Raw genomic sequence first — 144,179 nt, 5'->3', positions numbered from 1 at the left:
GATTTGGTCAGCACCATCTGACCCGGCCCCTCTGTGAGCGCAGGCTCAGGGTCAGCAGCTCACAAAGCAGGGAGCTAGAGGGGTTAGCACAGAGGCCGCAGCTCCAGACACCAGGTGACTTCAACACACGCCCTCCACATGGGAACCTTTATTCCTCTACCCTTCTAAGGCCCAGGCAAGATTCCTAGATGTCTGTGAGAGGAAAGAATGACATCTCCACCCTCACCCCTTAGCCAGAAGCTCAAAAAGAGATCCCTGTGCACAGACCAGAAGACACGTCCTTGTGGCCACAGAACATACCCGAAAAACAGCCCTTGGGGGCTGACGTCGGGAAGAAGAAAAGGCAAATGTCCCCTCCTCACCAGGCTTAGGATTCTCCACCATTGCTGTGAGGACCATCCTGGAGCAAGGCGGGATTCCAAGCCATCTTCACTGTTCCTGAGGGCTAAGAGGTGGGCTTCCCCGCTGACTCTAAGACTTGTGACCTCAGGGGGGCGCAGGGAAACATTAAGGGTCACTTCCAGCTGCACCCACCCTCTGCCACTGCCTGGTGGTCTGGGGACTAGAGTCCCCTCTGCTTCCTGGTGGTAGGCAGGTTTCCGGCACGGCGCAGACCCTCTTTCGGCAGCTCGGCACTTACACCATAGTTGGCAAGTCTAGAACCACCGGGTCCCGTTACCTTACCGGTGTGAGTTCTACCATTGCCAAAAATGGTGGGAGGCCTCCGGCAGCTAGACCCGCGTGCCTGTGCTGAAGAAGAAGCAGTTAGTGTGGTTTGAGGAGGGCGCTCTTCTCCACAGTTGAGATAAAAAGTCCAGATTATGGTCCTTCCGCCTCTGTGGTCCTGCTCCGGTGTACAAACTCCCCCTCAAGCCCTCCCCTCCCCAGCCACCTCCTTCCCCTCTGAGACCCACAGTCCCCATGTGGGGCACTGGGCAGTGATGGAGCCATAGCCACTGCTTTCAAAGAGACTGCACCCCAGGCACCTGACAGCAGGAGCTTGGGGATGGGTGCACTCTAGGTCAGGGAGTCCCCTGCTTGGTAACCAAGGGAGAGAGTTGCTGGGAGCCAGCTTTGCCACCTACCAAGTGCCCCAGGTGGCATCCTGTTTAATCCCTTCCTGACAAGCCCCAGAGCCTAGAGTTCCCCAGCTGTCCCACCCCACCAGGAGGGACGGAGAAGTCAATGCGCACATCCCACTTCCTTGTCAGGCCACAGGCCAACCACTGCCAGGCCAGTGGTCTCCTCCCAGAGGCCAAGGAAGACCGCCTAGGCTCAGACTTTTTCTGGAGAGTATAAACAGTCATCGCTGCAGTCCAGCAGGGCCAGCCAAGCCAAAACATAGCTGCACAGCTCACGCATAGCCCAGTACCCTCCCAAGTGCAGAGATCTTCTTGCCCATCCCCTCCCACACACACACACACACACACACACACACACACACACACACACACACACACACACACACCCCTGAAGCCTTCGAGGAACCCCAAACCACCCATAGATTCATTTCCAAAATTCTAGGGGAGCTGCTGCCTCACAGGGCCATGATGGAAACGCCCTGCCCTTCCTGCTCTGCGGGTGGATAAGGAGTCAAGGACGGTGCTTTGGAAGAGCAGAGCAGCAAACAAACCCAGGACCTGAGGCCGGGCACCGCCAATGGCCTAGGCTTGGGTGCTGAGACAAGTCCACTGCCCAGAAAAAAAAAAAATGGCTTTATATAGCTGGGTCAGAGTTGTGGGCCACACCTGAGCGCCCGGTACTGAATTCAAGGGCTGGGGTGATCTACTTGGCAAGGAAGCTCCTTGAAACCTTGACCTAGGGGACATAAGCAGGACCTTGATTTCTTGGCCATGTACCTCCCAAAGGCAAGCCATTTTTATCATATTATAAAGTGCTGAGGAGAGCCACTGGTGGGTTGAGTGGGCCACTCCCCAGACTCCAGTGTGAGTGAGGAGAGTCCTATCCTGTCACCTACCCCTGCCACCCCTGACTGCTCAATCTTGGGCCACCATAGCCAGGCTGGGAGCGAGCAGCCCCGCCTGCCTGCGATCAAAAGAGCCAGATCGCATTTCCGAGAGCCCGAGGACTGCAGAGCTGGGGCAGGGACCCGGATAATGGCCTAGACTGAATAAGCAAATGCATGGGTGGGGGAAGGGCGAAAGTCTGGAATAATCCACTGCACAGGGACTCTGGGGAGCTGCTGGCCCAGGCAGCCCCAACACCAGGCAACAAGGCAAGGAACCTACCCAGGGGGCAGCAACTCAGGCACCTAGGAACCACTGTGCCGGACAAATACAAGGCAGGAAGTTTCCCAAGTGGATTAAACCTCACCAACTGCCCTGATGTCCACTGAGAGGGTAAGGGTAAATCCTTCCGCAGGATCAGACAGCCAGGAGGAAACCGGTCCTGCTTGACAGGGTGAGCCCTCCCCTCCTACCAGGCTCTCGCCAGCATGGTCCTCTAGAAGCTGATTTCCTGCAGAGCCCAACCAGCCTTTCGTCCTCTGCTCATCAGCAGTCATTTCTATAGGTGAATTCCACCCAGGCCTAGAACAGGCTAGATGAGGAGAACCAGAAAGCTAAGGCTGGTGATCATCCTCTGGGAATGCAGGCCACAGGGGGTGGAGCCCTGAGCCTGGAACAAAGTATGGAACTGGCCACACGAACTGTGAGGTCTCAGCAAAGCCTCCAACAGGGCCAGTGTGAGAGGCAAGACCACTAGCGGTCTGGGGACTGCTTTGGTTAGAGGGACCCAGCTAGAAGTACCCACTGAGTGGTGGGCAGGAAGGGGTAGACTTGTGGAGTTGCAGCCTTAGGTAGGGGTTAAAACAGCCAAGGCCAGAGGCCCCAGAGAGGGGGACCAGGGCCTACAAAGGCAAGACCTGAAATAGACCTCACCAGGGCAGTTGGTCTCTTCCTATCCTGAAATAAGCAACTTGTCATGCCCCCTCGCCCCGCCCCCAGGTGCTCAGATGGCCTTCTGCACAGGGACACTAGCACCATACCCCAGGGATTTATGGGAGCCTCCGTTTGGCGGTAGTAGGTATACATGTCCTCGCTATCCAACACAATCCTCAGGGCACCGAGGCAGGCGGCCCTGGAAGCCCAGCCTCGTTCTGATGAGCGGCCAACCGCACTGGTTCATCTCTAACTCCCAGACTCAACTCCACACATTCCCCTGGCCTAGCCAGAGCTCTCTCCAGCTGGGCCACCCAAAATGACTCAGTAGTTGGTCTGAGTAACTAGCCCTTGCATGGGGTTCCCCAGGGAGAAGCAGCCTCATTAGGGGCTGGCCCAGTGACTTCAGACACGATGGTTACCAGATGATCAGTGGACCAGCTCAGCTTCACTGCCTGCTAACCACCAAGGCTTCACCCAAGAGCCTGACTAGAGGGTAGGCTCTTCTAAGCTTTATGGACCAGGTCCAGATCGTCCTCATCTTGAAGACCAGGGATGAATGAAGGGTCAGAGCCAAGATTCACCCAGCCCCGGGGGGCGTAAACAATCTCCACAAAGCAAGGCCACTAGAGGTCAGTCCTTATGTTGACTGAAGACATGGAGGACGTATCGACCCTGCTCCACTACCCATGGGCTCTCTTCCCAAGGCCTCTTTCTCCATCTGTAAGACGACCCTTGACAAACCGCACACCCCATGTAGCTGTTCAAGATCAGAGTTTACATATACAACCTTACCTAACACATGCACGGACAGCTTAGGGCCATTAAGTCACAGGGACCCTAAGGATACAGGAAACCCACACTAGTGTGTAGATGTAAAAGCCACAACTGACCCTTCCAGAACATCCCAGCACTCTAATGCCAAACCACACTAGTATCCCTCGTATCACTGACCAGAAGTAAGTCAATGGTAGGCTCTAGGGACAGTCGGCCTCATAAAACACTCACACGGAGCACAGGCTATCCCAGTGCTAGGAAGTGCTTCCTTGGAACTCAGTGGCCAAAGCCCAAGTCCCATTCTGCTAGAAGAGGTCTCACCTCAAGGAGGAGGAGCCAAGGAGGGCATTTCCTACTCATGGAATCACAGAAGCAGGCCCTACAGATGGTGACCCCCGCCCCCACCCCAAGCAACTCCATCTGTTGGCCCAGCTCAGATTGCACAGCTCCAACTCCACTCTGGCCTCAGGCAGTGTAAGGTGATCTGGCTGTTCACCAGGGTAGGGCTGTACCCTCACCCGACATTAAGCCAGATGGGCCAGGGATCCGGTGAGACACATGGACCCTGGGACGCAGGGGGAGGTGAACGTGGCCGCAGCAGCCCGCTTTTCCCATATTGGCACTGCACATGATTGCTCAGAGCGGAGAGACACAAGCAAAAATGTGCTAGTGCCAAAATCGGCCAAGCAGATGGTACTGGAACAGGCCCTCTGGGGACAGAGTCGAGGGGGTCTTTGTACCCCAGCACCCCTGGAAACAGCGAGGTCCAGGCAGAAGGGGTGAGGAGCTCCGAAGCACTCGCGGATCTGTCTCTGCTCTGTTTATGGCCCTTCGGTAATTCACTGACCGAGACTGTTCACAGTGAATTCTACCAGTGCCATACACAGGACAGGAGTCACACTCTCCGGCCTGCAGACCCTACAGAGAGGCCTCCGAGCCTCCATACCCAGGATTCCTGGAGGTCCCACAACCACCCCCTCCCCCTCCATTGCTGACATCCACAGCTTAGCGACCCTCCTCACCAGCTCCTGGTTGCGTACTAGCCTAATTTGACCTTCAAGAAGACAAGGACAAGAGAGGAGAAAGACTGATTTCTTGGGTTTGCAGAGGGCAGCAGAGAGTTTCCCATCTCATCCCAAAGGCTCATATCCCCAAACCATCGCCCAAACACGCCACCTTTTTGCCAAGGTCAGCAAGCAGCTGCGAGATCCTTATGACCTATCGTGCAGGACCTCACCTACTCCCAAGTGGGCAGTGACAAGAACATCCAACGTGCTTCTCGTGGCCTCTTAGCACAGAGGCCAGCAGTCCCAGCTTGCCCTGTGACACAAGCAGAGGCCCAGAAGGCAGGACTGCAAAGTGGCCCCGTTGGGCACCTTTGTTGCTTGACCAGGGCCAGGATCAGGGCAGGAGGCTCCTTCAGACAAGGAAGCAGCTTAGAAGGAGTTAGAGTGAACTGTTTCTGGCAAGAGCCCATGGAAGCCTTCTGGAAGGCTCTGAGAGCACTTTGGAGGACGGTAGAGGCTACAGGGCCAAGGGAGGGCTGGGGCGGTTGCGTCAGTGGTTGCCACAGCGGCTGCCACAAGAGAAAGCAAGATGGAGGCCCTTGCCTCTGGTGCCAGGTGCCCTGGGAGGAGAGAGGGAGGGTAAGTCTCTCTGGAGCTGGTGCCCAGGGCACGAGAGCTGGAGACAATGTGGAAGCATCAACACAGGTTCAGCCTACCCTGGGCCAGCCTGGAGCCCACAGGGAAAGGTAGGGGGGGAAGGGGAAACACACTGGAAGGGGTCAGATAGAGTTCTCCAGCTCAGAAACCTTGTAAGCTTTTACTCCAGGCTAGCCCCGTGGCAAACCCTAAGTCCTGGGCTTGAAAACATACCCATGGGGCTTTGACAGAAAATTCACTATTAGCAGATTCTGGGCCTCGAGCCCATCTCCCCAGAGTCTATTTCATCTTGATAAAATGGTAGTCTGGAGAAGTCACCCCCTGGTTGTGGCCTCAGTTTCTCCCACTCTAATTCTCTGAACTTAGGGGTTGAGGGTGAGGCTATGGGGCAAGCGGAGGTGACCAGCTGTCGTTATTAGTGTGGTCTACGTGGTATGGAGTGTCTTTGTCAGAATCAGAATCACCGAGGAGCCCCCCGAAATGTAGATTCATGGCCCACTCGGAAATCTAGTTTAATATAAACCCGGAGAATGTGAGGCTAGGAAGGAGAAGCTATTTAGAGTTGTGTTTGGAAACTCCTTTCCCTAAAGCACAGAGGAGTGGCACTGGGGGAAGGGCCTTGGAGAAGGGTGAGACACTCAGGGTACCAGCCTCCTCCTGAGAGCACCCAGGAAGGAATAAAGCACCGTAAGGAAGAGAACAGCCCTGTCCACGGCATGCCCACCCTTTGATTCCATCCTCCCCCGCTTCTGTAACTGAAGGGGGATGGAGGGCAGGGAACAGCTTACTGAGGCGAACACCCCTTCAGCATCCAGTTCTAATCAGCTGGATGAGGCTCCTCCCCCTGCTGCCTTGCCCCTCCTAATTCAAATGCGGCAGGAGATAATGCTGCAGTGCCCAGGCAGGGCCACACCCATGGTCAGACAGAGTCCACCCAGCAAACGACGGAGCAGTAATCCTTAGACCTTAGTTGAAGCAGAGCCTAGCCTGGGTCGGAGGAAATAGGATCTCCTGAAATGGGGAGTGCAGAGTTCTGCAAAAGCATCCCTGGTACCTCCCCAAGGGGAACCATGACCCGTGCTTTGACAGGACCTCCTCAGGAACAGTGTCTTTTGCTATTCGTGTAGGTCAGAACTCTGACCTTGAGATGAAAAGCTAAGAAATCCCCTTCTGACCTCGGGGAAGAGGTTGTCTCCCAGCCTGGTAGGTATGAACAATTAAAGAGCATCAGAGCTAGTGTGGCAGGGGGACTGGATGTCCTCCTGGGTGAGTGTGTACCCTACATCCTCTGCAAGGTCTCCCCCCTCAAGGCTGGTCTTCTGAACTCTTCTTCTTGGACCCTCAGTACACTTCGGAAGAATCATCCTTCCCTTTGCTGGAGAAGGGGGTTTCTTTCCCAGGGCACTTGCCCTACAGCGGCCAGACCTGTATGCGCCTCTTCCCTCCCCCATCTCAGTACCAGAGCTCCCTAGAGGTGAGTGGCTCGGGTGCAGTCTCTAGGGCTCTTCTGCTGTCATTCAGCCCTGTAACTTAGCTTATCCTAACAACCTCTACACAACGAATCTAGAGACCCTGTTGCGAGTTTTCCCACCAGCAATCGGCCCAGCACCCATCCTTTGAATCTCCATCGAATGCAGCAAAGGCAGGGGCGGCCAGCCTCGCTCAGGGCGTAGCCCAACCTCCTGGTTGGCTAATGAGATCGTAGGAGCCCCTCAAGCTGCTTTCGTTGCGATCCAAGCTACACAGGCATGTACCAAGAACTTGAGTGTGAACGTAGCTGTGCACTGCACGAGCACGTTCGCGGAGCCGCTGGACACCGTTAAAATACTCCTAGTGAAAAATAAGAATAAACGAACTCCTCACGAGTGAGACCATTACAGTGACATTTGTTTCTTTTCTGTGTAAATGTCCCTCCCATCGATCTCCAACGCTGCTTGAAAGGATGGCTAGAAACCCTAAAGAAAGGAAGTAAAGGCTGAAAGGCGGGCTCGGTTTACAGTGAGCCCACTAGGACTGGTTTCTTAGAAGGCTTGGTTGACCTGGAACCGAAATCTGGAAACGTGATGCCTCAGGTTCGTGCGTGATAGGCAGAGGGTGATGCAGGCTAGGCTGAGCTGGGTGCCCCGGTGTCTCAGGACCGACATGTAGCGCACGTCCAAGTGAAAACTGGACTCTTAGTCCTCAGGAGGTTAGCAAAGCCAACAGGAAACCTAGAAGGTCCGGTCCTAGCTATCTCTGAGAGAGGAGCCCAATAGGGTATCCCTCCCCCATCCCTGTCCCTAATCTCCTAATCAGAATTGCATCTCTAGCACTGGTAGGTCTTTCTACTTAGTGTAGGGATGCCAAGGATGAAGGAAGGGCTCAGCCTTAGGGCTCCGCAGAATTGAGCGATCCCTGATTCCTGGGCTGCATCGTCACTGCCCATAACTATAGGATGCACCGACTAGTAAAACATCCAAGACAAGTTCCGGGAGCAGGATTCTGGGGACCTGGACTCAGAACTGGTATCCCCTTGCTCCAGGCCGGAAGATACGGAAGGAAGGCAAGCTGAGGTCTGGGACCAGCTTTTCCCAGGGGACTGGGCGGGGCAGGCTCCGGGCCACGGAAGCGATAACCAACCTGCTGCGAAACCCTGAGAAGGGGCTGGAGAAACCAGCTCGACACAGTAACGCTCTCCAAGCCCGCGACGCGGCCAGCCTCCCGGCCTTGCACTTCCTCCCAGGCCCAACAGGGCGGCGAAACTCCCGGGACCCCAGTCGAATTCCTCCGGCTGGCGACCTTAGAGCGGGCAGCCCCAGGCACCGAGCCAAACCCAATCGGGGGATCAAAATGATCCCCGCTTCCTCCCCGCCCCGGGAACCGCACTGGATGCGGAGCACATGGTACTGAGGGCCGGGTCTCCCGGCACACACCCCCCCCCAAAGCCAAGGAAGTCGGGAATTCACAGTGCCGCGTCATCCCCGAAGGCCACAGCCACGACGTGGCCTCTACTTGCCCCTCCGGCCGCCCACAAAACTGGGTGCTAGCACTGCTTGGCCCTCGGGCGCCCGCTCCACCTTCTCCCAGGCCCCGCACTGGCTCCGCCCGGCCCCGCCCCGCACACTCACCTGCGCCGGCTCGGGGCTAGGCGCACCGCCGCCTCCCAGCTCCGCTCCGAGTCCACACCGAGGAACTAGGCAAAAAAAAAAAAAAAAAAAGGGGGGGGGTGGCTCGTTCGGAGCGGGGCCAGTGGACGGAACTTGAGGCGCACTCAGGTTGAGCAGAGGGCAGCGCCCCAAATCTCCAGGATCCTGGCGGGAGGAGGCGGCGCCGGAGCGCGGAGCCCAGCGGGGGAACAAAGAGGAGCCGGGATGGGGCCGCGCGCTTCCTGGGTGTCGGGTGACAGGTCTGCAGGGGAAGGCCCCGGCCGAGCCACCTGAGGAGGAGCCTCTTCCAACGCAGCAGGCGGGGTAGGACTGGATGGTCACCGGGCCCCAGAGGTGGACGAACGGGGTGCACCAGGTGTGACGACCGTGTTCAAAGGAGGAGGCTGGCGGGCTCCGGCGCCAAGACCCGGGGGCTCGACGGAGTGCAGAGATAATGACTCCGGGAGGGTTTTACCGCCCCCAGCGCCCCGCCCGCCCCCCGCGCCGCGCCATTGGCTCAGGTGCTGTGAGGCGGGGGAGGGACCGGAGGCGGACCGAAGATGATTCACCTTGAATGTTGCTCCGGTTGGTGCGCGTCGTAGGGCACGCCCGACCGGGACTGCGGATACGTCGCGAGCCCCGCCTGTTCGCCCAACCCAGCTGGGTTTGGCCCCCAAGGGGTCCCGCTGCCCACTTTCTGTTCTAGCCTCCTACCTTGGGGCCGGGGTGTCGCCGGCCGAAGTGCGCCCCGATGCCCTACCATCCCACCTCCCTTTGAACCCCTTGGTAGCCAAGGTGTGTGTAGCACAGCAAACTTGGAAATCCGACTCTGGGCTGGGGGAGGGGAGGTGCGTTTGGAGGCCAGGCGTGCTGTGGGACCACACTGGACGGCTCTCTGTGGTCTCCCCTGAGAACCCGCCACAGTCTGTTCTGCCTTTGTGGGAGCACCCCGGCCGGAGGGTACCGGGTTGGAGTGCACACCAGAGGCTCTCCACTCGTGCTAACCCACCTCTGCCTAGCCCTGAAGCCGCACAGGTGTCTGGCCGCCGCCGCAGAGAACAAAGACCGCCTGTCCCGGAAGGGGGAGGGGAAGGGAGGCCGCCCCCAGACCCCTTCCCATCTCCCTTCCTTCCCCTCCACTGCCGCAGTGGCTCCCCCGGGAGGGGGCGGGGCCATCAGGGGCGAGGACCGGGATTAGATCCCTCGGACCCTCCTTAGCTAGGATGCCACCCCGGAGCCTTTGGGGAGGGGCAGAGTTAAGGTACACCCTAGCCGTCCCGGTTGATGTGGCCTCTTCCTTCTTCCCCAGCATCCCGAGACCCGAGAGGGCCCTCATCCCCCTCCCCTGCGTTGGGCGCCCTCCCATTCCCTGCCGCGCCCGGCTGCCCCAGACGGCAAGCACAGTTCAAAACCAGATTAAAATAAAACGTTAATCCGCCTTCCTCCCTTTTAGCTCCTAGTTCTCCCGATGAACCCGGGCAGGTCTGACCGCCTAGAAGCCTCTAAAGCCGGGGGTGGGGGTGGGGTGGGGCTTAGCCGATGTTCCCACCAAACTAAAGGGCCCTTGCGCTGAAAACCTTGAGCTCGAGCGAAGGGAATGGATTAGGGGAACCGAGCCCCTGGATTCCTCCCTCCCCTGCTGTCTGCCAGGGTCCGAGAATGACGCTGCAGATACGAACCCTTCTATATACTCAGCTCCCGGGCAAGACCTGCTTCAGCCATGGATGTTGCAGACAGATGGCTCCGGAGGCAAGGCCCACCCCAAGGCAGGAAGGCCAGGACCCGCTTGTCCCTCTCCCAGCACAGTTGGGGATGGGACGTGATGCACCAGAACCGAACGGGAGGAGCACCGCAGGACCCGACAGACCTCAGGGGGGTGTGGTGACTCCACATTAACCCTCCCTGTCCCGCCTCCTTCCCTTCCATCCCTGTGGCCCTGGACCTCGCTGCCGGCCCGCATCTCCACTCACGCCCTACCTGGTCCCTAGGCCTGTCCGGCACCAGACGGCCACAGCGCTGTGTGCCGGGACGCGCAGGCCACACCGGCTGCGAGTGGCCCCCGAGTCCTGCCGCGCCCCTTTATAGCGTACGCCCCGCCCCCCGCGCCTCGCCCGGGCCCATTCACCTGCTGTCGAGAACCAGACACCGCAGAACGGAAAGCTAGCCGCTCGGCTGCGGGGTCCCGCCGTCGAGACTCAAAGGGCGGGGGCGCGGGTGAGATGGATCCGGTTTCTACCTTTCTTAAATGCTCTGTTGAAAGCCGAGACAACCCCCGCCCAAGAGCCAGCGTCGCTTGCTGCCCCCGCATCTCCCTTCTCACCCCGAGACCCCCCAGCCTCACTCTCGGAGGGGGCCGTGAAATTGCACCCGCAAGGTCCTCATACATATTTTAGGTAGCAGGCTCGGCCAGTAACTGGAGCTGGACCGGAGTGGTGAGGGGGCGGTCCCCAGGGACCCGATATCCCAGATCGCTTACAGCTCCGGGCTCTGGTCGGAGAAGAGCTCGGACGAACCCAGGTCCTCACTTTGCTAGCCCGCCGAGTGTGCCCACGGCTGCATGCAAGTATCCTGCCCTGCTCCAGCAGATGCAACGTCTGCCTGCGAGCTGCGGCGTTCCGCACCTACGGAGATCCTCCCTTCCAGCCGCCCACGACCCACTCGGGCCAGAGTCGTGCTGTTAGAGACCTGTAGTTTTGTTTCCTGACCCTGGATCACGGTTTAGGAAGGGATTTACTTACCCCCCCCCCACAAGATCTTGAGTTTAGGCTCTTGGACCTCAGAGTCTTACCTGGTCCTTAGGCTAGTGGGGTGCTGAGCGGCCAGCACGCCCTGTGCCAGGGCGCGCAGACTTAGCGCTCCTCGTATCTCTCAGCATAGCCATTATTCTTTCTCAACAGCTGCCCCCATGCAATTTACCTAATTCCAACCCCCTACTCCTCCGTGATGGCCCCAATTGTGCGGAAAATGTTGAGTGAAGAGTTAATCTCGCGTTCCATCTCCCTTTCCACTAATGTACATCGGCCTCGGGGATGGGGTTGCTGTGTGGGCTACAAGCCCCTCAAACCAAACCGCTGAAGGCGGTTCCACCCACTTCTTGGCCTCTTAGGACTAGTGGGGGCCTCCTGCTTTCAGTTCGGTCCTGTGCTCCAGCCGTGGTCTTTTTGGTGGTTGTTTTGTTTTGTTGTTCAAAGCGGCTGTGTTCTGCTTATCCTCTGACTGCACGGTTTCCAGATTCTCTTCACCTCTATGAGCTCCGGTTTTCCCACTTGCAAAATGAATAGCATGAATTCTACCTCTTGCAAGACCCTGCCCAATGTGGTTCTGCCATGGTGTCTCAGACCCCTTGGAGATCTCCCTCCCCTTTTTCCACGGGGCCATTCATGGGGATGTGGGCTTACTGTATTGGCCCAATACCAGCCCCAGCTCTAAGGGAGGGGCTTTGCGGTAGAATCTAGATGTTTATGGACGGACTCTCAAAGGGCTGGTCAAAACCCAAGTAACTCGCTGCCTCCGAGGGCTGTGTTTGTGCCTCTGAGCATTTCTCTCCGAGAGGCTGCAGAATCCTGTACGAGTCTCTGCTGGAGCTCAGGAGAAACACTCCAGCTGCGGAAAACGGAGGTGCGGGGCCAGAAAGAATGAAACACGCCCACAAATGGAAGGAGATCCTCCTAGGAATCCACACAGCCTCTCAAAAGAACCAGAAGCCGGGCTGGAGGCGCACACCTGTAGTCTCTGCCTCAGGGCGGCTGCAGCAAGAGGATCCCTGGTTAAGGCCGGCCTGGAATGCAGATCGAGTTCCACTTACCCGATAAAGTCATTAATTAGAGCGTTCATTTGAATCGGCTAAATAGGATAGATATGTGGCCATATCTTGGGAATTATCTATACATTCAATGAAAAAATGCAAAGGACACATCGGTTGCTGTTTGTGGAAAAAAAATTTGAACGCGGCGAGGTGTTTTAACGCCACCTTTTTATGTTGTAAAGAAAATCGAAGAATTTTAACGTTTTTCCTTGGTGTTTTTGTGATTTTTTTCTTGGGTGTTTCTAGGCTGTGCCAAGCGAATTGTGTTGCCTATCTGTGACCTTTTAATTACAAAGCAAACTCAAATTTTTTTTAAACTCAACTTGTTTTGCGGTCTTGGAGGAGTGGCACCCGAGAGTCCAGTTGCAGACCACCCGACAGAGGCTGCGGTAGCTCTCTGAACAGTAACCGGTCCGGAACCATCGCCCGGAACAAGGGGTGGGGGATGGGACAGAAGCTAGGGGACCTCGTGGCTTCGTAGCTCGGGTCTCTCTCCTCCTTCTATCTGGAGACTGCCTGTCTGAGCTCCAGCTCCGTCTTGAGCATCTTTCCCAAAGAATTTCTAACCGGAGTCAGGACAGCCCAAGGCCGGGGAGGCGAGACGACAGCCTTTAGCCGGTTGCCCTGTCCGTAAAATAGACAGGAAAACCTCCGTGCCTGTTTCCGAAATAGGGAGGATGTGCAACTGAAGGTGCTTGAACCAGCAGAGGCCATCTCGCTACCTTGCTCAGCTGGGGTTGGGGCTCCCATACGTACACCCGGAAAGGATCTACGTAACTACCACCTCCCTGCCCCCCCTCCCCGCGACCCTTCAGCGTCCACTGCGCCTAGAGGAGAGAAGCATACCCGCCTTACATCAGGTTCAGAGTGCCCGGGTCGTTGGGGATTTAGCTCAGTGGTAGAGCGCTTGCCTAGGAAGCGCAAGGCCCTGGGTTCGGTCCCCAGCTCCGAAAAAAAGAGAACCAAAAAAAAAAAAAAAAAAAAAAAGAATTAAACAGAGTCCCCGGGTCCAAGGCTCAGAACCCTTGAGTCAGTCAATGTTTGCAGTTCTTGGGGGATTGGCCCCCCTGAAGCCCTCAACAGATTATCCAAAGGTCGGTGACCTAGATAACGCTTTGGCTCTGTTCCAGGTCTCACTCCCTAAATCCAAAGCAGAATTTTTGTTTTGTTTCCGGTTTTCCTTTGTTTGTTTTGTTTTGTTTCTCGAGACAAGGTTTCGCTGTAGACTAAGCTGGCCTCGAACTCACAGAGATCTGCCTACCTCTGCCTGCTGAGTGCAGGGATCCAAAGGACAACTTAACTGTGATAAAATAATTTGCCTCCAAACCACGCAAATGTATTTTTTTTTCATATTGGAACCTTTAGAAGCGTTAGCTCTTAAATGTCCCGAATTAAAAACAATAATCTGCAGCATTTATGAATCAGTTAACATATATTTCGGCAAGCGGTGCTGGCACATACCTATAATCACAACATTTGGGGAGCGGAGGCAGGAGGATCACCACAAATTCCAGGCCTGGCAGGAACTCTTTTGAAGCCCTGCACCCTCCCCACTCTGGGGGCAGTTTCTGTTCCTCCACTTTCTGAGTTTCCCCGTCTGTGAAATGGGAGCTTGCCCAAATCAGACGACTGTTACGAACATCGAATTAGGCGATGTTTTTCTATTTTTTTTTTTTTTTTTCCCGGAGCTGGGGACCGAACCCAGGGCCTTGCGCTTCCTAGGCAAGCGCTCTACCACTGAGCTAAATCCCCAACCCCTGGCGATGTTTTTCTAAAGTACTTTTTTTTTTTTTTAAGGCAAGGCTCATTTTCAACGGACTGTTTTGTCGTTTGTTTTGTTTTTGGCTCCCAGTCACGTACATTCTAGAAGATGAAGTTGTCTGACTGCAAATGCTCTCCTCGGTGTGAATGAGTCCCTCACTTCCTGGGTCACGTCTCAGTTCACTTTCCTGTGCACAACTTGGTGCCTTGCACTCTCCAGCGGCCAAATGCTGTAGCCTGGCGTGTTTGCCGTGCTGTTTCTGGCTATGTGACTCAGTGTCTCTCCCAATTGCCCGCAGCCCCTCAGACTCCAAGAAGGCGAAGGTACAGAGTCCTCCTCATTCAATCTCACTGTTATTGCTCTCTTGGTTTTTGCAGATGACTGACCTGAAGCCCAGGTAGGCCCATAATTTCAGACAGAGTGGATACCAGTGTCCAGTTCTTGAAACACCAGCCCAGGGATCTTTCCTCCGGGAGGGGGACCGAGGGACTGAAGGTCAATTCCTCTTTATCCCCAGGGACCATGCAGATCCTCCCAGGGAGAAGGGTATGGGAAATCATCTATGGAGAGAGGGATCAGTCAATGCATTGAAGCAAATTGCTCATCAAGGGCATCAAGAATTTCGGAAGCGCTGTGATCACCGTGCTCTGTTCACCAACTTCCACTAAGAAAGGGAACCTCTCAATGGTGGATGCCGAGAGTCAAGGTGGGGGGGGGCACCCTGGCCGGCCCTCAGGAGATCCACTGCTACAGACCACAGGCCCGCCATCCTTCCTCTGCAGCTGTCAGCTGTGCCTTGAGGGACAGCCTTTGCTCTGCAGCAGGGATCTTAAACTGCTAGGAGCTCCGTGTGGAACAGAGCTTCGTTTCAGACTCCTGGATAGGTTGGTGTAGGGGGAAAATAATCTCCTCAGCCCTTTATCCCAAACCCTTAGGGATAAAACTCCAACCGGAGGGAAGGGCCACACCCATCTTCCCTGCCTGGCTTTGGAAAAGTTATCCCCAAGTCTGTGTTTGAATGATGGGATAGGAATGACACAGGGGAGTGACCAGGAGCAGTCCCTGGATTCCACAGCAGTGAGAGGGGACACAGGAGTGCGGTCCATCAGTGCTCACACCCCCAATCTGTCTCTCCATGGTAGGCTCTGCTCAGCAGGACCTCAGCCTGGGACTTGTCTTTGGGCAATCTCCTCCCAGACCCCACATGCGCTTTTTTTCTTTGTAGTCTCCAATGTCCTAGGCATGGGCTATGGACAGGTTCTATATCTGCAAACTGGGGGCTGGAAGAAAGTCCTGGAGTCAGATCCGGTTCTCCAGTGTTGGTTTTCCTTCAGCCCCCAGCTTCCTTTCTCAAGACACATTGAAGAGATGTGTGGTAGCCTTGGACCAGCAGTCAGCTGGGCTCCGGGGGCTGTGCTGTGCTGTGCTGTGCTGTGCTGTGCTGTGCTGTGCTGTGCTGTGCTAGCTGTCTGACCGGTAGCGCAGGACCTGACCTTGAGGGGATTCTCGGATGCACTTGCTCACTTGTATGAGAGCTTTATCCTCTGAGAAGAGGGAGGCATTCTGCCTATTTTTCTTTTTTCAAAGATTTATTTATTTATATGAGTACACTGTGGCTGTCCTCAGACACACCAGAAGAAGGCATTGAATCACATTACAGATGGTTGTGAGCCACCATGTGGTTGCTGGGATTTGAACTCAGGACCTCTGGAAGAACAGTCAATGCTCTTAACCACTGAGCCATCTCTCCAGCCCTTTTACTTTTCTTTTCTTTTTTTTTTTTTTTTTTTTTTTTTTTGGTTCTTTTTTCCGGAGCTGGGGACCGAACCCAGGGCCTTGCGCTTCCCTAGGTAAGCGCTCTACCACTGAGCTAAATCCCAGCCCTTCTTTTTCATTTTCTTTCTTTTTCTTTTTTTTTTTTCAGAGCTGGGGACCGAACCCAGGGCCTTGCGCTTGCTAGGCAAGCGCTCACCACTGAGCTAAATCCCCAACCCTTCTGCCTATTTTTCAAACGGGTAAACTGAGGCTCAGAGGAGTGAGTCTCCCTCTGCGTGCCACATGGCATGGAGCAAAGGATGACTAGTGATTGAATTACCACAGTCTCCCAGGAGCTGACTCAGCCCGCCCTTGAATTCTGTCACACACCAGAGACTATGTGGGCCTTTACGCCCCACTGTCCCACAGACATGAGGACACATGTTGAAGAAACCTACCACTTCAGACAGACCAAATGGCTCTAGAAACTTCCAGCAGATGCATGGCCGAGGGTGGTGGGAAGCTGCCATTGAAGGACCAGCAAACTCAAAAGAGCCGGTCAGTGGTGACAACCTTCCTTGGAGCTTAATCACCTGTGGAGCCTCTGTGGGTTTGGCCACAACGTCCCTTCCCCCCAAGTGACAGAGGGAGGCTAGGTAGGAAGCTCTCCCCTTTGCTTCTCTTAGAGTGTTAGAGGCTGCCCTTCCTTGGGCCCAGGCTCACTTCCATTCTCTGTGTTGGAACTGGGGAACTGCCCACCTCACTTCATTGTGTCTGCCTCACACTGGAGCCGCAGCCCCAGGCCTCTAGCCAGCTGATGGGGTGGGTCTCTTTAAGAAATTGATTTCCACAAGTCCCTAAAGTGTTTCTTCAGCAGCAATCTCCTACCACCCAGCCTCTCTGCCCCATGAATGATTTAGCATCTTGGAGGGGTCCGCCAGCTTCCTCTGCAGTGGAGGCCTGTGGCCGTGACATCACCGGCCCCCCCACCATGTTGATGGATGGTCTTTTCTCTCTAATGGTGAAGCGAGTGCAGAGCGCTGTCTGGGAGGAGACTGGCAGTAAGTATCCATTTGGCTCCACAGACCTCTGGTTTGGGGGTCTTACTGATGGGCCAGCTAGCTAGCTAATTGCCCTCAGAATTCCTAGAGGAAGGTCCAGCTCTCTGTCCCCAGTCCAGAGAGCCACGATCATTTCAGAGCAAGGTTTATCTTTCCTAACATGCTACAGAGAAAAGAATCATAGCAGTGTTGTGTGATCCTTTGCTTTGGACACGTGCTCACATGTACCTAAGGAGAAGTGCATCTCCTCTGTTTTCAAGAACCTTCTTAGAAAGTTCATCACGATGCACCACCCAAGTCTTTCTTGCTATCCAAGAGGCTCATTTTTCAGAGACTCCATCTGGAACCAACAGAGAACAGCTGGTCATTACTGGCCATATGCTAACCCTCAAAGCACACTTGTCAAAAGACAGCAGCCGGCGGTCTCGGTCCCTCCCTGCTCTGAGTCTCCTCTCTGCAGTCTCTCCTCTAAGCCTGAGTGACCTCAGTTTTCCAAATTCCAGCAGCCTTTGTGGAAACATCTTTTTTTGCTAGGTAGCATCCAGCCTTCCAGTTTCTGCAGGGTTGGGAAGGTGGAGAGGGTTGCAGGTGAAGTAGCTTTCTATGGGTGTCATTTGGCTGTTCCACCTACCTCGGGGTAGGTGTGACATTTAAAAGTCACTTGTCCAGGGGGCTGGAGAGATGGCTCAGCAGTTAAGAGCACTGACTGCTCTTCCAGAGGTCCTAAGTTCAATTCCCAGCAACCACATGATGGCTCACAACCATCTGTAATGGGATCCGATGCCCGCTTCTGGTGTGTCTGAGGACAGCTACAGTGTATTCACTGGAGGGATGCCTTGAGTATGTGGGGGCTGCCAAAAACGCTGTACCTGGTGAAGCTTGGTAAACCTGGTCACCTGAGGTCAGTTTCTGGCGCTCATAGTGAGATGGAAGGATAGAACTGTCCAGGAATTTACTATGTAGTTCAGGCTGACCTCATCCTTGTAGCAATCCTCCTGCCTCATCTCCCAAGCACTGTGATTATAGGTGTGAGCTGCGCTTAGCTTGAGTATTTCTCATTTTCTTCAGTCCTCTGCAGGCAGGAAGGTGTGACAGTGGCTGGGTGCAAGATCAGACCTTAGCAATGACTCACTTTTCAAGCTCCCTCAGAAGGCAGCAGGGAGGAGCTCAGCCCTGGGCTTCCTCCATTCCAGTTCAGAAAACGTTCCTTTTCTGTTGATAAAGAACTTCCCCATAGGTCTCCGCATCTGCCTCTCAAGGTCTCGAACTTCACCACTGAAAGAAGGAAGGTTCAGGGAAGCTAAGTGATTTGTCCAAGACACGGGGCTTCTGAGTGGCAGATCTGAGGCTTGAACCAGGATTTCTTGTGTCTCTGATTTTACCACCTGTCCCTGAGGAGACTCACCTGAGCCCCAGGTCCTCTGTCTGGGCTGAGGGACTCCACCAGTGTCGCCAGCAGGGTTATTAGTTCTGTTTCTCGTTGTGACAAAACACTGAGACCACTTGAGGAAGGTGAGGTTTATTTTGGCCCATGGTTTCCAAAGACACAGTCCACAACGGCAGGGATGGCATTGCAGAGCAGCCCTAGGACAGTGGGAGCTTATGGTTGGGCTGCCTCACAATGTGGTGAACAGGAAGCAGAGTGCTCACATTGGAGCCAGAGGCAGGTGACCTTCCGGGTCTATACTCAGTGGCTCAAGCTGCCAGCTGCTGTCTTCCCAACTTACCAGGACAAACACAAGAACCTGGGGGGACATCTGACCCAGGCTCTGAGCCAGCCCCAACAAGTTCTTACTGACCCCACTTAGAAATGTTCTACTCAGAGGACGGCACTGAGCATGCCTGTGACCTTTCAGGTAGCCCTCAGCCTTGAAGCTAGAAACCCAAGCCATGGCACCCAAAGACCCTGCTCATACTCACTGCACTCATCTGATAAAAATTCAGACTCCCGGAGGTGGTGGTGCGTGCCTTTAATCTCAGCACTCCAGAGGCAGAGGCAGGAAGATCTCTGTGAGTTCGAAACCAGCCTGGTCTATGTAGGGAGTTTGTGGACAGCAGGGCTATACAGAGAAACCCTGTCTTAAAAACCAAACACCTAGAGGTGGTGGCACATGCCTTTAATCTCCGCATTCAGGAGGCAGAGGCAGAGGCAGATGGATCTTTGAGTTTGAGGCCAGCTTGGTCCACAGCAAATCGAGTTTCAGGATAGCCGGGGCTACACAGAGAAACAAACAAACCCCAGGAGGAGAGAAATCGCTTCCTCTCTGGGTTTACCTGCTTTTCCTCACATCTAGGTGCCCATGTTGTTAGAACCATCCTATGGAGACTTAAAAGGTCTAATAACTTGGCCGCTCATCTAGGAAGGGGTAGGAACAGGATCCAGTTGGATTCCGTAGCAGTCCTTTGCCTATCATACGTGGCTGAAAGTGTGGGCTCCCTGGATGGCTTATAGTTTGTAGGTGGGCAGTGAGGCAGCCTGAGACTGAACTCTCCAGAGTCTTTGCTTGGCCTACCTGTCTGACGACTGTGCTGCTGGTACCTGTGGGTCATGAGACAATGGCTTCCAAACACTTTTCTGGGGTGTATCTTCAGATCCAGCCTCAGCCCCAGTCAGAGGCCGTGTCTCTACTGCAGAGGACATCAGACAGAGGTGGTCCATCCCTTTGCTCATCACAAAGCCCACTGGGATGCAGGAGTTTGTAACTGAACTGGCTGAGGTCACAGGCACCTGGGTGTCAGCATTATGGGTCCCTGCCAGCCCTAAGAAGAGGAGAAAGAGGCAAGGAGGGTGTACTACTCCACTAATACTCAACCTCCTCAAAGCTATTAAGACATATTTCATTCATTACTTTTCTAGCTTGATGCCTCCTTCCAGAAGAGCTCCGAGAACCCATCCCATCGTGAAAGACCACTGAGAAAAGCTATTCACCAGAGCAAGCCGTAGGGGCTCACACCTTTAATCCCAGCACTCCCAGCTCTCCAGAGCCAGGGGCAGACAGTCCTCTGAGTTCAAGGCCAGCCTGGTCTACAGAATAAGTTCCAGGACAGCACAGCCAGGGCTACTCAGAGAAACTCTGTCTCAAAAAACCAAACCAACCAACCAAATAAATAAATAAATAGAGAAAAAAAAAGCCATTCACAAGGAAAGGAACCGTGCCCACCTCACCCCTACCACAGGAGAAGCACAAAGCCACTCTGAACCACACCTAATGTGGAGGTGCTTTTCAAACTTTCTCAGCTGAGAGCCCTTACAAGGGACAGAGGGACACTAGCTTTCTCCGTCACCCTTCAAGGGTCAGCTCATATCTTTGCTCCACATGAATGCCCGTGGGGTGCAAGACGCCTGAATGCTAGCCACAGACAGCATCCAAGCTAAGGCTGCATGGGATCCACCTGCAGTTAGAGAAATAAATACAGGCTCTCCCAGAGAGGCCCAGCAAGCTTGGGCGCTCATGGGCTCTACTTGACCCCTGTCCACAGCACTGCAGCCTTATGGTCTGCCAATTACAGTCCCTTCCCACAGAGACAACCTAGGAACCGTGGCTTAGTAGGTCCTCCTAGGAGTAGCCCATGCTTCAGGGCAGAGCTTTACCGCTCATTCTGTTGCCGGTGGGGGCCGTTGGGAGGCTGGTGAGAGGCCAACAGAGGCGGCTGCTCACCGAAACTATCTGCACCGGATAGGGTTACTTGTATCAAGCGATCAAGACTTTTAATCCACTTTGTAATCAAACAGGGCAGCAACTGGGCCCCTGTGAGCCTGAGATGAGAGTAGGGCTCCACCCACTGTACAGACAGGGAAACTGAGGCAAGGGAAAGATTGGAAGTAATCTATTTAGGCCAGCAGACAGGAGAGAGCTGGACTCCCAGGCTGGCCTGCACCTCTACACAGGGTGCAGAGGCATGAAGTGAGGAGGCACACGGACTCGACTCACCTTGCAGCTCTGGATAGGCTGCCATGGGCATTTGCTGATGTCTTTGATGTGTTTCTGGGATCTCCCAAGGCTATGGAGTTCTTTTTTTGCAGGCAACTCATAGCACATCTACGTCGTCATCTGATCATGCCCATGAACTTGAGTTTCTAGAACTAGGGTCTCCTCTGGGACAGACCCCAGACTGACTGAAGAAAGAGGCTTCAGTGTGTGCGCATGCACGCGTGCTTGTGCATGTGTCTGGTATCCAGAGGGATAGTGCATGTGTTAGTCTATCACTTCCCACCTTATTCTCTTAAGACGGGGTCTCTCAGTAAACCCAGAGTTAGGCTGGCAGGCCAGCAAGTCCCAGTGGTCCTCCTGTCTCCTCCCCACAGAGCCCTGGGGTTACAGTGTGAGGGTCCAGGTCTTGCTTTTTCCATGCGTTCTAAATATTTGAACTCAGGTCCTTCTGTTTATTCGGGTGCTCCTTCCCAGTGAGCCATCCCGTCCAGTCCTGGGCACTTTTTTTTATTTCACCCAGCTGGGATGGCTAAGGTGCTCCTGGGTCTCTGAAGGGTCCTATGCCATCTCAGTATTTTTGGGATCTCCCCACCCACCAGCACCTCTTTTTCTCCCTCCAAGTCTCATATATCCTAGGCTGGCTTTGAGCTCCATAAGTAGTGGAGAGTGGCCTTTCCTCTCGCCATCTTCCCAGTGCTTAGAAGACCGGCTTGGCTGCCACACCAAGTTTGCTTTGAGCGATACCCTTGTGTGTCCCCTTTGTTTATGCATCTGTGAAGTTGGGGACAGTGAGACGATGTTATTTCGTTTATTGCAATTCAACAAGACAAAGTAAGACAGGAAACACTGCTTAAGTTAAACGCACTAGATACTCATAAGGTACAACATCACTTATCCTGGCCAGAGGCCAGCGTACTGAGGTAGCATTTGGAGTCGTGACACATGGCCTGAGCCCTGGAGCCACAACTGCACCTCTGGACCTCGGAACGCACTCCTTTATTAAGGCACAAGCATTGAGGACCGTGGGGCGGGGTGGTTTGGGAACAGAGTCCTTACATAGCTTATGCTGGTTTCCATTCTTGGCCTACAAAAAGAAACGAGAGTCAGAATTCTTTCCTGCCTCTGCAGTCCATTCTGTTCCAAGAGTTGCTTCACTAAAGTAATTCCCGGGTTGCACCCCCATGCTTGGGCCGCCCTTAGGTGAGGCCATGTTGCCGTCACCAGTTGCCAACAATCTCTCTTTGATAAGCCTCAGGTTCAGTCTAGGGGAGCCCCTCAGCACACTGGCTACACAGGCTGCCCCAGCATGGGGAAGCAGGGCAGTCTAGTGTCTGAGGCCCTGAAGAAGGGAGGTTGTCAGCAGCATCTCCTTGCCCTGGCAGCAGACTGGCCTCTGTGTGCCTCAGGCTGTTTGGAGATAACAGTGGCCCAAGTGGACAGTCTGTGGTTATGTCACAGAGCTCAGGTCTGCCGGCCAGATGCAACACCAGACACTCAGAACTGGGATTCCACATGGACAAGGAATTCTTTAGGTTAAGTACATCCCATATTCCACAGGGCAGATCGAAAAGCATTCATAGTTCATCTGAATTAAAACTTGGCTGAGAATCTTGTATTTTTATGAATCAGATTTATACTTATATTTCATTTTTAAAGATAGGATCTCAACTCAGTATCCTTCTGCCTCATCCTCCTGGGTGCTGGGGTTACACCTTCCTTTCTTGGCTTTTGATTTTTTTTTTTTTTAAAGACCGTTTCTCTGTGTAACAGCTCTACCCTGAGTGTCCAGGAACTCACTTTGTAGACCAGGCTGGCCTTGAACTCACAGAGTCTCCTCCTGTCCTCTGCCTCCTGAGTGCTGGGTTTAATGGCATGCACCACCGCATCCAGCTGGCTTTTGAGTTTTTATTTCTAAATGTAGCAACACTACCCAGACTTCTAAACCAAATCCGCCCCTCCCTCTCTTCCTTGTCAGCATCATGGTGCTAAGAACTCAGACTCACTGAAGGGGCCAGGCTTCAGAAACTGAACATTAGACCTTGCTCCCTTCCCAGAAAGGGACCCGCCTGGGGTGGGGGGCTGGGGCTCTCACTGTAGCCATTCTCACCTCTGCCACTCGGGAGACTGTTTCCCTGGGAACAGGTTGGGGTCACACCTTAAGGGGTAACTGCTGTCCCTTTACCTGAGGGGTAGATAACACTAGGAACCTCCCCTCCTCCTGCAGAGGGTTGGCTGCAGGTGGGAGAAGGCCTCACCAGACCTTTCCCCTCAACCCTGGGGCCCAGAGATGGGCCCTCCCATTTCCTTCGCGCCCCAGGGGACTGATAAAGTCCTGAGTGGTACAAGGAACAGGTCAGGAAACCGGATCCCTACTGACCTCTTAACTAGCCTCACAGTAAGCAAGTTATCCACCTCCATTCCCCTCGGCCTCCTCTCCTAAGGGTGGGGCTGGTGTGTCTCCCCTTCATAGGACCGTTAGTCTTAAGATCAATAATCTGTGGGAAGGTTTAATACCTCACACTGAAACAAGGAACCCTTGAGGTGATTGTCTCTGCAGGTGGGGAGCCGTGGGTGGTGTCTTATTACATGACAGTCCACCAAGAACTGTCTAGTCTCAGAGGCACCAGCATACCGACCGCCATTGCTGGAAGTTCAGTGTGAGGGGAGCCAGAACGGTTTGAGCTTCTGGGGGCCTAAGGGGGCTTCTCTTTCTTGGCCTAGGCCTAGGAGATGCTTCCTTCTGGGAGCCCAGGGATGGAGATCCCTCTCATAAGCAGACAGCAAGATCCCTGACAGAGGTGTGGTGAGGAGAGACCCTTACACCCTTCTGGGCCATGGTGTGCAAACCAGGATCCAATCCGGTCCTGAATTTTGATCCTTTCTTTCTTTCTGTTTAATTTTCCTTCAAAACGATACCTGGGGTTCCTCGGCCCTGTGCAGCTCCTCCACTAGACAAGGCCACAGCAAACAATGTTGATCCCAGAAATCCGCTGACCCCATTCAGTTTCCTGCCTTTCCGGGTTTTTGTTCTGTAGTTATGTTGTTAGTTTGTTTTGTTCTATTTTGTTTTGTTTTGTTTTTTTCTTTTTTTTTTTTTCGGGGCTGGGGATTGAATTTTTTTGTTTTTTTGACAGGGGATCTCTATGTAGCCCTGGCTGGCCTGGAACTCACAGGAGAACAGCCTGTCCTTGCCTCCTAAGTGCTAGCATTAACGGTCTTTGCCGCCACACCTGCCAGTCACGTTTGTTATTTTATTTTACTTTTGCTTATTTAGCTTTTTATTTGTTTGCTTGTGGGAGGGGCACACACAAAGGTGCCGTAGTAGTACCCGTGTGGAAGTCAGAGGACCACTTGTCGCTTTCTGCCTTGTGGGTGTGGCCCCACAGTTCAAACCCAGGTCCTCCGTCTCGGTGGAGAGCAGTGAGTGACAGCTCTGCTGAACCATCCGTGCTGCTATTTGTTTTGAGACGAGATCTCTCTCTAGCCTGGACTAGCTCTTCACGGGGTCAGTTCTCCTTCGAATCACCACACTGAGGTCAGCCCTGAACTTCCGATCCCATAACCTCCACCTCCCAAATGCTGGGATTATAGGTGTGTCACCATGCTCCACTCGAGAACTGACCATGCAGTTTTGTTGGCCCTGGGCCTGGATGTGAAGACAGCTGTCTGGTGACAGACTGGACGGAGGGAGAAGAGCAGGAGGCAGCTGGGGGTCCTGGAAATCAATAACAGCCCCTGAGGGTGGTGGCTATGGACAGGGGTGAGAGGGACATATAGACTTCCTGGGAGGAAGCCTTCCAGAACTGGCTGTATGTAGGGTGGGGGATGAGTGGTCTGGGAGATCCTCTGCCATCTGAGGGCAGGCAGCATGGCACCATTGTGAACAGGATCAAAGGACACTGCCCATGCCTTGACCTCATGCCAGGTACTCCATCCTCTGACCGGGGCCGGACATGTAGCTCGGAACTTACCCAACACACCTCAGGCTCCCAGCTTCAGTTCTCTCCCCACCCCCCTTCCCCACCTGCGCTGAAGGAGACAGGGGACCGGAGAGAAGGGGAGGGAGGGGCTGAGTTCCTGTCTTCAGGGTCTGTGAAAGGAGCAGTGTGGCTGCCACTGTCTAGCCCAGTGCCTGCCTGTCTTACAGGCCTGGTGATGGGATGGGATGTGGCCATGTGCAGAGCGGTCAGCATGTTCATGGTCAGCGCCTGAGGACCCTAGAGACTGGCAGACAACTGGATCTATTCTCTGGGGTACCATGGGGCACCCCATCTGGATGTCTGTCAGGGTAGGACCCTTCCTCCTTATGGGTTTAAGTGAAACAGAATGGGAGAGGGCAGCCTCCTGAGCATGAACACAGCCTCAGAAGGCTGTCCAGCTGCAGGGAGAGCCACCTCTGGCCTCCAATCCTGGTTCCTCAAGTTGTAGAGACAGTGGGTCGGGAGGTTGGGGAGCCAGTCAAGCCTAAAGGCCCCAGGAGGCACAAAATAATCACAGCGATTGCAGTATTAAGGACTTCCTATGACAGGGCAGTGGGTGAGGTGCTTAGAGGATGGCGAGAAGGATCCACACTGAGTCTGCAGGATGGGGCAGGTGAGCCCGGTCTCCATCTTGGGATCTAGCAGTCCATACCATCCTGAGCTGGGGGAAGGATCCAGGTCTTTTCCATGGAGAAGACGTCATCTGTGGAGAGTAAGTAGGTATAGGTGTTGGGGCAGCAGGGACAGCCTGGAACTGACTGCTGTGTGCCCAGGGTTATCTTTGTTTACCACAGGAGAACATGGAGGTATGCACGGGCTTTAACTGTGCCCACCTGCTCCCGGTGTTAATTTACCCATGCACTGTTCCAGCCAAAGGCTCCAACAATAAAGGAGGTTGCATTTGAAGTTGACAGAGTCTGGGAACGTTGCTCCAAGACAGGTTTGTCCCCTCCAGGTGCAGCTGGGTTTCTCCCTGTCCGCTTGTCCCCCAAAGCAGAGGTGTGTAGCTGTCATCAGGAGCTGGGAAGGGGCCCCCAGTCCCCATGTTCACCCTTTGCCTGTGTCCTTCAGCTCTACACAGGCCTATGCGCTGTGGCTCTGGCATCAGGACAAGAGACCCTAAGCAGGACTTCTAGGTGACCATCTGTGGATCCCTCCATAAGACGTGGATCTCACACCCACAGCACTGGAGGATGCCCTCAGTTACTTACCCTGGGGACCACTGGTTTCTCCATCTCAGCAGGGCACTCTCTATCCCACCTCTTATGCAGGAATCCAGTCACTGAAAGACTCTGGAAGGAAGGATGCCCCAGCCCCAGCTCTGGCCGGGCTTTCTGGTGTCACACATTCTCCACTGTCACCATCCAGCTTGGGCCGGATCTTGGGGGCCCACCTCCTGCTCCTCCCTCAGAGCTTCAGGGTCACCTAGACCAGCTTAGGTGGGACACATGCACACCTTCACCCACGAAGGAGTGAGGATGTTGACCTGGGGTGCTGCTTCCAAGGGGCTTGTAGTCTGGGAGAGCTTTTCCCTGAGCAAGGGGGTGTCCTCCCCTCTCTGACTACCTTCCCACGGCTGGCTCTGCCTCTCCTCTGCCTTCAGAGTTTCTGCATTAGAACAACCAACTTCCAGAGGTCGTCTCATTGACAGTTGCGTGGCCTCCTACATTGTGCTTTGAGAAGTGAGAGACTAGACACCACTAAACCCACGGAAGGCCTGTGAACAGGGCGCGAAGGCCTTCCTTCCAGGATGCAGCACAGGTAGCGATGAGATTGTGGAGAGGACATGGAAACTCCAGTCCCCTTCCCTGGTACCCGCCCCGGGCATCTCTCCCTCTGACCATTCATTCCAGCCAATCAGCCAGTCATACATCCAGGGCTCACTGGATTCTGGGAGCCATTCTAGGAAACGATGGACTCCTTAGTGCTGATTGGTCAGAAGTGCAGCCAACAACATGGGATTGGTGACTTTTGTAGGACGAGCTCTCGGCCTGTGGGACCTGTAACTACGTTCAGGCAGATGATGCCAGCATTGAGTCAGATCGTAGAATTGCTTACTGCACGTGTGACAAAACCCACATCTGGCATCAGGAGCGTGGGCATGACTGCAGACAAGTATGTGTCCCTGGCGCCTCGGGTCACCCTTCTCCGACTGTGCCTAGCCTAGGTAACCCCCGTGAAGTTCTGCCCTACTCCAATCTTGTTCATTCTCGGGGACAGGGGACCTAAAAGTCTGAGATACCCGTAGGTGAGTTGCCTGCAATTGGCTGGGTCTACAGTGGCAGCCAGAGTGACAAAGCTCGGCAACCTCCAACTTCTTTTTTTTTTTTTTTCCGCTTTAGGTAACCTCCAACTTCTTGATAGCCCCAGCGCCATGTTATAGGAAGCAGGCCTCCAACACAGAGGCAGAAAGACCACCAAGAACTGTGAAAGGAAGGTAAACAGTGACCTTCACATTCCAGAAAACCAGACCAGAAAGGACGTGGCATCCTACCCTTTATTAGCCTATCCTCGTTTTTCTTTAGAAACAAGACCTGCTGTAGCCCAGGCTAGCCTCAGATTCACTATGTAGTGGAAGATGACTTACACTCCTGATCTTCCTGCCTCTGCAGCATGGACCACCACACCACCATGTATCACCGTCTGTGTGAACCTCAGATAGAAACTAGGGCTTTATGTATGCTAGGCAAGTTCTCTCCTGCCTGTGCTGCACCCCAGCTCCCTATAACGTCCTGATCCTTGACAAGCCAAGACATGGATTTGTGTCCCCTGTCTCACACCGCAGCCAACAATAAAACTCTACTTTTCACTCGGTGCCCAATTTGTTATGGAGCCCACGATTCCTACACAGAAAAATGACTCAGTTTGGGGTCAAACATTGGCAGTAGTCCTCTGAGAATCCCAAAGCTACTCGTGAAGAAACAAACAAAAAACAAAAAACCTCCAAGCTGTTTCTCAGGCTGGCACAGTGGCACTCACTTTAATCCCAGCACTCCGGATTAAAGGCAGATGGAGCTCTGTGAGTTCAAGGACAACCTGAGCTACGTAGAGAGTTAGAGGACAGCCAAGACTATGTAGAAGGATCCTGTCTCGACCAAGCAAAAAAACCACAAAATAACAGCTAAAACCTCTGCTTCTCTACCCACAGCCCTTTGCAGTGATACAACTCACAGTAACCTGGAGTAGATAGGACTCTAGCCCCACAGCCAGGCTGCTTGGACCCCTCCCCACCCTTCTTCCTCACATCCCCGCCCTGCACTCTCACATGGTGACCTGTGACCTCAATTCTGTCTTTCCAGAGTAACAGCATAGCTGGTCTCTCCCTTTATAGTCTCATCTCAGATCTGCAAGATGGAGGGTTAGGGAAAACAAACACTTCTTGTAGTGGGGGGGGTGTGGCCAGGCTGTGGCTCCTCAGGCCCCCCTCCCTGGAGGAGATTTCTCACTGTGGGACTGTCTTGTTTTGTGCTGCTGCAACAGAATACTTGAGCCTGCATAATTTGTAAGCTACAGATTTGTTTATAAGTACTTGGGGTTCTGGAGGCTGCAAATCCAAGGTCGAGAGGGACCTGCATCTGGGAGAATCTTCTAGCTGTGTCAGGCCCTGGTGGAAGGTGAACGAGCAGGTGTCCACACAGGAGTGTGTGACTTAAAACCCTTTCCTCACTGACATTTGCTGAGCATGGTACCATCTCTTCTCAGTGGTTCTGGGGATGGAATGCCCCGTGAGTGCTTTTTGGAGGACACATTAAACCCTTAGCAGGGACACAATTCCATTTGGTGCAACTATGGCCAGCCTACTCCAACTGAGGGGGGAGCAGACGTGACACATGTTCTGTGTGTAGAGGTCAGAGAAGAATCTGTAGGAGTCGGATCTCGCCTTCTATTAGGGCTGAATCTTGTGAATTCAACTCAGGCCATCAGACTTTTCAACAAGGCCCTTTGCCTGCTGAGCCATCTTGCTGGCCCCTGCCTATTGGAAACGTACAAGTTTTGTTTTGTTTTGTTTTTTTAAGATTTGTTTATTTATTATATATAAGTACACTGTTGCTGTCTTCAGACACACCAGAAGAGGGCATCAGATCTCATTACAGATGGTTGTGAGCCACTATGTGGTTTCTGGGATTTGAACTCAGGACCTCTGGAAGCACAGTCAGTGCTCTTAATCACTGAGCCATCTCTCCAGCCCACGTACAAGTTTGTTAATGGGTCAAGCTTGTTAATGGGTCAGCCCTGGGTTTGAGTTTGTCTGACACATCTTGACTACTCATTATTGGATCCCTCAGACTGGCATCTCCCATGTGACTGTCACCAACGTCTGCTGGGTTTCCATGGCATCCTACCAGGACGTATGCAGTTCCACTTGCCATGTCATGGGTGATGCCACCTTGATCTGCTGGGCTTCCTGAGGGTGAAGTGATTCTTGTCCCCTTCGATAATGGTACATGTATATAATAAATAAATATGGGAAATGCTTTGAGGTTATGAAAATGTCCTGCTTCTCATGGAAGCCCTAATTTGTTTATTTATAGCAGTATAGACTCATGGACTGGGTTTACCCAATGGACTTTCAGACTCTCATTTGTTAATACCCTTATCTGTTCAGACGCTAACCCCTCTTTGCTAGAGCCCATTCAGCTGTGTCTCTGGGCTCATCCCGATTGTCCCAAGGGCTGTCCTGTGCTTGTTTGTATAGTGTTTGTCCTGGGTCTGAAATCAAACATTGCTCCAAGAAGTCTTGGGTCCTTTTAGTGCCGAAGAGTATTTAGAAAGCAACCCGGGAGGCTGGAGAGATGGCTTATCCATTAATAGCACTGGCTGCTCATCCAGAGGACCAGGGTTCGATTCCCAGTACCCATAGAGCTGCTCACAACAGTCTGTAACTCCAGTTCCAGCAGATGCAACACCCTCTTCTGGCCTCGGTGGACAGTACAAGCACATGGTGCATTTACATAGATGTAGGCAAAACACTCATAATAAAAACCACCACTGGGCAGGGGCAAGGGTGGGGAGCTGGTAGGCCATGCCTTTAAATCCCAGCACTTGGGAGGCAGAGGAAGGCAGATCTCTGAGTTTAAGTCTTGCCTGTTCTGTGGAGCAAGCTCCAGGACAACCAAGGCTACAGAGAGAAATCCTGTCTCGAAAAACAAACATCTCAAAACGTGGGTTTTTTTTTTTTTTTAAAGATTTATTTATTTATTATATATAGGTACACTGTAGCTGTCTTCAGACACACCAGAAGAGGGCATAGAATCCCATTACCGATGGTTGTGAACTACCATGTGGTTGCTGGGAATTGAACTCAGGACCTCTGGAAGAGCAGTTGGTGCTCTTAATCACTGAGCCATCTCTCTAGCCCTCGAAACGTGTTTTAAGACGAAAAAAGAAACTTACATGGGCATGGGGGGTGTTCCCTGCTATTGTGTCAGAGCTTCCTCAGCTACTTCCACAGGGGATTGTCAGATTCTGAAGGTGAGTGTGTATGAGTGTGTGTGTGTGTGTGAATGTGTGTGTGAATGTGTATGTGAGTATGTGAGTATGTGAGTGTGTGAGAGTGAGTATGGTATATGTATGTGTATGCGTGAGTGTGTAAGTGTTCGAGAGTATGTGAGTGTATGTATGTATATGTGTGTATTTGTATCTGCATGTGTGAATGTGTATGAGTGTATGTGTATGTAGAGTATATGTGAGGGTTATGAGTATCTGTGTGTATGTGTGTAAGTATGTACGTATGTGTGTATGTGAATGTGTGAGAGTGTGTATGAGTGTGTGTATATATGTGTGAGTGTGTGTATGTGTGTGAATGTATGTCTGTGTGTACTGTGTGTATGTATGAGTGTGTGTAAATGTGAGTGTGTTGTGTGGTGTGTATGTGGTGTATATATATATGTGTGTGTGTGTGTGAGTATATGTGTGTGTGTGTGTGTGTGTATGTGTGTGTGTTTGGGTTGTGTGTATAAGTGTGTGTTGTGGTGTGTGTAAATGTGAGTGTGTTGTGTGAGAGTGTGTATGAGTGTGTATATATATGTGTGTATGTGTGAGTATGTGTATGTGTGTGAGTATTGTGTGTATGTGTGTGTATGTATGTGTTGTGTGTATAAGTGTGTGTTGTGAGTGTGTGTGTGTGTGTGTGTGCATGTGTGTTGGAGACTGAACACAAGGCCTCATGCATGCTAGACAAGCATTCTGACCACTGAGCTACAGCCCTAGCCTCTCATTCTAAAGACATTAGAAACCAGTCTTATTCACAAATGCTACATGGTGTTTAGAACACACCCTAGATCACACACACACACACACACACACACACACACACACACACACACAGAGCCTGGCCTTTGATCAGCTTCACTAGGAGGGAAGGGAGGCTGGAGCTAACACTCAGCCACAGGAGGATGGGTCAAGGCAGCCGATACCTTCAAGGAGCTTTGGAGCCAAGCTGTCTGTAGTGTGGCCTCCATACTGGACAGTAACCGACCACCCAACCAGAGCCTCTGTCTGTTCCCAGAAGTAAGAATTCCTTCAGATGTCAGAAGAGGAGTTGTACAGACAGCCCTGCTTGTTTCCGGAGCCACACGAGCTCTGTTCTGTAAGGAGAGTCTCAGGCAGTGTCACGCTGTACACCTGTCCTCTCAGTACTCAGAAGTCTGAGGCTGGAGAGGCACAAGACAGACCAGCCTGGGCTACATAACTGAGAAAGAAGTCTCAGAAGAGAGCACGGGTTAGGTGAGGAGACAACTTGCTGTTCTTAGGTATCACATAAGTTTTTAAAATTACATTTATTTATGTGTGGCAGCGGGGGAGGGGACATACCGCAGCACTCGCTCTTGTGGAGGTCGGAGAATAACTTGTAGGAGTCAATGCTTCCCTTCCAGCTTGTGGCTTCCAAGGAAAAAACCCAGGCTGTCACGCTTGGTAGCAAGCACCTTTACCTAATAAGCCATCTCACCAGCCCCCAATTAAAAATTTATTGTAGACGCTTTTGCAGTACGTGGGGGTGGGGGGAGAGGGAGAGGATGTATGTATACATCACTTGGGTTGGACCAGAATTAATGATTTTGAGAATGAGACTGTAACAGGAATGGCACAGGCACCCTGAATGAAGAAGACCTCTCTGAGGACGGGACTCTTGTTTGACTGTGGTTCTTACAGCAGAAGAAGCAGCTGGCTACACATTTTTCCCATGCGTCCCTCAACTCGTAGGAATGTGGGCCGAAGCAGTCAGGACAGAGTCAGAGTTGACGTTCCAGAAAGCCGAGAAGAGGGATGTGGTGGATGACTGACTGCCCTGCCAGCCGGTCGCAAATTATTCATGGGACAGTACACGAGCCTGTGGAAAGAACCAGACCTGTGACCTTGGGGGAGTTCTGTCTGGCCTTGCTTCACTTTAGGAGTATATGTGAGTGACAGGTGAAACGGGGCAGTAGGAACGATGGTGCCCTCAATGTCTTTTCGATCACCGCGTACATTTATGTAGCAAGGCCAGGGGTAGGCAGATAGACCAACAAACGCAAAGGCATCAGTGAACCCTGTGAGGAGACTGAAGTCCAGCCCAGGAAAGGCTGGTACCTAAGGACAAAGGAACACCTCGCCCTCCACTTCTTCTTGACAGAAAACAGAGGCTAGACCCTGCGGATGGGTGAGGACACTGTCCAGGGTGAAGGCGGGGGCCCCAACACTGGTCATTTCCCTTGCAAAAGTGAGATTCAAATTGGAGTAGTAGCAGAGCCCAGGGACGCATCTGGGCACACATGTACCCTGGGAGGCTCCCCACCCACACCCCCACCCTGGAGTCACAGGGTTGGCAGCGCAGGAAAGCACTGGGTGGGGCTTCTTTCTGGCTCCTCCTCTTCCTCCCGGTCTGCGCTCCCAATCCCTGGGCTGGTTGTTTTCCAGGTTGTTGCTGGGGCCAGAGGTGATTGTGGGCGTTGGGCCAACTCCAGGCTCTGCGTGTCTCCAGGACCTTCTTGGGGGCCAAGTTGGGGAGGCTGAGATGGTCACTTGGCTCCCATGAGCACATGAATTAGTAATGGCCACCGATCCCGCTGGCCCTGTGCCCTCTTTCCAGAGTAGGTTGGTAATCTGAACTCAGACACTCATGCCCCCATACTCCACTCACTCAACATTGGTAGAGCCACCAAATACCTCCGCTCGCCCTCAGAATGAACAGAAATGAAAACAGGGGCTTCATCCAACTCTGACCATTGACTGTTCACGTAGTCACCCGTTTAGAGATTCCTGGACCGGAAATGTCTGGAATGGTTCAGGAGGTCTCTCAGGACACCTTTCCCGCAAGGTGCTTTTTGGGCAGGGTCTCCCTCTCCTCACCAGAAGTGATCAGATCCATGTTAGGCCCTCTCTGAAGTCAGGTTCTAGAGGTATACTAACTAAGCAGGCCTGGAAGAAGAGAGGATTCTGGGAAAGACGGCAGGGGCTTCACTCCATCACCTCAGATGATATGCATCTGGCCCGGGAATGTGGGCAGCGCCTCTCCACTTTCTGGGCAGGGGATGGGGGCTCTGCAACAGCTTTGGATGTCCCCTGGATCCCCAGGCTGTTTCTGAGCCTGCAGCTACCCTTAGGTACCAAAACATGTTTTTCCTAGGAGCCCTTGTAATTCTCCCCAGGCAGATAAAACACCCTTCATGACCACATAGCACACTGAAGACAAATACCCTCCGGAATTAGTCTGTGGGTGAGGGGACAGAGAGGCCCCAGTGGAAGGGGAACTCTGGGAAGGGGGTAGGGCACATCCTAGGTGGAGAGAGCAAGATATGGGGGCAGCCTGAGAAAGTGGGGTACAAAGTGGGCAGGAGGGATGAGCTAGCTCCTGATAGGGGGTAGGGTCAGCCTAGGTGCCTCTAAGCTGGTGACCTCAGAAGGCCCATGACTCTTAGGGAGAAGTGAGGCTCCTACTTGCCCACCTGGGGCCCTGAGTAAGCCCCAAGCTTGTCGGAGCATAGCCACCACCTATGTTGCTGGCTGAGATAGCCTGCTATAGCAGAGTTTAGTTTATTGCTCTGAACTGTAATTAGCATTCTACAGGTAGTAGGGATTAAAACAAACCCAAGACCCGGTGCACGGCAGGAAAATGCTCCCTCTTTGGGCTGCACCCCAGCCTCGGGGACTACCTCTTGATTGCCCTGGGAGGTGACATTGGAGGGGGGGTGCTTTAAGGGCAAATTGGGTTACTTAGAGGGATTAATTATCTTCAGGCCTGGGAAGCAGATTGTTGTGAAGGAGGGGAAGGCTGCCTCCTCCACATGCTGTTGTCTCTCCCACTTCTGTCATGCTGTCTCCTCAGATTCAGCTGCTGGATCTTGGACTTCAGAACCACAGTTCAAAACAAACCTCTAAGCCAGGTGATGGTGGCATTTGCCTTGAATCCCAGTCCTTGGGTGGCGAATCTCTACAAGTTCAAGGCCAGCCTAGTCTACAGATGGAGTTATAGGACAGCCAGGGCTACACAGAGAAACCCTGTCTAGAAAAATCAAAACAAAACAAATAAACAAAACAGACCTCTCGGGTTGGCAAAATGGCTCAGGCTTGCTGCTAAGCCTGGTGACCGGAGTCTAATCCCAGGAATTTAAAAATTATTCACGTTCAGTTCCAGGTATTCTGTTACAGGTTCAAAAAGAAGACTGTAACAGTGCTCGTCTCTGGTTCAAATTTTTACAAGGGCCTAAAGTTTCAGCCTCTGACCTGTCTCCGTGTTCCCAGGAGGGAAGACAGAGCTCGTGGCTGGCCCCACTCCACCTTGCCTAGTCCTTGGTGCCTCTGCCCAGCTGGAGCCAGGAGACTGATCCAGGGTGACAAGCAGATGGTGGCTGGATCAGGATAAGGATGCAATGTGTCTAGAAGGTCCCTTGTCACAGCTTCTTCTTCCCCGCCTTTACTGTGGTCCAAGCCAATGCCATCTTCTCCTGCACCCCAAAGGCAGCCCCAGTTAGCTGCCCTGCACACGATGGCCCGGGATCCAGCCACATTCATATTTCAGGGCTTGGGGGTCAAGTATTCACTTCCTACCCTGGTCCTGAAGCTCTTTGAGATTGAAGGTGCTCTCTACCACTCCTAGCTGCCTATTTTCTTTCTTTGTTTTCTTTTATTTTGTGACATCCACCCACCTGGCCCTAGGGCTTTAAAAACACACAATATGAAACTGGGTGGTTGTTTTATCTTTCTTTTTTCTTTTTTTTTCCTCTAGACATCCCAGTCACATTCCGAATATCAGTCACTATGTAGCTTGGCCAGGCTGGCTTTGAACTTGGGAGTCCTTCTGTGTTTACTGCAACAAAACACCATCCAACTGACTTTTCAAAGACCCTTAAGTTTCCACGTTAGAACCCCATTGGTTTACACACTTAAAGGCGGTTAACCCTGCCATGCTGGCCTAGGTAGCCTGAATACTCAAGAGGCTGACGAGGGACTCCAAATAGCTGTTGGTTAAAAATGTTAAGTAGAGGCAGGTAGATCTCTGAGAGTTCAAGGCCAGCCAGAGCTACAAAACGATAACCTGTCTCAAAAACAAACAAACAGGGGCTGGAGAGACGGCTCAGCAGTTAAGAGCACTGACTGCTCTTCCAGAGGTCATGAGTTCAAATCCCAGCATCCACAGGTGGTTCACAACCATCTATAACAAGATCTGATGCCCTCTTCTGGTGTGTCTGAAGACAGTGACAGTGTACTCATCATATATAAAATGAATAAATAAAATCTTAAAAAAACAAAAACAAACAAACAGAACCAAAACCAAACAAAATCTTGAGGAAGGGACTTGAGAGGCAACTCAGTGGTTAAGAGTACGAGTTGCGGGGTTGGGGATTTGGCTCAGTGGTAAAGCGCTTGCCTAGGAAGCGCATAGGAAGGCCCTGGGTTCGGTCCCCAGCTCGAAAAAAGAAAAAAAAAAAAAAAAAGTACGAAGTTCGGGGTTGGGGATTTAGCTCAGTGGTAGAGTGCTTGCCTAGCAAAGCGCAAGGCCCTAAGGTTCGGTCCCCAGCTCGAAAAAAAAAAAAAAAAAAAAAAAAAAAAAAAAAAAAAAAAAAAAGTGGTTGCTCTTCCAAAGGACCTAGGTTCAGCTCCCAGGGCAGCTCACGCCATCTGTAACTCCAGTTCCAGGAGATCTGATGCCCTCTTCTGGCCCACATGGCCCCCAGGCACCGTCATGATGCACAGACACACATGCAAATAAAACATACATACACATTGAAACTTTTTTTTTTTGGATTTTTTTTTAATTTACATTCCAAATGTTATCCCCTTTCCTGGTTTCCAGTCCATAAACCTCCTATCCCATCCCTTCTCCCATTCTTTTTTTTTTTTTTTTTTTTTTAAAGATTTATTTATTTTATGTAAGTACACTGTAGCTGTCTTCAGACACACAGAAGAGGCATCAGATCCCATTACAGATGGTTGTGAGCCACCATGTGGTTGCTGGGATTTGAACTGAGGACCTTTGGAAGAGCAGTCAGTGCTCTTAACCGCTGAGCCATCTCTCTAGCCCCTCCCCTTCTTCTATGAGGGTTTTCCCCCACCCCAAAACATTTTTTTTAATCTTGAGGAACTGCCAAACTTTTTTCATTCCCATCTACAGATACTCTTTCTTTCAACTCAAGCCCCTCTTTTGAGCCCTTCTATGTAGCCCTGGCTGGCCTGGACCTCATAGAGATCTGCACTTATTAGGCTGATCGGGGTTTTGATGTTGGTTCTTCGGTTTTTCTTTAAATCCCGTGTTCTATTTATTCAGTGCAACACACACACATTTGCACATATGTACATGTATATATTCCTTTATAAAGAAGTATCAAGTGTATTTCAATATTGAGTTTCATTTTGAAATGAAGACCATTGGACAATTGCTGTAATGTAAAACTCATTATCAGAGAAGCAGAAACCATCAATAAGCCACTTAACACCATGGTGAATAAAGCCACCAGGGTATGCATTTAGAAAAGTAGAGGCCCTTTACCTCTGTAGGCGATCTACTTTTCTAGTAACATTCTTGTTTTGACATTCTATCCAGTGACTGTAGAGGCCAAGAAGTCAATGATGAGTTTTGTGGTTTAAATAAGAATGCCCTCCCATAGGCTGATATATATAAATATTTGGTGCCCAGTTGATGGAACTATTTGGGAAGGACCAGGGAGTGGTCCACTGGGGGTGGGCTTTATGGTTTCAAAAGCCTTACAGTAGTTGGGCACAGTGGCACATGCCTTTAGTCCCAGCACTAAAGAGGCAAAAAAAGCAGGCAGATCTCTATGAGTTCAAGGCCAACCTGGTCTACAGAGAGTTCCAGGAGAGCCAGGGCTATACAGGGAAACTGTTTTGAAACGCAAACATGGCTGTAAAGATGGCTCAGCAGTTAAAAGCACTGACTGCTCTTCTAGAGAACCCAGGTTCAATTCCTGGGACCCACATGGCAGCTCACAATTGTCTGTAACTCCAGTTCCAGGGGACCCCACACCCTCACACAGACATACATGCAATCAGAACAGCCATGTACATAAGATAAAATAAAACATCATTCTTAAAGAAAGGAAAAACAAAGCAAGAGACCCACGGCACTCTGAATACTACCTTTCTTTCTCCATCTGCCTCATGGCTGTAGATGAAATGTGAGCTCTCAGCAGCTCCTCCACTCTGGCATCTAAGACTGTAAGCCAAAGTAAGTGTTTTCAAGTTGCCTAGATCCTGGTGTTTTATCGCAACAGGAAGGAAAAAATGACTAAGACATCACCATCTTCTGCCGTCCTTCCCCACTGTATGGGGAAATCAGATCTCTCACTGAATCTGTGCTCCTATGTCCATGAGATGTTTGCAGTCTTATTTTCTTGTCTTTTCAGGATGTTAGCATGAGATGGGCTGGGAAAGGCACCTTTATTAAAGTGAGAAAAATCAGTTTTAATTGATCTTTTTTTTTTTTTTCCGGAGCTGAGGATCGAACCCAGGGCCTTGCGCTTGCTAGTTAATTGATCTTTTAAGTATGTGGTTGAGTTTGCCAGAGATGTTAGCTGAGCCTTGGCCCTCTGTGAAGAGCTTGAAACAATAAAATCAAGGGGCTGGAGAGCTGGTTCGGCCTCTGAGAGCCCTGGCTGCCCCTGTTGAACATCAGGGTTCAGTTCCCAGCACCCACATGGTGACTCACAACTATGTGTATCTCTAGTTCCAGGGGAGCTAACATCCCTTTGACTCCCCATGAGCACAGTGTACACACACACTCGGTGGCCAGCAATCTTAGACATAGAATATATACATGGGAAAACAGGTTTTTTTCTTTTCCTTTTTTTCTTTATTAACTTGAGTATTTCTTATTTACATTTCGAGTGTTATTCCCTTTCCCGGTTTCCGGGCCAACATCCCCCTCCCCTTCTATATGGGCTTCCCCTCCCCATCCTCCCCCCATTACCGCCCTCCCCCCAACAATCACGTTCACTGGGGGGTCAGTCTTAGCAGGACCCAGGGCTTCCTCTTCCACTGGTGCTCTTACTAGGATATTCATTGCTACCTATGAGGTTGGAGCCCAGGGTCGGTCCATGTATAGTCTTTAGGTAGTGGCTTAGTCCTGGAAGCTCTGGTTGCTTGGCATTGTTGTTCATATGGGGTTTCGAGCCCCTTCAAGCTCTTCCAGTCCTTTCTCTGATTCCTTCAACGGGGGTCCCGGGGAAAACAGTTTTAAAAAGATCAAGTTTTGGGGTTGGGGATTTAGCTCAGTGGTAGAGCGCTTGCCTAGCAACCGCAAGGCCCTGGGTTCGGTCCCCAGCTCCGAAAAAAAGAAAAAAATAAATAAATAAAAAAAAAGGGCTGGAGAGATGGCTCAGCGGTTAAGAGCACCCGACTACTCTTCCAGAGGTCCTGAGTTCAATTCCCAGCAACCACATGGTGGCTCACAACCATCTGTAAAGAGATCCGATGCCCTCTTCTGGTGTATCTGAAGACAGCTACAGTGTACTTATATATAATAAATGAATAAATCTTTAAAAAAAAGACAATTTCCTTTAAAAAAAAAAAAAAGATAAGTTTTATAAATCAAATCGGTCAGGCCTTCTGTTTCTCTAGGTCAGTGGTGCCTTCCTTCAAATCGCTGGCATCGGCCGAGTGTCTCATTAGGGTTAGGGTTAGGGTTAGTCATTCACAGTCACGCCTTTAATCTGCAATATTTCTTACAATGCCAGTCAGCTGTGCTAAGGTCCGCTTTCATTCCTGATTTTAGTAATTTGAGTTAGTTGTATTTTTTTTTCTTTTCTTTTTTTCGGAGCTGGGGACCGAACTCAGGGCCTCGCGCTTGCTAGGCAAGCGCTCTACCACTGAGCTAAATCCCCAACCCCAGTTAGTTGTATTTTTGTAAGAACTCGTTTTATTTTTATTTGCTTTTGTGTGTGTTTGTGCGCCTGTGTGCAGCTGCCCCTAGAGGTCGGAACAGAGAGTCGGAGTCCCTCACGCTGGAGTTATAGTTCGCTGTGAGCCACCATGTGGGTGCTAGGAATCAAACCAGGGTTCTCCGAAAGATCAGCAAGTGCTCTTAGCCGCTGAGCCAGCTCCTGTTTTGTCTTGTTTTGTTTTGTTTTTTTAACCTCTCCCCCCCTTTTCCTTGAGTTCTTTTTGCTCGGTATGAAGAGACAGCGTTTAATTGGGGCTGGCTTACAGTTTCAGAAGTTCAGTCCATTATCATAGTAGGAAGCATGGCAGCTTCCAGGCAAACATGGTGCTGGAGAGAGCTCAGCGTCGTACATCTTGATTCGAAGGCAACCAGGAGAGAGAAGGTCATCTTCAGGCAGCTAGCAGGGAGCTCTCTTCCACAATGGGTGGAACTTGAGTACCACCCCCACAGTGACGCACTTCCTTCAACAAGGCCACTCCCTATGGGCGGAGCATAGTCAAACCACCACCGTCAGTCTAGCTTAGCTAAACGTTTATGATCGTTTATGATCATTTCATGGAGCCAAGTTTGGGTGTGGATTCCTTTTTCTTCCCTCACGTCCCTTCTTTCTTTGTGCTGGGAATCGGACCCAGGGTCTTTCTTTTCTTTTTTTTTTTTTTTTCTTTTTTTTGGAGCTGGGGACCGAACCCAGGGCCTTGCGCTTCCCTAGGCAAGCGCTCTACCACTGAACTAAATCCCCAACCCCCAGGGTCTTTCTTATACATGCCAGTTGAGCCCCAACCATAGTCTTTTTGGTTTTTTAAGATTTATTATTTTTATTTAAATAAGTACACTGTAACTGTCTTCAGATACACCAGAAGTGGGTGCTGGGGATTGAACTCAGGACCTCTGGAAGAGCAGTCAGTGCTCTTAACTGCTGAGCCAGCTCTCCAGCCCCCCAACCACAGTCTTAATTGTACTCATTTATGTATCCCATTTATTTCAGTGCTGGGGCTGAAGCCAGGGCCGTACATTTCCTAGGCAAATACTCTACCACTGAGCTACATGTCCAGCTTTTTCGGTAACCTGAGAAATGTCTTTTGGAAGTTAAGTGTGGTGGCACACTCCTTTAATCCCAGCACTCGGAAAACTGAGGTAGTTTGATCTTTGAGAGTTCTAAGTCAGTCGGGTCTACAGAACGAGTTTAGGGGTACACAGAGCAAAGTCTCTTTGGTTGTTCTTGTTTTGAGGCAGAGTTTGCTTGTGGCCCAAACTGGTTTTGATAAAACTAACAATCCCCCTGTCTCAGCTTCCTCGGTATAACCTATGCCACCATGGCTGGGTATATATCTTCTTAAAGCTCAGCATAAGGACCTTCCTACCTGGCCCTGTCAGTTTGTGTACTCTAATATAATGATAACAACAACAACAACAACAACAATAACAACAACAACAACATACAGGCTTTGCCTCAATAAGCCACAGTCCCTCATTACATTTATGTATTCATTGTGGGGGGAGGGGTGTGTGCATGGCATGGCCTTGTGTGGAGGTCAGAGGTCAGCTTTCAGGAGCAGGTTCCTCTTCTCCCGCCAAGGGGATTGAACTCAGGTCCCCAGGCTGGGGGCGAGTGCCCTTTAGAGACTGGGCTGAATCATAAGAGTGTCATCCAATTTCCCACCAAAACTAAGAGGCCCGGTCCTCAAGAACACGGGCTGCAAAGGGCGGGAAGCTACGGAAAGCTGGCCGAAGGGCAGAGAAACTTTAGCTGTCCACGGGGGAGAGGCGGGGCAGCTTGCAGGCAGGCCCTTCTTGGCCTCTGCCAACTGGGACCAAAGGCCCTTCTCTTCCCCCACTCTGCCATTCTCTGAACTCAGAGTAGAAAACCTCCTTGGGAGGGAGGGAGGGAGAGGGAACTCCCGGGATCCACATGGCAGGCAGAGAGAGTAGAGCAAACCGCATTGTGTCCCTGTCACAGGAGGGAACAGATGCTGGGCAGGCAGTGCAGCTATAGCCGGAGAGGTCTTCATTCTGGGGCTCCGTGTAAGTGAATCACTGGCAGGGGAACAACTTGTCCTGAGCCATGCGCTCCTTTCCAGGCCCTGCACCCCCTAGCCGCACAGTTGGCAGCAGTGCTGGGCCAGTCCCCTGTCCTCAGGGGTCCTCTGCTTGTTAGGGCCTGCCAGCTCACCCTGAGGTCCTCCAGGCAGGACAAAGGGCGCCTCCTTCAGGCCAGTCTGGAAATGATTGCTCTCAGTCCGGGTGTGGGCACTATCGGCTCTAACCACACAATGCTACCTACCCCCCCCCCATTCCTTACTGTTAGCACACCCGCCCGCCCGTGTGTAAATAAAGACCTTAGTGCTTTCAGGACTTTAAATTGTTCTCAACTCGGCATCTTTAGACAGTGTCTCACTCTATAGCCCAAGCAGGCCTGAAGAACATGCCGCTCAGGTTGGTCTGGAACTGGTGGCAATCCTCTTGCATCAGCCTCCCGAGCGTTGGAATTACAGATGTGAACCACCAAGTTTGACAAAAACAATCACTTGTGGCTAGGGATGGAGGCACACATCGTGTGAAGCAGAGGCTGATGGATTTCTGAGGTTGAGGTTGGCCTGGTCTACAGAGTGAGTTCCAGGACGGCCAAGGATACACAGACCTGTCTCAAAACCCTCTCCCCCAGCCCAAATAAATAGCTGTGGGAATACTATAATCAACTCAAGGGGCATTCATGATATTGGGGTTTTTTTTGTTTGTTTTTGATTTTGATTTTTTTAAAAAAGTATTTATGTATTATATGTGAGTACACTGTAGCTGTCTTCAGACACACCAGAAGAGGGCATCAGATCTCATTACAGGTGGTTTTCGAGCCACCATGTGGTTGTTGGGATTTGAACTCAGGACCTCTGGAAGAGCAGTCAGTGCTCTTAACCACTGAGCCATCTTCCCAGCCCCCTGATTTTGGTTTTTTGAGACAGGTTTTCTGTGTAGCCCTGGCTGTTCTGGAACTCACTCTGTAGACCAGGCTAACCTCCAATTCAGAAATCTGCCTGCCTCTGCCTCCCTCGTGTTGGGATTACAGGTGTGTCCTACCCTGCCCAGCTATTTTGTTTCTTTTCAGTGGTGAGGTCAGAGGGCAAACTTGCCAGAGCTGATTCCCTCCGTCTACCATGTGGGTCCCAGAGGTGAATGCGGGTCCTCAGACTCAGAAACAGATGCTTTTACCAACTGAGCCATGCTTTCAGACCTGACGATATACACTTATATTTACATGTTATAATATGTATTATTATCCCTGAGTATATGTATGTATTCCACATGCATGTAGGAGTCGATGGAAGCCACAAGATAACCCGAGGTTGGAGTTACAGATGGCTGTGGGCCACCACCCTGTGGGTGCTGGGAATCCAACCGGGGTCCTTTTGCTAGATAAACACTTGTAATCCTGCCCCAGTTCACGTGCAATTAAAGAAAGGAAAACAAAAAGCTAACTTGTTCCATCAGTTTCCAAAAACAGAAGGTCCACACGTTGCCTTGGTAGAGGACTATGTAAGCTGGTGCAAAGTACACCTAGCTCAGGGCAAGGCACGTGACTCTGTTTGTTTTTGGGGATATAGTGGGAGTTGAGACTTCCAAGAAGACTCCTTATTGGTAGCAAGCACCTTTTTTTTTTTTTTTCTTCTTCTTCATTCTTCCCTTCACCCAGCAACCTACTAGAACTTGAGATGTGATTTCTGGAGCTCTCGTAGCTGTCTTGAACCTTGTGATGACCTTCCGAATAAATGACAGTGAGAGCTACAATGGGAGGACACTAGGCAAAAAGATGGGAACCTAACACCTGTTTCAGTCTTACTTCCCAGTCCTGTGGTTTTCCCCCACGGAGAAGGCAGTGCATAGTGCATAGTGGCCGGGGTCGCGGTCTCAGTCTCCCCCACAGAATGCCCTTGGGGGTTTCTCTGCTCCGGCCTTGCTCCTGTGTTTTCTGCTGCGGGGCTGACAGTTGGCAGGCTGGGGCCCTGTGTGCAGAGGACAGGTGTGGTAGTCGCAGGATGGGGACGCTTTGTGCCACCAGCTAGGCTCTCCCTTGCGAGGCGCGGAGCCGGGAGCAGCACGAGCCCCGCGCGCCCCCTGGTGGTGGAGTCGAGGAGGTACACTCAGGAGAGCAGGTGGCGCCCCCGCAGCTCAAGGGTCATAGCATCTGCCCTCGTGGGAGATCTGAGCTGTCTACAAACTCTCAAGCGAGGCGGGGCCCCCGGTGTTCTCGGATCCTGGAAGTCACCTCCCTCCCCTCCCGAGGGATGAGGCTGAGGAGACAGCTAGGTGGAGCCGCAGAGGCCCCCAACCCCGCGAGCCTCTGGTCCCTCTGCCTGGTATTTCCATTGTCCCCAAAAGATTCAAGGCTCTGGGATTTGCTTTCTACATGGAAAAACCCCAACAGAGGCTTCCAGGACTGCGCCTCCATTCAGCAGCGGGTGGGTGGGAAGCGCTTCCTGGTGCTGAGCATAAATTTCTTTTTCACCCCTCCCTCCCCACTTCGCGCTTTGTCTCTGGGAGAGTACTGCATTTTTTTTTTTCCACGGTGTATACTCATTAATTAGATCTTAAAACAACACTGTACTTTTCTTCTGCAAAACTTTATTTTGGTAAAAACAATAACAAAACTTCTGGGAGGCAGAGGTAGTTGGATCTCTGAGAGATCAACGCCAGCCTGGTCTACAGATCGAATTCCAGGTTAACCAACGCTGGGCAGAAAAACTCTGTCTACAAACAAACAAACAAACAAACATTCTATTTTATGCATGAGTGCTTTTGCCTGCATAGTTATGTGCATCATTTATCTGTGTGCCTGGTGCAGGTAGATGACAGAAGAAGGCATAGACCTCCTGTAACTGTAGTAATGGGTGGCTTCGAGTCACCATGTGGGTGATGGAAAACAGGACTCAGGACCCCTGGAAGAGCAGCCAGTAATCTTAATCACTGAGCCATCTCTCCACCCCCTGAATAACTTCATGTTTGGCCAAGATGGCTTCAACTCACACTCCTTGGCCTCTTCAGCACTGACCAGAGACTAGCTATGCCTTTGAGCACTGAGAGATTAGCATCCAAGTTGAGAGATACACGCTCGAATAAAGTTGTCATTAACATCACCAAAGTGCAAAATAACCCATTAACTTAAGAATCAATTGTACAGGGATTGGGGATTTAGCTCAGTGGTAGAGCGCTTGCCTAGGAAGCGCAAGGCCCTGGGTTGGGTCCCCAGCTCCGGAAAAAAAAAAAAAAAAAAAAAAAAAAAAAAAAGAATCAATTGTACAGCAAATGGGTAGTAGAGTTAAATAAAACCCTAATATTCTTCTTAAAAAATATTAAAACGGTATTGTCCCTGTCTAAAGGAAATGTAGGGACAAAAATGGAGCAGAGGCTGAAGGAAAGGCCATCCAGAGACTGCCCCACAATGCAATCCATTCCATCTGCAGACACCAACCCCTGACACTACTGCTGATGCCAAGATGTGCTTACAGGAGCCTGGTGTGGCTGTCCTCTGAGAGGCTCTGCCAGCACCTGACTAAGACAGAAGCAGATACTCAAAGCCAACCATTGGACTGAGCCCAGGGACCCAAATGGAAGTTAGGAGAAGGGCTGAAGGAGCTGAAGGGATTTGCAACCCCATTGGAACACTAAGAACAACACTATCAGTTAATTGAAGCCCTCAGAGCTCCCAGGGACTAAATCACCAACCAAAGAGTACACATGAGCCGGTCCATGACTCATACTACATATGTAGCAGAGGATGGCCTCATCTGGTGTCAATGGGTCGTGGGAGGAGGCACTTGGTCCTGTGGAGGTTTAATGCCCTAGAGAAGGGGGATGCTGGAGGAGTGAGGAATGGGTAGGTAGGTGGGGGAGGAGACCAGGAAGGGGGATAACATTTGAAATACAAATAGGGGTTGGGGATTTAGCTCAGTGGTAGAGTGCTTGCCTAACAAGCACAAGGCCCTGGTTGGTCCCTAGCTCTGAAAAAAAAAAAAAAAAAAAAAAGAAAGAAATACAAACAAATAATGATTAATGAATAAAAAAATGAGGGGCTGGAGAGATGGGTCAGCAGTTAAGAGCACAGACTGCTCTTCCAGAGGTCCTGAGTTCAATTCCCAGCAACCACATGGTGGCTCACAACCATCTGTAATGGAATCTGATGTCTTCTGGTGTGTCTGAAGACAGCGACAGTGTACACAGATACATAAAATAAATAATTCTTTTAAAAAACAGAAATAAAACAAAAAAAATTTTAAAAAGTGAAAAAAAAACCCCCCGGTAATCACTAGAAAGTTGGTTTTTTGCTTTTGTTTTTGTTTTCTGTTTTGTTTTTTGAGACAGGGACTCTTTATGTAGGCCTGAGTATTCTCAAACTCAGAGTCTGCCTACCTCTGCATCCTCTGCTGGGATTAAAGATGTGCACTGCCACCTACAATAATAGAACGTTTTTAAATTGTCTGGGAGATGGCATTCTGCATTTCTGCTCTAGAGAGTGGGCTGCTGACCAATTTTTATTTTTTGGTACTGAGGGTTGAGCCCAGGGCCTCACACACAGGTTTCTACCACTGAACTACATCTCCTGGACCTACAGTTGTTTTTTTTTTTGTTTTTTTTTTTTTTCTTTTCTTTTTTTGGAGCTGGGGACCTTAACCCAGGGCCTTTCCTTTTAAATTTTTTAGGCAATTTTTTTTTCCCCCATTTTGTTTTTTTTTAACTCGCTATTTTCCCCAACCCCTGTCTTTTTTTTTTTTTTTTTTTTTTTAAAGATTTATTTATTTCACGTATGTGAATACACCGTCCCTGTCCTCAGACACACCAGATGAGGGCATCAGATCCCATTACAGATGGTTGTGAGCCACCATGTGGTTGCTGGGAGTTGAACTCAGGACCTCTGGAAGACCAGTCAGTGCTTTTAACCGCTGAGCCATCTCTCCAGCCCCTACAGTTGATTTTTATTTTTTTTGTCTCCACTGAAGGCCTCAGAAACGTTGGGAACACTGCCATCATTGGAAATGGGGTGTGTTGAGGGACAAGTCCTAACTGTCAGATCTGGACCAAGACTATGGAACTGACATCTGAGCAGGTAGGTCAGCCATGGTGTATCTGATTGGGTCCCAGATGGCAGAAGGCTCCAGCGAGTGCTGGCCATGAGCACTGCACTTGGAACAGTGTGAGCTCATAAGCCTGAAGCCCTAGGATGCACCCTCTCTCAGTTATGGCCCCGAGACAGAGGGCTGGTCTACTCACTGGAGTGCTCACAATGGAATCCTAAGAGGGTAGAGCTTTCTGCATACAGGGCTCTCCAGAATGGTGGCTCTCAACCTTCCTAATGCTGCGACCCTTTAATACAGTTCCTCGTTTTGTAGTGATCTCGTCATAAAATTATTTTGCTATTTCATAACTGTAATTGTGTTATGAATCATAAATATCTGTGTTTTCCAACCTTTGTGAAAAGGTCATTTGATCCCCAAAGGCATTGGCACCACAGGTTGAGTGAGAACCATTGCTTTAGAGGAAGGCGTTTATGGAAGGGTAAATGTTTCTCTGATGCTTCCAGCACAGAACTCTTTTGAAATCTGCAGAAGGGTTTCTTGGGTTTTGTTTTGTTGAGGATCTGGGCCTGGAACTCTTTATATACAGCAGGCTGACTTTGTGATGAGATCCACCTGCTTCTGCCTACTGAGTCAGAGGATTAAGGGTATATACACCTCCTAGCACTATCCTGATTTATGACAATAGGGGATACTCAAAATGCAAATGTCACCTCTTATGACCTCAAAAATTCATGTATAAAAAATATATACATATATGTATACGTGTGTGTTTGTATATCCATCACAATAGACAAGCAAACAGCCCTGAACTAGAGGGAAGATTCCTTTGAGGTAACTTTAAATATTCAAATTTGGAGACCAGCTTTGTGGAGGTCTGCCTCAGTCACGATAAACTCTCTTGGGGTCTGTCCGGTGGGTCTAGTAGTAGGGGGTATCTTAAACCTTTTCTTCCTTCTCTGGTGAGTAGGGTACCCCAAGATCCAGTGTTTCAGCAACTCAACCCCAGGGGATCTGTTGGCCTTCAGACCAAGAGTTGAGTGCAACCTCTGGGACCCCAGCTCTCTAAAATCACAAACTTTAGAAACGCCCTCTTGAGAAAGCAGCTATGCTTCAGGAAAGCAGGACAAGGTATTGACCCAGAGGGGCGCTGAGGGTGAGAGGTCACTGGTGGGAAGAGCTGTGGCCTCCTCCTAAGGCCTGTGACCTGTATTTCCTCATTCAATCAAGAATGGGTTCTATGAACTCCCAAAGCCTCCTGGGTCTGAAAACGCAAAACCTGTATTAGGACCTTAGTGTTCCAAGTGTGTGTGTGTGTGGGTGTCTCACAGGAGCCTTTGATCATAGTGCTGTGGTATCCAGGTCTGCATGGAGTCGAGTCGAGTGCCAGAAGCCACTAGTCCAGACTTCACTGTTTGGCCAAGGGCCTGGAGGGTGCAGGGGCTGGAACTGAAGTAGCCCAGCCCTACAGATTGGACTCAAGAGCTCTGGTTTCTAGTCCTTTGGGTAAAGGGCTAGTGAGGAGCACCTCACTGCCCTACCTCATTCAAGGACAGTCGGTGTCTGGTCCCAGCCCCACTTCCCCGGGCCAAATCTCTCTCCACAGGCAGACTTGAGGATAGGCTCCCAGAGACAGCATGGTTAACAATAAAACGTTGGACGAGTCCAGGAAACCCTTGTCTCCGGTCTTCTGATAGCTCAGAAGACTGGATGGCATTGCCACCTGCTGGCTGGCTTAGTGCATGTGAGCTATAATGGAATAGAAAGGCTGGGGTAAGGCAGTGTTTGCTTCCTCAGGAAGGGCAAAGTCAGCATTGGACACACAGTCCAGACATTGACCATTGAGTTCAGACTAAGTTCACATCCTCACACAGGATGAGACCCCTCTCGGCTTTGCAGGGATGGCCGTGATGCTCACGGCTCAGCCACTCTTCTGTCCCTTTTGGTTACTGCTGCCTGATGGTGACATTATCCTCCGGATTTATCCTTTGTGATGTTGGATGTATGTGGGCAGCTCTGAGTGACCAAGTTCAGCCATTTGCCAAGGTATATACACATTTTATTTAAAAAAGTTTACAGTTTTCATTATACACAACTATTAAGGAGGTTATAGTCAGAGGAGGCATTTGTCCAGGTGACAGACATGCCCACTAGATCATCACAATGCAAGGAAGGCGGAAGGGAGGAGATAGGGCCAGGGGGGGAAAGCAGTAAAAAGCTTAGATTTCAATTAAGGGCTGGTAAGTCCCTTTTCTCTTCAAGTATCACACATGTGTACCAAATACAATCAGTAATTAAAGGCCATTTCTTCCCACACCCACAGCCGAGTAATTGCTAAACCAAGAGCCCTGGCCACTCCTCAGGTGAGCAGAATGCTGCACACCATGGCTCCCCAAGGGCCATCACACCATCCAATTCCTAAAGAGCTGGCCAAGGTGTTCAGTGGCCAGAGGAAGATGAACATGAATTCAGAAGTCCAAAGAATGCAGTTCTTTGTGCCCAATCAGAAATGAGTTGGTTTCACTCAGCAAGGCTATGACCCAGTTAGAAGTTGACAAAACAAACTAACTTTTGCAAATGGCTTCACTTTTCTGAGTCACTAAAACATAGAAGGGTCACATGCCATTTAAAATCCAATGCCAGTACTCAGAAACCAGACCCAGCGAGACTAGAAGCTGGCAGAGGATCTGTCATGATTCTTAGCCACCCCAAAAGGGGGCCTAGAAAATGCAAGTATCAGGTCAAGGCCAACTAGAACTTCGGGGAGTCCTTTCCAGGGCGCAGTTCCTCTGAGAAGGGGTAACTCCTCAGGAGCCTAGATCAGCCGGTTGGCAATTAGAACAGCGTTTGAAATGGACCAAAAAACAGTGGTGCTGGAGAGAGAGATGCTGTGTCTTCTGGTAACTTTATCAATATGCTGGTTGACGCTCTCAGCACTCGTGAGAGGGTGGAGACTGCTGACAAAAAGAATTTCAAATGCCAGGGTCTAGGTTGGCAACCACGGAACATAGCCCACTGGCCCCGGTGCTGGGCTTCCCTGGGCACAGGAACGTGGCAGGTTTGGGCTGCCAAGCTGCAGCCACTCTGCTTGTCGGTGTTTGGCAAGAGCTCAAGTCATCAACAAGGGCAAAGGATGGCTTTCACTAGTAAAGCACAAGACAGGACCTCAAAAAATGGTAGATAAAGGGTGGGCAGGAGCGAGCAGCCTGGCTTGCTGCTGCCCCTCCAAAGGGGCTTGGTGTTACAGCAGCCCTGCTGCAGATCCCACCAGCTTACTGCGGGGACCCAGAGTCCTCTCAGTCACAGTCAGCCTTTCCTTCTGGTCCTTTGCAATTATGGGTATGGTCATCTAGTAACTAGGAGCAGGGAAGGGCCAGGAAACTTACATACTTTCTAACAGAGTCAAGGTCCAGAGAGCTGCACCATGCACAGAACCAGAACTGGTGCACAAAGTCCAGGGTGGAGTGACTTGGGGGCAGGCATGGGAACTGCAGTGCAGAACCAGTGACACCTTCATCATACGTCTGGATGGACACTCTGCACTGTCAGCCCTGCACGGGAAGGAATGATGTCTCTTCATTGAGCGAAGTGGCCCCCGGTAAGGGTCAAGAGCTGTAGCTGCTCACACCTGTTTCCCAAAGTTGGCTCTGTTTCATTTTTTTCCCCAACAATATCAAAAGCAATTATCTGGATTTTTTTTTTGAGGGGGAGGTAATCAGAGCACTACTTTTATATAGTATTGAAAAAAACCACATTTTTAATTGTTTGAACTCACGACCATCACCCAGCAGTTCAAGCCTGCCCAAGGTAGCACCCACAGGAAGGCTGTAGCATGAGCAAAGGGCTAATCTGCAGGGCAGCAAGCTGCAAGTGTGAGCAGAAACCCCTAACCACAACAGAGACAGCGTGCCAGGCAAACGGTCACATGGCACACAGCTAAAGCCACCTTTCAACAAGCCAGGGTGCCAGGGACAGTGCAGTGAACCAACCCCAGCACTAGAGAACTGCATTTCCCCCAAAGAAACCTTTTGCTTCATGCCCGTAATTAACGTAAAATAAGTAAATTATTTGTCTTTTTATTTAGGAAAATAATCATGCTAAAAGTTGTACTTTTATAGATTTTCAAAGGAAAGACTGATTGTGCTTTTTGAATTAAAAAAGAAAAAAGATAGGTGTTCTCCAACCTCATTGACTTAACCCTTGTGGAATATAGCACTTCTAAACTAAAAACACACATCAAGAGAAAGGTTAGTCCAGTGGGACATTCAAAATGTCTTCAGAAGGTCTTACATTGGCTACGTCTACTGCTCTGGTTTCGGCAAAAACAATACAGAGCAGAGCTGCTCTCTAAACGGTCTCCAAATTCCCTCCAGAGTCAGGTCTCAAACTGCCGGGCACACTGGATGGCAGTGCCAGCCAGGCACTTCCAGCTGTCTGTCTGTCTGTCTGTTACTGCAGAGGGAGAAAGTGGTGTCCCCTCAACCTGCCTCCATGACAATTTACAAAAGTGGTTCTTCCCACTTCGAGCCACTTTGGTACAAAAACTTCAGTTTGTTTCAACTGTTACCCATTTCAAATTTAGGATGTTTTGGGTCTCGGATACCCACACTACCCACACTCCCACAGCAGTTGGCAGCTTCTGGGAGGAAAACTAAGCTGGAGTCCAAGGGGTGTGCAGGGCTCAAGCAACAAGGCCAGTCTTCCTCCATTTGATGGTCCACTGAGCGCTTTGTCCAGGGAGGAGACTGTCTCTTGGTAGTGAAAATTAAACCTGTAACTTGTCTAAGTAAAAATCACACAAAGTTAAAAAAAAAAAAAAAAGAAAGAAAAACAAAACACCAAACAGAACTGCTTCCAGTGTCACAGCTCAGTCCAGGGCAATGGTCTCCGACAGGCCCGGCCGGCCGGCGCTGGATCAGATGTCACTCGGCGTCTTCCAGTCCTGTTCTCTCAAAATGCTCTGCTGGATGACAAACTGGACACCCCCAAAAGGAAATGGGTTCAGAAAATGCTTCCCAAATGTTCTCCAAGGCAAAAAACCAATGTGGCTGCAGGTCTGGCAGCAGGGAGGGCGGGAATCTACCTAGAAAAACACACTTAAATCTGAGCCAAAAAACCCCCAAAGCCCTAAGTCTCACTTCTCATCAACTCTGTCTCACGCTGCTCCTCACAAAGGGCCACTTAGGACTATGGAGTGGCTGACACAGACAGAGCAGCTTCACAGGCTCTCAAAGCACGCGTCTCAACCCTTTCCTTTCCACTCTGGAAAAGCACGGTTCTATCTTCATCCAAGAGCTGGTAGATTTGGTTTGTTTCTTTGGAACCATCAATAAAAAGAAGCAAACTTGTCATTAACTCATGTTTACCTCAGAGCGGCAATCTCTTGACAGTAGTTCAGTAGCGCACAGGCTGACTTGGCCAAATGGACTTATGCATGCATGCATTCGGACCGCATATTGCTACCAAAATGGAATGTGGGAATATGCTATGCACCTCAGGTTGAGAAATGACCAAGAAATCAAGATCTAAAGGGTGATATATAATATATATATATCAATGCTATTATTCATAAAAACCTTGTTTAGTAATAAAAAAAATTGCTTTGTTTAAATATGAATATTAGAGTCTGCTTCTCATGGTTAGGATATAATAGTCTTTCTGAAAAGCAGATGCCTTTTCTACTACAACTCCATGTCCTGGGCCTCATCTTCTGAGAAGTCGGACATAGAACTCTCCGATGAGCTGTCGCCAGTGCCCTCCTCCTGCTCCTTCAGGGCCTCCTCCGTTGCATACTTCTGGATGTACTCTGCATAGGGGGAGGATGGGGGAAGGAAACACAGGGTGTGAGTTCAGTGACCCCTTGGTACAAACTCACCCGGTGTCATGGTAACGAAAAGCCAAGGGGTTCCAAAGAGGAAGTGACTTGTCTGGGCTGAAGTGGGCAGTCCACACTTTTTACTTTCCACGTTAATAAAGTGGTTTATCTCCTAGACAAGAGTGGTCTAGTGATGACTCCTCGGTGACTCCCCACCCCTGATCTGCACCTATGCAATCACACTCGATCCTGACCGCTGGGTTTTGGAAGCAGACAGTAATCATGGTCTGGCTCTGCCCATCAGGGACAGGCTGCTGTGTGGAGGTGCAGGGTCTTGAGGGTTCTTCCGTGTACTCACTATTCTCCTCAAGATTATGCTTAAGAGCCTAGGCCAAAGTGCCGGCTGAAAACAAATGTAAGAAATGCTGAATAAACAACACATTTGTTCCTAAAAGGACGCTGTTTAAGTAAACTGCCCACACACTGTGGAAGGGCAATGGTGGGACTCCAATCAGCACAACTGGACATAGGGCCTCTCGTGTCCTCATGCCAATGGTGCTGTTAAAGCTGCTGTAAAGAGGGCTTGGGGATTTAGCTCAGTGGTAGAGTGCTTGCCTAGCAAAAAGCGCAAGGCCCTAGGTTGGTCCCCAGCTCCGGAAAAAAAAAAAAAAAAAAAAAGCTGCTGTAAAGAGGCAGGCAAAAGATCACACAGGCCCGTTGATGCTGAAAAGACAGCAGGGGATCCAGGTAGGAACGTTTCCCTATTCCCTTCAGTTTTGTTTTGTGAGATGGTTGTGTCTTCTTGGCTGGCTTGGAACTTGCTGTGTACCAGACTAAATTAAAACTTGCCATAGGGCTGGAGAGATGGCTCAGCGGTTAAGAGCACCAACTGCTCTTCCAGAGGTCCTGAGTTCAATTCCCAGCAACCACATGGTGGCTCACAACCATCTGTAAAGAGATCCGATGCCCTCTTCTGGTGTATCTGAAGACAGCTACAGTGTACTTATATATGATAAATGAATAAATCTTTAAAAAAAACAAAAACAAAAAACTTGCCATGAGGGAGGCTGGAGAGATGGCTCAGTGGTTAAGAGCACTGGATGCTCTTCCAGAGGTCCTGAGTTCAAATCCCAGCAACCACATGGTGGCTCACAACCATCTGTAATGGGATCTGATGCCCTCTTCTGGTGTGTCTGAAGACAGTGACAGTGTACTCAATACATGAAATAAATACATCTTTAAAAAAAAAAAAGATTCATAAAAATAGCCAAATTATTGTTCTGAAGTAGCAATGACATGATGTGATGGTGGGGTCACCACAACATGAGGAACTGTATTAAAGGGTCTCAGCATTAGGAAGGCTGGGAGCACCTGCTCTACAGGCTAGTTTTCCTACTAACAGGGAGTGAATACACTTCAGTAGCTCAAACTCATCCATCTAGACGGTCACAGAAGGAACCCACTAAGGGAAAGAGGTAGATTACCTCAGTCCTGAAGGTCCTTGGCAGGCTGATGCCACTCAACAGAGATGCTGTGTGTGCATACCTGCATCTGCATGGCGGCCAGAGGCTGATGGCAGGCACCTTTTTGTTCCTCCCTTTCGTTTTTCTTTCTTTTTTTTTTCCGGAGCTGGGGACCGAACTCAGGGCCTTGCGCTTGTGTTCCTCCCTTTCTAGCAAGCTCCAAGGATACCTGTTTTTCTGCTCATGCTAATGAGGCAAGCACTTCACTGGCAGAGCAATCTCTTCAGTCCCACTAGCAAAGCTTGTTTTGGTTTGGTTGGTTTATTGAGACAAGGTGTAGTGAAAATTCTGGAATTTTGGTTTCTTTAAAAACAGAACTATAATAGTAATAATGATAATAGTAGCATGCATGCATACATGTATAGTCTTCTGTTTTAACCCCAGGTGTGGGGACGTGGGGCTGCTTCAAACTTGACTGCAGCAGCTGTAATTTGCCCTGTGCTCTAACAGAGGCCTGACTTTCCCAGTTTCTACAATTGTGTGACGTTGGGATTCTGGGAACTTTTGGAGAGCATATAAATGTTAGAGCCCCAGTTGAAGGTTGCTTGTAGTTTGTAGTAGTTGTGGTCAAAGAAACAGAAAGAAAATAAATTCAGGGATCTCTCTCTCTCCTATCCTGCTTTCTCTCCTATCCAGTGTGAGGGGTAAAATTGGGGGGATAAAGGGTGGGAAAAAGAAGAACCCACAAAGTATCAAAGAACAGCCACAACAGAGTCTCTCTGCCTGCCTCTACCTCCTGAGTGCCGGCTCGCTTACTAGCGAAGGTTTTGCATGGGAGTTACCTATCTTTAGACAAGACCAAGGGTCCCCATGTCACCTACAGGCTGGCTGTACTCAACCGTGTTTTTACACCTGCATTTTAAAATATTTATTTTTATATTATTGATGTGGATATGGGTGTGTCTGTCTATGGGGAGAGGGGGACACTACCCGAGGATACCAGAGACATTGGATCCTCTAAAGCTGAAATTCCAGGCAGTAGTGGTCTGTGGATATGGGTGCTGAGAACTGAACTCAATCATCTGTGTGGTGCGTTGAATTAGAATGTCCCCCGTAGGCTCATCCATTTGAATACTTGGCCCCCAGTTATTGAAACTGTTTGGGAAGGGTCAGAAGGTGTGGTCTATGGAAGAGTTATGTCACTGGTATGTGTACATCATTCGCTGTTGAGACATCATCTCTCTAGCAGCGCTGTGTGCCACGCCTGCAGGTAAACAGCATCAGGTAGACTAAATGCTAAGGCCTGGGGGAGAAGCAGGTCCGACTCTCTATGATGAAGTGTGCCAAGCTGTGATACCACTGTAAAGATGACCTGAGAAAAGGGTCAGGCCTAGACACACCCCGCTGAGCCAACATATCTAGAGGATTACTGAAAGCCATGGATAAGGTACTCAGGGGAGAGGGGGAGCCTGGGGGTAAAAGCGTATATTGGTCATAAGAGAATGGTCACTGTGATGGTTTGCATATGTTTGGCCCAGGAAGTGGCACTACTAGAAGGTGTGACCTTGTTGGAGGATGTGTGTCACTGTGGGTGTGCCTTAGAACCCTCCTCCTAGCTGCCTGGGGATGTTCAGGCTGTTCCTGGCTTCCCTCAGGTGAAGATGTAGAAACTCAGCTCCCTCTGCACCAGCCTGCCTGGATGTTGTGATGCTGCCATGCTCCCGCCTTGATGATAATGGACTGAACCTCTGAACCTGTAAGCCAGGCCCAATTAAATGTTGTCTTTACAAGAGTTGCCTTGGTCATGGGGTCTGTTCACAGCAGTGAGACCCTGACTAAGACAGTCACATTCAGGAAATGGGAATGAGAACCAGAGTAGAAGGAAACACCAGAGCTGTAGCGAGGCCCAGGGATGGGGCCTGAGAAGGATACACAGGTTCGGAGGAACTGAGGCTCCAGCTTTGGTAGAGAGGGGTATGGTTCCAGGGCAGGAAGCAAAAGTCCTAAAAGCAGCAGACAAGGGCTTTGGAAATGGGCGATCCCAGTAGTAAGGGAAGCAAACGTACAAGTTGGCGAGGGGTGAGTGTGAGGAATGAGGCACAGGGAAGATGGGGACTGGTGTGCAGAGGTACAGCAGAGAGCAGGGCAGAGCGCAGGCCTGACAGCCACGACATCTCACACCACCTACCAAGGATCGCAAACTGACCCAATGTGGACACCACAGAAAGTTAGGGGGTCCCCAGACAGAAGTAGCTATCTACCTTAAGATGAACACAGGTCTGGTTTCCTTGGCAACCAGGGCCAGAGCAAGCCTGTAGTACAGTCATGGCAGTACTATATTGCTAAGGCATAATGGGTGTTAGAACTATATAAATATTTTCTGTATTAAGATACCCATGGTTTACAGACACTGGTAAGTGAAGGCAATGTCAAAATTTTAGCATAGTTTCCTAACAAAATCTTATATGGTAGAAATTGCATTTTACTTAGAGTACATGGGCTTTTAGCTATGTACATTACTGTGCTATATTAAATTAGGTTATTAATTTGCAAAGTACTCGAGACCTATGAAAACGAACATTTCTACTTTAAACAAAAATATTCAACAATACTCCATAGAGACCTGGGGATAGGAGAAACAAACAGAAGAAAACTATTACTCGACACATGGTCCCAGGGTTCCTGTTTGACTTGAGCCCTGCACATCTAAACTGGAGACCTATGTGCTCAAGTTCTCCTTCACTGTTTTTGTTGGCCAATGGGTTTGGACCCATTTGAGGCTCTTGATGTGCTATATATCCTGTGCAGATGAGCACATCATTATCTAACAGGCAGGAACCCAGTGCTAGCCGTGTGTGCACAAGGGGCAGACGCCGCCACACTTGGCGTCTCTTCCTTTTGTGTTAAGCTTTATGCACCTACCAGTTTCACAGGCAAGCTCCCAGTGCAGACCCAGGTAAGGGCAAGCAGGGGTGGTGGCTGTAGCACAACCAGAAGGCACACTGAAGAGAAAGGAAGGTGAGCAGACACAACTCCAGCTTTCGGTGTCCTTTCACAGCCTTATGCAAGTGGTCGGTCCCAAGTGTGGGAACATAGGCTCTAAGCCCTAGAGGTAGTCAATGAGACCACTGCAGTCTCTTCTCAGACTAGAGAAAGCCTACAAGAAACGGAGTCACTTAAAGAGGCTTTAGGCTGGTGGTGGTGGTGTGCACCTTTAATCCCTTTAATCTGAGGAAGCAGAGGCAGGTGGATCTCGAGTTCCAGGACAGCATGGCCTAAAGAGTGAGTTTCAGGACAGCCAAGGCTACACAGAGCAGGTGAGCAAGATGGGAGAAGGGTGTTAGGAGAGCAGAGAGGTAGTTCTGAGGTTAAGAGTGCTTGCTGGGGGTTGGGGATTTAGCTCAGTAGTAGAGCGCTTGCCTAGCAAGCGCAAGGCCCTAGGTTCGGTCCTCAGCTCCAAAAAAAAAAAAAAAAAAAAAAAAAAAAAAAACAAAAAAAAAAAACCCCCCAAAAAAACTGCTCGCTGCTCTTCTAGGGGACCTGCTTGTAGTTTCCAGTGCCATTTGGCCTTCGTGGGCATTTTGTCTCAAAAAACAAAGCACAACAAAACAGACTCTAAATGGCCAGCTAAAAGCACAAGCCATCTTACCTTTAATTTTCTGCTTGTACTCTTCTGGTCGGTGGAGGTACATGGCTGCAGCATCACCATTGAGAGGATCTATGGGGTTAGGATAGGCCAGCAATTGGGGCAGGAAGGACTCAAATATATTGGTAAGATCTGAAAAAACAAACAAAAAAAACACTTCATGCATGGAAACATGCAATTTCACCTAATTAACTGGAATTCAGTAGTCGAGAATGCTCTAAAAATGTTTTTATTTACAAGTATGTGTTTTAGGCTGCATTAATGTATGTGCAATGCAGATGATTTCCCACAAAGGTATGTTCCACAATAACATCAACACCAATTATATTTGAAACTTAAACCTAAGCAGCCACATGAGCATATGCAGAGCATTCTCTTTTTTTTTTTTTTTTTAAAGATTTATTTTAAAGATTTATTTATTTATTATATTTAAGTACACTGTAGCTGTCTTCAGATACACCAGAAGAGGGCATCGGATCTCTTTACAGATGGTTGTGAGCCACCATGTGGTTGCTGGGAATTGAACTCATGACCTCTGGAAGAGCAGTCGGGTGCTCTTAACCGCTGAGCCATCTCTCCAGCCCCCGAGCATTCTCTTTAAAAGGCAATTTTCTCAACCTTTACCCTCCCACCCCTCTTTTTCTGCATTGTTGACAGTTCAAATCCAGGATCTTATGATAGGCTGGTATGACCACAGCCCCATTTTCCAGCTTTAAATCCACTCCATTCCCCAAACTAAGATACACACACTATTATTATACATTATGTACAATAATCTATTCCACCCCGAGCTACTGTAATTCCTCTGTACGACATCTTGTTCCTCTGTGCATGCAGGAGGACTGTGAGGGAGCATCTGCTGTGGGGTGTGCACTGGAGTCAGGCAACTCTGTGGAGCTGGTTCACTCTTCCACCTTTACATGGGTTCAGGGGACTGAACCCAGGAACCAAGTGTGCATGGCAAACAGCTTACCCACACTAAGCCATCTCGCCAATGTTGAGGGTTGGTGTGTTGCTATGTATTGTAGTGCTAAATACAGGCCCTAGTCCGCTTCTCCAAGTGGTGCTGTGTAACCTTGCCCACCAAGGTATCCCTGATTGGTCAGTAGAGATGCCTATAGCCTATAGCTGGGCAGAAGAGAGGTAGGCAGAGTTTCAGTTCTCTGAGGCAGAGGAGGGAGAGAGAAGGACAGACAAACAGATGCAAACATACAGAACACCATGAGGGTTGGCCAACTGGAGAAAGAGCGGCCCAGCCAGAACATGGCAAATTAAAATTCCAGGGTATTGATAGGGAAGTAGGCAAAATAGCATAGGTTGATGTCTGCCCAGCTCTAGTGCTTTAAGACTTATTATAAATATGAAGGTTTTGTGTCTTTTATTTGGGAACTGAATGATCCCAGGTAAGGTAGAAACCCCTATTAACTAGCTCAAAGTGAGCTAATTTCCTGCAAAAATATTTGTTTTATGTATGAGTGTTTTATGTCCGCACATGTCTGTGTGCCATGTGTGCAGGGTCCACAGCTTCTGGAAGCAGCATGATCCCACTGGAACGGGAGTCACATAGAGGTGCTGGGAACTGAACCTTGGTTCTCTGGAAAAGCAGCTGGTTTTTAACCACTGAGTTCACTCTCCAGCCCTATGAGTAATTCCTTAAAATAGCCAACTTTTACCATTTTCAAAACCCTCTACTACTGTGTACTGTTTATGATACAGTCTCCCATAGATGGGGCTGCCACAAACTTGACATGGACAGAGGATGCCTTTATCTTCCTGCCCGAGTCCCAGGATCACTGGCAATCCCAGCATTCATGAGGCTGAAAGCTGACCTGGGCTACCTAGTGAATTCTAGGCCAGCCTGGGCCACTTAGGGAAATCTTATTTTGGAAGGGGAGAAAAAAATTGAAATTTTTTATAGGACTTGTTTGATATGTAATATTCTGTTCACCTAGCACCTTGGCAATATCTCATTAAGCTGGCTTTGAACTCATGATCTCCGAAATGCTGGGATTGTAAGAATAGCTTGGTATTAACTTATATTGGATATATAGATAAAGTTCAACTTACACGATAAGGGCAGAAACCCACACCACCCAGTTATAAATAACCAAGACAGAGAAGCAACTTACTGCTAGTAGGGGAGTGATTTCCTCCTCAGTGCCTGTTTGTGACGTGAACCTCAGGCCTCTTCCTACCCTGTCATAACAACAATCTCATCTCCAGAGGGACACTGAAGTAACCACCTCTGCCTGCCCTTTATCTCGCTCTCTCACTGGATTTGGTCTATGTGTAGAACGACTGCCTATGTACTGCTACTGCTGGATACTTTGTCTAGCCTCACTACCTGTGCATCCCCGAGAATCCAGCAGTATACGGAAACATTGTGGCCATCGCAACAGGTGGAATGCTACTGACATCTACTGCATAGGAACCAGAGATGCTATTAAATGTTGTATAGGGCAGAAGAGATGGCTCAGAGATTTAGTACTGGCTGCTCTTCCAGATAATCCAGGGTCAGTTCCCAGCACCCACATGGCAGCTTACAACTGTCTGTTAACTTCAGTGCTAGAGAATCCAACACCCTCTACAACAAAGAATTATCAGGACCAAAATGATATTTGCTGCAAATTTGAGAAAACCTACATTAGACATAAAGATTAATCAAAACTTTCCATAGTAGATTGGAGGCTCAGTGGTTAAGAGCCCTGACTGCTCTTCCAGAGGTCCTGAGTTCAATTCCCGGCAACCACATGGTGGCTCACAACCATCTGTAAAGAGATCTGATGCCCTCTTCTGGTGTGTCTGAAGACAGCTACAGTGTACTTATACATAATAAATGAATAAATCTTTAAAAAAAAATGAAGATTGGAGTAGATCTTTAGATCTTATGCCAGCGAAGGTGTGTGTTCAGTACAGCTCTGTGGCTGGCTATGCTCCAGTAAAGCTTTACCTACTGTGCTGACAGAGAGATGCAGCACGGTGGTAGACTGCTGACCTAGCAAGCCCAAGGCCCTAAATTCATTCCAGCACTGGAAAGGAGGGAAACCTTTCAGACTGTAGGTTCTTCCTGCTCACTTCCTGGAATATTCTAGACTTGTGTGCCTCAACCAAACATTTTGCAGAGATAAAAATTTCCTAACTCTGAATTATCCAAAACAGCTGCCAGGAATCACGTCTGCTAAGCCCCTGAGATGTGGTGAGTGTGAATGAGGACATGAAGCCTTTCAGTTTATTAAAGCCTGATTTGAACACTGAAAAGTGGGTACTTCCATCCAGAATGTGAAGACACACCTCAGAGGTTTCCACGTAGGCTTTTAAAGGGCTATCTTCAGAATAGTTCCATGGGACAAAATTACAGTGAAGTCCCACACCAGAACCCCAGTGCTAACTGTTTTAAACAAGAGGACAAACAAAACAATTTCTCCAAGAATTTCATCACCATTTATAATTTTTAAAATCTAGAAGCAACATGTTCTTCAAACTAGTAGCAATTGTCTTCCCTCAGCCTATTTAGGCATTAGCACCATGACATGTCAAGGCTCAACTGGTAGTTCGCCTAGCATGCAGTAACCCCTGGGTTTGACCCCTAGCACCCAACACGCGATGCGAGCCTACCTCTTGGGTGGTCTATCTAGTAAAGCATGGAGGATGCTGGGACTTAGTGCTACTTTCATGTAATCTTGGCACGGGGGCAAGGATGCTGAAAAGTATGACAGCTGGACTATGCAATGAGACCTATTTCCTAGCCATAGCAGCAGCAGCAGCAGCAGCAGCAGCAGCAGCAGCAGCAGCAGCAGCAGCAGCAGCAGCAGCAGCAGCAGCGGCAGCAGCAACAACCCAAACCAAAGACCAAAAAAATATATTGTTATTTGCCTTCCCAATTTAATTCTGGAGGGAATAAATTAAGTACGACAATGGGTTAGCGCTGTGCATAGTGGTACACGCCTGTCATCTTAGCACTGAGAACACAGTGAGTTTCAGGAAGCCAAGGCTACACAGGAAGACTGTTTCAAAAGAGCAAAAACAAAATAGCAAAACGCCAGACAGACAATGGGTTAAAAATGCAAAACAGTAAATACATGAAGAGGAGGAAGGGCAGCTCAATGGTCAGGAGTTTGCGCTGTTCTTGCAGAGCACCTGAGTTCAACCAGGAGCACCATCATCACATTGCTCATAACTGCCTGTTATTCCAGCTCCAGGGGACGAAATGCCTCTTGAGGCATTGAACTTACTACTTACACACACACACACACACACACACACACTCTCTCTCTCTCTCTCTCTCTCTCTCTCTCTCTCTCTCTCTCTCTCTCTCCTCCTCCCTCCCTCCCCCTCCCTCCCTTTCTCTCACACCCACCCCCATACACACAACATTGTTTTTTGTTTTTGGAAAAAGCAGAGATGTGTAAACCATAATGCCAGCATAGGGATTAGTGACAGTTCTAATTAAGAGGTAAAACAGTAACAGCAGTGGCAGATTAACACATCCCAGGACTGCTGTGCAATCCAAACTGGTCTCAAACTCTTGATCCTTTGGCCTCATCCCCTCAAGCTGGAATTATAGGCATGGGCCATAAGGTCCAGTTCGGTCAGACACACTTTGAGCTTTGCTGAGAGCTTCACTTTGAACAGAAGTGGATACCATCAAGTCCATTCCACACAAAGAAATGGAGGCCCAGGGCTGGAGAGGTGGCTTGGTAGTTAAAACACTGACTGCTGTTCCCAGCAGTCACATAGTAGTTACCATCTGAAGCTCACGTAGTATATAGTGGTAGTGTTTTCCCACTGAAACCAAAGGAGCTGTCATTTCAGGGACTTCTACTTGCAAATTCTCTGTTTTTCATATTTAATGTGGAGAATACTACCACTGTACACTACAGTGAGCATCAGAGGTTAAGAACTATTACAGTGAGGGGTTGGGGATTTAGCTCAGGGGTAGAGCGCGTGCCTAGCAAGCGCAAGGCCCTGGGTTCGGTCCCCAGCTCCGGGGGAAAAAAAAAAAAAAAAAAAGAACAGAACTATTTACAGTGGACTGGCTGGTAAGGAGCATGCCTCTAAGCATTCAGACCTGGGGAGTCTGAATCCCCGGAATGCATGAAAAAGCCAGGAGCACACACTTGTCATCCCAGTGCTGGTGAGATAGCGGCAGAGGAAGGCAGGTCATCAGAGCGTGCCGGCCAACTAGCTTTGCCAATTTGGTGATATTCTACACCACCAAGAACCCACGTCTCACGCATTTGGCACAAGGTATCTGACAAACAGCACCCACAGTTGTTCTCTGACGTCCTGACAGCCGTCTACTCTCACGGGCCACCTGCTCACCCCCACTTTGTCCCACTGCCCGTCCTCTGGCTGTGCAGGCACCAAACAAGCTTACTGTGATTTCACAGTACTTTTAACTTAAGAATTACTTTTTTGAGTTGGGGATTTAGCTCAGTGGTAGAGCGCTTGCCTAGCAAGCGCAAGGCCCTGGGTTCGGTCCCCAGCTCTGGAAAAAAAAGAAAAGAAGAAAAAAAAAAGAGATGGATTTGTGGAAAGAATTACTTTTTTAAAAACACACATTTAATCCCAGCATTCAGAAGCAGAGCTTGAGACCAGCCTGGTCTACATATAGTTGAGTTCCAAATTAGCCAAGGCTACAAAGTGAGGAAGACTTTGTTCCACCCATCTCCCACAAAGAATTAGCTTTGTATGCACACTCTGGAAGCCCACTGTTTTGTAAAATTAAAGTAATAAATGTTTGCTGATAACTATAAAATCTTTGTGATAGTTCCTTCATATTTCTAGTTTATTTAGATTTGACACTGCCTACTGATGCAGAAGTGGGCTCACTAAGCACCCTTGCCCTGGACTCTGGCGGTTTGAATGAGACTGGTCCCCAGCGGCATGTCTATTTTAATGTCTGGTTCCCAGCTGGTGGACTGTTCAGGAGGTCTTAGGAGGCATGTCACTGGAGGAGGCCTGCCTCCCGCCCTCTCTGGTCCCCACCACCTGCAGATAAGGATGGGATGAGTTAGGTGGCTCTGAGTAAGCTCTCCACTGTTGCTCCAAGCTGTGCCTACTGCCATAACAGTGATGGACTCGCCCTCTGGAACTGTAAGCAAATCCCAATTAAATGCTTTCCTTTATAAGTTGCTTTGGCTATAAGAAATTAAAAAAAAAACCTCAGAAAGGAGTTTTTCTGTTTGTTTTGATTTCAAGACAGGGTTTCTTTGTCTGTATCACCCTGGCTGTCCTGGAATTTAGAAACCAGAGTTTGATTAAGCTGTAAGTGCCTTGACAAAAATGCCTCTGTTAGATTTCATCTCAGTCAAGCTGGACCTTAGACAGCATTCAGGACTCCAAATTCTAACCTTGACAACCAGGAAAAAACCTCCTTAAAACAAACATTGCTCTTCAAGATCGAGTCCCAGCTCTGGAGCATATGCTTGGCATGGACCATACGGAAGTGCAGCCCTCTCTGTTCTGTCCAGCACTGGCTGCCCTGGGCGGCCAGCAGCTACAGCCACTGTCCTCCTTTGTTCCCCAATTCAGTAAGGAGCAGGTTCAAAGAGGAGGAAGTAAAACATCTTCCTCCACTTAGAGAAAAAGATGAACCGAAGCCACAGGGTGTCAATTCCTGTGGTCTAGAAGCCATGATTCCTTCCATGACTTACACAGGGCTTTCCTGGGATTCTGGCCATTGTAATTCAAGCTTATGGCTAAGTAAACTGTAGTCATCTTAGGATCTTTTTTTTTTTAAGACTTATTTATTTCATGCATGTGAGTACACTGTCCCTGTCTTCAGACACAACCATTACAGATGGTTGACCACCATGTGGTTGCTGGGATTTGAACTTGGGATCTCTGGAAGAGCAGTAAGTGATCTTAACCGCTGAGCCATCTCTCATCTTAGGATTCTAATCACATTATTCAAATCCTTGACTACTAGGGAAAAACCAACCACTGACTTTTCAAACTCCCACCACCAATTCGCAAGCAAATCAGGAATTTTTACATTCTCAGAATAAAGCCAACCATGAGATTTTACTTCAGTGTTCAGTAAAGCTCAGGACTGTCTACTATATAAGGGAGCCAGTGTGGGGGTCGGGGAGGTTGCCCTAAGGACAGGAACAGAGCAGTGCATGATGGTGCAGTCAAAACTCCCAATACCTGAAGAGCCAGCCAGGGTTACTCTGAGATCTCATCTCAAAATAGGCAGACAGACGGACAAAAAGAAAATAGCTGGGTGGTGATGGTGGCCCAGGCCTAGAGGAACTACAGAGTTGAGTTTCACAGAGAAACCTTGTCTTGAAAAACCAAAAACAGAAAAAGAAAAAGGGAGATTGAAACAGAGACTCCCATATTTCCTTTGATTATTTTTATAATTTTAGGCTAATTAAGAGATGTTTACAATCTTTTAGCTCCTGAGAAACAATACAGATTTGGGAACTATTTATAAACATTTACAATTTTTTTCTCCTACTTACAGTACATGAACAGTGAAAAACTACAATGAGATTCTACCAAAAACAAGACAAAAAAACCTTAGTTACTTTTCCTTCCCCTCAGGCATCCCCCACCCCCACCCCACTGTGTAGACCTGGTTGTCCTGACATCAAGAATATGTCCAAAGCTCAGATATCAGCTGGCACATCATATGGTTGCAGCACATGGCTGCCTGACCCACGTGCTTTTGGATGGACCACAGTGGCCATCAGAGTGTGTGCAGTGGAGGCTCTTTACTTGTTGGCCAGGGGTTGAGAGCAACAGGTGACCCAGAGTGGCTATAACCTTTAAAGGCAGGACTCTAGTGACCCACTTCCTCCAGCTAGAGCCACCTCCTCAAGTTTCTACAGCTCCCAAAATAGCACTGCCCACTGGGGACCAACTGTTTAACACAGGAGCTGTTGGAGACATTTCATACTCAAACCTCAATGCCTATGGACCTCAACAACCAGAGAAGCCTACTGCAATAGGCTCACCCAGTTATGGGTGAGAAAAACTTGATAAGGGGGCTATTTAAAAGGTAGCAGACATCCTTGGAAATAAGATTTTAGTAAATCAGGAATATCCTAAGATAGGTAGACCATCTTTAAAATATTTGAGATTGGGGTTGAAGAGATACTCAGTGGTTAAGAGCACTGTGCTCTTCCAGAGGACTTGAGTTCAATTCCCAGCAACCACATGGTGGCTCACAACCAGGTTCTGATGCCCTCTTCTGGTGTGTCTGAGGACAGCGACAGTGCACTCACAAAATAAATTAATAAATCTTTTTTAAAAAGTTCTTTCCCATTAATTGCTTAATTGTAGTCCCATCCGAATGTACTTAAACTGAAGATGATCTGAAAAAAGCTATGCGCGTCCTGTATGTCTCAGACGAGCAGCTCTCAGACACTGCTCACCTCACTGGGATGGTTTTGGGAGGTCACTGTAGACCTGACACAACCTTGCTTATCTTACACTAGAATTTGTTACCAGGCTCCCTGAAATGAAGGCAGTTAATCTGTAATCAATCAGCTGGTAGGGTGTACTTACACTAAAGCTTGTTATTAAAATTTTGAACTACTAGGCAATGATAACAGTTGTTAATGTAAGAAAAACAAAAGCCAGATGTTTTTACTGGGGTGGGGGTGGCAGAAGCAGGTAGATCTCTGAGTTTGCAGTCAGTCTGCTCTACAAGGTAAGTTCCAGGACAGAGAAACACTATCTCTAATCCTCCACCCCCATCCCCGGAAAAAAAAATGACTTCATGCAATTATAAGCTAAGAATCCATAGGCTGTGATGGTACATGCCTTTAATCCCAGCACTGTGAGTTAAAGGCCTGGTCTACAGGTTGAGTTCCAGGATAGCTAATGCTACACAGAGAAACCCTGTCTTAACAAACACAAAAAAGAAATCCATTTATAAGGCAAATTTTTTAGCTATTATCATAAACACAGAGAAAAAAAACAAAGTAGGGCTAGTTGTCTTCATATTAAAGAACTAAAGCGAACCTGGTAATTATAGCACCAAGAAAGCAGGCCGTCTTTCTGAGTCCTATACTGGCTGGCTCATGCATGAGGCACAATTCACAAAGCCTGGGTTACTGCATGGTCTAATGCTGACCAGTGAACGCAACAGACCCAATCCACTAAACTCTGCTACCGAAGAACCACTTTTCCACTTTCCTGAAATAGCTACTCTCTGAGCCACATACAAATATGCCTTCTGAAGAGTTTCAAGTCCATAAAGAAGGCTGGTCAAGTCCCTTAAAAGCCAGCAAGACTGAAACTAAGCACATTTCTTCTCTATTGTATAACAGGCGCCATTCCCTTATGCTGAGAGGAACTTGTTCTTGGCCTCTACCTAGGAGACTCAGAATGATACTAGGCATGGAGTTACGTGTCTATCCATATACTGATGCAACCTGAGCTTTTGTGGCTGCCCTACCAGTTATAAAAACACACACACAAACCTCTCAGTGTAGCTACTACAATTCAAACCTCTACAAACAGCTGGGCATGGTGACACACAAGTGCCACCCAGCACCTGGGAGGCAGGAAGATTGCTGTATCAAGAGGTCAGCCTGGATTTCATAGCAAGGCCCTGTCTCAAAACCAGAAACAGAATCTTGGAACAGCACATACTCGAGTGACAAGCCATCATTCCCCCTCTTCTTCCTCATCCTCTTCATCTTCTTCATGCTCATTGTTGTGTTGCCTACATGGACTTTCATGTGAAGGTGTCAGATCTTGGAGTTACAGATAGATGGGAGTTGCCGTGTGGGTGTTGGGAACTGAACCTGTATCCTCAGGAAGAGCAGTGCTCTTAGCCGCTGAGCCATCTCTCCAGCGCTGCAACATCATTTTTTAAGGCAGTGTCTTGCTATGTAGATTAGACTCACCTGGAACTTGCACTCTGCGCTGGCTGCCCAACTGTTAGGATTACAAGTGTTGTCCATCAGCACAGCTCAGGAAAGGGTTTTGTCTTTCTCAGTGCAAGGGGTCAAATCCAGGAGGGCTCTACCACTCAGCTCATGGATCAACAAAGCATTATTTGGTACAATTACCTTTAGCTAAAAAATGAATTATTTGGAAAGTGTCATAGCCCGAAAGAGTTAACTATTTATAAATTTGTCCTAATTTCCCTCCAAATGCCTGATAAAATTGTCTTTGTTTCTCTTCCTGCTTCTAAGTCCCTGACACATTCTTCCTGTCATAGTTGACCTTATTTATCTATTAGTAATGTCCAGGTGATTCTTGGGGAAGCAATATCCAATATGTTGATTATTTTAGTCAGAATAAAAGCTTGTTTATTGGTTAGCAGTCATAAGGATAAGAACTGTAAATTGCCCAATTTTTTAAGAAAGTAATCTTTCACCTCACTTGTCCATAGTTTGATAGGTCAATACAATGAAGGTGCAGGGGTCAAACTCAAACAAGACTGCATTTGTCTCCGCTCTAAAATGTGGGCTGATACAGCAACTACAAAAACAAATAGTATTTAATAAAATGAAGTACTTCAGAGAAAAATTTAAAAACTAAGAAACAGAAAAGAAGAACTTAAAAAGTACACACGGGGAATGGATAGATGGTTCAGCGGTTAAGAGCACTGACTGCTCCAGAGGTCCTGAGTTCAAATCCCAGCAAACACACGGTAGCTCACAACCATTTGTAATGGAATCTGATGCCCTCTTCTGGTGTGTCTGAAGACAGTTACAGTGTACTCATATACATTAAATAAATAAATCTTAAAAAAAAAAAAAAAGGTGTGAACTACTGAGAGGCCAAATCTTTTTTTTTTCCCCCCCCGGAGATGGGGACTGAACCCAGGGCCTTGCGCTTGCTAGGCAAGCGCTCTACCACTGAGCTAAATCCCCAACCCCAGCCAAATATTTAAAAACAAAACAAACCCATGTATACTGGGGACAGGAGGCATAGCTCCATGGCTAAGAGTGGTCACTGCAGAAGCCCAGTGCCCAATATCTACTCTGGCTGGCTCACAATTTCCTGTAACTCCAGCTCCAGGGGATGTGATGTCCTCTCTTCTGGCTTCTTTGGATACATGTATGCATGTGTGCTTTTGTATATGAAGAAACACAATATACATAAACAAAAATTATCTTTAAAAATTTTTTGGACTGAAGAGATGGCTCAGTGGTTAAGAGCACTGACTGCTCTTTCAGAGGTCCTGAGTTCAAATCCTTGCAACCACATGGTGGCTCACAACCATCTGGAATGGGATCTGATGCCCTCTTCTGGTGTGTCTGAAGACAGCTACAGTGTATGTACATACAACAAGTAAATAAATCTTTAAAAAAAAAATTTTTTTTTAGATTGTTTTTCTCTGTGTAGCCCTGGGTGTCCTGGGACTTACTCTGTAGACTAGGCTGGTCTCAAACTCATATAGATTCATCTGCCTCTGCTAGAATTAAGCACTATTAATCATCATTCCTGCCAGGAGGTGGTGCACACCTTTAATCCCAGCCCTCAGGAGGCAGACACAGGCACATCTCTGAGTTTGAGGCACAGAACAAGTACCTGGACAGTCAGAGCTACATAGAGAAACCTGTCTTGAAAAGCCATCCCAAATCAACAACAAAACACCTATAGGCCAATTTCATGGAAACGTTTTCTTTCTTAAGGTTCTCAGATGACTCCAGGTTGTTCAAGTTGCTCCCCTCTCAAAACAAACAAGTAAACAAAAGCCAGCACAGACTTGGAGCTGGGCTCACAGGTCGTTGTGAGCCTCCCACTGGGAAACAAACTGAAGAGCACCAGGCACACTTAACTGGTGAGCTCTGTCTCTCCAGCCTCCACCAATTCTTACATTACATTTGTCTTTGACACTGAAATGCAGATCCCCTTGGCTGCAGTTTAAATTTTCCAGTGCTTTCATCACTGATGTCTGCAAGAGCAGGAAGGGATGAAAGAAAAGACTGTCATGTACAAGCCAGAGCGGATCAATTTTGTCATCTGCTATTTTCTCTCAATGTCGTAAGAGTACAAGTTAACTACTAGATAAATGCAGATAGAGGGCTTCATACTGATGACATCATCTTACAAAAGTAATTAATCCTCTAGAAATATCAAGTAATATAAATTACTTGGTTAAATTATGACCGTACCAATTTAGAAGTTGTGAGCGAACAAGCTACAGGTGTGGTTGGCAAAGAGACCACAGGAGAATGAAAGCAATGCCTACAGAAGGCAGCCTTCTCTGCAGAGGGTGAAGGACTAAATGTACTGCTAGAATGAACATGCTGTGAGCACAGGCCTGGAACGTCAGCTGGAATGACTACTCTAGACACACTGTATCCACTGTACAGCACATGCCCGTGGCAGTGAACAGCAGGAAGCCTCACAGCTAAGTTTCCGTCCTGTCCTCCTCCATGGAATACAGAAGGACAAGTTTCGGCCCCAAGTTAAGCTTGATGTTTTAGTTGGATACTTACGTTAAGCCAACTTTCTTTGATTAGTTATTTAGTCACTTTTTAAATTTACATTTTGTGTGTGTGTGTATTTGTGCCTGCATGTCTGTGGAGGGTATCAGATCCTCTGGAGTTACAAATAGCTGTGGGCTACCATGTGGGAGTGTACTGTGGAAATGTACTTTTAGTTCTCTTTGACCAAAGTGGCTCCCATTTATTGCTTATTAAATGCCTTATAAGAATATAAGAACATACACATTTTTTATGTGTTATGAAACTTTATTCACATGGCTTCTACTCTTAATCTTTTCTGACAATCTCAGACCTTCTGACAAAAATCTAATCATGGTGCAGAAGTTTGTTAACTCCTCAACACTGAAGAGAAATGAACAAACACCACTATATGGAAATCTACCCAGGGGTTAGAGAGACAGCTTAGAAGTTAGAGCATCGGGGGCTGGAGAGATGGCTCAGTGGTTAAGAGCACTGACTGCTCTTCCAGAGGTCCTGAGTTCAATTCCCAGCAACCACATGGAGGCTCATAGCCATCTGTAATGAGATCTGATGCCCTCTTCTGGTGTGTCCAAGATAGTGTCAGTGTCATATCGTTAAATAAATAAATCTTAAAAAAAAAAAAGGAGCATCGACTGCTCTTCCTGAGGACCCAGGTTCTGTTTCCAGCACCCCTGGGGTGACTCACAACTGTCTGTTAATTCCAATTCCAGGAGATTGGCCTCCTCTGACCTCTGCAGGTACCGCACACATGGTGCAGGGACATACATGTAGGCCAAACACTCATACACATAAAACCAATAATTTTAAAGTTTAATTTTTACACAAGTTACCAAAGCACTACTCAAATGATCATCATCCAACAAACACATCAATAAAATGTGTTAAGAGACTACTCAGTCAGGAAGATAATTTGAAATATATGACATGAGTGAGCTTTCTAAGACTATGCAAGCCGAAAAGAGCCAGTCACAAACAGGCACATGGTTGCAAGAATGTTCAGGGCAAACAGAGGTAGACTGGTGGTGCAGGGATGTATGTATATGTGTGGTACTAGCTAACAAGTGTCTTTCTCTTTGGGATGGGGGTGGTGGTGATAGCTTGCACACAACTGACAATCAAAAACCATCACTTTGTGTGAGTCATACGAATTACAATTAATAAATCTGTTGTTAACTTTTGGAGACACAAGCTCCTCGAGAATCAGTAGAAAGGTTTTCTGGCCAGTTGTACAAAAGTTAGTGAGACGGAATCTAACTTACTTGAGTGTAACTGGAACCTGACTGGAATGTTTTGCTATGCACATTTCTAAACAGTGAATACAGTAGGGAAACACAGCATTACATCAAGTAGTTCAGGCAGCTTGCTAGAAATTTTTATTTTTTTTAAATCCACCCAATCAGATTTGCAGTGTATGGTCTGGTTGCCGTCTCTTCTTAAGCCACTGGTCCCCAGAGCTTATGGTAAGCAGTGCTGGACATGGTCAGTACAGTGATGTGGTTCAACAAGCCGTCCTGTAGAGCAGGCACTATTGTAGGAGTGTGTGTGTTTGAGAAGTGACCAAGTCCCTCCTCTATCACTCAGCTACTCACAGCTGCAGACAGTGATGCCATATGGATAGAGGGAATCAAAAACAGAAATATTTGGGAAAAAAGTATAGCATTTTGAAATGCAACAACTGGGCTGGAGAGATGGCTCAGTGGTTAAGAGCACTGACTGCTCTTCCAGAGATCCTGAGTTCAATCCCAGCAACCACATGGTGGCTCACAACCATCTGTGATGAGATCTGATGCCCTCTTCTGGTGTGTCTGAAGACAGCTACAGTGCACTTATATATAATAAATAAATATATAAATAAATAAATAAATAAATCTTTGAAATGCAACAACTGAAATTAATCCAAAGGCCAACATGTAATGACACTAAAGACCACAGCAGTACTTACCGTACTGCACTGTGAGCTGTACAGCAGTCCTAGTTCTCAACGCATGTGCACTCTGCACTGTCTGCAGTCATGCTGTTCCATGCCAGCGAGTGCTCCCCAAGACCCGAGACCCCAGTGTGAAGAGCTGCGATGCTTTTACTGTGCACATTTTCTGCTCTTATATAAAACAAATACTTTCAATATTTTTACAGCCAGTCTTCTACATGGAAGTATCAAGTCAGAAGTCCCAAAATAAAAAAAGGCCCAATGTTTTCTGAAATGTTCCTAAACATAGCTGTCATTTTGTATTATATATTAATCTAGGTGGCCTTTTCAATATTGAATATTATAAATCAACTCTGAAAAACATCCAAAATGCTCTATATTTGATGTATCAAAAATTGTTAATATTTAATTCTTTAATAATACAAACTCATTAATCTTATCAGTATGGAAGTTTGCCTTCATTTTTAATAAATGGTAAAATTATATGCATGCCAAAGAATTGTTTTAAGATAAAATTGTTACCAGTAAATGTTTAATTTGTATATTTCTTATGCTTATCCATGGTCACAAAGTTTTCTTGGTCTAAGGGCTAGAGATAGCTAGTGGTTAAGAGCAGTGGCTGCTCTTGCAGAAAATCCTGGTTTAGTTCAACATCTACATGGCTGATCTGACCCCCTCTTCAGGCCTCCAGAGCTTCCAAGCATGCATATGATACACATTTACATGCAGACACAACACTCATAAACAAAATAGAGAAATCTTTATCAAGTTTTTCTTTTTGGCTAGATATTGATACATGTCTTTAATACCAGAGGCAGGCAGCTCTCTGAGTTCTAGACCATCCTGGTCTACACAGTGAGTTCCAGGACAGCCAGGACTACATAGAGAGAGAGAGAGACCCTACCTCAAAAACAAGTACAGGGGTTGGGGATTTAGCTCAGTGGTAGAGCGCTTGCCTAGCAAGTGCAAGGCCCTGGGTTTGGTCCCCAGCTCCGAAAAAAAGAAAAAAGAAAAGTACAATCTAAAGACAAAACAAAAACAATTAGAAAAACAAACAGAAACCCCCAAACTCTAAGCTGTCCTTGAGCTAAAGGGGGCTGCAGATGGAGAAAATTCATGAAGTCCTGCTCAAAGGGAGTTTACAATCCAGTAGGTCAAGATAAAATGAAAGGTTTAAAACACTTGCAAACAAGATGTTCTATGATGGGTTGGCTAGGAAAGGGACATCTGAGAAAGTAACGCCTGTGATGAAAAAGGGAACCAGCCACGACAGGTCAAGAGACAGAATTCTACTGAGCAAATCCTCCCAGATCGCTATGTTCAATGAGGGGGGAGAAAGGTATGATGGGATACTGCTACTGAGCAACGGTTCTGCGAGCTCACCACTAACCTAGTATAGGACGTCTGGGAAAGGTGGCTCAGGCTCCGGGTGGACAGAGTATTACACACTCACCAGCTTCTTTTCTTATAAACATATTTTGAGATTATAATTGTGTCATTTTCCCCCTTCTTGTTCCTCTCTCCGACTTCCCACCTTCTTGTCTCCTTACAAGTCTTTTACGTTTTTTGAGACAGGGTCTCTCTGACCAGGCTGGCCTAAAACTTCATCGATCATTCTGCGTCTGCCCGATTCTTCTCATTTCTGAACAATCCTGCTTGAGTGATCTTTCCCCTCTTTTCCTTGTGCCTTCAGCAACTGTGATCTATTTAGTTGCTGCAATCCTTTTTAGTGAGAGGCACGTTGACTTTGCTACAAGTTCCACCTAGAGACAAACTGAACACACTTAACAGTCCCTATGGAAGGTACCAATCTAGCACAACAAAAAATTAACAGGCACAGAAACCGGTACCAAGTCAAAATAGGTGTGTGAGAGAATGCTAAGACACACTCAGAGGTTGCTACAGCAGAAACAGTGCAGAAGTTCATGGGGGTAGGCAGGAGCAGAGAGGGGAATGGCTATCAAGATCGTGGATCCAGACTTGTGGCTAGAAGTAAAAACATTTGCTTTGTTTAGTATCACTGGTGTGCTCAACAGACTTTGATTTATTTTCAATTCTCCTAGCAGGTGACAAGCCAGGGACCTCTGTGACATCCACCCCAGCATTCTGAAGAGGTGACTCAGTCACCGGTTGGTTGGTTCAGAACTGAAGAATGGTGGCTAAGCGACCTTGGAACAGCCACTCACTTAGGTACTCACCTCATTTCAGAGCCACCTGGCTAAGAGATTTTCTCTAAAACTACATGATACAAGTTTCAGAATACAGCCATTAAAAGGAGACAACCAACATTCGTGTATGCATTTGTATTTATACGCATATCACTGTAGTTCAGAGTCTTACGAATGACAGTAGCTCTTTTGGCTTTAATCTTCCAGGCAGTCTTTCTAGCAGCTAACAACAAACGCCCTCATACTTCTTGCTGCTTCAAGCTTCCTGAAGACTGAAATTACCATACCTGGCCCACAGAAACTTACGTCTTAAGATTTAAAAAATGTTTAAAGTTGTGTCTGTCTGTGGAAGGTACGTAGTATGTTCACATGAATGCAGGTACCCAGGCCAAAGGCATCAGAACCCTGAGAGCTGAAGTTCCAGGCAACTGCTAAGAGCCCGACATGGGTCCAGGACATGAACTCAGGTCCTATGCAGGATGTCTCAATCTTGTCAGCTCTTTATTAAATCATTTTATATTTGCATTACTAAACTGGAGCTTATTCTTCAGAGGAAACAAAGTGTTTCTTTTTCCATTTTCACAGTTGCCTGTGTACATGTGTTCTTTTTCCTTTCTTCATGGAGGCAGGGTCTCTCAATTAAACCAGAGGCCCCCTGACATGGCTAGTCTCCCTAGCCAGTCTGCACAGGGGAATGCCTTGTCTCTGGCTTGAGAGGCCCCATGCTCACCTGGATTGTCACGAGTTCGGGGACCCAGACTCTAGTCCTCGTGTTTGTGAAGTAAGTGCTTTTAACCACTGAGCAATCTCCCTAACCGCACTGCCCACTCCATTTTCTTCCCCACCAAGCAACCTTCCCACTCAGCCCCTCAAAATTCTTTCCCATTCCCAACACGACATAACTGAAGAAAAGCCAAACAACATTCTTTTGAGGCAATGTCATCTCAGGATCTCCAAATAATATTCCATGGCCAAACTCACCATAGAGAGCTGTCCAAGTTTGATTAATTACATCTAGACACACAGTTCCTGACCTGAAACAGATGAAAAAAAAATGGCACTTTTTAAAAATTAGAAATCTAGTTGCATGTTTCTGGCAGCCAATTTTATCAAAAACATTTCGTAACAGATCCTTTAAGATGAGGCTGGGAGTAAACTGGAGGAGAAGCACAGGGATTTATAAGCTCTTTTGTGTTTCACAAGGAACAAGAGTGACATTCCAAGAAGAAAACACCTGACTCAAGTGCTGAGAATTACCAGCAACTATAGGTAGACCCTGGGACTCCCCAGCACAGAATTTTACTAGAGAGTCAAGTGTATACATGGTCTGAGTCTCCTAAGAAAAACAAACCGAAAGAGTAATTTGGAAAATAACTATTCCATGTTTTTAAAATTATTATAGATGTCAAAGATTAAAGTTGCTTAGGGAAACTTGACAACTAAAGGTAGTCTATAAACTACTGCTCTACAGATTAAATAAAAAGTATTACATTGTACTGAGTTCCTGAATCTACTTAACTGTGGTTACTTAAGAACACTGTTTGTCGTTAGGATGGTGGATACACAGAGGCATTAAAGATTAAGGAACACAATATAGACATGTAACCGACTCATGCAAGGTTCACAAAAATTTTCCATGTAGTTGTGAGACAGCTAAAGCTGGACGAAGAAAAAGTACAGTCCAGATAACCCGCACTGGATGGACAAGACCGGCCGCGATGATATTATTTAAAAACAGTCATCAAGATTCACTAGCTAAAATGAAATTATCGTATTCGGCCCCCAAGAACTAAGAAATACATTAAGGGCTGAAAATAGTAAATCCACATGCTGACAAAGAGGTCTTTTGGGTCTGTACAGCAAGAATTGAGATGCGGAATATTTTGGCTGGATACCAAAGGAAAGGAAAGGCCCAGTCATGGAAATGGTAGTACGTGAGCAGTACAACCAGTAACTGCACTGGAGCCTCGTGGCTTCGATGACCACGTCCCTAGGACTCCATAGTTTAAGTGACCATTCATATAGTCCTGCCTCCCATAAAGATAACCCAAAAGATAACTGAGAGTTCTTTTATATCTGTGAAAGAGAGATGACCTCTAATTAACCAAGAACAGCTGCTGCTAAAATTCAAACATTTTTAAATAGTTACTTACGCTTCATCAATGTTGGGATGGAAAATTTTATTCATGAATCCTGCAAAAAGAGATGTTAATTAGCAGCACAAAGTACGCAGAGAACACTGAGTCTTAACTTGTCAGTACTGGGTACCATTTTAGGACTGAAAGGGAACGACACTCAAACTGTTACTTTCAACCCTAGATCTTTGGCTACTTATAGAATATATAAGATTACATATATATATATATATTCACCACAACTAAAATAGAGTCCTATAATAACAACCAAGCAAGCTTTGGGACCATGCAGCTGCTTATATCAGATAATCTTTTTTCTTTTCTGCTTTTCGTGACAGGATTTTCTCTATGTAGCCTTGGTTGTCCTGGAACTTGCTGTGTAGATTAGGCTAGCCTAGAATTGAAGAGATTCTCCTGCCTCAGGATCCTGAGTGCTGGAAAAAAGAGGTGTGCACCACCATCACCCTGACCAGATAATCTTATACGCAACTGTCTTCTGAATTACGCAGGAACTTGCCAAGAGAATATATAGTGGTAAGTGATTTATAACTAGTGCCATGATGAAAGCTAAGAAAGGGCACTCTAACAGCTATGCTCAACTTACAAGTTCCGCACTTGAACTTCTCAGTGTATTTACCGGCATCATTTGACCACACAGTGGAACATGAACCAGAGCGACTCAAGTTAGGAGAACATTGCCTCTAAACCACAATATTTCACAAGAAGAGTGACCAAAGCAGTTCCTTAGACTCAATTCACTCAAAGGAAGTCAATTTTAATTGAGGCAACCAAGAAATAAGGAAAGGGAATTAAAATATATTCTCTAAGATAGTTCAATCTGTCAGATTTAACTTTTAAAATATATTCCTAGAGAAAGTATAAACTTAAAAATTTTGCTGTTAATATTTCAAAAAGAAATGTATTCATTTGAAGCATGAATGACTCCATCAGTTATAAACGAAGTGATACTATCCTTAGGAGGAGCCTAGAGCTCCTTACTGTGCTGTTTTTTCATGGAGTTCCCTGAGTAGGTCTGTGCAGCCTACCATACACCTCAAACAAGTTCTATGGATGATTCTTACCACCACTGTCCCCATTCTAACCCCCCTCACCCCTTTCCCACAGAGTCCATCTGTCCTTCCAAATATGCTTGTCAGCACCTACTTGGCAGTCACTTAGCCGCATACAAGAATGAGACAGCACTATCCTCCCAGCAGTCACTGTAGCACCAGGCCAAGAGACAAGAGGAAGTGACTGCTGTGTGTACCAGGTATGGACACAGAGCACAAGGGGAACACAGATGTGGCAACTCAAAAGGACAGCCTTAAGTGACTTCTAAAAGCCTTTCAAGCATTACCAAGTTAGGTAACAAGAGACAAGAACACAAATGCACAGGCAGGTTCAGACTTTAGGGACCTCAAAGAGTCCCACTCTTTCATTCTTGTCTTTATAACTTTATTTAAAAAAAATAAAATTTTAGTTTTTTTTTAAAGACTTATTTATGTGTGAGTACACTGTTGCTGTCTTCAGACACCAGAAGAGGGCATTGGATCCCATTACAGATGGGTGTGAGTCACCATGTGGTTGCTGGGATTTGAACTCAGGACCTCTGGAAGAGCAGCCAGTGCTCCAGCCCAAGTTCATGTCTTAAAAGAGGGAAAACCCCTGTGACCCTAGGAAATGGCAGTAACACACACAGCCAGGATAAGCTATGAGAATACGGCAGTTAAAACTGTAACAGCCGGCTTGGCTGCGGCACACCTTAACTTCAGCATTAGGGAGGGAGAAGCAGAATGATCTCTATGAGTTTGGGGCCAGCCTGGTCTACACAGTGAGGAGGTTCCAGACCAGCTAGGGCTACAAAGTCAGACACCCCATCCCCCCAAATCAAGAACTCATAAGACCCCAAGCCCTATGGATGGGGCTAAAGCAACCAGGACTAGGAATCGCACACAGCCAGCATAGAGAACTAGTCTGGAGAGATTTAAGGTTGAATGAGAAAACAAAGCATGGTACTAAAACCCGGTCAAAAGCCCTCAGCTCAGGAGTGGCGTGTCCTAAAGAGAACCTAGCATTGTTTTCCTAAATGCAGATGATGTCCAGCTGCTTCCTCAACATCTGTATATGCCAGCAGGGAGTGATGCTCTCAGTCCCTTCAAGGGAACCTGATCTCCGTGGACAGTAGTTAATGCAAATGTTGAGTAGTGCTTGCAGGCTTAGCCCTAGTGGGACACAGTGAGGCAAAGCGAAGGGCCCCACCCCAAGGTTTAGAAAAATGGAGGAAGAAAGCAGAAAGTGGGAAGGAGTGCTGTGATGTTACTTGCTTCAGGACATGAACACAAAGCAGCTATGGCCACCCACAACAACAGGCAGCGAAACCAGCCAATATTCCAGCAGGCAGCGCTAACTGGACTGTTATTAGGAGAGGCAGAGCGAAAGGGGGAGGGAGGAGAATAAAGAGGCCATAAGGGGGAGGGGGGATGATACTGGAGCTTTCTGGAGAAGAATGAGAGGAAGGACTATGGGATAGCTATGATCAATGTATAAATTTGCCAAAAAAAAAATATTATTTAATCCAGGCAAAAACATGTAACATACTGATTTATTAATAACACAGTATTTAAATAACAAAGTAATAATACTTTTATTCTCTGGGTTTTATGGTAAACTTGTAGTGAACCATATATATCAAAGTAGGAAAGGTAATTCACTAGGCTACAGAGCTGTGCCCACACTGGACATCAAAACAGAAAGTGAACAAGACTGTTCATGATGATTTCATCTGCCAGGGCTAGTGCTACATCCTTGTAATCAGGAGGCAGATCTAGGGTGTCAAGCCAGAGACCAGCCCGGGTGATACAGTCGGATCCTAACTCTAAAAGGAGAGAGTTTATGTAACACTAAATATTCCTTTTTAAAGAAAACAAAGATGGCTGGAGAGATGGCTCAGCAGTTAAGAGCAGATGCTACTATGGCTAAGCTCCTCTCCCCAACATCCACCCGATGGCTCACTATCACCTGTAACTGTGCTGCAGGAGACCCATGGCATCCTGTTCTGGCTTCATGGCAGACAATAGATACATACGCATAAAGAAACCATAACAAACAAACAAACAGACCAAATGGGGACTGGAGAGATGGCTCAGTGGTTAAGAATACTTGTTGCTTTACCAGCCTGGGTTTAGAGGACCTGGGTTCAATTCCTAGCAACTACATAAGATCTAACAAGTATCTGGTAACTCCAGTTCTAGGGAAGATGCCCTCCTCTGGCAGTCAATACATACACAGAGTGAACAAATATACATGTAGGTAAGACTCCTATATATAAAATAAAAATAAATATTTTTAAAAAAGAGAGGAAACACTTGGGTATGTTTGCCCTTTAATAGCAAGCTTGCACATAGACAGGAGGCTGGAAGCAAACACACGCACAGATACAGTGCAGAGTTCTCAGCTGACACCTGTCACAGTGTTGTCAAAATCCTCCCCACCCCACATCCTCATGCCCAGAACTAGGGTTCAACAATGTGACAAGGGTAAGTGTTGGGCGTCTGGGTGATAACTCCAGTATTCTACTTTCCCCTTCCTAGTGCTCCCGGATTTCTATGTTTAATTTTAAAAGTTAAAAACCTTTCAAATAAGTAGAAACAGAATCAAGTTTTTAAAATGGATTATGTGTGTATATACTAGTGCTGAATCTTTTAAAGGAAAATGATCAATAAAACCAAAATTTCCTTTTGTTTATATAAAACAAGAATCCATTACTAAAAAACAAAATAAAAACCAAACCAAAAAACCTCCCTCAGCTTGTGAGGAACATGTTACTCAAGATTAAATTTAAGAATACACTATTGGGGCTGGAGAGATGGCTCAGCGGTTAAGAGCATTGGCTGCTCTTCCAGAGGTTCTGAGTTCAATTCCCAGCAACCACATGGTGGCTCACAACCATCTGTAATGGGGCTGATGCCCTCTCATGTGTCTGAAAACAGTGACAGTGTATCACATAAAATAATCTTTTTTTTTTTTTTTTTTTTACTTTTTTTTTCTTTTCTTTTTTTTCGGAGCTGGGGACCGAACCCAGGGCCTTGCACTTGCTAGGCAAGTGCTCTACCACTGAGCTAAATCCCCAACCCCCAAAATAATCTTTTTTAAGAAGAATATACTATTATCCCAATCATAAAGCCTGGCCTCACTTGTGATCCTCCTGCTCCAGCCTCCCAAGCACTAGGATTGAATCAAGGGCAAGTGTCCCTCAACTCATCTCTACCCCACAGCCTACAAACCTTCCAATGAACAGGAAACAGGACTGAACCATTGTTTTTTTAACTCAAAAGAATGGTTCTGTGTGAATTACAGTAGCTCTGTCCCGCTGATAATCCAAATGTGGTCTTGGTAGTTAACATCCTGCTTTGCTACAATTGCAGTGAGCCCGACAGAGGCCAACACTTCCAATGCTGACTACAGGAAAGACTTTTCTGGAGATTTCTTCACAACACGTTAGATTAGAAAGTAGCTAATGTCATGGAGAAAAAAGATAGGAAGGCTAGAGTAGAGGTTGCAATTTTCAGTTGTGGCCAGAAAAGGCACCTCACCAGATGGGAAGGGGAGCAGCACTTGGCACCCAAGAGAACACCTAAGTTACAGTGGGGTGTGAACCACAGTGGAAGTTTGCATCGTTCATCTTTTGAAGATTAGCAAAGGCGTAGCTGAAATGAAGGGGAAAACCAGATGCAAGGCAGAGAGGACACCAGCTTTCAACACGAGGAAAAGGAAAAACCCTGGAAACGAGTGCCTGAACATCATTTCTTATTTTTAAACAAGTGACTGACCAAATCAAATCAAATCGAAACAACTTAAAAAAAATAGGCTTGTTGAAAGACAGCTCCATTGGCTCCCAGCACCTTCATTATTTGAGAGATGATACAAAGGTGTATCTCAAGCAAATTAAATAAACAGGAATCCTACATGAGAACGAAGATTCAGCTTTCTGATGCCATGGGGCACCTTAAGGGAATAAGAGTGATGTTGGTGAAGAGCTCATAATATATAAAAAACTGTCAGACAATGATTAAAGTATCTCCTCCTCTGGCCTGGCCCCAACAGTCCATTTGAAATCCAAGGTTTCTAGACTGTTTTCAATTAAATTTCAAATTTGGCCTGGCTGAATACAGGAGTATATAATAGGACCAAAACCAAAAGATTTGGAACCCCGAATGCAGTCCCCCAGGATGCTAAGAATTACCAGTATCAGAATTCTGAGATGGAGGCTAGAAACACATGCAAAGAGCAAAGTACTAAATGGGCAATGTTCCAGCCCCCACTCTGTTACCATCTTCAGGCTTTGAGCTAGTCATCTCATCTGTGAAGATAATAAACAGCCAGACTATATCATCTCTAAACTCCCATTTTTACTCTATTTCTAGAGGTCCTTTGGATGCCAAACATCTGGGATTTCTTGGTCTAGAGCTCCAAGAACAGAGGACTTCAAAAGAAACGCCCATTGGTGACATCTTAAAGGAGACTGACTTGGTGAGGCAGTGCTGTCGAGCAGGGTATCTGAGAATGTCATACGTAAGTACCAGTGTGCTGTACCACCAGTGAGTCACAGCACCACTGACTGCTCATCCCAAAACAGGCAGTCTTAGCTGACACCTTCACCTTCAACAAGGACCTCATACTCCTAGTGCAGGCTTTTATCTAGAAGAAAATATATGTATTTTTATACAATTCCATATATTTTAGTCATCTCTCTCCTCCTCCCCACTTGCTCCTCCACAGACTGTACTACTGTGAAGGCTATTAGTAGGTTTTCAAAGGGCAAGGAGACTGTGAATGTCTGTGCCTCAGACATGGTCTATATAGCCTTGACTGGGCTGGAACTTGCCCTGCAATGGTTCTCCTGCTTGCTTCCTAGCTACATAGAGTAGAGGCATATGCCACGATGCATAGCTCAAATTCTTAAAACAAAACCCAAAAGCCAAGCAATAAAAAGGAACCTTATTTCCTTACATTTGCTCTTATACAATCTGTGCACAGAGTTTCTGGCACAGACACTTACATTCTGGACAAGAATGCCAACAATGAAACTTCTGGATGCGGAAGGGAGAAGACTGGGAAAGAACAAACTAGGAATTCAGAGAAGGAACGTTCTCAGGACTGAGCATGTTTGCCCTGGCACCGTCCTCTTCCTTTTGGCAACACTATGACCACACTAATGAATGTGTCTGCAACAAGACAATTTCCCCAATGACTGTTTCCATCCCACCAGAAACAAGTATGAAGATATTTTAAGAGGACATATTTTGAAAACAGCCTTTATGGGAATGTGGTAAGTAAAAGCAGCAAGTCTCAGAAACAGACATGGGGTGGAGGGAGCATGGAGAGACTGAATTCAGGACCCCAGGAAGAGAAGAAGCAATTCTATTCCCTAAAGGTGCCAAATGACCAAGGAAATAAGGGCACCAGGGAAATAAGTATAGCTCTGTCCAAGGGACAGAGAAGAGCCAGGACTCAAGTGGCTGAGGTTGGCCGGGGCTGATGCAATTAACTGTGGTGTACGAATTCCTATGAGAAAATTAAGTAAAACATTGTCATTTTGGTATTTGTTAGGACAAATGCCCAAACAAACCTTCTCAAAAAGTAGATGACTCAAGTCAAGCATCTGTCTGTTTTGTTTTTAAGTTTTTAAAATATATTGAGGGGCTGAGACTACAGCTTGGTGGTAGAGCTCATGCTTATTTGAGTATGAAGCCCTGGGTTCAATTCCTGGGACCCAAAGAAACCTACACACAAACACACATGACTGAATGCTATCTTTCCTTGCAGTAGTATCTCAGAAACACACACACACACACGGTTTTCAAGATAGGGTTTCTCTGCTATGTAGCCCTAGCTATCATGGAACTCACTTCATAGACCAGGCTGGTCTCGAACTTAAGAGATCCAGCTGTCTCTGGCTCCTGAGTGCTGAGATTAAAAGCATGCGTCACCACTCCCTGACTTTGAGGATAGAGTCATAGCTTCTATCTCAATTCCTGACACTCAGGTGACCAGAGTTATCCAGTTAAAGAAGGGTGACAACCACATTTCAGCTGTGTGCACTGACACACCGTCTCAGACCTTTACCTTACCTCAGACAGACAGGCCTGCACCAGAGCAGAAGACCCTTCAGGCGGGACAACCTTACTCAGGAGATGGACCTGGCCTATCTCTTTTCAGGTGAGAAACCAACCAAGAAGGAGCTCAACTCTCAAAACCCTGTGTCCTGGAAAGTTCTGAACTGCTCCTATGTATTTAGGGGATCTGAACTCATCAAGGGGTCCTCTCTTCCGTTTCTCTGATGATATGAATCTGACTAATGGGCTGGATGGATAAGAAACATTCACCTGTACCTAAGGAGCGATGAGGGGTTGTCCTGAAACACCACGATTCTCTATCAAACTAGTCGGCTGCCAAAGCCTTTAGCCCACTCCCTACTATCTTTGGCATCTCCACAATGACCTTAGTGTCCTATCATTCATCAGCCACACTGAGAGATCTGGAAGATTTTCAGAGCAGCAGGAAGACAGTAGAGAATTTCAGGTTTTTAACTTTTCCCCACCTTTTTTGGAGACAGGTCTCATACTCTTCAGTTCTAGATAGCCTAGAACTTGCTATGTAGACCTGGAGAGCACCTCAAACTCAGAAGAGATCTGCTGGCTGATGGCCCTAGGTGCTGGGATTCTGAAGGTGTGCAGTAGCACATCTGGCTCTAGCAATTTTAACAAACTCAGTCAAAAGCTGGTATTTAAGGTCAGATTGCCCAATGCAGTGAACCTTGACAAGTCAATCTGTCTTTCTACTGCTATTCCTAAGTCTAGATTAAACAACTTCAACACACCAGAGAAATGTCAGAAACAGAAAATGAGTTAATAATGAGTGAATACAAGTAACTAGCATACTGTAAGCCCTCAGTGATGTCAGTTTGGGCTGCTAGAAATGGTACTGCAGACTTGGATCCAGAAGCCAGGAGAGTGCAAAGGTTGCAATGTATGCTTCAGTATTAGACTGCACTGTGCACTGGCCCTGGGTTCAAACTCCACCACAACACAACACAACGCAAGGCAAGAAAAGGAACACAATTTCAGTACAAGGAGCTTAAGCAAACTACCTCCCTCTCCTCACCTCTCCTTTCTTTTTTGAGGCAAGGTCTCAGTAAGACCATGCTAGCTTCAAACGTACTCTTGCCCTGCCTCTGAAGGGCTGGGGTTACAGTCTGTCCTATGACACCCAGTTAAATAACTTCATGCTACTGTTCACAACCTAGAAATGAAACTCCCCAGCACACACAAATATCACTCTTAAAAGGTTTTATTATTTAGTGTGTGTGTATGTGTACGATAACTGATGGCCAAGTAGGCCAGAAAGGGGCTTCGGGATGCCCTGATGCTGAGATGCAAGCAGTTGTGAGCTGTCCAATGTGGGTCTGAGGTACCAAACTCCAGTGTTCAGCAAGAACAAGCTCTTAACTGCCAAACTATCTCTCCATGCTCCACAACAACTGCTTTGAGGAGCTGTCAAGGGCGAGGGGGTATTCTGACGTTATTATCTTTCATATATTCTCCTCATAGTGAAAATAGAATGTACAATACTCCAATGGTTATTGTGCAGCACTGTAATAGAATTTGGTATGGTCAAAACAAAACAGTACAACAAAACAGTCAGAAAGCCCCACCAGAATGGAAGCAAACACTGCAGATTTGGCAACCAGTATGGTGATTCATCACGGCCTCATGAGGCAACCGAATGAAACCATCTCTCAAGTGCCTGTCAACAACAGGGTTTAATAAAACCCCAAATATAAATAAATCTTAAGTGGTATGACCATGTTTATCAAAGGGAAGTAAAACATAACTGTTTGTAAGGTTTGTTTGTTTGTTTATGAGGCAGGGTTTCTGTGTGTAGCCTTGGCTGTGTGACAAGTTGTAGACCAGTCTGGGCGGGAACTCACAAAGACCCACCTGCTTCTGCCTCCCAAGTGCTGGGATTAAAGGTGTGTGCCGCCAAGCCCGGTTTGGCATAATTCTTTTTCTTTTCTTTAAATTTGATTCAAAGAAAAAAGAAACTGGTGGGAGCTGGCTCAATGTTAAAAAGCCTTGGCTGTTCTTCCACAAGACCCAAATCTGCCTCCTTACATTCACACCGGGAAACTCCCACCTGCGTGTAACTCCAGTTCCACGGCACCGAATACCCTCTTTTCTGGCCCCTGTAAGCACCAGCACAGGTGGCATTCATTCATACGGACACAGAAATAAGAGAGTGGCCTCCAGAGACTCATTGTGTCTCTATTAGGAGGTGTGGCCTTGTTGGGAGGAGGTGTGCCACTGTGGAGGCTGGCTTTGAAGTCTTATTTGAAGTCATATATGTTCAGGCTACACCCAGTGTGGCACGCAGCCGCCTGTGGATCAAAATATAAAACTCTCAGCTCCTTCTTTACCACTGTGTCTGCCTGCACCCCATCATGCTTCCCACTGCAATACTGGACTAAATCTCTGAAACTGAAATCAGCCCTATTTAAATGTTTTCCTTTATGAGAATTGCTATGATCATGGTATGATGTCTCTGCACAGCAATAGAAACCCTAAGACACCAAGATTATGTTTGCATTCTAACATCAAATCTTAAGAAATGATCAAATGGGGTTGGGGATTTAGCTTAGTGGTAGAGCGCTTGAGGACCTGGGTTCGGTCCCCAGCTCCGAAAAATAGAAAAAGAAAAAAAAATGATAAATACCAAAAAGATGTCAGAATAACCAGCACAAATGTGAAAATCTCCTATCTTAAAGGTAGAAACCTAAGCAGCAAAACGGAATTTTTGTATAGCCAACAAGAATATGCAATATGCAATAATGAACTGTCCAGAAGCCATACATTAAATGAAGACCCAGTGCCAAGAGAAGACTACTTTCCCAGTGGTCACAGAGGCTTCTCCCCAGGCTTTCAAAACAATACAAGCAATTACCACTATTCTTGTTTGCCTGCACAACTAGATGGGAAAACTCAATAACCATGCCAAGTCTTTAGGACATGTTTTTAAAAACCATCAAGCTAGAAGCTTCCCACCTGCTGTAGCTAGCCCTCACAGGGTCCAAAGGTACTATGTTGCTATGCAGGCTACTAGTGGAGAACTGTCATCAACAGTTGTCACTCAGGTGTGGACTCTGCAACAATAATGACTCATAGGCCAAGATGAGCCTACTGGAGCAATAGTGGCAAATTTGTTAAAGGAATAACTAACTCCTTTCTGATTGAATTCCATGTCTGCTCCATAGGAGGGAATTCATGGCAGACACTGGAAACCCAGCCAAAGGCTTTTGGCTGAGCAAATCATAGGCCATAGTCAAGAAGCTACTGCTCCTGCTTTGCTGGGTGGTCAGGATATGCCTGTCAAATTGCCTTCTAAATAACTATGTTATGCATATAGATTAGTGCTGCTGTTAGACTTATTCCAAGAAGATTCTTTCGGCAATGGTCAAAGGGACTCCTAACATGGGATATTTATATCACTCCTCCAAAGCTCAAGAAACAAAGGAAAAGGAGCAGAAAGGCCGAGCAAAGGGTGAGTGCGATGGGGCAACACATGGCATGGCTATTGCACTCTTGAACTTACTGCATAAGATCACTACAAGACTGGCTAATCAACAGGGCCTTGTCATAGCACTACTCATCTCTGAAGACTCACACCAAGTTAATGGTCAGTGTGGGACAGAGACACATTCTTCAGTGATATTAGCTACAGTAAGGTATCCAAGCTCCTGCAAACAACCCTAATGAAATTCACTGGGGAGCTTGCCCCCCCCCCATATGAAAATAAAGGCCAGTTCGCTGGGAGTGGGAAGGGAGGAAGGGAATTAGCAGGTGGGGTTGGGGATAATAAACATCTGGCACTGTTCAAGGAGAACTTAAACTGCCATTATTAAGTCAGCTTCGGAAGGAGATGGCTACGTCCTCTATTCAGTACCACATAAAGGGAAGGCCAATCCTTAAAGGAGAGAGAGGAGAGAAGGTAATGTGCTGTTTGTTTTCATTCTAGTGACCAACAAGATGAACTCATAGGACATGGGTCCCTGACAGCCAGTTCATGACGATAGGACCGGTTTAATTAAGTGGCTTTTCTCTGTGGTGACTTGGTGTCCATTCTCTCTGCCTCATTCCTTTCACGATCATCATAAAGACCATATTCCTAACCTCCCAGCCTTTTATGTTCCTCCTCGATTACTGTTCCCTCCATCTCGTGCCACTTTATATGCCCAGGACACACCAAGAACTTTTGTGTTTGCAAATAGCTCAGCCTCTGCAGTCACAAATCCAGACACTTCCTTTCCCACCAGTCTCTTAAAATTCCTCTTCCTACCTGCAGCATGTATTCAACTTCAGACTGAAGACCTGACACTAACATTGCTCTGTAGCCTTCCTCTGAAAATCCCACTCCCTTCCCACAGTGTCTATCTGCCCAGCTGGGTGGTCTCTGTATCTCTTGATGGAGCTGTTTCAGCTCTGGTCTATGCCTGACACACCCTTGTATTTCAGTTACCTCTGGACTACTGTACGGGATATAATGCAGATGCTGTCATTAGTTGCCCTATTGTAATTCAGGGAATGCTGTACACGTCCCAAATTCATGATTACCTTTTAGATTGTTTCTGGTACATAAGTGAGGTTTAATCAGTGGATACAGAATCCTTGGATTTAGAGGGTAAATTGTACTTGGACATTAGGGTGACACTAAGAAGAAATACAACCATTCTAATATTCTTCAAAGCAACAGACTGAGTATTTGCTGGGCATGAGGGCTGTTAGCAAAACAGCCTTTGTAGAGTTTATCTATTTGCTAATTTTTATTTATTTATTTTTCTTTTTTTTTTTTTTTGGTTCTTTTTTTCGGAGCTGGGGACCGAACCCAGGGCCTTGCGCTTCCTAGGCAAGCGCTCTACCACTGAGCTAAATCCCCAACCCCTATTTATTTATTTTTTAAAAGATTTTATTTACTTTATGTATGTGAGCACACTGTAGCTGTCTCCAGGCACCACCAGAAGAGGGCATCAGATCTCATTACAGATGGTTGGGAGCCACCATGTGGTTGCCGGGAATAGAACTCAGGACCTCTGGAAGAGCTGTCAGTGCTCTTAACTGCAGAGCCATCTCTCCAGCCCCTGAGTTTTATGTTTAAAAAATGTAGCAACTTGTCACAATGTGCTCAACAACTCTGTGTGGATCCTCTGCCACTTAAAAATCTTCTTCTCTGCAGCAGCTCCCTATTCTCCGGTGGCTTTTCCTTCTGCTTTATCCCCTCCTGCAAATCTTCACTCTCTCCTCAAGTCCGTTCACATGAAGAGCAGATCCAATCAGCAGACTCTCTCATCCTTGGCATTTTCTATTTTAGAGACACAGTTTCTCTGCAGTTCTGGCTGTCATGGAACTTGATTTATAGACCAGGCTGGCCTCGAACTTGGTGAACCACCTACTTCTGCTTCCCAAACACTGGGATTAAAGGTATGTGCCTTCACTGCCTGGCCTTACAGATGATCTCTAACATCCTCAGCAAACGCTCTCCCTTTTTCACCCCTTTGTTCCTTAAAGATACGGCTCCTACTTGACGCTACAATACCAAGTTTTTCTTTCCTAAACAAATCCCTAAAAAGAACAAGTTAGGGGTTGGGGATTTAGCTCAGTGGTAGAGCGCATGGCAAGGCCCTGGGTTCGGTCCCCAGCACAGAAAAAAAAAACCAAAAAAAACAAAAAAAAAAAAAAAAAACAAAAAAAATCTTTCATATCCCATTTAAACAACAACAACAACAAACAAACAAACAAACCACAAAACACCCACCAGGCTGGGCATGATGGTACCTGTCTTTAATCCCAGCACTCAGGAGAGAGGGGTAGGCAGATCTCTTAGTTCAAGGCCAGTCTGGTCTACAGATCAAGTTTCAGGACAACTAGGGATACACAATGAGATCCTTTTTTAGCTAGGAGTGTGGTATATCTTTAATTCTAATACCTCTAATCCTATATCTCTAACCAACTGGGAAGTAGAAGAAGTGAGTTCAAGTTCCTGTCTCAAAACCAAACCTGTCTCAAAATAAAGCCAAAATCTGCTCTTTTGATGGACTTTGTTTTGGTTCTGAGAGAGTTTCATATAACCCAGGATGGCCCTGAGCGCACTGGGCAGCTGAGGGTGACCGTGGAACTCTGAGCCTCCTGCCTTCACGTCCTGAGCTACACTCCATGTATTTAGCCCCGTCTGCTGGTTAAACAGCAGCACCCTCAACCTCAGCACCCTTTCCACAGAGGACCTTTGTGACCGCAGCTGGAGTGACTGCTTCCACCCACGGCCTTCTTCTCAGCAGAAGTGTCGTCCCGAACACCCAAATCCAACCTCTAAATAATCTGCCATCACACTGAAGATGACCTACCTTTTCTCTGAGCACCCCTGCCTATGTGAGCCCCTATATTCTTTTCCCTGAATGAAGATCAGAACTGTCTTTTCTTTAAATAGCTTAGATGTTCTTGGTTAGAGAGGCTTAGAATTAATCTTTAATATCAGTTATTTTAAATTTTGCCAGAAACCTACTGCTCACTCCTGTGCTCCTGCACATGAGTGGTACCAGTAGAGTAGGGATTCGATAAACTTAATGGATTGAGCTGCCACACACATTTTAATGCACAGAGACGGTTCGTTTTCAGAGCACCTGTGAGTGACTGCATTCTCATCCTAACAACTTTAAAATGCTCCTTAAAATTTTCTTACTACACTTTGCTACTGAAGTTCAAAACAGTTATTTGATATAGAAATTTAATTCAAATCCAAGGTCATGAAAGTCTAGAAGGATATAATTGGTCAAAATGGGATTTGGCTTCCTTAGCTCAAAAGTTCACTTATTTGTATAAATATTCTGGTGGCACAAGTAAGCCTTTGTTAAGTGACATCTCATGACCGTCATACTCCTCCCTATCCTCAAACTTGCGTGCTCACTTCAGTGATGGGCATTAGTGCTGGGGAGTTAACTAGAGACTGTTTCTGTCTAGAACATGTGAAATGGAACTAACACTCTTTGACAATTAGCCATACTGTGTTATAAGACTTCAATCCCCAGTGAGGTACCATCTGACCATAGTGAATAAAACAAGGAACTGCACTGCCCTTATTCTCTGGCACAAGCATAAAGATATGGCACACATTACCAGAGTAGCTTCCAACTAAGAATGAATCAGATTAGGAAATTTAAAAGGGATTTTGACAGTTTGACAACCTAAACTGTCCGACTTAGTTGATAGCCTAATCTGGAGATCTGTGCTATGGCTCAGTACAGCTCACTGTATAGTCAAGGCACACCTACCTCCTGATCCCTCTGCTTCTGCTGGGACTACAAGTGTGTGCACTGGGTCTGGTTTGCCTTTTTGTTTTGTTTTTAAATTTTCTGGTGTTTACCCTACATGGATGTGTTTGTGATGGTGTCAGATTCATTGGCACCTGAGTTCCAACTGTCTTAGTTATAGACAGTTGTGAACTGCTATGTGGGTGCTGGCATTTGAATTCGGGTCCTCTGGAAGAGCATTCAGTGCTCTTAACTGATGAGCTGTCTCTACGCACACGCACACTTTAAATTTACCAAGCAATATACAGGCTACTGAGTTGGCTACAGACAGATCTCAAGCACACACTGTAGCTCAACCACATCATTACCTCACTATTTAAATTTTTACTCTCATTGCTACACATAAAACATTTGTTGTTTGGATATAGCGACCTACTATGTACCTCTGGCTGGCCTGAGCTAGGTTTGCAGAACAGGCTGAAGTTAGACTAACGGAGATTCACCTGCCTCCTGTTTCTGGCGAGCTATGCTGCCCTGCCCAGGACACATACAGCATTCTTTATTTTATGTATATTACGGTTGGTGTAAGTGCACGGTATTGCCCTTTTACACATGTGCTCAGCAGTGGTGTAGCTACTGCACGTGTGTTCCTTGCTCCTAACAGCACATGCTAGAGCTAACAAGTGGAATCTGGAGAAGTGGGCATGAAAACGTATGGACCCACCTCTCGGATGAAAACAGCACTGAGATTCCAAATAGTTCTCAAGTTTGCATTTGTATCCTCACATCTCAAGGTTTTGTAAAGATAACACTTTTTTAAAAATAAAAACTTTCTTTACACTCTCTGCTCCACAGAGGCACTGCCTCACAAATCATATAAAGAATATTTGTACTTTACGTCCATTTATTCTTCTAGCTCCTAATGTCAACAAAGGGGGCCACACACTGAGTATTTCATGAACAGTTAGCAAGCGAATAAGTCACTCAATTCTAATAGGTCCTCTGTAGTTCAGGCTGGCCAACTTTGACTCCTGATCCGCCTGCCTCCACCTGCTCAAGGGCTGATACTATAGGTATGCAGTGCTAAGCCTGTTAAAAAACAAGTATATGACTGAGGTAACATCTTGCAATGTTACCAGGCTGATTTACAACTCCTGGCTCCAAGCAAATTCTCCTGCCTCAACTACCTGATTACTAGTACTATAGAGGCATGAACCACCAGGTCCAAACTCCTTTCTATTTTCCACAGAGATGGGGTCAATATTGTCTAATGGCCCCAAACTTGTAGGTTCAAGCAATCTTCCTACTGAGTAGCTGCTGACTAAACAGATGAGCACCATAGTTCCTGGCCAGTGTCTTATTCTCCAGAAAGACAACAGATAGGATGGATATAATTTTATGGAAAAATTAAAATCAAATCTAGAACTCTTCCTGATAACCAGTGACAATTTGTTACTCATGGACGCCTAACTATATGTAACTAAATATGGTCATTAACAACCAGCAGCACTTCTAGCACACATGACAAGGAACATCTATGAAAACTACACCACAACTGCCATGCGCAGTGCAGAGATGTCTTTAACCCCAGAACTGGAAGGCAGAGGCAGGCTGAGCTCTAGAGCTCACTGGCCAAGCAATCCACCCCACCTATGAGACTCTGTCTCGAAGACCAACTGGATAGTTCCTGAAGAACACCACCTGGTCTTCATATACAAACATGTATACACATGTCATATGTACATGTGTATACCCTAACATTAACACACACTTCATATACGAACATGTATACACATGTCATATGTACATGTGTATACCTTAACATTAACACACACTTCATATACAAACATGTATACACATGTGTATACCTTAACATTAACACACACTTCATATACAAACATGTATACACATATGTGTATACCCTAACATTAACACACACACACATTTCACATACAAACATGTATACACACGTCATATGTACATGTGTATACCCTAACATTAACACACACACACACACCAATTCTATACTAATAAATATTTTTCAAATACAAGCTGGGGATGATGGTATACACCCAAGATCAGGAGGCTGAGGCAAAAGGACAAACTGAAGGACTACCTGGGCCCACACATACACATACACACAGTAAGAATAGAAGATATTTAATCTAAACTTACATTTACCTATTTAAGGTGCTGGAGGCTGGTCTCAGACTTCATACATTCTAGACAAGCACTCTGCTACTAAGCTACACCTCCCAGTCCACATCTTAGTATCTATGAGCTTAAATAAAACCCAGCCAACAGTATACATGCCAGACACTGGGAAAAAGATGTTAAAAGGACAGAGTCAAAATTATCTAATGTTCTTTCCCTTCTGTTTAATTACATGTCTAAACAACTCAAAAAGCAAATAAACTTTGCCCTTTTCAAATGAGCCCCGGCCTCTCAAAACGCTTAAAGTGCATCCTCAGTACTGCAGCATGGCTGACACCCTGAAAACGGATCACGTCACAGATTAAAACTGACGCATCCTCCTCTGAAGGAAGGATGGCTAGCACACGTACTTCAACAACACCAACCTCCGCAAGGAAGAGGATACTCATATGCAGAGCATCAAGCTCTGAAGTGTACAGTAAGGCAACATAGAACGTATGAGTGTTAAATTAACTGGGAATTTGTGTCCCTGGCTGGGGTTATGCAGTGTTTTATGTCTAGGTATTTTAGGGGAGGGGATGCACGCAGCAGTTCAGAGGCGGAGGCGCTGCCTGGATGAGCCAGGCTCCAAGTCTGTTCCCAGCAATGGAGTGGAAAGCAGTCTCTTAGGATAAATTTCAGAAAGCTCCAGTGAAAGGTACCCTTTTCCTGGGACAGCGGGATAAAGCTTGAGGAAGAGCTCTACTTCTACAGCACAGGCTGCATCCCCATAGCTGACTCTCAGTTCCATGAGCCCTGTCTGCTGTCAATTAACAGCGTAAGGTAACAGCCTGCACTGGGAGTGCCGAGTTCCTGGCTTTAAATAGGTGTATATGACACGTATGTGAACATCGTATTTAAAGTGTTTCAGCAGAAAGGCTCAAGTTAAGAAGACACAGGAACAGACCAGGCATGGAGAGGCACAGCAGAAGAGCCCTGTGCAGAGAGGGCTCTTCTGCCTTTCTGCCTCATTGGCACGGAGCTATGGACGGCTCTGACCCCCAGGCACATGGCTCTAATGTCCGGAGTGCTCATGAACAGTGTCAGACTCAACACCTCACAGCCATCCTGCCACCATGTCTAGCCCTGCAGCTTGCAGGATCTTACAGCATTGAAGTCATTTCTCCTGGGCGGCTGCTGGCTGAGAAAATCCACCTCAGAACCTGAAGAAGGAACAGCCTTAGGAATTTTCCACGTTGACAAAGAATTACAGATGCTCTTCAGTACTTTCAGGACGTAAAACTCTACAGGAAGTAAAGCAGTTTGATGCTGCTACAGGCTGCAATTTCTGATAGGACTTAGTTCTGGGATCATCCTTAATACATCATTCTAACACACGATTTGCACTACACAGAAACGTGAAAGACTGGAATTAAAGCAAAACTTCAGGATGTTATTCTGTTTTGCTAGAGTAGGGGTTAGTTCAAACTGCAGGAGATTAGGCATCAGTTCTGAAGATGGTGAAGACAACTCACAACTGTAGTCCCATGAAATCCCCTGCCCTCTTGTGGTCTGCAGACATATACATGTAGACAAAACATCCACAAGTCTTTTTTAAAAAGCCAAGAAAGGAAAAATTCAGTTCAGTAAAAATTTTTGGACAATCATCTCTTATAAAATACATGGTTTTTATTTTCCTCTTAGATTTCAGAACTGTCATCACATACCTATAGATGGAGATTTGAAAGGGTATTTATCAGGAAGGTCCACTCTAACTTTCCACACCCCGCCTTCATATGGTGCTGTAACAGAAATAAGACATGTTACCCATTAGAACTGTATCTCCAAATAAACCCAAGTGTAAATGAACAGTAAATCCCTCTGTCTCCTGAAAAAAGCCTCAAAAACCAATTCCAAAAGAGCCAGGCACTAGCTGAGCAAGGGGCCTTTGGCTGTGATCCAAGCACAGTGAAGATAAAGCAGGAGGAAGGCTGTGGGCCCTAGGCTAGCCTGGGGTACTGGGACCAACCAAGACCAACTGCAACCAGCAGAGCAGGCACCTCACCTCAGACTAGAGCTTCTCTTCACACTGCATCTAACAGGGACAGATCTGCTCTATCACAATTATCCCGTTCTGATTAGAGTATCTCCTCCTTACTCAAGAGACTGAGGCATGAGGACCCAAAGCTCGAGGGCCCCTGAACTGGAGTAATTTCAAGCCAGCTAGTGAGACCCTGCACCTCACTAAGAGACTGAGGAGATGGCTCAGTGGTTAAGAAGACTTGTTGCTCTTGCTGAGCCGCCAGATCAAACTTTCAGTACTCACATTATAGCTTCCAACAACTATAACTCCACTTCAGAGGATCTGACCCCTCTTCTCACCTCTAAAGGACACCAGGCCCACATATGCTATACAAACATACACATACAAAAAATACCCACTCATTAAAAAATTTTTTTTCATCTTAAAAAGTAAGAGATGGGCAGTGAGTGTGTGAGTGTGTGTGTGTGTGTGTGTGTGTGTGTTTGTGTGAGTGTGTGTGTGTGGTGTGTGTGTGTGAGTGTTTGTGTGTGTGTGTGTGGGTGTGTGTGTGTGTGTGTGTGTGTGTGTGTGTGTGTGTGTGTGGTGTGTGTGTGTGTGTGTGTGTGTGTGTGTGTGTGTGTGTGTGTGTGTGTGTGTGTGTGTGTGTATGTGTGTGATGGACTAAGTCAGGGGTAGAGCACTTACCTAGCATGTACACAGTCTGAGGTCAATCACCAGTACCAAAAAAATGACACCACATATTTTCCTTTAAAATATCCAGAGTTAAGCCAATATTCCCTCGTTCTTACTAGATCCTACTGAACACTACTCATTTGTTTATAAAAATATAGTCAGGGGGTTGGGGATTTAGCTCAGTGGTAGAGCGCTTGCCTAGGAAGCGCAAGGCCCTGGGTTCGGTCCCCAGTTCCGAAAAAAAGAAAAAAAAATATATAGTCAGGTTCCTTTTTCTCCTACCTTAATAAACCCCCCAAACAAAACCAGAAGAAAATACATTTCCAAAGGAACACCGACATGACCATCCATAATAGAACCCAGACCTTGTGAAAGAGGTAAGTGCACAAATGACACAGACCTCTTCGCTCACTGGTTCTAGTAGTCAGTTAAAGTTCACTTTCCAAAGCCATGCGCCTGTTCATAGCTCTACTGTCAGTAAAGACTATAAAAAAGGACACATACCCACACATGTACTTACTTCCTTGTGGTCCATAAAACTTGACAACAAATTCATTGAGTCCTCCTAGGATTGTAACCTCATGTTTGCTTTCAATGCTGGGGTAGAAGGTAAAGGAAATTACACAGGCTTAGCACATCAAAGAACTACAGGTGATATCCAAGACATGCCAGTGTGCCCGTGCTATCAAATGATATATTTCTGGTAAAACATAAAATATACACAACTCTAGCAGACTATTTATATCCCTTACGAAAAGACTGTGGATAAGCTTTGGATTCAGAGAGACTAGCAATGTAAGTGTACTCTCTGGGCGTTCTCCCTCTGCAAACGGAGTATGATTTCATGGGATTTTGTCAAGTTTACAGAGGGAAATTGGGGCAAAGCTGTGGCATTTGTTTTCACTCATTCCTTTGCTCCTGAGCTGTGTCTTCAGGTTTAGGTGTGGATCAGGACTCTAATCATGGATGGGCACCACTTCTTGTTCTCCTCTAACACCTGCCTCACTCTGAGACATCTTGAGAACTCTTTCACAGTGTAAGATTCAGGGCTGGGAGCCAGCTCCTTCTGTAATGTGCTTGCTGTACAAGCATGAGGACCTGAGTCTGATCCCAGACCTACAGCAAAACCTAGGCATGCTATGAAGCTACAATCCCAACAAACACCACCGGAGCAAAGTCAGGCAGATCCTCAGTGCTCTATGGCCAGCCATTTTAACAAGTAAGCTTTAGGTCCTAGTGAGAAACCTTGCCTCAAAAAACCAAGGTAGACCAGGCATGGCGGCCTTTGATGCCAGCACACAGGCGGCAGAGGCAGGTGGATATGAGTGCTTCAGAGCTAGTCAGGACCTCGTTAGAAACAAAGCTACTCCTAAAAAACAATGTAGACAGCTCCTAGGGCAACGCCTAAGGTTGTTCCCTGGCCGCCACACTCACAAAAACATTTAAATGCACATGTACACTCACACAGAACTCTGACCTCCACATTCACACATGGAATGCCCATGTACATGTGTGCACGTGTGGTCCCACTCCCTCCCTTCTCTCCCCGTCTCACATACTATAAAAGTAAAGAAGCATGTGGCAAGGGTAGGGAGCAGGTCTTTGGAGGCTGAGGACCTGATTTCTCGGCCAGTCTGGGCTACACCATGAGTTCAGAGTCAGTGCAGAATTACATAACTAGACAACACCAGAAAGGACAAAAGGTATTGAGTGAGAGTATAGATAGTCCAGTGATAGAGCATGTGGTCAGCATGCATAGGAACCTGCGTCCAACTTCCAGCATTCTCCCTCGAAGTGAATTTGAAAAATTAAGATGTTATTAGAAGAGTGAAGAGGAGGCTAGAGAGATGGCTCAGCGGTTAAGAAAACGACTGCTCTTCCAGAGGTTCTGAGTTCAATTCCCAGCAACCACATGGTGCCTTACAACCATCTGTAATGGGGTCTGATGCCCTCTTCTGGTGTATCTGAAGACAGCTAGTGTACTTATATAGAAGGAAGGAAGGAAGGAAGGAAGGAAGGAAGGAAGGAAGGAAGGAAGGAAGGAAGGAAGGAAGGAAGGTAGGTAGATATAGATAGATGAAAAAACTTTTTAAAAAAGTGAGGAGGAAAATACCTTAACAAGAAAAAGTTCCAAACATTCAAAAAATAAAACAGGGTTTGGGGATTTAGCTCAGTGGTAGGCGCTTGCCTAGGAAGCGCAAGGCCCTGGGTTCGGTCCCCAGCTCCGAAAAAAAAAAAAAAAAAAAACCAAAAAACAAAAACTAAAACAGGAGACTCGTGAGGCTCAGTGATTGCGGAAACACTGCTCTTGCAAATGGCCCAAGGCAATTCCCAGCACCAAGGCAGGTAGCTCACAAAGGCTGAAACTCCAGCTCTAGGGGATTTGATCTGATGCCTACTGGCTTCCTCAGGCACCATAACCACACACCCCACATACACACACAGTAATTAAATTCTTAAAAAGAAACAAACATGAAAAGACAATATGTAAAGGGTTTGACGCATGAAGAACATTTAAAATGCCATCTTCCTGCTGTGAAGTGATGAATGGGAAGGTAACAGCAAGTGTTGTGTGGCGCACACTCTCATGTGGAGAACAAGTGTACACCACCATCCAAGCCTAGAATAAAACTTACTGCCACGCAAACCTTACAACAACACGTTTTCTGTTTTGCTCTGAGACAGGGTCTCACACTGTAGCCCTGGCTCTCATGGAACTCCCTATAGTAGACCTGGCTGGCCTTGAACTCAGAGACACTCCTGTGGCTGCCTCCCTAGTGCTGGGATTAAAGGCAGCACACACAGCTTTGCTCCTGCTGGTGAGAGTGGGGTCTCATTTCCTTCTCTTCTGGAAACTGGCCTGCAGAGAGATGGGTTCTCAGTGCTCACGAGCACCTGTGACTCCAGCTTCAGGGGATCTGGCTCTCCCTTCCAGCCTCCTTGGGCACCACACACACACACACAGGCCAAAACACCCAAGAAAGAAAACTGATGAGGGGTTGGGGATTTAGCTCAGTGGTAGAGCGCTTGCCTAGGAAGCGCAAGGCCCTGGGTTCCGTCCCCAGCTCCGAAAAAAAAAAAGAAAAAAAAAAAAAAAAAAAAATGTATCTCTGCTCCTAAGTCAAGGGACCTGGTGTGTGTGGGGCCTCCATCTGCTGAAATGGGTGGGTCAGGCTAGTAATCCTGGGAGTTCAGAAGATGCCTTTATCATCTGTGGTGAATGTTAGAAAAGATTTTTTTTTAAACTTAAAAAAGAAATCTACAAATTCTTGGGATACTACTGATAAAAAAAATCTGTCAAACCCATAAATCACATTCTATTCATTTCTAAGTTAGTCACAAAATACTAGTCTTACCTACTTAGCATTTCACCTTAAGAATTCTGTTTTCACCAGAACAATGATTAGCATTGAAGAACTCAAGTCCATTTCACTCTTAAAATACCAGCCACCCACCACCTTATTTCCCTAAATAGCATTATGGTTACACAATCTAATATTTAAAGGCGGATGCCAAACTGTCAAGAGACAACTGACATTCTTGGCAAAATGTGTCTGTCAGGATTTTAAGTGATTTTTATATAGCTCAGAACTTTTCCAGAAAGGGAGAAAGGACTAAGCCTATTCTATTCCACAGATGACATTACCAGGTCAAGGGCTTAGGACTCAAAGACATCACCGGATCCTCAGCTTGCTCATAATGCTCTACCAAGGAAGTGGCCTTGAGAGCTGTGTCCCAGGGATGTAGCAGAGGAAAAAATGTGCTTTTGTGTAGAGCTGAAGATTCGTGGTTGCTGCTTTCCACATTGAGACCAGGCTGTTTCCAACTCTCCTTTAAAGAGACCGCAAAGGAGAGTTGGAAAACTGAGCAGCTCTCAACTGCATGTTTATCAACACGAAAATTATCACATGCAGTAATGCTCGTAAAAAAAACTTTTATGGAGATATTTAGTTCTTAAGACATACTAGGAAACAAAACTGGGTCCACTTATTGTATGTATGTATGTATGCATGTATGTATTTTGCCTGTGTGTAATGTCTGCACTGTCTGTGTGCAGTGTCCATGGAGGCCAGAAGACAGCATCAAACCCTCTGGAACTGGAGTTGGTTCTGAGTGACTGTACAGGTGCTGGGATCTAACCCTGTCCTCTCCGGAAGAGCAGACAGTTCTTTCTGAATTGCTGAATCGTCTTTCTAGACCCCTTTATTTTCTTACCTTAATTCTGTATTGAGGTATTAAGGTAACTGGATTCATGATACCATTCTATCTGTTTCGTTTGAAACTCTGTCTCATAGGTTCTATAAAAAAGTAACACACTAATAAAAGAACTATAGCTTCATTAAGTATAATAGTTGATCTTAGCCTTAAGAATTCAGGAATTGAGGCTGGTGTGATGTTACACACCTGTGGGGCACCACTTGGAAGGTGTAAGCTCTCAGGGCCAGTCTCATAACAGCAAATTTGGGGCTCTCCTCAGCAACACGAGAATTTATCTCATAAATGGGAATGGAAAAGGGGGGCACGATCGGGAGCGCGCGCACACACACCCACACACACACACACGCCCAGGGTTGGGAGGGAGAAGCTAGGGAGTGATGAAATCCCCAATGTAAACAACTAGGGCACGTGTTTTTCAGAATCTGGAAGGAAACACTAAAGGGCAATCAACAAATGAATAGATAAATGTCATCTTTTAAGGCTAAGCAGTTTTATATTCTGTATCTCCCCAAAACTAGTTTAAGCTTTCTGTATGAAATAATAGGAACTCCTTAGGCTGGTCTATGAGGAATATGGTGTAGATCATTAAATCCATGAAAGATCACAGAGCTTTCTGTCAAAACTTGTTTACTAAGATTCCACCTCTCCATATGCCAAACAACAACAAAAAAAGGACTCTTAGACAGTGTCTGTCTAGTGCAGTATAAGACATGCTGAGTAGAAAACACAGTCCAGGCATGGTGACTCATGCCTACAATTCTTGCACTAAAGAAGGCGAGACAGGAGAACTGACAAGACTTCGAGGCTAACTTGGGCTGAGTGTGAGCTTCAGAAGACAAGCCTTAGCTGAAGTGTGAGACTTGTTTCAAAGACCAAACACTAAAACCCAAACAAAAAATAGTAAAAGCAAAAATACAACTAAAATTTGGAGACATAATTCTAGGGCCAGCAAGATGGCTTCCAGGTAATGGTACTTGCTACCACCCTGATGGCCTTGAGTTTAATTCCTGAGACCTGTAGTCTTTGAAGACCTACAGTCTGAGACCACAATGTCTTGAAACCAATGTTATTTGGACACCAGGAGGTAAGAACAAACATTAAAACTGGGGATTTAAGACAGAAGTGGCAGATACATCTATAATCCCAGCATTTGGGAGATGCAGGTGCGAAGGAATGGACTGTAAGGCCATCTTCAGCTACACAGTGAGTCTGAAATCTGGTCCCATAAAAACGAAATGATAAAAATTAAAATAATAAAATACAGCATAATTTTGATGAGGGAAATGCTAGGAAGAAAAGGCTGGGCATGAACACAGGTGGGGCCTCCGGGTACAGACACAGTAAGCAAAGATGCAGTATTCCATGCAAAATCCACACCAGTGTGCTTTAGAGATGCACCAGCTGTGTGCAGAACAGGGAGAGGGCAAAGCCAGACACTAAAGCAAGAGCGACATTCAAACCTCGGCGACTAGAACGGTGGCAGAACTGACAAGAGTTGACAGACTCTGCAGCTGACTAAGGAGGACACAAACATTAAGAGGCTCCAATGTGGCTAAAAGGTCATTTCACTAAGAGACAGGGTCTTCCTGTGTAGCCCTGGAGCTTGCTATGAAGACCAGGTTGGCTCTGAGATCTGCTAGCCTCTACCTCACACATGCTGGGGAAAGGCACTACCACCATACCCAGCCCATCCCACTTTTCTTCAAGCTTTGTTTTTGGAAACAGGTTTCATGTGCTCCAGGTCACGTCAAACTCATTAGGCACCAGGGAGGACCGTGAACTTCCCAAGCCCCTCAGTTAAAGGTATAAATTACCATTCCAGATTTAAAAAAAAAAATCTAAATTTCAACACCTATTCCTAACTTCTAATTAATCTCCTATATTTCCTCTTTTTTTCCTTCTAGACGGGGTCTTCTATACACAGCCCAGCTTGGCATAGAACCCACGATGGAGCCCACGTTGGCCCTGAGCTATCCATCTTCCTAATGCAGCTCTACGTGCTAGGACTGCAGGAGCACCACATCCAGCGCTACGATCTCCCAGCTTCTTCTGTGTGTGACTGCTTCCTCAAACTCATGATACCCTCCACCCCCATCTCTGCATGCTGTGAGTAGAGGCATGCCGCCATTAACTAGTCTTGACCATTACTTCCTGTCAAACCACATCAACCTTCAGAGCAGACAGACCAGCTTTATGCAGCACCTGACATGCAGATAGCAATGCCAATGCAATCCTGGAAGCCAGAGTTCAGCCCAGGGTTTACAGCATTTCTCAGATACTATAATCAAGGCACATGGAAATCATTTATAGAAAGCAATGTCATTTCTACAAAGAAATATCTTCTTTGGCATTTTCCATGGTGACATATATACTCCATCTACAAAGTAATAAGAAGAAAGGTGTATGGTCAAGCAGTCTAAGGCGCTTAACTAAAGAATAATTCATTTAATAATTTTAATAGCAAGTATTGCTATCCATTCGACAGACGAACATTATCAAAGTATTAACAATGGATGCAGAAACTGAAGAGAAAGATCTTAGATGTGCTGTCATCTCTCTATAGAACACTCAACACACCTTTAAGTCACAGAGCTACTTAGAAAAAGACCAAGATCTCCAACTCTGTGGCTTGCCCTCCTTCCTGTCCTTTTGTTTCCTAGACTAGCTAGCTAATTTATCAGTGTGTGTGTGTGTCCAGAGATCAATAATTCCCCACCTGATTTGTATGATTCCAATATCCAACAAGAAGGAATGTCTCTTAAGACAAGCCCTTTAAACGTTACATATGTTTGCAAATCCAGAGAACAAAAGGAACAACACACAACTGCTAGTTTAGCCTACTGACAGGCTGGAGTCACTTCTCTAGAAAATCTGACCATAGACAATACAACTTCGTTCCCTCTCAGGCCTTCTACCTTTTTAACACTGTAATGTCTGTTGTCACCTGCAAACATTCTAGACCATGTTCACAGCTGTCTTGTGATTCCTGTGACCTAAATGCAAGTCAGCCATGACTGCTAGTTGTTTTCCAAAACAAGAACGGCTGCCACCTGCTGTTCCCTTTGCTACTCCATGCGCATTTATTAAGTGACATTAACAGCAATTCAATGTTGCTTTCATAAAAATTAGAAAGGGCCAGCAAACAGCACACACTTAAACCTGTTTAAAGCAACACGCACAAAAAAGTGATAGGTTCAACATCACTCACTGCCAAAATTCAAGTTGAGGAAAGCAGAGTGTAAATAAATACACTAGCTGGCATGCTAAACACGATCTTCATGGATCTACTGAATAAAGGACTCATGTCCCAAAACAAGCCAGTATGCTTTCATGCAGCTGAGACCACTTGGAAGACGTTTAAGCGGAAATAGTAATTACTGTCCTGAGATTTTTATTTTAAAACAGTCTAAAGTGATGTAGAGAGCAGCAGAGTCTTCTAGAATGGAAGTCTGCTGCCTGAAACTCACTGAGCCACGTCTGGTAGTGCAGCTCACTATCCAGTACCCTAGAGGCCAAGGCTTCTGAATTCAAGTTACAGAGCGAGACCAAGACCAACCTGGAAAACTTAGTGAGACCCAGGTACTTCTTTACTTCTTTTTTAAGGGTGTCTGAGTTCAATCCAGGAACCCAGATTACAGAATGACAAGCTGAGTTGTGCCAAGTTTCCTCTGATCTCCACACACTGGCCACATACACACAAATAATATTTTTGAAGGGGTGTTATTTATATTTATTAGGATCAAAAAAAAAGGAAAGAAAAAGCGCAACTATAACATTGATTTTATTTTTAAAATCCACAGTGAAAATAAGCAAAAGAAAAGAAACTTTTTAAAACAGATTTATTTATTTCATGTATGTGAGCACTGTAGCTGTCCTCACACACCAGAAGAGGGCATCAGATCCCATTACGGATGGGTGTGAGCCACCATGTGGTTGCTGGGATTTGAACTTGGGAAGAGCAGTCAGTGCTCTTGACCACCGAGCCATCTCTCCAGCCCTGAAAATAAACTTTTATGTTTACCAACAGCTTGGTTGGTAACAATGCTTGTGAAGCATGTCTGAAGCTCTGAGGTTTAATCCCCAGAATCCCTGAGACCAGACATGGTACACACGTGTGTATAACAGCAGCAGCATCAAAGCAGAAACAGGAAGACCAGAAGTCCAAGGCTACAGTGAGTACAAGCTCGTCCTGCTTGCTACTCTTCCAGAGTACCCAAGTTCAGTTCCCAGCACCTATGTCCTGTGGCTCACACCCACCTTAAACTCCAGCTCCAAGAGATTTGATTCCCTCTTCTGAGAGCCCCCAAATACACATGGCATTCATTACTCACAGACAGACACCCTTAAAGAAGAAGTAAAGAAATACCTGGGCTGGTGAGAGAGTGTAAGCAGGTAAGTGTGTGCAGCATAGAGGTCCAAGCTCAGTTCCTGGAACCTACATCAATGTGCAAGGAGAAAATCCCACAGTTGTCTTGTGACTGTTCATACTCGAAATAATAAAAAAATTAAAAAATAACTTAACACAAATCATTTCACCAACTGAGCACAAAACCCTGGAAAGTCAGGAGCAGTGACACGGAAGTGTAACTAGATACGCACGTGATAGGGCTGCAGAGCTATTTTTGGCACCATGTAAGGACCAGGTGGGGGAGGGGCCTTGCCACGTGAAGGGGACCAGTTGCTCCAGACAAGAGGGGATTAGCACAGCAACAAACAGGCTGCCTGGTACAGTTATAACGTAGAAGTGGCTCTGTTCTGTGGAAGCTAACCTAGCGAGTAACAGAAGTGTGAGGTTTAGATATGCACAGACAGCAAACATGAACTGCTGAGACGCACAGGCAGGAAATGAAAAAGTGAAGTTGGCTCACAAGGAATACTTCTTAGTAAGTCAGGAGGAACACAACCCAAAATCAGGTCGTAAATCAAGAGAAAACCAACCTAGACACATACACAAGAGTGGGTGTAGATATGGTAGGAAGATTTGAACCTGGAAAAGCTGGCTAAACTTCTGGGTTTCCTTCTTCCCTGTCTGTTTGAACAAAAGGGTATAAAGGCTTGAGTGCCTCTGAGACATTTAATCAGAGAGCAGAGCACAAATGGCTCAGGCGGTGATCTCAACAATCAAGGAGACGAGGAGGGCAGGTCACACAGCACAGCTGGGTCTGCCTAGACTGGAATAACCTCATCACAGTAAGTATTATTATGCCTTATCTTAATTCCTTCCTGATTTTCCTGAAATCACAGGACACATCTCACGTAACACAGAGCTGTAGCTTTGAATCATTTTTGGTTACTAACATCTCAGAAAAAGCAAATGCAAAAACATACATTTAGAACTCCAAATTCTAGCAGTACTGGTTTGGGTCAGATCTTAACCTATACAATCACATCTAGACTCACTCATCCGCTACGGGACCACAGAAGGCCATGTTCGCCCCTGCTCTTTCAGCTTTGCTGACTCTCGCTTCCTGACACACGAGCGAGTGTCGTCCTCCTCAGGGATTTCGTTGTCTGTCTCTTCTGCCTCACCCTGACTTCCCTGTTTTCACAGATAGCTGCTGCTGCTTATTCTTTGTGCTAGCTTTAAATGCCACTTCCTCAAAGACCCTCCTGGCACCTAAAGTACACATCCAAACAAACTGTCAACTCCTTCTGTTTTCGTTGTGGTAGAATATTATAGCCCCCCAACTACATTCTGCCCAGTCCTTTTTGTCTATCTTATGGGCATTGGTTTTTCTGTTTACATTCTCTTTTGTCATCAATAAAATTCAGGTTTTAAAGGGCAAGAAACCTTTCCAACTCATTCATTCTTTAATCCAGGCACATGGAAGAGAGTGCCCTATGTGGAAACTGAAGAAAAACTGATTAAATGAATACTGAGAACAGTTTTTGCTAGGTCAGGAAAATAAGTGATGTGTTACACGCACACACATTCTCACCCTAGCCCAGGAGGCTGAGGAAGCACAGGGAGTTTTCAACAGTGCCAATGCAGGGTAACAAGACATTGCTTGGATATGAAAGTAAGATGGCTTCTTCTGAGTGCTAACTTGAAACCAGCACACGATGTCTGTGAGGAGAGGGACACTTTCCAGGAGCAAAGTAAAGAGAAAATCAGGATCGTTCTTGTTCTTTGAAACTTCAAAAGAAAATTCTGAGATAAAGGCAGATGTACTCACAAAAGTGCTCCCACGCAGCCTACCGGAGCGCACTGTCAGGGCCACCATCTGAGAGAGCAGTTACCTACACAGCAAGGCTAAGTGTGTTCGCACATGCCAAGGGATGGGGTCTGCCGGAAAGGGAAGGAGAACTCTATCAGCATCAAAGGATAAGTCAGAGAGAAATGCTATCAGGGGCCACACCAAGAACCCCTGAGTGCTGGACATGGCAGAAGATTAATAAGGTCATTTTATGCAGCTTCTGTGCTAGCTCTTTCTCAAGTAACCTTCTGGTTGTGGCATCTGACTCCCTATTATGTCTACCCAGAGACACAAGCTACTTGTCCACACTGACAAATACTGGCTTTTCAGTTTTAACTTTCAGATTTGTGAGTTTAGTTCATCTGAGGCCAAAGAAATTACCTTGTTCTTAGTTCAAATTACACTTAGGGAAGAGATAAGGAAATAAAGGACAGTTAGCATGAGAGGTCAGGATGTTAGAAAAATGTCTAAGGACTCACTCACATTCAATACCTGGGACCAACACAGTAGAAAAAGAGCACTGACTCCAGAGCTGTCCTCTGGCCAGCTCATGTACACTGTGGCACAGTCGGAGTGGGATACATGTGTGTGCATGCACATATACACACCAGAAGAAAGAAGAGTTTAAGAACAAAACAGACTACAACATGGTATGTTCATGGGTAGCTGAGGTTAATTCAGGTCAGATGCCTATATTCACCTATAGTCACACTGCAGACAGGCTTGCCCCAGTACAGTATTTATACCTTAGAAATCACTACAAACCAGGGTTTCACTTGCTCAAGGGCAGTTGATCATTATTTACAAATAGTCAGTTACTATTGTACAAAGTCTAGCATAAAAATGGCACTAAATGAAAAAGCCCTTTGACATTTTCTTCCAGCTCCAGAAATGAGACAGGCCTGAAGCACTATTCTTTTACCATCAGTAGATTTTATCAGTAGATGTTTTCAGAACATTGTGAGATGGGGGGCTGGAGAGATGGCTTAGAGGTACATATAGCACAACTGTTCTTCTAGAGGATCCTGATCGATTCCTAGCACCCACAAGGTAGCCAACAATAATCATAACTTCAGTCCTAAGGGACACAGATGCCAACCTCTGGCCTTTCTGGGCACTGGCACTCAAGTGACATGTAGCAAACACACGCAGACTAAACCTCCATACACATAAACACTTAACATGTAAAACAAGATGTAAAACTTATTTCACAGTTTTCACAATTACAGAAGGGTGGTGATATGCCTTTAATCCCTGGCACTCAAGAGGTAGATGCAGGGGTTGGGGATTTAGCTCAGTGGTAGAGCGCTTGCCTAGGAAGCTCAAGGCCCTGGGTTGGTCCCCAGCTCCAGAAAAAAAAAAAAAAAAAAAAAGAGGTAGATGCAGGCAGATCTCTGTCAGTTCAAGGGCAGCCTGATCCACAAAGCAAGCTTCAGGCCAGTTGTTTAATACAGTGAGACCCTGTCTCAGAAATAAAAGGGAAAGGAAAAAAAGTCAATGAAACTTTTATGTCAACCAGAGATGATTATGTCCAAAAACTCCTACTTTCTCTGCATTAAAAGTAAATTACAGGGCTGGAGAGATGGCAGTTAAGAGCACTGACTGATCTTCCAGAGGTCCTGAGTTCAATTCCCCAGCAACCACGTGGTGGCTCAGAACCATCTGTAATGGGATCCCTTGCACTCTTCTGATATGTCTGAAGACAGCTGCAGTGTACTCACATAAATAAAAATAAATAGATCTTTAAAAAAAAAAAAAAAAGTGAATTGCAGAGGCTGGGCATGGTGGCACATACCTTTAATTCCTATACTAGGGAGAGAGAGGCAGGTGGTTTAAGTTCAAAGCCAGCCTGGTCTACACATGGGGTTCCAGAACAGCCAGGACTACAAAGACCCAGTCTCAAAACAAAAACAAAAAGGAAAAACCTTTACACCAGCTGCATTCAGAGGGTTTTCTGTAGGAACCCTGCTGTGAGAAAGACCAGCTCTGCCTTAACACCTTCATTTCCAGAACCTCTGGGTCGGGTCCCTCTCCCCCCATTTCTAAAGTAAAATAGTTCACTCATTATGCAAATTATGGGGCGATCACTGAAGAACAATCCAGTTTCTCTGTTGGAGGCTCCAGCTTAACTATCTCCAAACCCAGGACTATTTCCACATACAAAAGAACTACGGGAATGCCTCCAGCAAGGCAGCCTTGCAAGAAGGGCAGGGCATTTCCACTCTCCAGCCCACAGTCCGGGGCCAAAGTCTCTCATATCAGAGCACTCCTAAGTGTAGGCTGCAGAGGTCTGACACTGCCAGCCCTTCTGCCAACAATTTTATTACAAAATCTAAGTCCCTCTTTTAGAAATCAGAATACAATTTCCCCAGAACAAAAGTCAATTTAAACTAACTTGTATCTGACACACACTTTTTTATTTTGAGATATTAATCCTCATCCTTATCAATCTCTCTGCTAGAAAATCAATGCACTCAGAGTTCTAGACTGAGATACCAATGCCTTTATCACTGGAACCTCTATGCAAATGAAGCCCTGCTTTCTCAGAAGATAAGACAAACGAAGAAAGATCAGAACAACTATGTAATACAGGGACAGAAAGCAAAGGTCAGGGGGTAAATGACTTGGAAAGGGGAAGATCTGTGTGTGTACAAAAATAATTGTGGCACTCCCATGACATGGTAGTGGCATGCCTTGTGTGTGGAAAGTGAAGACAGCAGGAATTCAAGGTCATCGACCTTGTCTCAAAAAGGAGGGTAGGGTATATAGGGCTGGGGAGATGGCTCAGTCAGTAAAGAAGAGGTCCTGAGTCCAGAGCCCTAGGCACCCTCAGAAAACAGACACACCTCTAATTCCAGTGCAGAAGCAGCACAGGCTTAACTTTATTTGGAATGAAAATGAATTTTGGGGAGAAGCTGATAAATAAGCCTTGTATAAATGTAGTTCCAAGCCTTGAACACTAGCACTGGGGAGACAAAGACACAAGAAGAGTTTTCAGTGACTCTGACACCAGCCTGGAATCACACCAGGTTCTAGGTTAATCTGGCCTATACAGCAGGGGTTGTCTTAGCAAGAAAGGGAGGGAGGGAGGGAGGGAGGGGGGAGGGGGAGGGAGGGGGGAGGGGGGGAGGGGAGGGGGGGGGAGGGGGGGGGGGGGGGGGTGGGGAGGGGGGAGGGGGGGGAGGGAGGGGGGGGGGGAGGGGGGGGGGGGGGGGGGGGGGGGGGGGGGGGGGGGGGAGGGGAGGAGGGAGGGAGGGAGGGAGAGAGGAGGAAGGGAGGGGGAGGAGGAGGGGGAGGGAGGGAGGGGGGGGAGGAGGGAAGGGAGGGAGGGAGGAGGAGGGGAGGGGAGAGGAGGGAGACAGACGGGAGGAGGGGAAGGGAGGAGGGGAGGAGGAAGGAAGGATGGATGCAGGAGGGAGGGAGGGAAGAACCCAGTGTGGTGGCATATGTATGCAATCTTGGCATTCTGGAGGCTGAGACAGAAGACTGCCGATAAATTCAAAACTTTAAAGCCAGGAAAAGCCAGGATGCACCCAAACAGTGTTGCTCTGGTAACAAAAATGAGAAGAAGCCTGGACGGAAGCAAACAAGGTACAGAGAGACCTCCAGCAGGAGGTCTGCTACAGCAGGAGTGTGGAGACGGGTACAGACTCTTCTCATATGGAATAATGACATTTCTCGTGTGAAATAAATGTTTGCCTGTTAATACCTGGCCACCTGCATTCAAGCCCCGGAATCCATCAGGGTGGAGACAGAACCAAATCACAATGTTCTCTGACCTTTTGCTCAGGGGCACATGCACCACCTACCCCACACATCATTCACAAGCACAGGTAATTTTTAAAAATTATTCAATATAAGCCAAGTATACTTCCAAATAAAATTGAAGTTTTAGAGTGCAGACTTTAAAAGTTGGGAAACACAAGGCCAAGCACAGTGGTACATGTATTAATCTCAGCGCTTGAGAAGCTGAGGCAGGCATCTCTCTGAATTTGAAGCCAGTGTGGTCTATCACAAGTCGGGGCTATAGAGAGACACCCTGCCTCATTGCCCCTCCTCCCAGTGACTGACTGGAAAGCACAGTATTTAAGACAATTGGCATCATTATAAAATAGAGAAAAGCCTCAGTGCTCATTGTTTATATATAAATCAGTGTTGGTCCATGAGGCTTCCACCTCCACGTGGCCACCACTGCCCTCATTCCCTGCACACCAGTACCCAGCTACCACTCTAAGCACCTGTGGCCTGTTTGTCTCATGTAAGCCCCACCACTGTCTCACAAGGACATCAGCACATTCTAAGTTAAAAGCCTTGCCTCAAGACCCCTGCAGAGAGTGGATGGAGAACCAAGTCCAACTTGGCTGGTCCTGTTCTTGCCTGCACTCCCTGACATTACTCTTACACTGGGATAACATCTGAAAAGAGAACAAATGTAACCTGTAAGCTTGCTTGTCTTTCTTCCTTGAACTTAGTGCAGATCTTAGAACCCAGGTGGGTCACTGCTTAAGGAGATAAAAGTTATCAACTAAGCATCGCCAGGTATGACACTTACGCCAGGAGAATAGGAGTTTACAGTGCCAAATACTAGCTCAGATAGATCAACTCTTAAACAGCAGGTCTGTGAGCAGGACAGCCCATACGGAGATGAAAAGATCCTGGTAAAGCAGATGCTGCATCAATGTACTCTGAGGTCCCGTCACAGGAGATATGGAAGAGCACACGCCCTCACTAACTGACCCAGGTTTCAACAGGAGCCTTAGGAAGCTAACTCCATCTCTGAGACACTCCCTGCCACCCACTGCAGAGCGTTGTCAGTGTGATGGTACAGAATTTAGCAGCTGAGCGTCAAAGCTCCAGACCTGGGACGCCTAGGCTGGCTGCCGCAGTCTCCAACTGTACTTAACCTAAGCCTTAGCTTCTCCTCTGTGGACGCCATCTCGTACAGTCATTTTGAGGACCAAGGAAGTCATGTAGAGTGCTCAGCACAGGACACTCTGCCACGTCAGCTGGTATGGCTACTGATAGTATGTCCTGGCTTAGAGGAGGTATTCACAGAACCTTTGCCACTAGTACAAATCTCAGGATAATGACAACCAACCTCCTCCACCACCACCAGGCATGATCTTTAGGGGAAGCTGCGTCTTTTCCCTGAGGTTGTGAAAATAACTTTTATGGCTTTACAGGAATGAGAGAAACATTTCATAAAACTAAAACCACCAGCTTGCCTCCCTTTAGTTAAAGGAAGGGTTCTTGATCTGCTTCAGTCTGTAAACTATTTATTCCACTGCTAGTGCCTGCAGGCAGGCAGACAAGTCCCGTACCCTAGAAACACCTCACTGTGGCTCTCAGAAGACTGAGGCAGAGAGCAGCCATTCCACAGTGGCACTGGACCCTGAAGAGCTGCTTATCTGCATCTATGACCACAACAGCAGCAAACAGACCAGGTTACGTGGCCCAAACTAAGCTGCCCATCTTTCAGAAGAATTCTGCATGCAGCACTGCAAGCATGCAGCTGCCTCTGAACCCCCTTGGCATCTCTAAACCACAAAGATGGTGATTTCTATGGGTTTCCCTTTCAAAAGTTAGTTAGGATATAGAAACAAGACCTAAAGCAGTTAAAAGCAACCTTTAGCAAAATAAAATATTCCTTGACCTCTTTCAGACTAAGTCCACTTCAGCCAAAATGCACTTTCCACATCAAGACAGAACAAAACCGTAACCCACCCACTCAGAGTCTGAGAGTGCTTTCTCAGATGCATTTTACACCTTCAGAAGCTCATAGTTCTTCACCTGTTTTGTTCTTGAGATGAGTGTTGATTTTCCTAAGCAGATAACTACATCTGTTTCAAGACTGTAAAAACAAAACCGTAATGGGCAGTATAACTAAGTGGCATCATCTCCCATTAAAGCTATCTAATTCATCTGGACACGGTGGCTTATGCCTAGAATCCTAGCACCTCAGAGGCTGAGATTGAAGGCTGCCGTGGGTTTAAGGGCCAGGCTGGGTTACGTAGCTCAAAAACATTTCAGTTCCCCATGCAGATACTCAATTTAAGGAGTAGTCAAGAAACAGGAGAACCATCTTGATATTAGCTTTCTCCACCACAGAAACCAACACACTTGGCTTCCGAAGTTTGACCAATTTTTGTCCTAAATTTTTCAGTTATTTGAAATAGAATATGTACAAGTGGTAATTTTGTGTTCTCTTTTCTCTTAAATATATTTTTCATTACGTTTACTCTGATGAAAGGGCCCACATGTGGGAGCACACACCAATGGCCAGAGGGCAGTGTGTAGAGTAAGTCTTCTCCCTCTATCATGTGGGTCATGAGGGTCAAATTCAGGTAACCAGACCCAGCAGCAAGCCTGCACCCACTGGACCACCTTGCCAGCCACAGCCTCTCACTTTAAAAACAAAACATCTTTCTATGCCCAACTTCTAACTGAAATTTAAAAAAAAGAAAAACACAAACATATACAAGCTACCAAACCAACCAATCAAACCAACCAACCAAACAAACAAACAAAACCACTTAGACTAACAACAAATCCAGGATGGAGCGAGCCATTCTCTCCAGGATGCAGCACTGACTTCAGATGTACAAGCCCTACTTTACTTTGAAGACTAAGAAAAAGAAAACAGCTTTTCTAATGTAGACTCCATTTCTGAAAATGGAAGTAGAAGTTTCAAGGTTACACAGCACACAGAACATCCTGTTTACTTGCTTAATACACCCAACTCATGGTCACCACTAATGGCCAAACCACCTGCAAGAGTCCCATTTGTTCAGTTTCACACGCTACCTACGAGGTCGAGATTATGTTGATCTGTTCAGTTATTTCAGAATGGTCACCCTCTATCCAACTGCTCCACTCCGTGCCAAGGTGTAAACACGCATTAACGACTGCTAAATGCAGAAGTAAATCAGAGAGCACCAGCCCGAGCCAGGAACATCCTTCCCAACTGTCAAACTGCAGACACATCTGTGCTGAAGGGTATGCATACTGAGTCGGAGAAGGTGGCAGAGTAAGGCTAACAGGATCTGCCTGCCCTTAAAGGTCCGGAGAAGAAAGTGCAGGCAGGGATGTACACATTTCTCTTCAGCCCTTTCCATTTCAAGAATGATTACTTCAGAAAGCTCTTCGCAGATTAAATATACATTAATAAAAAGGCTTCGTTTTAGAGACAGCATGAAAGTATTTAATTTAGGAAATATAGGTAAAACTATAAGAATCAGGAAAGTGACTCCACATGCATAGGATTCTCCTCGGTTAAACACAGCAAATCAAGCCCAGTGTGGTAGTGCACTCCTGCAACCCCAGCCCTCAGGAGGCAAGGGCAGGGGTGGCAGAAGTTCAAGGCAGCCTGGTCTACAGACCCTGTCTCCAAATACAAAGAAGAACCAATTTAAAACACAGTAGAAGCTGGAGGGATGGTTCAGTGACTAACAGCACCAACTGCTCTACAGAGGACGAAGTATGATTCCCAGCACCCACACAATGGCTCACAACCGTCTGCAACTTCAGTTCCAGTGGATCTAATGCTCTCCTCGGGCTTTTGCAAGCATGCAAAGTGGTACACAGACATATGTGCAGACAGAACATCCATACTATAAAATACAAACTTTAGAAAAAGAACCATAGTGATTACTCAAAGTTAAAATAGTCTCATGAAAGACATTTTCCAAAAATACAAATTCTTAAGAATTACCACCCCAACACAAAGCTATACCTATCCCTAGCTGACAACAGAGAACACCTGTGACGTTCAGCTGTCAAGCCACTTAAAACAGAGAAGCCTAGATGAGTCAACACATCATGTACCAGGCTATAAATATTTTCACACTAGGATAGCCAATTACGAACCTAAGTTCAGCTTAAAAGAAAAACCATTCCTATGGTTTCAAAAGGTAAAAAGCAGGGAAAAACAAGTTTGAAACTTGTTTTTAAAACTCAGCAGGGCTGGAGAGATGGCTCAGCGGTTAAGAGCACTGACTGCTCTTCCAGAGGTCCTGAGTTCAATTCCCAGCAACCACATGATGGCTCACAACCATCTATAACAGATTCTGGTGTATCTGAAGACAGCTACAATGTACTCATATATACTAAATAAATAAAATATTAAAAAAAAAAAAACTCAGCAAGATGTAGGACACATGTCAATCAATCATTTCCACCTTCACAGAGTCCGAAGTAGAGTGATCACAAGTTCCAGGCCACTGTGTGCAACAGAGCAAGACCCTGTTCTCAAAACAAAGTGGCCTGACCGTAGCATTAGTTTGAAGAGAGTTTAATGCTAGTTAGCCTAGGCTGCCCTCACCTTTAACTTCAGCCTTCTTGGTGCTGAGCCTATGCGCATGCCCACCACGCTGAGCATAGCTCTTAGTTTTAAACATTATAATTTCTAGGCAAAATAAACAAAACACTACTGTTTATATCATGCCTCTGAGTGCTTGTAACATAACACTCATAATTCCAGCTACTTGTATACAGGCTGTGCCCGCTGCTCATCCCCTGGTATCACAAATCCCAAGCAGTCAGCTAGCGAGCACCCTTGTCCTAGGATGTTTACAGTTCTACCCTTCTGACTAACCTCTCTCCCCTCCCAACTTTGCTTCAACTCCACTGCTCCTTCAAAAAGCCCTTTCATGACCAAGATCAAGTGCCATCTCCCAACAGCCTCCTTCGCCTGAGCTGAGACGTGTATACCTCCTCTGCTCTATGTACCTGACACTTGGAGAAAGCTGACAAAGTCAGCCTGAAGAGATGGCTCAGTGGTTAAGAGCACTGACTGCTCTTTGAGAGGTCCTGAGTTCAATTCCCAGGATCCACATGGCAGCTCACAACCATCTGTAAATGTACTCCCATGGGATCTGATGCCCTCTTCTGGTGTGCAGATGAAGAAGCAGTCCAAACACCCATATACATAAATAATCTTTTTTTTTCTTTTTTTTCGGAGCTGGGGACCGAATCCAGGGCCTTGCACTTTCTAGGCAAGCGCTCTACCACTGAGCTAAATCCCCAACCCCTACATAAATAATCTTTAGGAAAATATATAACTTGCTCTCCTAGATTCAAACCCCCTAAAACAAAAGGGTCATGTCTCAACCTGGAGAAGGAGAATTTGCCATATTTTGCTCCTCTTGGCATCACCACTTTGCCAAGAGTCTGAAAGAAAAGCACTAAGCAGTATTTGATTACAGAAGGGTACGGCCAATGATGGCAGCAAACATCACTAATTCCAGAGGCAGAGGCTTTGAATGTGAGTTCAAAGCCAGCCTGGTCTGTAGAGGTGAGCTCCAAAACAGTTAGGGCTACATAGAGAAACCCTCTCTCAAAAAAAACAAAAATGAAACAAAGAAAGAAAAAGTTTCATGTACAAAAATTACTAAAATGAATGTGTAAAATTGCCTTCAAACTTTGTACCAAGTGTATATAAAACAAATATTTTGTTTTTAAATTTGAGAATATGCAAACATTCCAAAATGTCCTGAACCCAAAACACTTGCAATCCTGAGAATCCCAGACTAGAAACACTTGGCCTATTATATTTAGGTTAAAAGATCCCTAATACAGGATTTGGTCCTGGTGAGATGGCTTAGTGGTTAAGAGCTTGGCTGTTCTACCAGAGGACACGGACGGATGTACAGTCCCTGGGAATCATCATCTGGCCTCTGCACACATGTAGTACACAAACATGCATGCAGGCAAAACCTACATTTAAGAACAGCAGGGCTTGGTGATACACACCTTTAATCCTAGCACTCAGGGATCAGAGAGGTAGGCAGAGCTCTGGACAAGAAGGCAGTTAGGGCTACATACTGAGACACACCCCCCCCAATCTCAAAATAAACAAACAGATGAATAAATTTTCAAAAATATCTAACTTAAAGCTTTGTTTTTAGGCTAACAATGACTAAATATTCCAAATACCAATTAAAATAACTGGAATGACTGATAGAGTCAGGTACAGACGCCCTGAAGAACACGCTTTACCTTGAGATAAGGTCTTCTGTAGCCCAGGCTGAAATGTATTATGGAATACCATGTAAGTGGTAAGCACTGAACCCTGGGTCCTATGTACCCAGAGGTCCCAAGTGCTACAACTACAGGCGTGCACCACCACACCAAACTAAAGCAAAACACAGGGACTCTGCAGTCAAACGAAGAGCAAGAAAACCTTACGGCCTGAACTTAAATATTATTTGAACAAATCTTGGCCGGGTCTTTGTCTCATCTAGTGAATCATCCTGTTCCTTCAGATGGCCCTGAAATATAAAACTGAAACAAGATAAGTGACCACGAGTCCCCCGCTCCTAACATATACAGTAACAGAGTTGCCTGCTGCAAAGAGCGCAGCAGAGACGTTCCAGACCTGTCTGCTATCTTGCCTTCATCTTACCACCTGTAATACCAGTCCTGCAGTTGGCAAAAGTCTGACCTAACACGGAGAACGTAGAAACGCTTGGGTAGGAAACGCTTGCATTACTCAGGCTAGCATTATAGCAACAGCCTTCACAGCACTTTACCTAATTCCAGGATCCACTTCTGGAAGTGAAAGGGTGACATTATCTCATCATTGGCTTAACCTTTCAGCTACTCAAACCACACTGACGCAGCTTCTAAGTATGTATCCACATCTACTATCTTAAAACCAGAAATGAATGGGTCAAGGGTTTTCCACTTTGGATTAAGAATTTATACAAATAAAAAAATAAAGCTCCAAGAACTATTGGTGTCCTATAGAATGATGTCATTATGCAACAAGGAAGGCCTATCATTGGATGAGAAAGAAGGGCAGGCAGGGAAAAGTCTAGGGAGGAGGGAGGAGGAGGAGGAGTGAGAGAAATCAAGATGGAGACAATGGAGCATGGAGCAGGAAGATCCAGATCCAGGCAGTCTAGGTCAATTTTATCTCGTCTAGGTGGGTGGTTTCTATCTTTATTAATTGGCCGTGAATTAATTCTGTGGATGTATTGTGGACTGAGAATTTAACACATAAATCTGATTGTTGGGTTACAATTTGTTGAGTCTTGACTTTACCAGGTGGGTGGCTGGGACCAGAGAGTTCCCGGCTGGCCAGGGCTGGCCAGAGTGACTAGCAATGGGAGAGGAGAGACACTGGGGCTAGGAGATAGCTAGGTTAATGTGGCGTGGTGTACACTGAAACCAGACACCACTGAGAGAAGTAACTGTTAGTTGTATATGGCCCTACAGTGCGAGAACTAACGCCAGGGAGCGACCGCCTGTTTGAGAGTACCAGGGGACCAGCGTGGAGCAGTGATGCATGGAAACCGGTCACACCTATTTTTTAATTTTTACTGCAACAGTGTCTTGCACCTTTTATTTATTTCAGGCAGAGGCAGGTGAATCTCTGAGTTCTACAGAGCTAGTTCAAGGCTAGCCTGGGCTACAAAGTAAATTCCACTAGTTACCCAGTAAGACTCTTTATTAAAAGAAACAACAAAGAATCAACTGTGAGCTTTTCCAAAGCTTGATCCCTACTCTATACTTATTAAAGTACACTGAAGAGTTGAACAATGGTGGGATATGCCCTTAATGCCAGTACTAGAAGGCACAGACAGGCAAACCTCAAGTTCAGGGTAGCCTGATCTACACAGCAAGTTCCCTGCCAGCAAAATCTACATAGTAATACAACAAAATAAAAAAAAAAAAATGGCAAACTACATGTGCTACTTATTCAGATGTTATGATCACAAAACAGTAGCAATATTAATAAAAACGCACTCACTTTGCTTTTAAAACATGTGTCGTGTGCTCATGTGTGCAGGTGCTTGCAGAGGTCAAAGGGGCACCAGACCCCCTGAGGTGGAGTTACAGGCCATCTTTTTTTTTTTTTGGTTTTTTTTTTTTGGAGCTGGGGACGAACCCAGGGCCTTGCACTTCCCCTAGGCAAGCGCCACCACTGAGCCAAATCCCCAACCCCATTACAGGCCATCTTAACTGTCTTGTTTGGGTGCTGGAACTGAACGTGGGTGCTCTGCAAGTGCAGCAAACGCCAACCACTGATCATCTCTCCTCCACCTCCCCTTAGGAAACAGACTCACTGTATAGCCCAGACCGGACTCTAAGTTACTATATACTATAGCCCAAAATGAAACATCTAGGTTCATGGGGTTGGGATTTAGCTCAGTGGTAGAGCGCTTGCCTAGGAAGCTAAAGGCCCTGGGTTCGGTCCCCAGCTCAAAAAAAAAAGAACCAAAAAAAAAAAAAAAAAAAAAAAAAACATCTAGGTTCAAAGTGAACCCCATCTCCCCCAAACCCAATCCTCCTGAGGAGCCGGAACTACAGGCAAGGAAGGGTCACTGTGCCTGTTTTATCTTTTTAGCTTCATTTGTTTTGAAATGAAGTCTTGCTATAGCTCAGGCTTGACCATATTCTCCTCCTTCAGTCTCCTGATCAAAGCCATCTTTAAATATATGTAACTAAGACCATGTGAAAAAAGATGCAGAAAATGAAATATCCCTCACAAGCACACGTTTAAAAAATTTGGTCCCTAACTAATAGCACAGTTTTCGGAAGCTGTAAAATGTTTAGGAGGTTAAGCCTAGCTAGAAGAAGCAGTACCTGGAGAAAAGGCCCTGAGAGTTGGTTATAGCCTGGTACTGTGCTTAGGCCTCTCTGCTTCCTGGTTCCTTAACTGTAAGCAACTGTAGGACTCACATTTTCCTGCCTTGACAGGAGCCATCTGCCCACCAGGCCCTCAAACTAGGAGTCAATTAAGGTCTACTTATGGAAACAAGAAAGTAATGAATGAATACATTACTTAACTCAGCATTCTCTCAAGGACCTGGAGTTCAAGGCCAGACTGGGCTACAGAGCAAACTCATGATATAAATAAGCAGTTAGGGGCTGGAGTGATGGCTCAGTGGTTAAGAGCACTGACTGCTGGGGTTGGGGATTTAGCTCAGTGGTAGAGCGCTTGCTTGCCTAGCAAGCGCAAGGCCCTGGGTTCGGTCCCCAGCTCCAGACAAAAAAAAAAAAAAAAAAAAAAAGGAAAAGAGCACTGACTGCTCTTCCAGAGGTCCTGAGTTCAATTCCCAGCAACCACATGGTGGCTCACAGCCATCTGGAATGAGATCTGATGCCCTCTTCTGATGTCTGAAAACAGCTACAGTGTACTCATATACATAAAATAAATAAATAATTCTTTTAAAAAAAATAAGCAGTTAGTATATGCCTTTAATCCAAGCACTCATGAGGCAGACAGGCAGACCTCTGAGAGCTCAAGGCCAGCCTGGCCTACAGTGAAACAGTGTCTAAAAAACAAAACAAAACAAAACAAAACAAAACAAAACAAACAAACAAAAAAAAAAACAGAAAAGAAAAAAGGAGTAGGAAAAGGAAGAGATGGCACAAAGCCATGATAAAGTAGAAAGAGTAAATAATAAAACTAAACAAAAGGCAAATGGGGTTGGGGATTTAGCTCAGTGGTAGAGCGCTTTGCCTGTAAGCGCAAGGCCCTGGGTTTGGTCCCCAGCTCAAAAAAAAAAAAAAAAAAAAAAAAAAAAAAGGCAAATGGCTTTGCATATAAAACCAAGATTTACACAAGTTTTAGATGCTATGCTTATTTGTGGAGTTCAAGGAACCTAGCTCAGGGCTTCTTGCAGGCCGTACCACTCACTACAGCCCTGGCTCCCTCATGAGTGCTTGGATTAAGACCACATCTCACTCCATAACCCAACCTGAACTGGTTAGTGCTAGCCTGGGAGCCCAGACCACCTTCATTCACACTTTTGACCTTACCCGCCTTACTCAGTCTTCAGAATGCTAAGATTAGAGATGTGGGTCGGGATGACCGGTTCTTGTGACTTATTTTTAAAAATTTGCATTCAAGCACTGATGTCTAGTCTTCTGACAGTGGAACACTACAATGGAAACATTACCAACTGCCCAGAGTCAATTTAATGCCTGATAAGAACATTTCATGCAGCATAACCTGTACCTTAGGGACCAAATTGCAATCCTATGGTTTTTCTCCACACGAAGATACTACCATATTTCATCACATGTACAACACATCATTATGTTATGACACACCAAGGAAGAAAAAAGCTGCATTAAAGTGACTCACCACCCATTTTAAGACATCTCAATTTCAATGATGTTGAGATGTGGAAAAAATCTGTCTTAGAATTTAGAAAATATGATGTAAACCTGACACTGTTTACTAACATAAAAAATCGCTTGCCATCTTCACACCAATTTTCCTTCTGGGCTCAATGTGTATTTTTACGACTTGCTGTATAATTAAGTTCAATATGATTCATACATTTTATAAAGAACCTACTAATCTGCCTGGCACTGTGCTGGATACAATTAAGTACGCCCAACACATTATCACAAACTGACAACTTCTCTGTCAACATACATTTGTTAGAGTATTAGTTCTCAAACTTTGTGTTCTCAGGACTCCTTAAACTTTTTTACACACTTATTTAACTGTATGTGCATGAGCACTTTGCCCGCCTGTGTTTATGGGTTTGGATGGTTGTGAGCCACCACATGGGTGCTGAGGACGGAATCTAGGTCCTCTCCAAGAGCAGCCAATGCTCTTTACTGCAAGCCATCTCTTTTACACTTGGGAGGACCGGGGAGATTGTTCCATTGGAAAAGCAATTACCAAATAACCGAGAATGAGGTCTCTAGCTAGATCCCCAGGACCCGCCTAAGAACACCCAGCCCTGCAGTGCACACTTGTAATCCTAGCTCTGGGGAGGCAGAAACAGGTGGACCCCAGAGAGCTGAAATAAATCAAATGAACTCCAAACTCAGTGAGGGAGACAGTTGGAGAGATGGCTCAGCAGATAAAGAGCTTGCCACCAAGCCCGACAGCCTGAGCTAAATCTCAGGAGAGGACTCCCAAAGTTGTCCTCTGCATCCACACGTGCTGTGAAACATGCCCATGTTCACACACACACCCCGCATGCACACACCACACATACGGAGGAGGAATGGTACTGTCCTTATCTAGATCCCAGCACCACATAAACCAGCCACGGTGATGCTGTCTGTCAATCACACAGCATTAGGGAAGTGAAGGCAGAAGATGAGTTTGAGGCAGCCTGGGATACTGGATGCCTTGTCTTTAAGAAAAACCTCAAGAAGCTCTTTGAATGTGTTATGCCTGTCTTTTTCTTTTTAGCAATGGAGAGACTGAACCTAAGATACTGTGAATGTTAACCAACCGTGTTCTTGCAGGGCTGTCCTCACCCCAGGTGAGTGGGAGGTGGGAGAGACAGGCTGTAAACCAAATGGAATGTACAGGGACCTTCCTGTCTCACCTCTTGGGATGCTGTGACCAAAAACCTGTACACCAGGCCCAGCAGAACTGCCCTTCTAAACCTGCTGCCACATGCTGGCCCAGAGAACTAACAGGATCTAGGCACACTAAGGTACACAGTTTTCCCTGTGATTGGTTTTGCACCCTCAGTACAAATGTCAATCAATAAAGCACAAAGGACAAATAATGAATGAATGAATATTATTATTAATTTCTAAACTGTTGATAAAATTCTGGAAATCCCCAGTAATTCTGAGTGACACATGTAATGGAACCACAGGAGAGTTAATTGATGGAACGTTAACCCATATAATCCCAGCTCTTGGAAGATGGAAGACAGGAGGATCAGAAGAAGTTGAAGGCTAGTTTTTGGCCAAACAAAAAACACACAGAAAAACCCAAAACAAAATAGAATTATCCCTGACCTTAGGACAACTGTGCTTCTCTAACTGAGCACACGTGCACAAGGACACACACAGAGATGGGGAAGGGCATGTACTTAAGGGCCGGGACACACCTTAGCAGCAGAGAATGTCATCAGTTAGCATGCATGAGACCATAGCTAACTGCCAATACCAAAACAAAAACCTAGCAATTAAATTGTAAACCAGAAACCACTGGCTAAAAAGTATGATAATTATCACATGCGTAAAGTCACAAATGTTACGCATAAAACAGCAATGGGACTGAGTGTTGTAGCTCATGCCTTTAATCGTAGCACCCAAGAAACAGAAGCAGGTAGACAGATGTCTGAGTTCAAAGCCAGCCTGGTCTATATAGTGAGTTCCAGGACAGCCAGGGCAGGGCTAGAGAGAGGCCCTGTTTCAAAAAACAAACAAAACAAAAACCCAAAAACCAGCAAATGGAATCTGCAAAGATAAAAGAAATTCTACTTTTTGTTTTGTGTTCATTTTTGGTGTTTTGTTTTGTTTTGGAGACAGTTTATACCACCACACTCAGCTAAAACAAGTCCGACTTTTCGTAAATTTGCCCATGTCCATACTGTTTCTCTCACAGTTGCTAAAAACTCAGATTAATAATGATTTGACTTAGGGAATCCCAGAAGTGTATTATTTATTCTAACTGATTGAATAGATGCTCCTAAATACCTAGAACACACAAAAAGCTCGCTGTGTGCTCTAAGGAACAAAAGTGTAAGAAACGGTAGCAGTCGGGTTGGGTGTAGAGGCGCATACCTTTGACTCCAACACTTGGATGGCAGGGACAGACAGATCTTTTGTATTCATTCAAAGGCAGTCTTGTGTATATAATGAGTTTCATATCAGCCCAGCTATATAGTAAGAAACCCTGTCTCTAAAACAAAAAACAAAGTCCTGTAGTAAATCTGGCAATAACAAGGATGATATAAGCGCTTAACAAACCCAAATGGTCCAGCTTTTGGTGTACAAAAAATATATTATAACATCTAAAAACAATGTTGCTACAAGAATAAAGGAGATGGGTAGACAGATGGGTCAGGGTTTCAACTTCCGGCCATCGGAGGATAATTCTCAACTATTTGTGATCTCCAGTTCCAGAATCTCCAATGCACTCTTCTGGACTCTGCAGACATAGGCTTCCCACACACCTTTAAAAAACTGAGATTAAAACAAAATGGCCAGGGGTTGGGGATTTAGCTCAGCAGTAGAGCGCTTGCCTAGCAAGCGCAAGGCCCTGGGTTCGGTCCCCAGCTCTGAAAAAAAAAAAAAAAAAAAAAAAAAAAAAAAAGTCAGATATATTACTATAAAAAATAAAGACCAAATTAATGGTAGACTGGGTAGGCAGGGGGCAGTGATGTACACCTTCAAGCCCCGCACTGGGGAGGCAGATCTCTGAATTCCAGGCCATCCTGGTCTACACATGGACAGGTCGACCTACAGAGTGTCTCAAAAAATCTTAAAAAACAAAAACTAGAATAGAAAAGGAAAGCATGAGTCAACAGTATAGAATGCAGTTATTTGTTGCACTAAGAATTTTCTGAAACATAAAACTAGATCCGGAAAAGCTGTAGTTTACACCAGGTGTACTGGTGCACGCCTATAATCCTAGCACTCAAGACGTTAAGGCAGTAGAATTTTGAATTCTAAGGCAGGCTTGGCAGCCACAGTTATTTCAACATTTGGGAGACAGAAGCAAGACAATCGGACATTCAAAGCTAACCTTCAACTATAAGGAATTCCAGCCTGGGCTACAAGAGACCCAGTCTCAAAATAACAGCAACAAAGCAAAATTCCAAAACTTAAAAACATGTAAAAAATGTTTTATGAAACAGTACTTTCAAGCTGGGAGGAGGGGCATATGCCAATCCCAGAACTCAGGTGGCAGAGGCAGGTGGGTATCTGTGAGTTCAAGGCTGTGGTTTACAGAGGGAGTTCCAGGCCAGCCAGGGCTGCAGAGGGAAACCCTGTCTCAAAACACAAGCAAGCAAACAAAACAACAGTGCTTTCACGTTGTATGCTTTTCTTTTAAGTCAGTACTTTGCCAGGCACAGTGGTGCCTATATTCCAGCACTCAGGTGGTTACCGCAGGCGGATAGCTTGAAGTCTGTCTACTCTATACAGCAAACTTCCCAAGACATCCTGGGTTACAGAAAGAAAAAAAAAAAAAAACCATGCCTGTTTATCAAAGGTGGCCCACAGCTCACAGCACACAAATCTAAGTGAGGAGAAGCAGAGGCTCAAAAGAACAAATTGACTGAAGCACAGTATCAAAAAGCCAGCAAGAAAGCATAAAATGTCACACAGCTGACACTTAGCACCTATGTGACAGCCAGGTGCTTGTATTTTTAAATACAAAGGTCTAAAAATACACCAGCAGAGTTACTGAGCCAATAAGCTGCTGGTTACACTTCTGACCCACAGAAGGCACAAAAACACAGGTGTCCTTAAGAGTGAGTTCTAAGCTGTCTTTAGTCTCAAATTAGAGAATTTGTCAGTACGTTCATAACTAGTAAGTATGGCTGTCACATTCCACTGCTACACTTCAAGACGCTGAACTCAAGAGGGCTGGAGAGATAGCTCAGTGGTTAAGAGCACTAACTAGGGGTTGGGGATTTAGCTCAGTGGTAGAGCACTTGCCTAGCAAGCACAAGGCCCTGGATTCGGTCCCCAGCTCCGAAAAAAAGAAAAAAAGAAGAAAAAAAAAAAAAAAAAAGAGCACTAACTATTTCTTCCAGAGGTCCTGAGTTCAAATCCCAGCAACCACACGGTGGCTCACAGCCATCTATAACTGGATCTGATGCCCTCTTCTGGTGTGTCTGAAGACAGCAGCAGTGCACTCATATAAAATAAATAAATCTTAAAAAAAAAAAAATCAGAGCTGAACACATTTTAGTATCCTGTTATTCTAACTACCTCACTTATCCAATAGTTTCAAAAATATAGTCTGCTCGATAAAACATACATTAAGACTTCCATCCTGTAATAAAGCCACTTCCCAGGAAGGAAAAAAAAATCAGCAAAATAGCAAAAAAACAAAAACCCAAGTGACAGACACAGTGGCGCACCTTTGATCCTGGTGCGCAAGAGGCAGACAGGTGGATCTCTCCAAATCTGAGGCCAGTGTGGTCTACAGTGAGTTCCAAGATAGCCAGAAGAACTACATAGTGAAACACTGTTTTGAAAATAAAGAAGGAAGGAAGGAAGGAAGGAAGGAAGGAAGGAAGGAAGGAAAAGAAAAGATACCCAAAGCTATTAAAATTTTCTCAATTAAAGGAGGCGCTCCAATTAAAAAACCTGAAATCAAGCCATCTGGATGCTATGGCACATCCATGTAAAGCCTTAGCTACTCATTAGGCTGAAGAAACATAGCAGAGATGAGCTGTGCAAGGCCAGCCTAGGCAATATAGTGAAACCCTATCTGACAACAGAAAAGGTGAAATTCTACCTAGCTAACTACTGCACAATAATGTGACTAAAACTCCAAAAACAGTTTAAATCACAACTTTTGACTAAAACTCCACGAGTAATTTAAAAAAAAAATCAAAATAGAAAACAAAACCACATTTAGGACACTATCTATGAAGATGAGGCACCACTAAAATTAGCAAGTGAACTAAAAATAGTTAACAAAAATAGATCCAGAATGACCGTGGTGGTGGGGGCAAAAGAGCTGGCCCCACCCTTCACCCAGGGAGGTGCAGGCAGGAAGCCGGTCTCCTGGCAGCTGGGACACTTGGATGAGCTGGCAGGGCAGTGCGGAGGAGCTGGCCCTGGTGCCATGGATGCCTGAGAATTGGCTCCACCCCTCATGGGGAGGGAGACGGCGGTGCAGGAAAGGCTGTTCCTTCCCCTTGTGGGCTGTGGCACTCAGGTGAGCAGGCCCCTCCCTCTCCTCAGCAAAGCAAGAGAGCTGGCCTTGGTGGCAAGGGCACTGGAGAGGCGAGAGACTAAGCAACCTAGCTATTACCCAAGCCCAGATCCAGGGTTGAGTTGGCCCACCCCAACATCTGCCTCAATTATGAACTCCTAGAGCTCAGGTCCTGTAAAACCAAAGCTACAGGATCTCCATGACATAGGGTAACAGCAGGGTATCTGAGAGGCATCCCAGTGAGGATTCAGTACTGATGGTGTAGCAGAGTCCTTGAATCATTGCAAATAAAGCTGTTTGGACAAAAAGGTGTACTGTGTGACACACAGCATGGCACACAGCAGCTTCTAAGGTGAGACGTTTCTCCTTACATTTTTATTTTTATTTTTTGTTTTGTTTTGGGAAGGGAGGTTGCAAGGTTGTAGGGAAGCTATGGAGGAATAGGGAAATAAATGGGATTGGAATACATGATGGAAAATTCACCCAAAAAAATCAATAAAATGTAAAAACAAACTATATAGAATATACTTATATTCTCTTCCTAGTCTATAACTCTGATTAAAAAATTCCTTAGGTCATGTTGCTCTTAATATTTTTGCAACCTGTTCTAAAATTAGTCTTTCTTCCCACGTTATTATTTATCTAAAAAAGATAAAAGGAAAAGGAAACTGTCGTGATATCAGCTAAACCCCCAAAGCTGTGTACTTGGATCCCGACATTTACAGTCCACACTGCTATCTAAAAGAGTCAATGTGCTCTGAATTCAAAAACAAATGTCACTTCTAGATAAAACCCACTAACAGGGACAAAAGGCATAATGACATATGCCTGAAACCTTAGCACTTGGATAACTGAGGCAGGAGACTGGCCAGTCTGGGCTATATAGAGAAACCTACCTATAAATGAATAAAGCTGGGAGTGGTGGAATAGACCTGTTACCACATAACTCAAAAAAGTTAGGAAAAATACTTCTGTATGTTCGAAACGAGCCTGTTCTATAGTTTCAGGTCATCCAGAGTTACATACACAGTCTGTCTCAATAGTAACAGCGACAAGGCTGGAGCGATGGCTCAGCGGTTAGAGCACTGATGCTCTACCAGAGGTCCTGAGTTCAATTCCCAGCAGCTACATGGTGGCTCACAACCTTCTGTAATGGGATCCAATGCCCTCTTCTGGTATCTGAAGATAGTGACCATGTACTCACATAAAATAAATAAATCTTTAAAAAAAAAAAGGGGGGGTGTAAACAGCAACAACAACTTAGCACTGTTTACTTCGCTAAAGTGAGGCACATACCCACACATTAGTGCTTCCTGAAGCTGTTCCAGAGGCTAGACCAGCATTCCACTCAAAAACAAACCCTCTCACCTGCAGAAAGGATCAGTGTGCTTTATAATACTCTTATGTAGTCCAGGCTTCCCAAGTATAAAAACATGCTTAACTACATGAGCATACTTAACTGAAACTTGACTATGACCAGATGTCATCAGAACTTCATCAGAGCTGACAAAAGTTAAATTACACTGAAAAAATAGCCAAACTGGCAGAGTAAAAGCATTGCATTTTATCCAATCCCCTCAGCCAGGAAATAGTCCCCTATTTTAAAGGACACAAGTCACACACTAGTTTCCCTATCAAAAAAAATTTTCCTTTTTTAGATTTATTTATTATCTATAAGCACACTGTAGCCGCTGCCGCCGCCACCTAAGGCGCTCACATCTGTAGTCCAAGCACTCAGATGGCCAAGGCAAGATCACTGAGTGCTAGGCTAGTGTGAACCACAGCTCCAGGCCAGCACAGGCTGCAGCCTCAACTCTCAATACTCTCAATACACACCAGAATTAAGGTACTAAGCTCCACCCTGTGGACCGTTCATGTAGCTAAGGTGAATGGAGGTCTACCTGCTGTTCTCTCCTTCAGAAGATACACACCAAAGTTGTAAATTAACATATAGTTAGTAAGCATTCACATTTCATAAGACATTGACAAATTTAGGTGCTTGCTGCCAAGTGACCCAAGTTCAATCCCTAGGACCTACATAGTGGAAGCACCAACTCCCCAGAGTGTCCTCTGCCCTCCACACACTTAACCACAGCCCACATATACCACATTCACACACACATACATGTTTTTTAAAAAAGTAAATTTAAGGGGTTGGGGATTTAGCTCAGTGCTAGAGCGCTTGCCTAGCAAACGAAAGGCCCTGGGTTCGGTCCCAAGAACAAAAAAAAAAAAAAAAAAAAAAAAAAAAAAAAGTAAATTTAAGAACGCAGGGAAGTAGGACAGAGAGATGGCTCAACAGTTAGGAGCACTTAACAGTTCTTCCAGAGAACCGGGGTTTAAATCTCAGCGCCCACATGGCGGGTCAAATGTCGAATTCCAGATCCAGGAGATCCAAGCCATATTTTAGGCTCTGTGGGTGATGCAAGCATGTGGTACACATACATACATACACATATACACATATACACATATACACATATACACATACACACACACACACACACACACACACACACACACACACACACACACATTTTGCAAACTGCCCATAGACATTAAGTAGGGGTGAGGGGGGTAGCACAAGCCTTCAATCCCAGTACTCAGAAGGCAAAAACAATCTGCGTTTGAGGCCAGCCTGGTCTACATACTGGAGTGCCAGTCCAGAGAGGGCTATGAAGGAAACCCCAACTCATAAATAGAAATAGAGGCCAAATAAATAGCACAGTGGTCAGAAGCGCCTAATGCTCTTCCAGAGGGTCTGGGTTAGTTCTCAGCACCCACATAGGGATGAACAACCATTTCTAACTTCAGTTTTAGGTAATCCAACACCTTCTGACCTCCACACGCTCAGGGCATACACATGGTACAGAGGTTTGCTATGCTATGATTCACAGTATCTTTATACTTCCATGTTCTGATAAAACAGGAACGCTATTTTAAAAACATATGCACACATACACCAAGTATACTTAAAAGCAACACTACTGCTGGGTGGTGGTGGCGCACACATTAATTCCTGCACTAAGGAGGCAGAGATAAGCAGATCGCCAGCCTGGTCTACCAAGTGAGTTCCAAGACATCCAGGGCTACACAGGGAAACTGGGGAGCACAACACAATACTACCACCAATTTAAAGCTAAAACTCTTGTCATAAAATGACACACTTTCCTAAGTTAACCCACTTTATATAAACTTATAGAGTATCCAAAGTCTGCGTATGGGATGATTTGAGTCAATTCTCCTACTCTGGATTAGTGAACTGACAGTTATCAATTCACAGTTGTGAGAACCTAGGCTATTTAAACCTAAAGTCAAACAAAAAAAGGATCATTTATTAATGAAAAAAATAATACCCAAATTTAGTGTCTTCCTTTGCAAAATTTGATTTTCCAAGTTCTGTTACCAAGAAGGCTAATTTATTTATAGATCTAAAATCCAAAATAGGGGGAGGGGGAGTGTGGACCCTGAAAAGATGACTCCTACAGAGGGCCTGGATTAAGTTTCCAGCACTGACATAGAAGCTCACAACTACCTGTAACTCCAGTTCTAGGAGATCCAATGCCCTCTTCTGACCTCCTTGGTCACAAGCCATGCATTACCTGTTGTACGCACATACTGCAGGCAGAAAGAGTTATGCAGATAAAACAATTTCTAAAATATTGGCAAAAAGATCCTAAACATTCAGCAGTATAAGGCCACATATAATACCTTACCCATACCACAACTGTTGTTCTCTTGTGGACACAAACCTAACAGTATCTGTTGGGGAAAAGGCTTATTAAGTTTTTAAAATTATCCAATCTTTTTTAAAATGTCTATACTAAAGTCAATGTACTAACAAAAATCATAAATTCAAAACGATGCTGGCACCATTTAGACAAAACTTATTATTGAGGCAGGGTCTCTCTATGTAGTCCTGGCTATCCTGGAACTTTAAAGTAGACCAGGCTGACCTTGAACTTATTGAGATCCTGGCTCTGCTTTCTGAGTGCTAGAATTAAAGGCATAAACAAGCCCAGCTGTTTTTGTGTTTGTTTGGTTGGTTGGTTTTTGAGGCAAGACCTCACTATGTAGCCTGGCAGGTCTGGAACTCAAGAGCTCCATCTGTCTGTACCTCCCGAACCCTGGGATTAAAGACATGCAATACCATGTCTAACTAAACTGAATTTTCAGTGCTCAGTGTCAGCCCAGCTGCTTCTGAGGGAACAGTAAGCCCCACTTCTAGACCTAGTTTCTTTTTATTTTTTAAAGATTTATTTTATGTATATGAGCACACACACTGTCACTCTCTTCAGACACACAAGAAGAGGGATCAAATCCCATTACAGATGGTTGTGAGCCACCATGTGGTTGCTGGGAATAGAATTCAGGACCTCTGGGGGTACAGTCAATGCTCTTAACCACTGAGCCATTTCTCCAGCTTCCTAGATCTAGTTTCTATTCAAAGTATCACATTTAAGGTTTTACAATCCAAGAAAACTTGAAAAGCATGCATACGAAAAATATGATACATAGACAAGAAATTTCCTGGGCCAGCAAGACGGCTGAGTAGTTAAAAGATGCTTACTTGGTGAGCCTGACAACCTGAGTTTGATCCCTAGAATCGATTAAGGCGAATGAAGAGAATCAACTTCACAAAGTTGTCCTCTGACCTTACATGTGCACCCAGGCCTGTGTGCACACATGCATACTGTGTGCACATATTCATATTTTTTTTTCAAAAAGCTTTTGATACTAAAAGAGGAAAATGCACATCAGTATTTGGGGTACCTCCTATTTTTATATATACCACCCTAAAAATGGTTTACAGATTAGAAACCAGGAGGTGGAACAAAAGACAACTACCCCATTTCCAAACCAGATATTCTATAATGCTGCAATGGTGTTCCTTGCAGCGGCACCCACCCACCCACCAGCCTGTCTTCCTCAGAGTGACAGCACAGCCCTCCCTCTTATCAAGGCAGGTCTGAAAAGAAGCATTTACTCCAACTGCCCACCTAGCACCTTAAAAACTATGGGGAGCAAAAGGATCATTCATCTTCCACAAGCATACTACTCTGTGGCGCTCCCCCGACATGGCTCCTGAGATTTGGGGTTCTGCTGGGCTCATAGACAAGCAGAGTAAGAACCAGCTTACAAACGGCCATGTTTCTCAAGTATGTGGTTTGATACAATAACCCATCTGCACATAAGATGATGCTCAGCACTTGGGAGTAGCGGCAGGTGCCAGTGCTATATAATGAGACCCTGTCTCACGAACAGGCAATTCTTCCACCCACTATTCCCTTACAACTCTGGAGGCACTTCAAGTCTCACCAAAGCATGAACAGGCCTCTATCTGCAAAGGTTTTCACAGTGCCCTTGAGTCAAATCTTCCTGAGCAAACACTCACGAATGCTCCAGGGAGCATCCCGAACGAGAAAACAAAGCCTACCCTACTCACTCAATATACCGCCCCTGACTCCAACCTAAAATCAGGCTAAAAGCCTGCAGGGTGGGATGGGTGTGCATGTCTTTAACCCCAGCACGTGGGAGGCAGAGGCAGAGATCTCTGTGAGTTTGACCAGCCTGGTCTACAGAGCAAGTTTCAGAACAGCCAGGGCTACACAGAGAAACCTTGTCTCCTAAAAAACAAATAACAGCCTTGAGACCAGGTCGCCCTTTTCTTGTTATGCAGTCTGAGAGTTCCCACTGACATTAATAAGCTGGCAATTTGTTAAGCAGCACACATGTAAATAACACACATAAACACAACTGTTTGTCATTTATCAGAAAAAAGTATCAGTGCAGCACAGACATTACAAAGCAGTGTCTTTTTTTGTTAAGTCAGTGTCTACTCTTAGAGTCCAAAACCATTTTCACTTTTTGGAGACAAGAGTTTTCCTATGAACAGCCCAGGATGGCCTCAAACTCCTATCCCTCATGTCTTAGGTTTAAGTGCTAGGATTATGAAGTACACCACAATACCAAGGGAGGGAGGGAGGGAGGGAGGGAGGGAAGGAGGGAGGGAGAGAGGTAAGGAGGGAGGGAGGGAAGAAGGCATTTTATTAATTTTTTTTAAGTTCGTATACAAGTAGATTTCATTATAACCATCCAAAGTGATGGCATTTACAAAGGCATTATAAAAGTAACATATTATGCTCTCAAAAAACAAACAAAACAAAACCTTTACCTGGCCAGTGGTGACATAGGCCTTTAATCCCAGCAGGTCAAACTCAAGTTCAAGGTCAGCCTTGTCTGAAGAGTGAGTTCCAGGACACAGAGAAACACTTGCCACACCAAACAAACAAAAAAACTCCTTTACCATAACCTTCTGAATGTCTGAAATGAATATTAAGAATATCCTAACTCGGGCTGGAGAGATGGCTCAGCGGTTAAGAGCACTGACTGCTCTTCCAGAGGTCCTGAGTTCAAATCCCAGCAACCACATGGTGGCTCAGAACCATCTGTAATGGGATCTGATGCCCTCTTCTGGTGTGTCTGAAGACAGCTACAGTGTAGTCATATACATAAATAAATAAATCTAAAAAAAAAAAAAAAAAAGAATATCCTAACTCTTCTAATCATGATTCTGTCATGAACTGTTGTTAACTACTTTACCTGAATTTTGTCCATATGAAAATTAATGTCACAGTTCAGGTATCAGAGTTTCATGCAAATATTAGCAAATTATTGTAAATGTCATGGAGGTGCTAAGGAAATTATACTTTTTTTTTTTTTTTTTTTTCGGAGCTGGGGACCGAACCCAGGGCCTTGCGCTTGCTAGGCAAGTGCTCTACCACTGAGCTAAATCCTCAACCCCGAAATTATACTTTTTTAAAAATTATCAATACTTCGAAAAACAAAAAGTATGCTGACCTTTGTAAAGATACTGTCAGTGAAAGTTTTGACTGCATTTCCTAATGGGCCACAAAACAATATACGTCAAAGAAAATTTTAACTCAGTAATTTTTCCAATCTTTATGTAAGCATGAGGGTGTATGTATGTGTGCACGCTCGTGCATGCTTACACACCAGGCTACCAAACCCACAGGCCCCAGGATTCTTCTGTCCTCACTTCTGTCACAGGGGCACAGGGATTACACACTCATGCTACAAAACCAGCTTTTAATTGGTTCTAAGGATCAGAACGCTGATTCTCACATACTTTACCCCGAGCCATCTGCTCAGCACCAATTTCAATTGGGACAGAGTTGCTTTAACACTGGCTTTGACATAGTAGGACTAGCAATCCGTACTTGGGGTGTGGGGAGGGCGTGTGATTTAATGTGAGTCATGTAAAATACCCAATTGAAACAAAAGTTTAACACCAGAGTTTTACCGATGTATGAAAGGGATATCATTAGTAAAAGTTCTATTTGAATTATCTTCTAAGAAGTAAAACATAAACCCTTGCAAGGTAGCACAACCTTTAATCCCAAAACGAAGCAGGGGGCATGGGAGAAGTCAAGGCCAGCCTGGGATATATACTGCACCTGTCTCAAGGAAAAACTTAACCACTTACCTACCACATGGTGCAGGTTATTTCTTAGTCCAAAAAAAAAGCACACATCCAAACAAATGTTCACAGCCACTTAAAACTATAACTAATCCAAGCAGACTAAGGATCAAGATGTAAATTCTATCAGGCTTACAGGACATACCTGCAAGGTCATCTCAATAAATGGAGGCAGACAGATCTTTTAAGGTCAAGGCCTGCTTAAGCTACAGAGCAAGTTCAAAACCAGAAAGGATAACTTAGTGAAACCGTCTCAAAATTTAAAATAAACGGGCTTTCAAGATGGCTTGAAAGGTAAAGGCACTTGCCACCAGGACTGAGTTCAATTCCTACCACATGCTGGAAAAACCAAGAGCTGATTCCTACAAGTGGTCCTCTGTACGTGTGGAACATTTGGTAATGATAAATGTGATTTACATACATACAAGTAAATGCAATTTTTAAAAAAATGAAGTATCTAAGCATTTAAGAAACAAAAAGATCTGGGAATAAGTACAGTGTTTCAGACATTGCCTACCATGCACAAGAAGACCCTAAACCCAATGCCTCGTTCTGTACACATATGTCAAGACACAAACTTCTAAGTTACAGCACATCCAAACAGTAGACTAGGACTCAGAGACCTAAAACTATACAATGAACTTCAAAATTAAGACCAGTGAAGAAAAGGGACATATGTACCCTTAAGGTCCCCCCCACCAGCATAGCTGTAGCCACTTTGTTTCAAGCCACCAGCTATTTCATATTGCTGCTGTAATCTGCTGCCAGTCACGAACGCAGAGCAGGGTCATGCTGGTCTTATACCGTTATGTTTTGTGTGTTACGAATTTTGTTAATCTTAAATTCCACAACCATAAGCTTCACATAAGATCCATCAAATTAAAGCATAATATCTCGGGTCTGTTATCCTATTTTGAGAAAAGCTCACCTTGGAAAATAACCCAGCTGCAACCTTCACTCAGAACCAAGCAAAACAGGGGTCAGCTTAAACTGTTAAATATGGGAAAAAGAACTGACTGGCCCTGCGGCCCCACCACCTTGTGTTTTCATATGAGCTCATAATGATTTTTGTGGGGTTTGCCTTTACAAGCTGACATAGAAAATGTTCGGGGTCATAGCCCCAGCCCCTGAATTCTGAGCTATGACCCTGACTGACAGGGATGGGCTACACATTCAATAAACCATCCTTGTCTGACTGAGAAGGGTGCTTGTGTGATTTGTGGGGGCACAACAGATACTATTATGATTCCATGTAGTATGGAAACTAACATTCTGTATGATACCATATATACTGGAAATAGCTGGTGTAGTGACACACAGTTCTAACCCCAGAATTCTAGGCACCAAGGCAGGTGGATCTCAGAAATCTGAGGCCAGCCTGGGTTGTATAATAATAGTAAGATCTTGTTTCAAGCTCAACCCTCTCTTTAAAAAAAAAAGACAAGAGCAATGTCTGAGGCTGTAGAGTGGTAGGCTGACTGACCAGCACACGTGCACACAGGCATACACAGGCGCATGCACACACATGCACATGCTCCCATGATCTATAAGCATCTAAAAGGGGGAAGAAGTAACTAATGAGTAGTATCTGTATTATCTCATCCTAGTTGGTGGTTTGTTTGTCATAGGATCTCACTATGTAGGTCTAGGAAGCCAAAAAGTGTTATGTAGACCAGGCTAGCCTCAACTCGGAGGCTGTAAAGTGATCTGTGCCATTGGGTTTTAATAACTACTCTTCAGCTGGGCTTAGTGACACACACCTTTGATCCCAGCACTTGAGGCAGAGGCTTTCAGGTCTCAAAGCCAGCCTGGGCTACAGAGTGTGCCCCAGAACAGCCAGGGCTACATAAGGAGACCCTGTCTTGGGGTGTGGGGTGCACACCTTTAATCTCAGCATTTAGTGGATCTCAGAGAAGTTGAGGCCAGCCTGCTCTCAACAGAGTTCTAAGATAGCCAGGGCTAAACAGTGAGACACAACCCCCTAATCCCAAATTTGTGTGTTTGTGTGTATGTGTGTATGTGTGTGTAGGACTAAAGATAATCTTTTGAAGTTTTTTCTTTCTTTCCACCATTTGAAAAACATAATTTTTAAGCGCAAGGCCCTGGGTTCGGTCCCCAGCTCCGGAGGAAAAAAAAAAAAAGAAAAAAAAAAAAAGAAAAACATAATTTTTATATGTATAAATCTGCATGTTTGTGTGTGCACTACATACATGCTTAATCCCCCACCCCCACTGAAATAAAAAAGACTTTAGATCCCTTGGAACAGGAATTATGGGTAACTGTGAACCACCATGTGGGTACTTGGAATAGACCTGGACCTCTGCAAAAGCAGCAAGTGCTTTTGGTCACTGTGCCATCTTGACAGCCTTTGGTCTTCTGACACATGGTCTCTGAGTGGAGATCCTGCTGCGTCTATCTCCTGAGTGCTAGGAAGTGCCTTTTAAAGGATGTATGTGGTACGTTTCAGTGCTGTCTTCATAATACCCAGGAAACTGCTACCACTGCCAAGCAGATTCATGCTCCCTCAAACTGAGACAGGAGACACAAAGGTCAGGTTAGTCTTGAACTCCTGATCCTTCTGCTTCCATTGCCTAAGTGCCCCAAATTTCTTTTATCAATTTATAGTTCTTCCCTCCTCTCAGCCTTTGGTCTGATTTCTGTCCCTAGAAAATAGATACACACATGCACACACACACACACTGTAGCAGTCTTCAGACACACCAGAAGAGGGCATCAGATCACATTACAGATGGTTGTGGCCACCATGTGGTTGCTGGGAACTGAACTCAGAGCTCTTAACTGCTGAGCTCTATTTCCTATTTACTTTTAACAGGAGAAAAGCAGTCTCAGAGCAGGTACACATAAACAAGAAATCCTGGAAAGAATATGTCACATAAGCAGCGGAAACAGGTCAGGGTTTGAGGATAATTTCTACAGGACAGTCTCTAATTCCCAGGCAACCCCCTCCCCCCCGCCACACACACACATACACACACACACACACTCTTAGACCTCCAGAAGCAGGAAGTCCATGGGTAGGATCCAGAACCAGTTTTAACAAACCCTCCAAGTAATTAAGATCACACTTAAGTTTGAAAACTATTATTTAAAGGATAAGATTGTGAGTGGCTGTTTTCTTTCCCTTTTTGTAACCTATATTTTCCCCAATTACTTTATTATAACACTTTCAAAGCCCAACTACGTCTTTCATTAAAGTGTTTCATTAAAACACAGATTCTTTGGGTTTCCAGGCCAAAAGCTACTACATTGTAAGGATTATAGGATCTGAATTGCATGTAAATCTGCTAAAACTAAATAAGATGGATCCCAACTGCATGTGTGTAACACCAGTCAGGGTGCAGAGGAAGTCACAACACTACCCAAACTAACACACCAGATCATCTTAAAGCATGCTCACAGAGAAAGGGCCTCTCCTCTGTCACACCTACACAAGATTTTTCCCTCATATAAGTAAATTTGTGGCCCTATTTCTGTTTTACAACTTCACTACAAAACTCAGAGGTTCCTAGTTTAACGAAAAAAAGTGCTATAATAATCCCAGTGTCACCGAAATCTATGCAGGGAAGACAAAAACTCAAAACACTGGGAGTTGCCAAGTCTTCAACTTTTAGCTTAAAGACTGTAAGATTACTCTTTCATCTCGCCAACTCAAGAGCGAGGCCACAGGAAATGAGGGGCCAACCACAGGTTCCAATGGACACTGGGCTGGTTAAAAGACTGTCTACGGGGGTTGGGGATTTAGCTCAGTGGTAGAGCGCTTGCCTAGGAAGCGCAAGGCCCTGGGTTCGGTCCCCAGCTCCGAAAAAAAAAAGAACCAAAAAAAAAAAAGACTGTCTACACTTTGAACACAGATTAAACAATGAATAACTTGGGGATAGAATAACTGCTGAGTAACAACAAAGACGCCAAAGTTACAGTCTGAGATAAACAGCTCCATGTTTCAATGCTTTTGTTTTAATGTTTAAAAAACAAAAAGGGGCCCACACATTATCACATAAAATTACTTTTTAACTTTTCATTTAAAAAATAATCAGATTTTGTTGTCGTTTGAAACAGGGACTCTATGAAGCCGTGGCCACAAAATCCACCTGCTTTTGCCTCCCAATTATTGGAACTAAAGGTGTGAGACACCACGTCTGGTTAAAAAGAAGGGGGGGCAATTTTGAAAATATGAAGAATTCAAAAAGCAAGGTGTAAGATATAATGCTGACCTGACATGCTGTCCTTCTGGGTTTAAAGAAACAATTTAAAAACTAATTCTGTAAGTACTACGTCCACCACAGAGAACTTTTCACTGACTCCTCCACATAGACACACAATGTCTGACACAAAGAGGGTGCACAAGTATTCAGAGGTTTGAACTTGTTCCAGAAAATCTCAGAAGCCCTACAGCAGCCACCAACTAGCCTTTCTGTAAATTCTAGCAAGCTTGGAGCTTTGGAGGTCCATCCCACCACACCTTTAACCCCAACTGTAAGTCTCTTACGGACATTTAAAATGGCATATCCTGTTTTGTTACTGAGATCCTTCTGAAAAAGACAATCTTTGAAAAGTCATAATATTCTAAAATTTCCAAATATTACAGCAATAGAAGGTTGTGCCAAGTTCCCGTTATGATCAGATTCAGTTTTCTAGTTTAATCTCCTGAACATTTCTTGAACCTGAGTACAGGTTTTCCTTTTTTTTAGCCCTCGGTTCTATCAGCAGCTCAAGGCCTCCCCAGCCCCCACCTCTTTTGTATGTAAACACACTCTTGTCACACACTCCCATCAGCTGTTTGGTAGCTCCACCCCTCCTCCTTTTCCGGGTAGTAACAGAGCAGCCAATGAGCTTCGAGGAGCTGTGCCTGCGGCCTTTTGCCTGCATAGGCTTTTCCAAAACAAGCAGCTCTAGCCTTCAGCAGGGGCACTGGTTCACAGATAAAAGGCTCACCAGAGCTGTGCAACAGGGCGAGACCGTCACCCCCACCAACAAGGAAACCCATGTAACATGAGCTGTTTGTTCCTCCACCCGGGAGAACTTCAACCAATATTTCTTTAGGGCAAATCACACTTAAGGTCACCAGAGTCCCAGTTCCCAGACAATCTAAATAATCAGTGGTTGCCGCTGGAAACCTCAAAGATTGCTGGTCCTATGTTGCTCCCGAGGCTGGCAATCTACCTGACTCTGGCAGGCAAATGGCTGCACTATCCAAGACCCTCTTACAGGACCTAGGCTAAAGACGAGTGGCTTTTATTCCACAGCGCCCAAGTCATGTAAATCAGCTTCTAGGCTTCTGTGGAGGTTTGCACAACCCTCAGCCGAGGATCAGAAGAGAAACAATGAATGAGTCAGAGTTTCAGAGCATAATGGCCCAGCAGATTAAGTGCATTGGTGCAAAACACTCACTCCCTGCATAACTTGGGAGTCGGCTATCCTACCAACCCAACCCGGCACAAAAGAAAGAAATATCACTGGCTCTGAAGGAGACCAAGTCTAGCAAGGTGCTGGAAAGCCGTGACCAATTAGTAACACACCCTCTTCTCTCCCTACCCCCACACCGCTACTTTCCTACTACATAGGCTGCTGCCAGACTGTAAATCCTTGTGGTATAATTATGCCCAGAAGACAGCCAAAAATGGGCTGAAACAGGAGACATCGATGAAACTGGCTGTCAGCCTCTACCAAAGAAATCATGGAGGGACAACGACAAGTAACAGACATTCCTTCAGACCTTTTCTTTCCACTTCCTTACCACCATCTTTCATTTTAACCCTCAGCACTGACAGGCAATTGTACCCTTCTTAGCAGCAGACTGGGGAATTTGCTCTTAAATTTTTCACTAAGTATACCTTACCCAAAAATTGTAAACTCCACTTGGGCCTACTGATGTGAATTCAACTCAGAAAGGAGGCCATAAAATCTCTCACTTCCACAATACACACAAACACACACACACACACAAAAATACAAAGGGAAATCCGAAAAATTTTAACTCCCAAACGACATTAAACCAGAAAATAAACTTGAAGCAGAGATAGACTCTAGCTTTCAAATCAAAAAGGTTATCCTCTTATCTCAGAAATCTACAATTTTAAAGAGCCCTGCTTTCTTTTGTCAGCAAGAGAGGTGGGGAAAGAACAGAAGCCAACATCTTTGCCTTTCTTCATCCTCTACTAAAAATAAGCTATGAAATAAGCCACTTAGGGAGAGGGGGGAAAGAGACACCCTGCTGTTCTTTGTTTCCCTCTCCCTCGACGCCCCCCACACCAGCGGCCCCCCCAACCCCCCAACCCGACTCCTAAATGCGGTAATCATTCTAGATGCCACAACTACTACGTGAACAAAAGGCGCTGTGTGGAGAAGGCGTCAGGTCAAGTTAGGCCTCACTCTACCCTCAGTCTTTCGGAAACCTATGTATGAACGTAATCTGAGGATCTGACATCCATCAAAAACAGCTGGAATCCTCTCCCCCACTCCATCCCAATTATACATCAGGGTGAGATTTGCATTAGGTGTGATGGTTACTCTCAATTCAAGACAAAAATAACTCCTAAGTCTAGCACCATGTTATTTCCTAGTTTCTAAACAAAAATAATGCCCCCCCACACACTGCTTTGTGTAAAATGTACACAGAGTCATGGTTACAAGTTTTCCTGGGGTGTGAAAAGCCAGCATTCCTGGTGTCATTCACGCATTTACAAAACAATCACAGTCACAAACAGCCCATAAAGAGTTGATTTCACATGTGCCTTAGGTGTGTACCTAGAATATTACCCTTTCTTACCGGCTGCTCTCTGGTCCTTCCTACTGCCCTTCCCCCAAATTCTAGATTCCAAATCCTAAAACTTGTGAGTTTAACCACTCTTCTTAATTTCTAGCCAGATCTCCCCCTGGACAAGGAGAAAACAAAACAAAACAAAACTGTTCTTATTCCTGAAAAGGTGGATTAGTCCAAAAAAAAAAATTAAAACAAAAACAAAAAACCAAACTCTTGCCTAGGCAACTTTCGTCCCATACCCCAAGTTAAAATCCTAGGCAAAAACTACTTTTTAAAAACTTCAGCAAATTCCATAACTCAGTTTTTGACAACCACCACTGATGTCTAGGGAGAAAAAAAAAAAACAATCAAAACCAGCAACAAATAAAAGGAATTCACCTGAAGAATCTAGACAAACAACTTGAGTTATATAAACAAATCCTGCAACAGGGGGAAATGGTTGGGGGATGGGGGCGAGGCAGAAAAGAAACAGGAGACAGGACTTGTTAACAGCCTTTCACACACTACCGCCCCCCCCACCCTCTCCCTGGGGATTAGCTATTTAGAACACTGGGCTCTCGCCCCCACCCCCAGAATTAGCCGTCAAAAAATAAAAACATTTTTTAAATACTCGATTTGTCTTAGGAACCTTCGCGAATTTCTCTACTGGTCATGAAAAAAAAAATCAGCCTGGATTCCGACCAAAACCACTGCCAGGAGGACGCTTATCAGTTACAGCTCTCCCACTGCAACCTCGGGTGTACATAAAGTTGGGGGAAGGGGTAGAAAATAAAAGGTGTCACTTGGCCCAGATCAGGGCAAGCAGTCCCAAAGAACCGTACCCTCACAGAGGGGAGTTTTGCTCAAGTGGCTATTTTGTTCGGGAGCTCCTTTCTCTCCTTCCTCCCAGCTGTCAGATCCACAATATGGAGGGTGGCCTGCCTGCTAAGAGGGCCTGGGGGTCCTCACTGCATGCACTACGAGTGGGCTAGGCTTTGTCAGTAGAAAGAAAAACAGGAAGGTTCTCCAGAACAGAAGGCTTAACAGGAGTGTCTGATTTAAAACACACGGAGCTCTTTATTACAAGAGGGGGCCCTGGGCAGACTACTCTCTTCCTAATATAGAAAGGAATTAGGGATAAAGAAGGTCGCTTGAGTTACCCCAGTTTAAGCAGCACTGTGAGTGGAAGGAACCGGGACACCACGAGAGGAGAAAGAAAGAAAGGGGGGGGGGGCTTCCCTCTCAGGAATTTCTATAATGAGTCCATAAACCCAAAGCTAGCAAACAGGAAGCAAAGACCCAGAAGATGAGCTCCCGGTGACGAAGGAGGCGGCTAGTTATACCCCCAACACACACCCCTAAGAAAGAGCCGTCTTAGGAATCCAAACATCGTAGAGGGAAAGTCAGGGGCTCGGAGAGGGGGGGTGCAGGGAGGGCGAAGAACAACGCACATCTCGGGGGGCTGCAGATAAAGGGGGACTGAAAAAGCCCTCGGCTCCGGGGAGGTGCCAAAGGGCCGCCGTAGGCACCCGGGGAGGGAGAGGAGGCGCGGCCAGTGGCCTGGAGTGCCCCGGAGCCCTCGCCTGGGCACCCCCACTAGCCCCACACGCAGTCCGAATTCCCCTCCATGAAGGATACAGCTTGACTACGTCCGTGTCCATCCGCCTCTTGCCGGGACTGGGGGATGACATGGTGTCGCCGCTGCCGCTGCCTCCCCGTCGCCTGCGCCGCCGCCGCCTCTCTCCCCTCCTTGGCCCGTCTGTCACGGGCCCCGGGCCCAGCTCGCAGGGCCCCGCGGCCTCGCCGGCTCCTCGGCCGAGGTGGCAACACCCGCGCGGTCCCGTGGGGTCCGCTCAGCCGCCGCCGCCGCCCCCCGCACGGGGGAACACCGGGCACTGCCCCGCCGAGTGGGGGCGGGGACCGAGGCGCCCGCTCGGGCTGCCCTCCGGCTGAGGCTTAGCCGCGGCCCGGGCTGCCGCTGCTCCGCGCCGTGCGCCGCTCCCTCCCGCCTGCGCTCGCTCGTTCGCCTGCCCGCCCGCTCACGCTCTCGCCAGCTCCCAGCTGCTTCCTCCACAAGCCGACGACTCCAGCTCGGTCGGCCTCTCTACCCTAGCCTCGCTCTAGGCGCCGTGATGTCACCTCTGTGACGTCATCTGAGAGGCGGGGCGCCGGTGGGGTAGGAGGAGCATCGTCGTCGCGGTGTAAGCTTCTCAGAGGAGTTCTGGGAGTTGTAGTTCCTCTTTCTCCTGCCATCCTGCATCCCTCCGCCCCCTCCCCCAACCTCCCCACACACTTCATCGCTCAACTGCCAGTGTCGTTACCATCAACATAAACGATGTAGTAAATAATGGCAGTATGATTACATTCATGTGCTTCATGAACCACCCTCTCACACGGTGTTACAAAGGCTGTTTGGACATGGAGGAGGCCAAAGTGGCAATTACTCAGACTGCCGTCCAAATCTGGAAATTCCCACACCAGCATGATCTGTGCACTCTGCTCCCTCTTCAGATGGGATTTGCTTGCAGGAATTGTAGACTACAGTAAGTCTTGCCCAGAGCTTGCAAAGCAAGGTTCATTTACCCTCTATACAAACAAGACCAATGATTCCTGGACTGCAGTAGAAGCAGCAAAGAACAGATAATTTGATACTAACATCCTCATTCTACAGAATTTGAGGTAAGTTGAGGTAATTTTAAAATCACAAAGGTGTGACTGATAGAAGCACCCCAAATAAGTGATAGTGTGGAACAAAGACACAGTTCTGCCCTCCGAACTCCTATATCAACTGTGTGTTCATGACTGAGGATGCAGCAGTGTGAATAAAGATGAAATTTACACAGTCCTCCCAGAATGGATCAGAGTGTCACATCATCTGAGAACTAGTAGGAAAGGCCTCTAGAAAGGCCTTAGGCCTACTCAGTTACCATATACAGTTGAACAGAGTTCTCAGATGGTTTTCTGAACAGTGAAGTTTGAGGGATCCCGCTCTACAGGGTTCAAAAGTGACTGTGAAGGCGCCAACAAGGTATATAAGAAGCAGAAGAGTGCCAAGTGTTCTCAAAAGCTTTATCCATTGTCTCTTCCCGAGGATGCACACTAGGACTTTATCAGGTCGGATGCTGTGGGCTGAGTCCCCTTTAAAAACATTACACACACACACTCACACAACCAATGTTGTGAGACAGGAGCAACGGGCTAAACTGAAGATCATTGAGCCTATCATTATGCCAGCTATTTTTTTAATTGTAACATACATATAAAATGTACAATGTTAACCGTATTTAAATATTCAACGCAACAGCAAAAAAAAATTAAATATTGTGCAACTATGACTAGTATTCATTTCCTGAACCTTTTCATCAATCCCAACAGAAACTATGAACCTCTTAAATAATAACCCCTCTTCTCCATTCCTACCAGCCCCTGGTAACTTCCATTCTATATTCTGGGGTAAAAAAGGACAATTCATTGTTTTCTCCTAGGAGAAATCTGTCAGCAGACATGTGTGAAAAGACTTCTAACCACCTTTATCTGATCACTTTATTGAAAGAAGAAAAAGAAAAAAAAAACACAAAACAAAAAACAAGATTTGTCATTCTCACTGTCTGCACCAGACTCCCCAGGGTGTTGTTGCTACTATGAGCTCTCCTACCAGCTCCTCCACCCTCCTTTGCCTGATTAACTCCCACCGCTGTGCTAAGACAGTGGTTTTCAAGCTTGGCCCAATACTTCAGAATCACCTGGGGAGCTTGTTAAGCTCACAAGTGTCCAGGAACTGCCACTGGGAATTCTGATTCGGAAGGGTTGGGGTAAGGCCTAAATATCCTTGTCTTTAACAAGCATGCCAAATGTTTCTGATGCTAGCTAAAATTGGAGAAACTCTGCCTTCAAGATTCCAATAGACATCTCAAATTTCAGGACACCTATCTGACCATCCCTTGCTGTTCAGTGCATTTATAAAGTCCTATGCCAAAAAGGCAGAGGCTCTGTACCACACACACAGTGGCACCTAGAGGACCCGTAGTCACTGCCTTTAAAACCACAGCATATATACAGGACAGAAAAAGAGGGTCAAGGAAGGGACACTTGAGGAAGAAAGGCCTGGAGTTGGGGCTTAAAAATTCTACATGGGGGGTTGGGGATCTAGCTCAGTGGTAGAGCGCTTGCCTAGCAAGCACAAGGCCCTGGGTTCGGTCCCCAGCTCCGAAAAAAAAGAAAAAGAAAAAAAAAATTCTACATGGTGTTTTCCTCTTCATGGACATTCATAACGGAAACTTGCAGACCACACTGATGGTGGCAAGGCCGTTCCCTCCATGTGTAATGGGGGGTTAGCCCTGCAAGCAATCTTAGCAAAGAAAACATCCTAAAGGAGAATCATGATACTGTTTGTAGGTCGTTGGGTTGGGTTTTTTTTTAAGATTTATTTCTGTTTAATATGTATGAGTCTGCTTGCATGAGTGCATGCGTACTATGTGCCTAGTGCTCTTGGAGGCCAGGAGAGAGAGTCGTATTCCCTGGAACTCTTGTTACAGGATACAGATAGTTGTGAGCCCCCTTGTAGGTGTTGGGAACCAAAGTTAAATCCTCTACAAGAGCTGCACCGGATCACTGCAGAACCATTTCTCCAGCCCTAGGAAGTACTTTAACTCTTGGTTACTTAGGACTAAATCTACCCCTCCCTGCTCTTCATTATGCCTCAGTAAGCCGCTTGTATCCTTCCTGAGCCTCAAATTTCCTCATCTATAAAATATAAGCTCCGATGTCCTACTCAGATTGAGTAGCTTGATGGAGTTCAATGGAAAAGGTCAATGTGAAAGTCTTAGAAGTTATAAACTGCTTTCCACAGGGGGAATGGGAAATACTGATGACCAGGTGTATTATGGGAAATACTGATGGCCAGGTGTACTCTGGGAAATACTGATGACCAGG

At 46.3% G+C, this 144,179-nt stretch overlaps 1 protein-coding gene across 2 annotated transcripts; it reads right to left on the bottom strand.

Annotated features, from left to right (window-relative positions):
- Window positions 1–48,233: 48,233 nt before the first annotated feature.
- Ube2h (ubiquitin conjugating enzyme E2 H) lies at window positions 48,234–141,383 on the bottom strand. Of its 2 annotated transcripts, XM_032906813.1 has the most exons (7): window positions 140,886–141,383; window positions 95,480–95,556; window positions 93,971–94,045; window positions 75,776–75,815; window positions 74,604–74,656; window positions 57,124–57,252; window positions 48,234–52,002 (listed from the first exon to the last, which is right to left on the bottom strand). In XM_032906813.1, the coding sequence occupies exons 1-7, from the start codon at window positions 140,936–140,938 to the stop codon at window positions 51,878–51,880; spliced, it is 552 nt and encodes a 183-aa protein (XP_032762704.1). In that variant the 5' UTR covers window positions 140,939–141,383; the 3' UTR covers window positions 48,234–51,877. The 2 variants fall into 2 exon arrangements, with proteins under 2 accessions (XP_032762704.1, XP_032762705.1); XM_032906814.1 differs by lacking the exons at window positions 74,604–74,656; window positions 75,776–75,815.
- Window positions 141,384–144,179: the final 2,796 nt, after the last annotated feature.

The sequence above is a fragment of the Rattus rattus genome, chromosome 6, assembly GCF_011064425.1.
Source record: "Rattus rattus isolate New Zealand chromosome 6, Rrattus_CSIRO_v1, whole genome shotgun sequence".
NCBI lineage: Eukaryota > Metazoa > Chordata > Mammalia > Rodentia > Muridae > Rattus > Rattus rattus.
This window is presented reverse-complemented; position numbering and strand designations above follow the sequence as displayed.

Excerpts from the sequence above, each read along its gene's own strand:
- Ube2h (XM_032906813.1), bottom strand. The coding sequence starts at position 140,938 with ATGTCATCCCCCAGTCCCGGCAAGAGGCGGATGGACACGGACGTAGTC. Across the intron at positions 95,557-140,885 it reads GACACGGACGTAGTCAAGCT|CATTGAAAGCAAACATGAGG; the intron begins GTATCCTTCATG and ends CTTCTACCCCAG. Across the intron at positions 57,253-74,603 it reads AACTTGGACAGCTCTCTATG|ATCTTACCAATATATTTGAG; the intron begins GTGAGTTTGGCC and ends TTGTTTTTTCAG.